General features: G+C 46.7%; 1 protein-coding gene across 3 annotated transcripts; it reads right to left on the bottom strand.

Annotated features, from left to right (window-relative positions):
• Positions 1-23,942: 23,942 nt before the first annotated feature.
• LOC134997248 (antizyme inhibitor 2-like) lies at positions 23,943-140,409 on the bottom strand. 3 transcript variants are annotated; one of them, XM_063951261.1, is made up of 9 exons: positions 140,314-140,409; positions 126,649-126,792; positions 122,328-122,501; positions 103,427-103,599; positions 92,548-92,682; positions 82,657-82,822; positions 56,037-56,184; positions 27,127-27,245; positions 23,943-24,195 (listed from the first exon to the last, which is right to left on the bottom strand). In XM_063951261.1, exons 2-9 carry the CDS (start codon positions 126,733-126,735, stop codon positions 23,959-23,961), a joined length of 1,239 nt encoding a protein of 412 aa, XP_063807331.1. In that variant the 5' UTR covers positions 126,736-126,792; positions 140,314-140,409; the 3' UTR covers positions 23,943-23,958. The 3 variants fall into 3 exon arrangements, 1 of the variants encoding a protein (XP_063807331.1); XR_010199814.1 differs by lacking the exons at positions 23,943-24,195; positions 56,037-56,184; positions 82,657-82,822; ... (3 more) ...; positions 126,649-126,792; positions 140,314-140,409 and adding an exon at positions 54,002-54,347 and having other exon boundaries at positions 27,158-27,242; XR_010199808.1 differs by lacking the exons at positions 23,943-24,195; positions 56,037-56,184; positions 82,657-82,822; ... (3 more) ...; positions 126,649-126,792; positions 140,314-140,409 and adding an exon at positions 54,002-54,347 and having other exon boundaries at positions 27,159-27,245.
• Between the last annotated feature and the right edge of the window lie 3,770 nt (positions 140,410-144,179).

The following is a 144,179-nucleotide window of genomic DNA, read 5'->3' as shown; positions in this document are numbered from 1 at the left end:
TGTGTAGGAGGCGCTGCTGCTGTGGACATTATGTGTGTAGGAGGCGCTGCTGCTGTGTGCATTATGTGTGTAGGAGGCGCTGCTGCTGTGTGCATTATGTGTGTAGGAGGCGCTGCTGCTATGTGCATTATGTGTGTAGGAGGCGCTGCTGCTGTGTGCATTATGTGTGTAGGAGGCGCTGCTGCTGTGGACATTATGTGTGTAGGAGGCGCTGCTGCTGTGTGCATTATGTGTGTAGGAGGCGCTGTTGCTGTGGACATTATGTGTGTAGGCGGCGCTGCTGCTGTGGACATTATGTGTGTAGGCGGCGATGCTGCTGTGGACATTATGTGTGTAGGAGGCGCTGCTGCTGTGGACATTATGTGTGTAGGAGGCGCTGCTGCTGTGTGCATTATGTGTGTAGGCGGCGATGCTGCTGTGGACATTATGTGTGTAGGAGGCGCTGCTGCTGTGGGCATTATGTGTGTAGGCGGCGATGCTGCTGTGGACATTATGTGTGTAGGCGGCGATGCTGCTGTGGACATTATGTGTGTAGGAGGCGCTGCTGCTGTGGACATTATGTGTGTAGGCGGCGCTGCTGCTGTGGACATTATGTGTGTAGGAGGCGCTGCTGCTGTGGACATTATGTGTGTAGGCGGCGATGCTGCTGTGGACATTATGTGTGTAGGCGGCGATGCTGCTGTGGACATTATGTGTGTAGGAGGCGCTGCTGCTGTGGACATTATGTGTGTAGGCGGCGCTGCTGCTGTGGACATTATGTGTGTAGGAGGCGCTGCTGCTATGGGCATTATGTGTGTAGGAGGCGCTGCTGCTGTGTGCATTATGTGTGTAGGAGGCGCTGCTGCTGTGTGCATTATGTGTGTAGGAGGCGCTGCTGCTGTGGACATTATGTGTGTAGGAGGCGCTGCTGCTGTGTGCATTATGTGTGTAGGAGGCGCTGCTGCTGTGTGCATTATGTGTGTAGGAGGCGCTGCTGCTGTGGACATTATGTGTGTATGAGGCGCTGCTGCTGTGTGCATTATGTGTGTAGGAGGCGCTGCTGCTGTGTGCATTATGTGTGTAGGAGGCGCTGCTGCTGTGGACATTATGTGTGTAGGAGGCGCTGCTGCTTTGTGCATTATGTGTGTAGGAGGCGCTGCTGCTGTGGACATTATGTGTGTAGGAGGCGCTGCTGCTGTGGACATTATGTGTGTAGGAGGCGCTGCTGCTGTGTGCATTATGTGTGTAGGAGGCGCTGCTGCTGTGGACATTATGTGTGTAGGCGGCGCTGCTGCTGTGGACATTATGTGTGTAGGAGGCGCTGCTGCTGTGGGCATTATGTGTGTAGGCGGCGATGCTGCTGTGGACATTATGTGTGTAGGAGGCGCTGCTGCTGTGGACATTATGTGTGTAGGAGGCGCTGCTGCTGTGTGCATTATGTGTGTAGGAGGCGCTGCTGCTGTGTGCATTATGTGTGTAGGAGGCGCTGCTGCTGTGGGCATTATGTGTGTAGGAGGCGCTGCTGCTGTGGACATTATGTGTGTAGGCGGCGATGCTGCTGTGGACATTATGTGTGTAGGAGGCGCTGCTGCTGTGTGCATTATGTGTGTAGGAGGCGCTGCTGCTGTGGACATTATGTGTGTAGGAGGCGCTGCTGCTGTGTGCATTATGTGTGTAGGAGGCGCTGCTGCTGTGTGCATTATGTGTGTAGGAGGCGCTGCTGCTGTGGACATTATGTGTGTAGGAGGCGCTGCTGCTGTGTGCATTATGTGTGTAGGAGGCGCTGCTGCTGTGGACATTATGTGTGTAGGAGGCGCTGCTGCTGTGTGCATTATGTGTGTAGGAGGCGCTGCTGCTGTGTGCATTGTGTGTGTAGGAGGCGCTGCTGCTGTGTGCATTATGTGTGTAGGAGGCGCTGCTGCTGTGTGCATTATGTGTGTAGGAGGCACTGCTGCTGTGGACATTATGTGTGTAGGAGGCGCTGCTGCTGTGTGCATTATGTGTGTAGGAGGCGCTGCTGCTGTGGACATTATGTGTGTAGGAGGCGCTGCTGCTGTGGACATTATGTGTGTAGGAGGCGCTGCTGCTGTGGACATTATGTGTGTAGGAGGCGCTGCTGCAGTGGACATTATGTGTGTAGGCGGCGCTGCTGCTGTGTGCATTATGTGTGTAGGAGGCGCTGCTGCTGTGGACATTATGTGTGTAGGCGGCGCTGCTGCTGTGGACATTATGTGTGTAGGAGGCGCTGCTGCTGTGGACATTATGTGTGTAGGAGGCGCTGCTGCTGTGTGCATTATGTGTGTAGGCGGCGCTGCTGCTGTGTGCATTATGTGTGTAGGAGGCGCTGCTGCTGTGGACATTATGTGTGTAGGAGGCGCTGCTGCTGTGTGCATTATGTGTGTAGGAGGCGCTGCTGCTGTGGGCATTATGTGTGTAGGCGGCGCTGCTGCTGTGAACATTATGTGTGTAGGAGGCGCTGCTGCTGTGTGCATTATGTGTGTAGGAGGCGCTGCTGCTGTGGACATTATGTGTGTAGGAGGCGCTGCTGCTGTGTGCATTGTGTGTGTAGGCGGTGCTGCTGCTGTGTGCATTATGTGTGTAGGCGGCGCTGCTGCTGTGTGCATTATGTGTGTAGGCGGCGCTGCTGCTGTGTGCATTATGTGTGTAGGAGGCGCTGCTGCTGTGAACATTATGTGTGTAGGAGGCGCTGCTGCTGTGTGCATTATGTGTGTAGGAGGCGCTGCTGCTGTGTGCATTATGTGTGTAGGAGGCGCTGCTGCTGTGGACATTATGTGTGTAGGAGGCGCTGCTGCTGTGTGCATTGTGTGTGTAGGCGGTGCTGCTGCTGTGTGCATTATGTGTGTAGGCGGCGCTGCTGCTGTGTGCATTATGTGTGTAGGAGGCGCTGCTGCTGTGGACATTATGTGTGTAGGCGGCGCTGCTGCTGTGGACATTATGTGTGTAGGAGGCGCTGCTGCTGTGGACATTATGTGTGTAGGAGGCGCTGCTGCAGTGGACATTATGTGTGTAGGCGGCGCTGCTGCTGTGTGCATTATGTGTGTAGGAGGCGCTGCTGCTGTGGACATTATGTGTGTAGGCGGCGCTGCTGCTGTGGACATTATGTGTGTAGGAGGCGCTGCTGCTGTGGACATTATGTGTGTAGGAGGCGCTGCTGCTGTGTGCATTATGTGTGTAGGCGGCGCTGCTGCTGTGGACATTATGTGTGTAGGAGGCGCTGCTGCTGTGTGCATTATGTGTGTAGGAGGCGCTGCTGCTGTGGACATTATGTGTGTAGGAGGCGCTGCTGCTGTGTGCATTATGTGTGTAGGAGGCGCTGCTGCTGTGGACATTATGTGTGTAGGAGGCGCTGCTGCTGTGGACATTATGTGTGTAGGAGGCGCTGCTGCTGTGTGCATTATGTGTGTAGGAGGCGCTGCTGCTGTGTGCATTATGTGTGTAGGAGGCGCTGCTGCTGTGTGCATTATGTGTGTAGGAGGCGCTGCTGCTGTGTGCATTATGTGTGTAGGAGGCGCTGCTGCTGTGTGCATTATGTGTGTAGGAGGCGCTGCTGCTGTGTGCATTATGTGTGTAGGAGGCGCTGCTGCTGTGTGCATTATGTGTGTAGGCGGCGCTGCTGTGTGCATTGTGTGTGTAGGAGGAGCTGCTGCTGTGGACATTATGTGTGTAGGCGGCGCTGCTGCTGTGGACATTATGTGTGTAGGCGGCGCTGCTGCTGTGGACATTATGTGTGTAGGCGGCGCTGCTGCTGTGTGCATTATGTGTGTAGGCGGCGCTGCTGCTGTGTGCATTGTGTGTGTAGGATGCGCTGCTGCTGTGTGCATTATGTGTGTAGGAGGCGCTGCTGCTGTGTGCATTATGTGTGTAGGAGGCGCTGCTGCTGTGTGCATTATGTGTGTAGGAGGCGCTGCTGCTGTGGACATTATGTGTGTAGGAGGCGCTGCTGCTGTGTGCATTATGTGTGTAGGAGGCGCTGCTGCTGTGTGCATTATGTGTGTAGGAGGCGCTGCTGCTGTGGACATTATGTGTGTAGGAGGCGCTGCTGCTGTGTGCATTATGTGTGTAGGAGGCGCTGCTGCTGTGGACATTATGTGTGTAGGAGGCGCTGCTGCTGTGGACATTATGTGTGTAGGAGGCGCTGCTGCTGTGTGCATTATGTGTGTAGGAGGCGCTGCTGCTGTGGACATTATGTGTGTAGGCGGTGCTGCTGCTGTGTGCATTATGTGTGTAGGAGGCGCTGCTGCTATGTGCATTATGTGTGTAGGAGGCGCTGCTGCTGTGGACATTATGTGTGTAGGCGGCGCTGCTGCTGTGTGCATTATGTGTGTAGGAGGCGCTGCTGCTGTGTGCATTATGTGTGTAGGAGGCGCTGCTGCTGTGGACATTATGTGTGTAGGAGGCGCTGCTGCTGTGGACATTATGTGTGTAGGAGGCGCTGCTGCTGTGTGCATTATGTGTGTAGGAGGCGCTGCTGCTGTGGACATTATGTGTGTAGGAGGCGCTGCTGTTGTGGACATTATGTGTGTAGGCGGCGCTGCTGCTGTGGACATTATGTGTGTAGGAGGCGCTGCTGCTGTGTGCATTATGTGTGTAGGAGGCGCTGCTGCTGTGTGCATTATGTGTGTAGGAGGCGCTGCTGCTGTGGACATTATGTGTGTAGGAGGCGCTGCTGCTGTGGACATTATGTGTGTAGGAGGCGCTGCTGCTGTGTGCATTATGTGTGTAGGAGGCGCTGCTGCAGTGGACATTATGTGTGTAGGCGGCGCTGCTGCTGTGGACATTATGTGTGTAGGCGGCGCTGCTGCTGTGGACATTATGTGTGTAGGAGGCGCTGCTGCTGTGGACATTATGTGTGTAGGCGGCGCTGCTGCTGTGGACATTATGTGTGTAGGAGGCGCTGCTGCTGTGGACATTATGTGTGTAGGCGGCGCTGCTGCTGTGAACATTAAGTGTGTAGGAGGCGCTGCTGCTGTGGACATTATGTGTGTAGGAGGCGCTGCTGTTGTGGACATTATGTGTGTAGGAGGCGCTGCTGCTGTGGACATTATGTGTGTAAGAGGCGCTGCTGTTGTGGACATTATGTGTGTAGGCGGCGCTGCTGCTATGGGCATTATGTGTGTAGGAGGCGCTGCTGCTGTGTGCATTATGTGTGTAGGCGGCACTGCTGCTGTGGACATTATGTGTGTAGGAGGCGCTGCTGCTGTGGACATTATGTGTGTAGGAGGCGCTGCTGCTGTGTGCATTATGTGTGTAGGAGGCGCTGCTGCTGTGTGCATTATGTGTGTAGGAGGCGCTGCTGCTATGTGCATTATGTGTGTAGGAGGCGCTGCTGCTGTGTGCATTATGTGTGTAGGAGGCGCTGCTGCTGTGGACATTATGTGTGTAGGAGGCGCTGCTGCTGTGTGCATTATGTGTGTAGGAGGCGCTGTTGCTGTGGACATTATGTGTGTAGGCGGCGCTGCTGCTGTGGACATTATGTGTGTAGGCGGCGATGCTGCTGTGGACATTATGTGTGTAGGAGGCGCTGCTGCTGTGGACATTATGTGTGTAGGAGGCGCTGCTGCTGTGTGCATTATGTGTGTAGGCGGCGATGCTGCTGTGGACATTATGTGTGTAGGAGGCGCTGCTGCTGTGGGCATTATGTGTGTAGGCGGCGATGCTGCTGTGGACATTATGTGTGTAGGCGGCGATGCTGCTGTGGACATTATGTGTGTAGGAGGCGCTGCTGCTGTGGACATTATGTGTGTAGGCGGCGCTGCTGCTGTGGACATTATGTGTGTAGGAGGCGCTGCTGCTGTGGACATTATGTGTGTAGGCGGCGATGCTGCTGTGGACATTATGTGTGTAGGCGGCGATGCTGCTGTGGACATTATGTGTGTAGGAGGCGCTGCTGCTGTGGACATTATGTGTGTAGGCGGCGCTGCTGCTGTGGACATTATGTGTGTAGGAGGCGCTGCTGCTATGGGCATTATGTGTGTAGGAGGCGCTGCTGCTGTGTGCATTATGTGTGTAGGAGGCGCTGCTGCTGTGTGCATTATGTGTGTAGGAGGCGCTGCTGCTGTGGACATTATGTGTGTAGGAGGCGCTGCTGCTGTGTGCATTATGTGTGTAGGAGGCGCTGCTGCTGTGTGCATTATGTGTGTAGGAGGCGCTGCTGCTGTGGACATTATGTGTGTATGAGGCGCTGCTGCTGTGTGCATTATGTGTGTAGGAGGCGCTGCTGCTGTGTGCATTATGTGTGTAGGAGGCGCTGCTGCTGTGGACATTATGTGTGTAGGAGGCGCTGCTGCTTTGTGCATTATGTGTGTAGGAGGCGCTGCTGCTGTGGACATTATGTGTGTAGGAGGCGCTGCTGCTGTGGACATTATGTGTGTAGGAGGCGCTGCTGCTGTGTGCATTATGTGTGTAGGAGGCGCTGCTGCTGTGGACATTATGTGTGTAGGCGGCGCTGCTGCTGTGGACATTATGTGTGTAGGAGGCGCTGCTGCTGTGGGCATTATGTGTGTAGGCGGCGATGCTGCTGTGGACATTATGTGTGTAGGAGGCGCTGCTGCTGTGGACATTATGTGTGTAGGAGGCGCTGCTGCTGTGTGCATTATGTGTGTAGGAGGCGCTGCTGCTGTGTGCATTATGTGTGTAGGAGGCGCTGCTGCTGTGGGCATTATGTGTGTAGGAGGCGCTGCTGCTGTGGACATTATGTGTGTAGGCGGCGATGCTGCTGTGGACATTATGTGTGTAGGAGGCGCTGCTGCTGTGTGCATTATGTGTGTAGGAGGCGCTGCTGCTGTGGACATTATGTGTGTAGGAGGCGCTGCTGCTGTGTGCATTATGTGTGTAGGAGGCACTGCTGCTGTGTGCATTATGTGTGTAGGAGGCGCTGCTGCTGTGGACATTATGTGTGTAGGAGGCGCTGCTGCTGTGTGCATTATGTGTGTAGGAGGCGCTGCTGCTGTGGACATTATGTGTGTAGGAGGCGCTGCTGCTGTGTGCATTATGTGTGTAGGAGGCGCTGCTGCTGTGTGCATTGTGTGTGTAGGAGGCGCTGCTGCTGTGTGCATTATGTGTGTAGGAGGCGCTGCTGCTGTGTGCATTATGTGTGTAGGAGGCACTGCTGCTGTGGACATTATGTGTGTAGGAGGCGCTGCTGCTGTGTGCATTATGTGTGTAGGAGGCGCTGCTGCTGTGGACATTATGTGTGTAGGAGGCGCTGCTGCTGTGGACATTATGTGTGTAGGAGGCGCTGCTGCTGTGGACATTATGTGTGTAGGAGGCGCTGCTGCAGTGGACATTATGTGTGTAGGCGGCGCTGCTGCTGTGTGCATTATGTGTGTAGGAGGCGCTGCTGCTGTGGACATTATGTGTGTAGGCGGCGCTGCTGCTGTGGACATTATGTGTGTAGGAGGCGCTGCTGCTGTGGACATTATGTGTGTAGGAGGCGCTGCTGCTGTGTGCATTATGTGTGTAGGCGGCGCTGCTGCTGTGTGCATTATGTGTGTAGGAGGCGCTGCTGCTGTGGACATTATGTGTGTAGGAGGCGCTGCTGCTGTGTGCATTATGTGTGTAGGAGGCGCTGCTGCTGTGGGCATTATGTGTGTAGGCGGCGCTGCTGCTGTGAACATTATGTGTGTAGGAGGCGCTGCTGCTGTGGACATTATGTGTGTAGGCGGTGCTGCTGCTGTGTGCATTATGTGTGTAGGAGGCGCTGCTGCTGTGGACATTATGTGTGTAGGCGGCGCTGCTGCTGTGGACATTATGTGTGTAGGAGGCGCTGCTGCTGTGGACATTATGTGTGTAGGAGGCGCTGCTGCAGTGGACATTATGTGTGTAGGCGGCGCTGCTGCTGTGTGCATTATGTGTGTAGGAGGCGCTGCTGCTGTGGACATTATGTGTGTAGGCGGCGCTGCTGCTGTGGACATTATGTGTGTAGGAGGCGCTGCTGCTGTGGACATTATGTGTGTAGGAGGCGCTGCTGCTGTGTGCATTATGTGTGTAGGCGGCGCTGCTGCTGTGTGCATTATGTGTGTAGGAGGCGCTGCTGCTGTGGACATTATGTGTGTAGGAGGCGCTGCTGCTGTGTGCATTATGTGTGTAGGAGGCGCTGCTGCTGTGTGCATTATGTGTGTAGGAGGCGCTGCTGCTGTGGACATTATGTGTGTAGGAGGCGCTGCTGCTGTGTGCATTATGTGTGTAGGAGGCGCTGCTGCTGTGGGCATTATGTGTGTAGGCGGCGCTGCTGCTGTGAACATTATGTGTGTAGGAGGCGCTGCTGCTGTGGACATTATGTGTGTAGGCGGTGCTGCTGCTGTGTGCATTATGTGTGTAGGCGGCGCTGCTGCTGTGGACATTATGTGTGTAGGCGGCGCTGCTGCTGCTGTGTGCATTATGTGTGTAGGCGGAGCTGCTGCTGTGTGCATTGTGTGTGTAGGAGGCGCTGCTGCTGTGTGCATTATGTGTGTAGGAGGCGCTGCTGCTGTGGACATTATGTGTGTAGGCGGCGATGCTGCTGTGGACATTATGTGTGTAGGAGGCGCTGCTGCTGTGTGCATTATGTGTGTAGGAGGCGCTGCTGCTGTGTGCATTATGTGTGTAGGAGGCGCTGCTGCTGTGGACATTATGTGTGTAGGAGGCGCTGCTGCTGTGGACATTATGTGTGTAGGAGGCGCTGCTGCTGTGGACATTATGTGTGTAGGCGGCGCTGCTGCTGTGGACATTATGTGTGTAGGAGGCGCTGCTGCTGTGTGCATTATGTGTGTAGGCGGCGCTGCTGCTGTGGACATTATGTGTGTAGGAGGCGCTGCTGCTGTGGACATTATGTGTGTAGGAGGCGCTGCTGCTGTGGACATTATGTGTGTAGGCGGCGCTGCTGCTGTGTGCATTATGTGTGTAGGAGGCGCTGCTGCTGTGTGCATTATGTGTGTAGGTGGCGCTGCTGCTGTGGACATTATGTGTGTAGGAGGCGCTGCTGCTGTGTGCATTATGTGTGTAGGCGGCGCTGCTGCTGTGGACATTATGTGTGTAGGCGGCGCTGCTGCTGTGGACATTATGTGTGTAGGAGGCGCTGCTGCTGTGGACATTATGTGTGTAGGAGGCGCTGCTGCTGTGGACATTATGTGTGTAGGAGGCGCTGCTGCTGTGTGCATTATGTGTGTAGGCGGCGCTGCTGCTGTGGACATTATGTGTGTAGGAGGCGCTGCTGCTGTGGACATTATGTGTGTAGGCGGCGCTGCTGCTGTGGACATTATGTGTGTAGGCGGCGCTGCTGCTGTGGACATTATGTGTGTAGGAGGCGCTGCTGCTGTGTGCATTATGTGTGTAGGCGGCGCTGCTGCTGTGGACATTATGTGTGTAGGCGGCGCTGCTGCTGTGTGCATTATGTGTGTAGGAGGCGCTGCTGCTGTGGACATTATGTGTGTAGGAGGCGCTGCTGCTGTGGACATTATGTGTGTAGGCGGCGCTGCTGCAGTGGACATTATGTGTGTAGGCGGCGCTGCTGCTGTGGACATTATGTGTGTAGGAGGCGCTGCTGCTGTGGACATTATGTGTGTAGGCGGCGCTGCTGCTGTGGACATTATGTGTGTAGGCGGCGCTGCTGCTGTGGGCATTGCCCCTTAGCCGCGAGCTGTCCTTTAGTAAAGTGTGGGAGGGCGCAAATGTATAGTTTGCAGGAGGGCGCCGAACACCCTAGCATCGGCCCTGGATACAGGGGAAACCTCCGGTGGGCCCCACTGCCTAGGAAGGGCCCCACCTACTCTTCTAAGGATCAGGTTCCAGGCTATGCACTTGAATTACACATAATACATATGTTACCTTATACTGCACAGGACAATGGTATATTTTCTACAGTAAATTTGTGTTATCAATCTGGCACATTGCATGTGCTATGAGTATTTATTTATATATGTATATATATATAATGCACATTCTATAAGTTAGCCAAACCTGAGTGGAGACTGGCCACACCACTACGCATGGGCCTCTACCACTGCATTCCCCCAGTGGGCCCTTCATGCCCCAGTCCAGCACTGTCTATGAGACCAAGACATTTTAAATGTTATCAAAATAGTTATCCGAATTTTCCCCCTTCCGTTGGTTACTTGCAAATGTTTTATTACCATGTGTTTTTTTCTCTCTAACAGTGTACTTCCACCCCACTATGTGCTATTCCTGTAATGTGTACCTCAACTGAATGTACAGCCTGCCAGTGGTGACCTACGCAGCGCACCCAAGATGGTGTCCTCAAATGGTTCCTCCGTGGGTAGGATGTACTTCACGTGGCTCTTTCTGTGCGGGATATATCGGGAAGCAGTTGATTTACAGACAGACACAATACCGACTGTCATAATCCCGACAGCCATTAACCAACATGGTCAAAATACCGACATTCATTATACCGACATGTTCAAAATGCTGACATAGTCAGAATTAGAGATGAGCGCCTGAAATTTTTCGGGTTTTGTGTTTTGGTTTTGGGTTCGGTTCCGCGGCCGTGTTTTGGGTTCGAACGCGTTTTGGCAAAACCTCACCGAATTTTTTTTGTCGGATTCGGGTGTGTTTTGGATTCGGGTGTTTTTTTCAAAAAACACTAAAAAACAGCTTAAATCATAGAATTTGGGGGTCATTTTGATCCCAAAGTATTATTAACCTCAAAAACCATAATTTACACTCATTTTCAGTCTATTCTGAATACCTCACACCTCACAATATTATTTTTAGTCCTAAAATTTGCACCGAGGTCGCTGTGTGAGTAAGATAAGCGACCCTAGTGGCCGACACAAACACCGGGCCCATCTAGGAGTGGCACTGCAGTGTCACGCAGGATGTCCCTTCCAAAAAACCCTCCCCAAACAGCACATGACGCAAAGAAAAAAAGAGGCGCAATGAGGTAGCTGTGTGAGTAAGATTAGCGACCCTAGTGGCCAACACAAACACCGGGCCCATCTAGGAGTGGCACTGCAGTGTCACGCAGGATGGCCCTTCCAAAAAACCCTCCCCAAACAGCACATGACGCAAAGAAAAAAAGAGGCGCAATGAGGTAGCTGTGTGAGTAAGATTAGCGACCCTAGTGGCCGACACAAACACCGGGCCCATCTAGGAGTGGCACTGCAGTGTCACGCAGGATGTCCCTTCCAAAAAACCCTCCCCAAACAGCACATGACGCAAAGAAAAAAAGAGGCGCAATGAGGTAGCTGTGTGAGTAAGATTAGCGACCCTAGTGGCCGACACAAACACCGGGCCCATCTAGGAGTGGCACTGCAGTGTCACGCAGGATGTCCCTTCCAAAAAACCCTCCCCAAACAGCACATGACGCAAAGAAAAAAAGAGGCGCAATGAGGTAGCTGACTGTGTGAGTAAGATTAGCGACCCTAGTGGCCGACACAAACACCGGGCCCATCTAGGAGTGGCACTGCAGTGTCACGCAGGATGTCCCTTCCAAAAAACCCTCCCCAATCAGCACATGATGCAAAGAAAAAGAAAAGAAAAAAGAGGTGCAAGATGGAATTGTCCTTGGGCCCTCCCACCCACCCTTATGTTGTATAAACAAAACAGGACATGCACACTTTAACCAACCCATCATTTCAGTGACAGGGTCTGCCACACGACTGTGACTGATATGACGGGTTGGTTTGGACCCCCCCCAAAAAAGAAGCAATTAATCTCTCCTTGCACAAACTGGCTCTACAGAGGCAAGATGTCCACCTCATCTTCACCCTCCGATATATCACCGTGTACATCCCCCTCCTCACAGATTATCAATTCGTCCCCACTGGAATCCACCATCTCAGCTCCCTGTGTACTTTGTGGAGGCAATTGCTGCTGGTCAATGTCTCCGCGGAGGAATTGATTATAATTCATTTTAATGAACATCATCTTCTCCACATTTTCTGGATGTAACCTCGTACGCCGATTGCTGACAAGGTGAGCGGCGGCACTAAACACTCTTTCGGAGTACACACTTGTGGGAGGGCAACTTAGGTAGAATAAAGCCAGTTTGTGCAAGGGCCTCCAAATTGCCTCTTTTTCCTGCCAGTATAAGTACGGACTGTGTGACGTGCCTACTTGGATGCGGTCACTCATATAATCCTCCACCATTCTATCAATGTTGAGAGAATCATATGCAGTGACAGTAGACGACATGTCCGTAATCGTTGTCAGGTCCTTCAGTCCGGACCAGATGTCAGCATCAGCAGTCGCTCCAGACTGCCCTGCATCACCGCCAGCGGGTGGGCTCGGAATTCTGAGCCTTTTCCTCGCACCCCCAGTTGCGGGAGAATGTGAAGGAGGAGATGTTGACAGGTCGCGTTCCGCTTGACTTGACAATTTTGTCACCAGCAGGTCTTTCAACCCCAGCAGACCTGTGTCTGCCGGAAAGAGAGATCCAAGGTAGGCTTTAAATCTAGGATCGAGCACGGTGGCCAAAATGTAGTGCTCTGATTTCAACAGATTGACCACCCGTGAATCCTTGTTAAGCGAATTAAGGGCTGCATCCACAAGTCCCACATGCCTAGCGGAATCGCTCCCTTTTAGCTCCTTCTTCAATGCCTCCAGCTTCTTCTGCAAAAGCCTGATGAGGGGAATGACCTGACTCAGGCTGGCAGTGTCTGAACTGACTTCACGTGTGGCAAGTTCAAAGGGCATCAGAACCTTGCACAACGTTGAAATCATTCTCCACTGCACTTGAGACAGGTGCATTCCACCTACTATATCGTGCTCAATTGTATAGGCTTGAATGGCCTTTTGCTGCTTCTCCAACCTCTGAAGCATATAGAGGGTTGAATTCCACCTCGTTACCACTTCTTGCTTCAGATGATGGCAGGGCAGGTTCAGTAGTTTTTGGTGGTGCTCCAGTCTTCTGTACGTGGTGCCTGTACGCCGAAAGTGTCCCGCAATTTTTCTGGCCACCGACAGCATCTCTTGCACGCCCCTGTCGTTTTTTTAAAAATTCTGCACCACCAAATTCAAGGTATGTGCAAAACATGGGACGTGCTGGAATTTGCCCATATTTAATGCACACACAATATTGCTGGCGTTGTCCGATGCCACAAATCCACAGGAGAGTCCAATTGGGGTAAGCCATTCCGCGATGATCTTCCTCAGTTGCCGTAAGAGGTTTTCAGCTGTGTGCGTATTCTGGAAAGCGGTGATACAAAGCGTAGCCTGCCTAGGAAAGAGTTGGCGTTTGCGAGATGCTGCTACTGGTGCCGCCGCTGCTGTTCTTGCGGCGGGAGTCCATACATCTACCCAGTGGGCTGTCACAGTCATATAGTCCTGACCCTGCCCTGCTCCACTTGTCCACATGTCCGTGGTTAAGTGGACATTGGGTACAACTGCATTTTTTAGGACACTGGTGAGTCTTTTTCTGACGTCCGTGTACATTCTCGGTATCGCCTGCCTAGAGAAGTGGAACCTAGATGGTATTTGGTAACGGGGGCACACTGCCTCAATAAATTGTCTAGTTCCCTGTGAACTAACGGCGGATACCGGACGCACGTCTAACACCAACATAGTTGTCAAGGACTCAGTTATCCGCTTTGCAGTAGGATGACTGCTGTGATATTTCATCTTCCTCGCAAAGGACTGTTGAACAGTCAATTGCTTACTGGAAGTAGTACAAGTGGGCTTACGACTTCCCCTCTGGGATGACCATCGACTCCCAGCGGCAACAACAGCAGCGCCAGCAGCAGTAGGCGTTACACGCAAGGATGCATCGGAGGAATCCCAGGCAGGAGAGGACTCGTCAGAATTGCCAGTGACATGGCCTGCAGGACTATTGGCATTCCTGGGGAAGGAGGAAATTGACACTGAGGGAGTTGGTGGGGTGGTTTGCGTGAGCTTGGTTACAAGAGGAAGGGATTTACTGGTCAGTGGACTGCTTCCGCTGTCACCCAAAGTTTTTGAACTTGTCACTGACTTATTATGAATGCGCTGCAGGTGACGTATAAGGGAGGATGTTCCGAGGTGGTTAACGTCCTTACCCCTACTTATTACAGCTTGACAAAGGGAACACACGGCTTGACACCTGTTGTCCGCATTTCTGTTGAAATACCTCCACACCGAAGAGCTGATTTTTTTGGTATTTTCACCTGGCATGTCAACGGCCATATTCCTCCCACGGACAACAGGTGTCTCCCCGGGTGCCTGACTTAAACAAACCACCTCACCATCAGAATCCTCCTGGTCAATTTCCTCCCCAGCGCCAGCAACACCCATATCCTCCTCATCCTGGTGTACTTCAACACTGACATCTTCAATCTGACTATCAGGAACTGGACTGCGGGTGCTCCTTCCAGCACTTGCAGGGGGCGTGCAAATGGTGGAAGGCGCATGCTCTTCACGTCCAGTGTTGGGAAGGTCAGGCATCGCAACTGACACAATTGGACTCTCCTTGTGGATTTGGGATTTCAAAGAACGCACAGTTCTTTGCGGTGCTTTTGCCAGCTTGAGTCTTTTCAGTTTTCTAGCGAGAGGCTGAGTGCTTCCATCCTCATGTGAAGCTGAACCACTAGCCATGAACATAGGCCAGGGCCTCAGCCGTTCCTTGCCACTCCGTGTGGTAAATGGCATATTGGCAAGTTTACGCTTCTCCTCCGACAATTTTATTTTAGGTTTTGGAGTCCTTTTTTTACTGATATTTGGTGTTTTGGTTTTGACATGCTCTGTACTATGCCATTGGGCATCGGCCTTGGCAGACGACGTTGCTGGCATTTCATCGTCTCGGCCATGACTAGTGGCAGCAGCTTCAGCACGAGGTGGAAGTGGATCTTGATCTTTCCCTAATTTTGGAACCTCAACATTTTTGTTCTCCATATTTTAATAGGCACAACTAAAAGGCACCTCAGGTAAACAATGGAGATGGATGGATTGGATACTAGTATACAATTATGGACGGGCTGCCGAGTGCCGACACAGAGGTAGCCACAGCCGTGAACTACCGCACTGTACTGTGTCTGCTGCTAATATATAGACTGGTTGATAAAGAGATAGTATACTCGTAACTAGTATGTATGTATAAAGAAAGAAAAAAAAACCACGGTAAGGTGGTATATACAATTATGGACGGGCTGCCGAGTGCCGACACAGAGGTAGCCACAGCCGTGAACTACCGCACTGTACTGTGTCTGCTGCTAATATATAGACTGGTTGATAAAGAGATAGTATACTCGTAACTAGTATGTATGTATAAAGAAAGAAAAAAAAACCACGGTTAGGTGGTATATACAATTATGGACGGGCTGCCGAGTGCCGACACAGAGGTAGCCACAGCCGTGAACTACCGCACTGTACTGTGTCTGCTGCTAATATATAGACTGGTTGATAAAGAGATAGTATACTCGTAACTAGTATGTATGTATAAAGAAAGAAAAAAAAACCACGGTTAGGTGGTATATACAATTATGGACGGGCTGCCGAGTGCCGACACAGAGGTAGCCACAGCCGTGAACTACCGCACTGTACTGTGTCTGCTGCTAATATATAGACTGGTTGATAAAGAGATAGTATACTCGTAACTAGTATGTATGTATAAAGAAAGAAAAAAAAACCACGGTTAGGTGGTATATACAATTATGGACGGGCTGCCGAGTGCCGACACAGAGGTAGCCACAGCCGTGAACTACCGCACTGTACTGTGTCTGCTGCTAATATATAGACTGGTTGATAAAGAGATAGTATACTCGTAACTAGTATGTATGTATAAAGAAAGAAAAAAAAACCACGGTTAGGTGGTATATACAATTATGGACGGGCTGCCGAGTGCCGACACAGAGGTAGCCACAGCCGTGAACTACCGCACTGTACTGTGTCTGCTGCTAATATATAGACTGGTTGATAAAGAGATAGTATACTCGTAACTAGTATGTATGTATAAAGAAAGAAAAAAAAACCACGGTTAGGTGGTATATACAATTATGGACGGGCTGCCGAGTGCCGACACAGAGGTAGCCACAGCCGTGAACTACCGCACTGTACTGTGTCTGCTGCTAATATATAGACTGGTTGATAAAGAGATAGTATACTCGTAACTAGTATGTATGTATAAAGAAAGAAAAAAAAACCACGGTTAGGTGGTATATACAATTATGGACGGGCTGCCGAGTGCCGACACAGAGGTAGCCACAGCCGTGAACTACCGCACTGTACTGTGTCTGCTGCTAATATATAGACTGGTTGATAAAGAGATAGTATACTCGTAACTAGTATGTATGTATAAAGAAAGAAAAAAAAACCACGGTTAGGTGGTATATACAATTATGGACGGGCTGCCGAGTGCCGACACAGAGGTAGCCACAGCCGTGAACTACCGCACTGTACTGTGTCTGCTGCTAATATATAGACTGGTTGATAAAGAGATAGTATACTCGTAACTAGTATGTATGTATAAAGAAAGAAAAAAAAACCACGGTTAGGTGGTATATACAATTATGGACGGGCTGCCGAGTGCCGACACAGAGGTAGCCACAGCCGTGAACTACCGCACTGTACTGTGTCTGCTGCTAATATATAGACTGGTTGATAAAGAGATAGTATACTCGTAACTAGTATGTATGTATAAAGAAAGAAAAAAAAACCACGGTTAGGTGGTATATACAATTATGGACGGGCTGCCGAGTGCCGACACAGAGGTAGCCACAGCCGTGAACTACCGCACTGTACTGTGTCTGCTGCTAATATATAGACTGGTTGATAAAGAGATAGTATACTCGTAACTAGTATGTATGTATAAAGAAAGAAAAAAAAACCACGGTTAGGTGGTATATACAATTATGGACGGGCTGCCGAGTGCCGACACAGAGGTAGCCACAGCCGTGAACTACCGCACTGTACTGTGTCTGCTGCTAATATATAGACTGGTTGATAAAGAGATAGTATACTCGTAACTAGTATGTATGTATAAAGAAAGAAAAAAAAACCACGGTTAGGTGGTATATACAATTATGGACGGGCTGCCGAGTGCCGACACAGAGGTAGCCACAGCCGTGAACTACCGCACTGTACTGTGTCTGCTGCTAATATATAGACTGGTTGATAAAGAGATAGTATACTCGTAACTAGTATGTATGTATAAAGAAAGAAAAAAAAACCACGGTTAGGTGGTATATACAATTATGGACGGGCTGCCGAGTGCCGACACAGAGGTAGCCACAGCCGTGAACTACCGCACTGTACTGTGTCTGCTGCTAATATATAGACTGGTTGATAAAGAGATAGTATGCTCGTAACTAGTATGTATGTATAAAGAAAGAAAAAAAAACCACGGTTAGGTGGTATATACAATTATGGACGGGCTGCCGAGTGCCGACACAGAGGTAGCCACAGCCGTGAACTACCGCACTGTACTGTGTCTGCTGCTAATATATAGACTGGTTGATAAAGAGATAGTATACTCGTAACTAGTATGTATGTATAAAGAAAGAAAAAAAAACCACGGTTAGGTGGTATATACAATTATGGACGGGCTGCCGAGTGCCGACACAGAGGTAGCCACAGCCGTGAACTACCGCACTGTACTGTGTCTGCTGCTAATATAGACTGGTTGATAAAGAGATAGTATACTACTAATATTATATATACTGGTGGTCAGGTCACTGGTCACTAGTCACACTGGCAGTGGCACTCCTGCAGCAAAAGTGTGCACTGTTTTAATATAATATTATGTACTCCTGGCTCCTGCTATAACCTATAACTGGCACTGCAGTAGTGCTCCCCAGTCTCCCCCACAATTATAAGCTGTGTGAGCTGAGCAGTCAGACAGATATATAATATATATAGATGATGCAGCACACTGGCCTGAGCCTGAGCAGTGCACACAGATATGGTATGTGACTGACTGAGTCACTGTGTGTATCGCTTTTTTCAGGCAGAGAACGGATATATTAAATAAACTGCACTGTGTGTCTGGTGGTCACTCACTATATAATATATTATGTACTCCTGGCTCCTGCTATAACCTATAACTGGCACTGCAGTAGTGCTCCCCAGTCTCCCCCACAATTATAAGCTGTGTGAGCTGAGCAGTCAGACAGATAATCAGATATATATAATATTATATATATAGATAATAGATGATGCAGCACACTGGCCTGAGCCTGAGCAGTGCACACAGATATGGTATGTGACTGAGTCACTGTGTGCTGTGTATCGCTTTTTTCAGGCAGAGAACGGATTATAAATAAAACTGGTGGTCACTATCAGCAAAACTCTGCACTGTACTGAGTACTCCTAATGCTCCCCAAAATTAGTAAATCAAGTGTCTCTCTAATCTATTCTAAACGGAGAGGACGCCAGCCACGTCCTCTCCCTATCAATCTCAATGCACGTGTGAAAATGGCGGCGACGCGCGGCTCCTTATATAGAATCCGAGTCTCGCGATAGAATCCGAGCCTCGCGAGAATCCGACAGCGTCATGATGACGTTCGGGCGCGCTCGGGTTAACCGAGCAAGGCGGGAAGATCCGAGTCGCTCGGACCCGTGAAAAAAAACATGAAGTTCGTGCGGGTTCGGATTCAGAGAAACCGAACCCGCTCATCTCTAGTCAGAATACCAACATTTGAAATGCCGACGAATACCGACATACATTATACCAACATAAAAAAAACCTCATGTTGGTATTTTGAAATGTCAGCATTTCAAATATAGGTATTCTGACTATGTCGGCATTTTGACCATGTCGGCATAATGAATGTCTGTATTTTGACAGTGTCGGTATGTTGACTGTCAGCCAATGGCTGTCGAGATTATGACCATTGGTATTGTGTCCATCGGTAAATCATACCGAACCCGGTATATCATACTACTGCACAAGTGTCAGCCCTTGTATGGCTCACCTCCCACAGTGTAACCTTCATAGTGCGCCCAACATGGCTGCCTCATCTGGTACTCTTGTGGATGGGATGAAAAATACATGGACCTTATGGGTTTTTTGGGACCCTACTCAGCGTTAGGACGCTACAATCACCTCATTTTGTGTCATCTCTTCTAGGGTAGACTATTCCATCAAGGGTAATCCTACGCAGTGTGTCCAAGATGGTAGCCTCACATGGTACATTGTGAGGGTAGATTACACAACCCTTGCAAGTTATTACCCAAAGGCCCTCATTCCGAGTTGTTCGCTCGCAAGCTGCTTTTAGCAGCTTTGCACACGCTATGCCGCCGCCTACTGGGAGTGAATCTTAGCTTATCAAAATTGCGAACGAAAGATTAGCAGAATTGCGAATAGACACTTCTTAGCAGTTTCTGAGTAGCTCCACACTTACTCGGCATCTGCGATCAGTTCAGTCAGTTTCGTTCCTGGTTCGACGTCACAAACACACCCAGCGTTCGCCCAGACACTCCTCCGTTTCTCCAGCCACTTCCGCGTTTTCCCCAGAAACGGTAGCGTTTTTTCGCACACACCCATAAAACGGCCAGTTTCCGCCCAGAAACACCCACTTCCTGTCAATCACATTACGATCACCAGAACGAAGAAAAAACCTCGTAATGCCGTGAGTAAAATACCTAACTGCATAGCAAATTTACTTGGCGCAGTCGCACTGCGGACATTGCGCATTAGCGACTAATCGCTCCGTTGCGAGAAAAAAATAACGAGCGAACAACTCGGAATGACCCCCAAAATACCTACACCAATCCTCCAGTATGCTTACTGTGTGGTAAAGGTTTTCTTTTTATGTCTGTCTGTCTTGTCTATTGCTATATTACTTAAATCTTCTATATTATGTGCATTGTTTTTGATGTCTGTAAATTGCCTTGATTATTGTCAGATGGAGTTACAGTAGAGGTGTCAAAAATTTTGGGCAATTCTTTTAGACCCAACCAGATGTCAAAATGTTGTGTTGACTTCTCTGCATCACCAATGGTTCTTTTGGGAAAGCGGAGTTATTTTCCTGGCAGCAGCAGTTGCCAGAGAAATATAAAGGAGGAGATGTCATAGTGCCATGGGTCACTTGATCTGCCAAACTGTCCACCAGGCTCTTTGCATTTCTCAAGATCTGGGTTAGTTTTAAAAAAAGACACAACATATGACTTAAACCTAGGATCAAGCATGGTCGCCAGAATGTAGTAATCCACTTTCAAGATATTGACAACGCCTGCATACTGGTAAAAAAAAGGAATTGATATATAAGTCCCACATACTAAGCAGAATCACTTTGTTTCATCTCCTTCTTCAATTTCTCGAGCTGATTTTCCAAAAGCCTAATTAGAGGAATCACCTGATTCAAGCTAGCAGTGTCTGAACCCACTTCGTAGGTGACTACTTCAAAGGGTTTCAGCACTTTGCACAAGATGACAAGTATTCACACTGTGTTGGACTAAGGTACACTCCCCCTCCTTTCCTAATGTAATGGCTAGTTTTGTAGCCGTGGATGTCTTTTTTTCTGCTCTTCCATCTGCTGAAGCATGTAAAGGGTGGAATTCCACCTTGTTACAACTTTCTAAAACCTACTGCATTAATGGCGGATATTGGACACAGATCTAATACTAGCACAGCCGTCATGGCATCAGTGATCCATTGTGCAACTGGGTGACAGCTGTCATAGGGGGTCATTCCGAGTTGTTCGCTCGCTAGCTGCTTTTAGTAGCATTGCACACGCTAGGCCGCCACCCTCTGGGAGTGTATCTCAGCATAGCAGATTAGCGAACGAAAAATTAGCAAAACTGCTACTAAATAATTCTTAGCAGTTTCTGAGTAGCTCCGGACCTATTCACAGATTGCGAACAGCTCAGTCCGTTTAGTTCCTGGTTTGACGTCACAAACACGCCCTGCGTTCGGCCAGCCACTCCCCCGTTTCACCAGACACTCCCGCGTTTTTCCCTGACACGCCTGTGTTTTTTTGCAAACGCCGGGAAAACGCTGAGTTGCCGCCCAGAAACGCCCCTTTCCTATCAATCATTTACCAAACAGCAGTGCGACTGAAAAGCGCCACAGAAACCACAGCAAAACTGCTAAGTTTTGTTTTAAATAACTAAGCGCATGCGCCCTGCGTGCCTTGCGTATGCGCAATTTGCAACAAATCGCAGCATAGCGAAAATCGACAACGAGTGAACAACGCGGAATGACCCCCATAATTAGTTCCCCTGCAAAGGATTGTTTAACAGTCAATGTTTTTTAAATACTATTTTTTTTGGTCCCCTTCTGGGATGAAGATCCATCCCCAGCAGCAACAGCAGCATAGCCTCATGAAATTTGATGCAGGACTACCTCCGATCTTTACTGAGGATACTGAGGATAAAGGTGTTCGTGGTGGAGATTGTAGGTGGTGTGATCTAGTTAAGAGAAGGGAGCTAGCTGATGCTGAACTGCTTGTTGTTAGTCTTTCTTAATTTATGTTGACAAAACTTTTCATGAGCTGACTGCAAAGAATGCAACAGGGAGGAGGTTCCTAGATGGTTAATGTCCCAACCTTTACTTACTGTGGTTTTACAAACATTACAGATGGCTTGACAATTGTCGTCAGGATTTGGGTAAAAATAATTCGACACATAAGAAAGAACTGCTTCCACTTTACGGGGGTCATTCCGAGTTGTTAGCTCGGTAAAAATCTTCGCATCGCAGCGATTTTCCGCTTAATGCGCATGCGCAATGTCCGCACTGCGACTGCGCCAAGTAAATTTGCTATGCACTTAGGAATTTTACTCACGGCATTTTCATCGTTCTGGCGATCGTAATGTGATTGACAGGAAATGGGTGTTACTGGGCGGAAACAGGACGTTTTATGGGCGTGTGGGAAAAACGCTACCGTTTCCGGAAAAAACGCAGGAGTGGCTGGAGAAACGGGGGAGTGTCTGGGCGAACGCTGGGTGTGTTTGTGACGTCAAACCAGGAACGACAAGCAGTGAAATGATCGCAGATGCCGAGTAAGTCTGAAGCTACTCAGAAACTGCTACGAGGTGTGTAATCGCAATATTGCGAATACATCGTTCGCAATTTTAAGATGCTAAGATTCACTCCCAGTAGGCGGCGACTTAGCATGAGCAAATCTGCTAAAATTCACTTGCGAGCGAACAACTCGGAATGACCCCCTACACAAAGAACATCCTCATCCTCAACATCATCATTTGCGCCAGCATCAGCTAATCAAATATCATCCTGTTGCACTTTCACAGTGGCATCCTCAATTTCTATGTAATCAGTTATACTTCTGCTGCTCATCCTCATATTTGCAGAGTAAACAAAAATGGTAGAAGGCATCTTCTCTGTGCGTACAGCATCACAAAAAGGTCAGGCTCACACATAGCACTCATGGACACACTTAAACTCTCAGGGATTTGTGACATTTCTGTTTCTAAACGCACAGTTTGTTCTACTGCACTAGGGGGAATTCAATTGGGAGCTAGGTTTAGCAAGGTAAAAGAAACTTGCGTACCTTGTGGTCAATTTTGGGTTACCATGGGTATGCGCACTCCTGATACATTTTATTATTGGGTAACGTGAGTATGTGGGATTTTCAGCAAATCTTTAAAAAAAAATCATAAAAAAAAATACTCACCAGCCTGGTGCTCTCCGGTAATCTCTGCATCTCCCGGTGCACTCCTCTTAATCTTTTCTCAATGAAACTCATACGTAACTTATACTTTTTTTTTAAAGCAGCAAACATTTACAAGGCAAAAAGAGGTACTGTACCGCTGCTAATAGGGTCGCCGGGGGCTATCCTATTTTCCCCGATGCCGGCATTATTATCTGCTGATGCTGACATTTATCAGGGATTATGCTTCGGGTGCCTCAGGCACTTGAAGCATAATCCGCGACAAGGGGCCACCGGAGCCGTGATAACACATGGGATCAGGGCCCACTCATATTATGTGGTATTATAATTATTTTCCCATGCCAGCTTGATTATTATTCTGTTACCATATACTTCAGTGACTGGGTTCAGGAGCAGTCTCATGCTGTGGCCCAGTCACACTCAACAAACCACTGGATGTGACAAGACTGCACACTCGAGTGAGGAAGACAATAGGTGCAAGACCTGTCATGTGGCTTCTTGCTGTTTACTCCATTATTTAACATTTTTAAGTTTTAAGTGCCGCTTATACACATAACGACCCCTGTAGTAGTGCCGCTTATACACATAAAGCCCCCTGTAATAGTGATTCCTATACACATAACGCCCCCTGTAGTAGTGATGCTTATACACATAATGTCCCCAGTAGTACTGCCTCTTATACACATGATGCCCCCAGTAGTAGTGCTGCTTATACACATGATGCCCACCAGTAATAGTGCCACTTATACACATGATGTCCCCAGTAGTAGCACCACTTATACACATGATGCCCCTAGTAGTAGCGCTGCTTATACACATAATTTCCCCAGTAGTAGTGCCGCTTATACATAATGCACCCAGCAGTGGCACAGCTTATACATAATGCCCCCAGTAATGGTGCTGCTTATACATAATGACCCCAGCAGTGGTAGCGCGTATACATAATGCCCCCAGTAGTGGTGCTGCTTATACATAATGCCCACAGAAGTGCCAGTTATACACATTATGCCCCCCACACACAAGTACATAGATACAGTACACACTTACACACACACATAGATACACACACACTTTCTCACTCACTCTTTTTCTCTCCACTTACCTAACAGTCTGGCTGGATCTGTAGCAACCTGGTCACGTGTAGCTCCGCCCCTCAGCACCATGTGGCTCCACCCCTCAGTCATGAGAAGCCCCACCCTCTTTTAAGTCTGAACACTGAAGCTGTCACAGGGGGTAGACTTCAGGCTACCGGTGCTGCTGCCTGTTATACAGTGTGACAGGCGCAGAAGCCAGCAGCTGCAGGGACATCAGCAGGGATGTAGAGCAGGGAGAGCTCCTCTCCAGCATGGTGCCTCCCTGCTTCGCATTCCCTTGCTGAGCGGGTATCGCCGAACCTGACCTCATGTCCTAGCATGCTCTAAATATTTTTAGCTAAATGCAGTACAGGTAAAATAACCTACAGACATATAGTTCTCCACTTTCTTTATTTTTTCTCAAAAATCATCCATTTGTCTTTGCAGAGAATATAGTGCACAGTCGGAGGAAAGAACCCATTGAAAATAGTGGACATGGCGCTGTAGTAAGCTCCTGTATTCTGGAATATGATCCAGTCCCCCATTTCCAGCTCTGGTAGATCAACCTCTTTCAGGATCACATCCTTCTCTGTGCAGCACGGACCCCACAGTTTGCTGGGGAAGAGTTCTGCTGATGGAAGAATGTCCTATAGGGGGACAATTATAGAACATCATTGTAGTAAATTAACTTATCCCATGATTGGGCCTCACTAATACTAATTAACAGAAATACATTTTCAACGCCTCATACTCCCCCCTAGGCACAAAAAAAATGTACCTCCCTGCACGTTTATAAGGACTTCTGTAACATTGGGCAACACTTAAATTAGTGCCTGGGATAAAGTTTGTTTTTAATGGGTGTAGTATGACTGGCCGGCTGTCGGGAGCCCGGCGCCCAGCATACTGACGCCGGGATCCCGACCGCCAGAATGCTGGCAGCAGGGCGAGCGCAAAAGAGCCCCTTGTGGGCACAGTGGCGCACTACGCTATTTATTAGTGGACACCCCAAAAGGGAAAATAGTTGTCGGTATCTCGGCGGCCGGGATCCCGGCGCTCAGCATTCCAACAGTCAGTATATCGAGTACCTCCCATGAAGAGAACCAGGAAGCAGAGGGACCAGAGAAAAAACAGATTGGGGACCAGAGTGCTACAGGGATGTTATTCTAATCATTTTTATAGTCAACACTCTGGAGTAAAAAGTCTATGCCTGCCTTATCCGCACATCTCTGATAAAAACTTGCCAAATTCCCAGGAGTTTATACTGCTGCACCTGTGTATAATGCCCACATGTATATACTGCTGCACCTGTGTATAATGCCCACATGTATATACTGCTGCACCTGTGTATAATGCCCACATGTATATACTGCTGCACCTGTGTATAATGCCCACATGCGTATACTGCTGCACATGTGTATAATGCCCACATGTGTATACTGCTGCACCTGTGTATAATGCCCACATGTATATACTGCTGCACCTGTGTATAATGCCCACATGTATATACTGCTGCACCTGTGTATAATGCCCACATGCGTATACTGCTGCACATGTGTATAATGCCCACATGTGTATACTGCTGCACCTGTGTATAATGCCCACATGTATATACTGCTGCACCTGTGTATAATGCCCACATGTATATACTGCTGCACCTGTGTATAATGCCCACATGTGTATACTGCTGCACCTGTGTATAATGTCCACATGCATATACTGCTGCACCTGTGTATAATGCCCACATGTGTATACTGGTGCACCTGTGTATAATGCCCACATGTGTACACTGGTGCACCTGTGTATAATGCCCACATGCATATACTGCTGCACCTGTGTATAATGTCCACATGTATATACTGCTGCACCGGTGTATAATGTCCACATGTATATACTGCTGCACCGGTGCATAATGCCCACATTTATCTACTGCTGCACCTGTGTATAATGCCCACATGTATATACTGCTGCACCGGTGTATAATGCCCACATGCACCCTTTGGCATATTGTGTGTAAATCTGGCTCTGGTACTAGCCAGTGCCTCCTAAACCATTTACCTCACCACACGTCCCTGCCTACCTTGAGGACCACGTTTGGGGACCTCTGGGTCAGTGGCATCAGACAGGGGGTGCGGGCCACACCCAGGTGTCACCCTCGGAGGCCGTGACACCAAAATGCTGGCTTCTCACACTCACAGAGGCTGGGTGCTGCAGTGTGACAGTCTCCTGCAGCACTCAGCTCCTGTTATACATGCAGAGCCCACACTGCATTTACTGGTCTCTGGGGGTAGCCCAGCTTTTTTGGGGATGCTGGGCTGCCCCCGGAGTGATGTCACCGGGTTCCCCCCTGAGACCACGCCCCTCGATCTTAGTCCACGCCTCCTTTTCGGCCGTGGGCGTGCCTATGGTCCACTAGAATATTCAGAGTGTGCACCAGGTGTCATCACACCCGGTGACGCCTCTGCTCTGGGTAAAGATACGTATTAGGCGTTGGGATAGTGGGGAACTTACTCCCGGGTGTATGAGCATCACAGGTCTGTGCTTGAAGTGACAGTCACATGACTGCTGGGACCCAGATAAAGATGCTGGAGCCACCGTTGCCACCGTCGGCCAAAATAAGGTATGTGCCGCTGGGCCACAAGAGGTGTTTTGTCGACAGTTGAGCATGTTGACGTAGTGTATCATCCAGGTAGAGATAATGGGGGTCATTCCGAGTTGTTCGCTCTGTATTTTTTTCTCGCAACGGATTGATTAGTCGCTAATGCGCATGCGCAATGTCCGCAGTGCGACTGCGCCAAGTAAATTTGCTATGCAGTTAGGTATTTTACTCCCGGCATTACAAGGTTTTTTCTTCATTCTGGTGATCGTAATGTGATTGACAGGAAGTGGGTGTTTCTGGGCGGAAACTGGCCGTTTTATGGGTGTGTGCGAAAAAACGCTACCGTTTCTGGGAAAAACGCGGGAGTGGCTGGAGAAACGGGGGAGTGTCTGGGCGAACGCTGGGTGTGTTTGTGACGTCAAACCAGGAACGACAAGCACTGAACTGATCGCAGATGCCGAGTAAGTCCCGAGCTACTCAGAAACTGCTAAGAAGTGTTTATTCGCAATTTTGCTAATCTTTCGTTCGCAATTTTGATAAGCTAAGATTCACTCCCAGTAGGCGGCGGCATAGCGTGTGCATTGCTGCTAAAAGCAGCTAACGAGCGAACAACTCGGAATGAGGGCCATTGAATGTTGAAATGGTCACTATTGACAGCTGAATGTCAACAATTCAACCATGTTGACATATTCATATCGAACTGATGACTATTGACATGATAAATGTCGGCAGATCATACCACACCCATTACAACTATTTTCATTAATGCGCTTGAGTACACTGTATCAGTAGTAAATAAACCAAACAAGCCTCCTCCATATTTGATGGATGCATTTTTAAGTGTAACCATGACAATACCTTATAACGGTGCACAAATATACTCTATTTGTATCACTTATTACTTTCATTTGGACAAATCTAACAATAATACTGTCCCAGACTATTCCAACGTACAGTAGATCAGGAATGTGTGATCACTTACCTTTTCCACTACTGGAACGGGCCGAATATCTTTTTTGTATATTTTAGTGGATAGAAATGAGCCAAACAGACCATCGTTCAGATAATAGGAGAGTTCTCTTCTGTCCTTCCCATCTGCTGCTGTAGGATAAGAATTGGTTCAGCTTACTGCTCTGTATTCATGACATGTACTGTAGGGTAACATTGTAGTACTGTATATGGAAATTATTAATAATGTCAACCCCACAGTGGAGCGTATATCCTGGAAGCACGGCCGCTAGCGCTGTCGGCCCAGCCAGGCCAGCATGGCAGAAGAGGGCGCTGTACTGGCCCAGCGGGACCTTTTCCGCTAATCTGGTGGCCCAAACTGCTGGGCGGTGTGGCGTTGTTCTAGCACTGGTGCAGGCAGCGTCGACATTTAGGGCCCACCGGGGAAAACAGTGGTAGGGGCCCATGTTTAGGGGTGTGGCCAGTCTCTGGAGAAGGTGTGGCCAGCTACCACAGAGGCTTGTCTAACCATTAGAGATGGCATTGATAAATATATAGAGTAAATACTACTAGCGCATGTATGATAATGTACCAGATTAATAACAGCAATGCACTGTAGAAAATACACCATAGTCCTGTGTAGTATAAGGTAACATATGTGTAGGGTGTGATTGAAGTGCACAGTTTGGAACCCGATCCCCAGAGGAGGAGCTGGGGTCCCAGGCAGTGGGGCCCACCAGGGGTTTCCTCTGTACCCCTGTGGGCCAGTCCAACCCTGGATGCAGGAGGGCAGCAGCTGGGCTCCCTCCTCTTCCACTCCTGACTTCCGTCCCTCAGAGTCCTTATTCCTCCAATATATACCCCCCCCCCCAGTCCAGGGTCGGCCGCCTGGCTAGCACTCTACTGATGAACCCTTCGCAACAGGCTGAACGACGCCACGCCGTCCCTGTGATGTCCACCTCTGCTTAACATGGCTGGCGGGAGCTGCTAAAGGGGCGGGCAAACGTAGGGCAGCACTGTGCTGCCTGTCCTCTGATGTCACACGGAGCTCTGCACACCCGTACAGCCAGGGAGCAGCTGAGTCGAGTGTCCAGGTTCCCAGCGCTGTCCGGCACAAACGTGTAACCGCGCATGCGCAGCTCAGTCCCCAAATCATTCTACGTCTGTACAGGTAGGTAAGTTTCTTGTTGAGCTATATCTGACTTACAGTATTCCCTCAGAATCCCTACCACTGCTAATCTGCCCGCTTCTTCCCATTACTGCTGCTTCCATCCTGCCCACTGCTACCACCGCTACTGCATCCATCCTGCCCCCTATCATTACTACTCCCATCCTGCCCCTGCTCCTCTCCCCTACTACTCCCATCCTGCCCCTGCTCCTCACACCTACTACTCCCATCCTGCCCCTGCTCCTCACCCCTACTACTCCCATCCTGCCCCTGCTCCTCACCCCTACTACTCCCATCCTGCCCCTGCTCCTCACCCCTACTACTCTCATACTGCCCCATGATCCTCACTACCACTGTCCCCTTTCTCACCACCCAGGGGCTATCAGTACATAAGTGCCTCCACCCAAGCTAGAATACTATCTATAGGCCTGCTTGGGTAAGCCTATATTAAGTATATATGTAAATACGATGTTACCTATATAAGATGCTTGTGTATTTCCTATGATGATTCTTCTTCTTTCAGGTCCCATGGATTTGCGTACAAGTGACAACTATGGTAAGTATAACATCTATCTGGGTTTTAATACATCAATATCACAGTTGCAGACTCAGTTAACATATGACAAACTATGCAAACATATAGAATATAGGGGGTCATTCCGACCCGATCGCTCGCTGCAGTTTCTCGCAGTGCAGCGATCGGGTCGGAACTGCGCATGCGCCGGTGCCGCAGTGTGCCAGCGCATGTCAGCCGTCATTGCCTAGCGATCGCCTCTGAGGCAGAGGCGGTCGCTTGGCGGGAGGGGGCTGGACAGCGGCGTTAAGCCGCCGTTTAGGGGACGCAATCCGGCCAACGCAGGCATGGCTGGACCGTTGGGGGGGGCAGTCCGCGGTGGCTGCATGATGTCACACGCAGCCGCTGCGGGCCGGGGAGCGACGAGAAGCTCCCGGCCAGCACGATAAAGCAGCGCTGGTCAGGGGCTACTCTTGAAGTGCAAAGGCATCGTCGCTGTGCGGGGCGTCCCCCCGCATCTACGATCAACTCGGAATGACCCCCATAGAATTTCAAGAAATCCCTCCCACTTATCTAAGGTGCCTATACAATAAAAATATATGCATGCAATACAAAAAAATCCCTTTATATTAGTTAATGAGTGACCCGGGTACTCTCAGGAAAAATAATTGCGCAATTGAGGCCCTTGAGCAATGTATGTTAGTAGTGCTTTGACGGAGTTCAATTAATCCCATATAACAATTCCGATATCACTGAGATTCCTCTTAAGTCTTGTGAAATATTTATAATCCTCAGATTCCAGATCCTGATCCTTTTCCTATCCCTTCCTGTTAGGTCACTGTTTAGATTAGATGAGGGCTTAATAAGCACGAGACCATATAAGAGCCCCATTTTTTGTGATTGGTTGTTTATGACAAAACAGTTGCTAGGTAGTTTTTCCAAGGGACCTTTGGAATTTTCTATAGGTTGTTTTCCTTGTCCATCAGGACTTGTGGGTGTAGGCTACAGTGCATATAAAAGCTTGGGTCATGTGCTTCATACTTCCTCTTGCCATTTAGACAGCTAAGTAACACAGTCTCTGTGACTGCTGCATTAATGTTTATGTTGTTTCATTCCTCCCTTTTAGTTTTCTTCAATTGTCCCCTGTTTGTTTGTTTGTTTGTTTGTTCATCCCCCTCTCACTCACAGCCTTCACCCCCTCAGCTCTCCTTTTCACATACCTACCAACTCTCTTCTGTTCTAAAGAGGGACACACGCGGTGCTCCCGAAAAAGGGGTGTGGACTATGAAAAGGGGGCGTGGCTTCATGGGAGGACTCGCAATTGCTAGCCACGCCCCCGTTTTCATCACTGAGGGGGCATGCCCAGCGCTCTGTGAGCTGCTGGCATGCCCCCTCTCCTCCTGTCTCCCCTGAATAGACGTTGTGCGCATGCGCACAGCGTCTATTCACTGCTGCTCTGCTAAGCAGGGCAGCGAGAGACAGAGCCTCCCAACTGCCCCCCCCCCCCCCACCGCGGGACACTGCGGCCCCCAGGTGGGACAGTCCCCAAAAAACAGGACTATCCCGCGAAAATCGGGACAGTTGGGAGGTATGTTTTCATGTTAAGCCACTTGCATGCCCTGCTGTCAGCCTGCGGCCCAATGCTGCGGCGGGTCTCTCTGTTGGGCCTCCCGCGGTTTATATGGGGTGCTTTGCTGTTGCTCCCGGGGGTCCCCCCGGCCGCCTGTTTCCACATGGGTTGGGTTACCTGGTTCTCTATGGCGGGGGGAACGTTATTAGGCCCGCTATCGGGGTCCCCGGTCCTGGGCCTGCTGCGGGGACGCACAGTGTGTGCGTGGGTGCGCTCCCTGCTGGGCGTTCCGGTATGCCGCAGTCTGTTATGGGACATATATTTTACCGTCCCCTTACCCCACGCGGTTGGCCCCCTCTCGCTCGTGCTTCCCACAGGGGTCTGCTAAGCATGTTTTTCGGTCCAGTTTTCTGGTAAGCTACCTTCCCCCGTTACCACGGCTCTCATAGACCGGTCTGCCTGTGCCGGTGGCCCTCTCTTTTTCCCGTACTCTGGGTTCAGAACCCATGTTCCTTTACCGGATCTCACACTCCTATCCCTTGTACCCCCGATTAGGGATCCCTGGCTACTGGCCTGTGGCGTCGGCTATTGCACGGCGGGCAGGGCTGCACCTGCCACCGCTGCTCAGCCCATGTTTGTTACCTTCGCTTCCTGGTTACCAATATATAATTCCCTTTCTACAGGTACTATATACACATACGAATATTTCTTTTTATATAAAAAAATAAATTTATATTTATATCTGCTTGTGTATTACTCTCAGGCGCAATAATAGAACTAATAAATCTTTTTTTTTTTTAATATATATAAAATATTGCTTAAAAATAACTGGTCACTCTAAAAAGTTATAAACATATAAGCTGCTCTCACCTAGTATTCTGAAGTTATACTAAAATGAATTAAACTAAATCTTTTTTGAGCATATACATATATATATCTCTCAGAGAGCGCATTGGTTTTATAACATTTATTAAACAATAAATACAAAGAACTCTGCTTTGATTAAACACACACTTGTATAAAACACCAAAGGGTTACTTTGAAACACTGCAATAAAAATTGTAATTACATAGCTACAAATAGTATCCTTTTATATGCACTAAGTAATCTTCCATCTATGGTCAGCTGATACCTAGATGGAAAGGATGTTTTGGCACCTTTGTTATTATTTCCACTGTTGTAACTTGAATCTTTCTAATCCAAAACGGGAACAAATCAAAAAGTCTCCTGTGTGTATTTGTAACATATATTGAGAGACCTGTTCGTTGTTATTGAACTCCGTTATTTACAGGTGCAGATTATAGGTTAATATTTGTACTTGATTGTATCAATTTATAACACCTGGGATATTGTTCCTTAATATGCACAATCGTGGAAATTAATGCTGCCAAACAACAGGTGATGGATAAATGTATAATCTCACCTCCCCACAGTCACTTGCAGGTGTATGGTTCCGTGTAAAAAAGCAGTGCCCGGCTGCGGCAGCACGCCGCTGGATGTTCCTTTCGCCGGAGTCGCTTGATTACCAGAACCTATCACCTTCTCCTTATCCCCGGCCGGGGTCAGCGTTATGTTTGTGTAGGTCGCGGTGTCCGGCTGCAGCTGCACGCTACCTTGCCTCTCCTCATCAGATGCCGCTCGACCTTCCTCTTTGCTGGAGATGATATTCAGTAGTTGGACTGTGGTTAGGAGGTAGAAACAGTACCCCAGGTGCATAGATGTTTCAAAGTGCAGATGATGGATTGTCCTTAACGCGTTTCTCCGTTATATCCTTTTAACGGTTTCCTCAGAAGGTATCCAGCATTGTTTAACACCCTCCTATTTAAACCAATCTCCACCAATGGGTTTCATTCATTAATTAGAGGGAACAGGTGTATTTCTGGTGTCTTTATACATTACTTAGTGACCAGTTAAATATTCCTCACATTAATAAAACAGAGGAAAACAAACTTCTCATAGTAATAATTACTTATATATATATATATATAAATGTAAATGTTTCCTCTGGCATCATTAAAGTTAAATATCTCAAATTAGAAACATCATTAAAAGTGCATATATATACACATAAATAATCATATAATTATATACAATGGCAACACATGAGTAAAGATAGTATCATTAGAGCTGAGAGATAAGTAGATTTAATCAGCCATCTATCATGTTACAGCAAGCATAACCCAGTGGACAACAACACCGACTATCATCTCACCAGCCCGGGTTCAAATCCCGCTCAGCAGTATTTTTATATTTCAATATCTTATATTATTCATTAGCCTCCCAATCATTCATAGCAGGATATATTCCCTAACTAGCCGGCGAGACTTTCTTTTGCTTAATTTCTACTATATAGCTCAATTATATTTATTGGCTATTACTGGTATTAGATATCAATCCTATTTCAACAAGCATAGCTCAGTGGATAGTACCTCCGACTACCATCCTGCCAGCCCCGGTTCAAACCCACTCCATAACATCATATAATTACATCATTAATATCCCGATCACACATAACAGGACATGTTCCACAATCAGCCATCGTACCTCTCTGTTCCTTAGTTTGTACTATATATTCAGATTATAATTTTGGCTATTATTATTATCAGGACACAGATCCTCTGAGTCTCTATATTATTCAAATGGGACCTTTACAAGGAGAGCAAAAAAATCAGGATGAAGCAAACTACTTATAAAAAAAGAAAAGAAAAAAAAAAAGATTTATTAGTTCTATTATTGCGCCTGAGAGTAATACACAAGCAGATATAAATATAAACTTATTTTTTTATATAAAAAGAAATATTCGTATGTGTATATAGTACCTGTAGAAAGGGAATTATATATTGGTATTTATCTGAAGTTTTTTTGGGCTGCGATTGACAATGGCAACACGTGAGACAATAGATGAAAGAAACACAAGGAGAAATCTCCTGCTGAATAATACCTTGAGCAGAGAGAAAATTTCAGGAGAAGCAAACCCTTTGGATATGCATCACCTGTTCTTTAGATTAGAAGCACTTCTAATGAATGAGACACGCCACTGGCTGGATAAAATGCTTCTACTCAAATATAGAACAGAAAAAATGATCCCAAGAGGGTTGAGAATCTTTAAATCATGTTCTTTTAAAGATAATATGGAATTGACTAAACAGTGGAATGAGACCTTAGATAAGTGTTCTTTTTCTTTGATAGATTTGCTAATTGAATATAGAGAAACTAAAGTAAAAGAGACCTCTATAGAAATAGACAAAATACAGACCCTATTACAACCCTTTAATATAAGGGCTGATTTTAGGGACTGTGAATATAAACTCAATCAGAAGATAGAGAGTTTTGAACAGCAACTGATATCCACAAAGAATCAGAAACTAAATAGAGATAACCAAGACTATGAGAGAAATGAAGTGAGATCCTATAATAGAAGGTTTAGTAGTAATCTAGGACAAGACTCGGTCAATTTATCTTCAAAAGGGAGATATGGTCGTACCAACAAGCCATACAGAATCGATAAACAGGTAGAACAGGTAAAGGACCGGGAGAGGAGGGATATGACTAAACAACAGAGTCCTAAAAAGAATATGAGGAATCGACACATAACAATAGACACCAATGACACTAGATTCATTGGGGTGAATAACCATGGGGGAGCCAGACCTAAGAATAGGGAGCAGACATCAAATAAATCCTCTACTCCATCCTCTGATCCCTCTTTTTTAGGGAAAGATCTTTACCCTATCTGGAAGAACCGCAACAGGTTCTCAGTGTTGAGCCAAGACTCACCAAAAAGAAAGGGTTTCGAACTAGAGGATGTAGAGGAGGATATAGAAAACAGCAACAAAAGTGCAAGAAGAGAATAAGAAATAGAGGGCTCTTTAATCTATCCACCAGAATTCTTAGTGAAAGTGAAAAAGCAGTTATTGCAAAAGGTCTAAAATTTGCACCGACGCAGGCGCCCGACCTGTTTGAGCTCTTCATTGAACTTAACAGGTTTACTAGGGACCTGTGTAGAAAAAGATACTTTGCCAACAAAACCCTCAAAAATAAAGATGAGGATCTGTTCCCCATTATATTGGATACGACAGATGAACCAGCCTTAAAAATACTTGTAGAACTAGAGCAGGAAAACAGCAGTACAGTGAAACTGTTCGATATAGAACAAGACAACAGGAATAAATTTAAGAAAAAATCGGAATTTTATCCCATGCAGTACAAAAGTGGAATGATTGAAACATTCTACACTCTAACCTTAGATGGCTTGAGAGGCATATGTGGGAAAAAAAGAAAACATAGGGATAATTTACACAAAGAAGAAAGAAAAGCATTGAGGAATTTAATGAAGGATGAGTCTATTATTATTAAAAATGCAGATAAAGGGGGTGGTACAGTAGTTCAGGACAAAACAGCTTATGAGGAGGAAGCATATAGGCAGCTTAATAATACTAGATTCTACTCAAAACTACTCCATAACCCAACATCTGGCTTTGTCTGTGAATTCAAGATGCTCCTGGAGAGAGCGTATAGAGATGGAGCAATATCCAAACAGGAATATAATTTTTTATTTAACCCATACCCTGTAACACCCACGTATTATCATTTGCCCAAAATTCACAAATCCCTCACTTCACCTCCCGGGCATCCCATTATATCTGGTATTGGATCCCTCACGACAAATTTATCATCCTTTATTGATTCTTTTTTGCAACCACATGTGGTCTCGCTCAGATCATACATCAGGGACTCTGCGCACTTTTTGAATTTATTGTCAACTATAATATGGCAAGATAATTATATTTTTATTACGTGTGACGTAGAGTCATTATACACTAATATCCCACACTCAGCTGGAGTAAAAGCGGTTGAGTATTTTCTATCTATAGATGGTGATCTGAGCGAGGCCAGAAGGCAATTTGTTTTAGATGCCATCACATTTACTCTAACTCACAATTATTTTACTTTTAATGCACAGTTTTATCTGCAGATTCTGGGTACCGCCATGGGCACCAAGTTCGCCCCCACTTTTGCCAATTTATATATGGGCCTGTTTGAAGATACACTTATATGGCCAGACATTCCTGGGGCGGGCTTGGTGCTCTATGGCAGGTACATAGATTACATGTTTTTTATATGGGAGGGAGACATGAATTCGGCCAGGAGCTATGTGGAATATCTGAACCAGAATTAATTTGGTCTTAAATTTACCAGCACAATTCACGAATCTATGATTTCCTTTTTGGATATTGCTCTCGAAGTAAAAAATGGTAATATAATTACATCCACATATAAGAAGGAGGTAGACTGCAATAAGTTCTTAAATTACTCAAGTTGTCATTATCTACCATGGCTTAGGAACATACCTAGAAGTCAGTATATGAGACATAGGGGTTTATTTACTAAGATTCGTAATTTTCAGAATCATGTTCAAGTTCAATCACGACTGACATCGACAGTGTAAAACTGCAACTTTTTGAATTGATTACGATGGATTTACTAAGCTGTCGTATTCGGGTTTTTCTTTTCTTCCGATGTCGATGTCATTCGTGGTTTTTTACCTATTTTTACGGCAGTGATTAGCAAAACACTGCCGACTTTTTTTACAATCAATCTCGGCCGGATCTGTGTGATCCGTGCTGGGGTTTTTTTTTTTTTTTTAATTAAACACTGTAAAATAATAAAAAAAAATGCGTGGGGTCCCCCCTCCTAAGCATAACCAGCCTCGGGCTCTTTGAGCCGATCCTGGTTGCAAAAATATGGGGAAAAAAATGACAGGGGTTCCCCCATATTTAAGCAACCAGCATCGGGCTCTGCGCCTGGTCCTGGTCCCAAAAATACGGGGGACAAAAAGAGTAGGGGTCCCCCGTATTTTTAAAACCAGCACCGGGCTCCACTAGCTGGACAGATAATGCCACAGCCGGGGGTCACTTTTATATAGTGCCCTGCGGCCGTGGCATCAAAAATCCAACTAGTCACCCCTGGCCGGGGTACCCTGGGGGAGTGGGGACCCCTTCAATCAAGGGGTCCCCCCCCCCCAGCCACCCAAGGGCCAGGGGTGAAGCCCGAGGCTGTCCCCCCCCATCCAATGGGCTGCGGATGGGGAGGCTGATAGCCTTTGTTGTAAAAGAAAATATATTGTTTTTAGTAGCAGTACTACAAGGCCCAGCAAGCCTCCCCCGCATGCTGGTACTTGGAGAACCACAAGTACCAGCATGCGACGGAAAAACGGGCCCGCTGGTACCTGTAGTACTACTACTAAAAAAATACCCAAAAAAAGACAAGACACACACACCGTGAAAGTAAAGATTTATTACATACATCCACACAAACATACATACATACTTACCTTATGTTCACACGCAGGTCGGTCCTCTTCTCCAGTAGAATCCAAGGGGTACCTGTTGAAGAAATTATACTCACGAGATCCAGGGGTCCAGGCTCCTCGGGAAATCCAGGGGTAATCCACGTACTTGCATAAAATAAGAAAACGGAAAGCCGAGCCACGAACTGAAAGGGGCCCCATGTTTTCACATGGGACTCCTTTCCACGAATGCCAGAAAGCCACTCTGACTTCTGTCTAAGTGGGTTTCTTCAGCCAATCAGGGAGTGCCACGTTGTAGCACTCTCCTGATCGGCTGTGTGCTCTTGTCCTCACTGACAGGCAGCACACGGCAGTGTTACAATGTAGCGCCTATGCGCTACATTGTAACCAATGATGGGAACTTTCTGCCCTGCGGTTGACCTAAAGTGACGTCACCGCTGAGCAGAAAGTTCCCATCATTGGTTACAATGTAGCGCATAGGCGCTACATTGTAACACTGCCGTGTGCTGCCTGTCAGTGAGGACAGGAGCACACAGCTGATCAGGAGAGTGCTACAACGTGGCGCTCCCTGATTGGCTGATGAAACCCACTTAGACAGAAGTCAGAGTGGCTTTCTGGCATTCGTGGAAAGGTGACCCATGTGCAAACATGGGTCCCCTTTCAGTTCGTGGTCGGGACACCGTTTTGTTTTTTTTGTCAAGTACGTGGATTACCCCTGGATTTCCCGAGGAGCCTGGACCCCTGGATCTCGTGAGTATAATTTCTTCAACAGGTACCCCTTGGATTCTACTGGAGAAGAGGACCGACCTGCGTGGGAACTTAAGGTAAGTATGTATGTATGTGTGTATGTATGTAATAAAATTATACTTTCACGGTGTGTGTGTCTTGTCTTTTTTTGGGTATTTTTTTAGTAGTAGTACTACAGGTACCAGCGGGCCCGTTTTTCCGTCGCATGCTTGTACTTGTGGTTCTCCAAGTACCAGCATGCGGGGGAGGCTTGCTGGGCCTTGTAGTACTGCTACTAAAAACAATATCTTTTCTTTTACAACAAAGGCTATCAGCCTCCCCATCCGCAGCCCATTGGATGGGGGGGGGACAGCCTCGGGCTTCACCCCTGGCCCTTGGGTGGCTGGGGGGGGACCCCTTGATTGAAGGGGTCCCCACTCCCCCAGGGTACCCCGGCCAGGGGTGACTAGTTGGATTTTTGATGCCACGGCCGCAGGGCACTATATAAAAGTGACCCCCGGCTGTGGCATTATCTGTCCAGCTAGTGGAGCCCGGTGCTGGTTTTAAAAATACGGGGGACCCCTACTCTTTTTGTCCCCCGTATTTTTGGGACCAGGACCAGGCGCAGAGCCCGATGCTGGTTGCTTAAATATGGGGGAACCCCTGTCATTTTTTTCCCCATATTTCTGCAACCAGGATCGGCTCAAAGAGCCCGAGGCTGGTTATGCTTAGGAGGGGGGACCCCACGCATTTTTTTTTGAAAAAATAAGCACTTTCCCACCCCTTCCCACTGATATACATGCACGGATCTCATGGATCCGTGCATGCCTATCCAATCACGAATAAAAAAAGCAGGTCTGTTTTTTTTTAGCACTTTTTTACGAGTTGTAATTTTTCACGGCAGTGTTTGTTCTTTTTTTGCTTTGCACTTCTTAGTAAATGACCGAGATTCATACTTAAACAGCCGCGTTTTGACCGATGGTGTATTCATTCGTAATTTTTTACCTGAACTTGCAAAAAATTACGAATGCCCTCATCACTGCCGTGATTAGTGCTTAGTAAATTACCGAGATGACACTTTGATGAAAAAACGGCATCTCGGTCAAAATCGGGAGCTTAGTAAATATACCCCATAGACGGAATTGTTCAGAAATTTTGGACTATAACCAACAGGCTCAAAATCTCACAGTTGCACTTCTAGAACAAGACTATCCAGATGATATTTTGACAAAAGCAGAAGAACAAGCGAGAACAATGGATAGAGAGGTCTTGCTACTGACGAATAAAAGTGAATCTAATAGTTTGACTGATCACAAACAAAATACTGAACTTAGGTTTATAACTAAATTTAACTCTAGTTCTAGGGAAATCAAACAATTGTTTTCAAAGAATATAGAGATCCTAAGGGTTGATAAGATATTAGCTCCTCTTTTGGAAGTAGACCCCCAGATAGTTTTCAAGAAAGCTAGGAATCTACAGAGTTTTTTTAACACCTAGCCATTATATAGGTTCAGATCCAGCCATGAAAGCAAATAAAACTTGGCTCAGTTCTATCCCTTTAAAAAATGGGAGCTTCAAATGTGGCCGTTTAGGATGCATAACATGTAGATTTATAGAACACAGGAGTACATATTTTCACTCTACTACCTACGGCACAGATTTTTAAATTAAGGGACATATCGATTGTAATGCCACCTATGTGATCTACTTAATAACATGTATGTGTGGCATCCAATATGTAGGCCGAACCACACGAAAACTAAACGTAAGGTTTCTAGAACACAGACGAAACATTATGAAATGTGTAAGAACACATAGTTTGTCTACACATATTAAATGTAAACATCAGGGAAGTATGGACAGTCTTATAGTGCAGGGCATCGAGTTTATAGCAGTTACCGCAAGAGGTGGAGACAGGTTCAATCGCCTCTGTAAAAGGGAGGCTTTTTGGATCTTTTCTCTTGGTTCATTGTCACCTTTGGGGCTGAATGATACCATAGAAATCAATAATATATGAGACTTAAAAATATATATGAAAAAACGTGAAATATTTGATAAATGTCTAAAAAGAGCTTGTTATAAGTAGTTTGCTTCATCCTGATTTTTTTGCTCTCCTTGTAAAGGTCCCATTTGAATAATATAGAGACTCAGAGGATCTGTGTCCTGATAATAATAATAGCCAAAATTATAATCTGAATATATAGTACAAACTAAGGAACAGAGAGGTACAATGGCTGATTGTGGAACATGTCCTGTTATGTGTGATCGGGATATTAATGATGTAATTATATGATGTTATGGAGTGGGTTTGAACCGGGGCTGGCAGGATGGTAGTCGGTGGTACTATCCACTGAGCTATGCTTGTTGAAATAGGATTGATATCTAATACCAGTAATAGCCAATAAATATAATTGAGCTATATAGAAGAAATTAAGCAAAAGAAAATCTCGCCGGCTAGTTAGGGAATATATCCTGCTATGAATGATTGGGAGGCTAATGAATAATATAATAATATAAGATATATAAAAATACTGCTGAGCGGGATTTGAACCCGGGCTGGTGAGATGATAGTCGGTGTTGTTGTCCACTGGGCTATGCTTGCTGTAACATGATAGATGGCTGATTAAATCTACTTATCTCTCAGCTCTAATGATACTATCTTTACTCATGTGTTGCCATTGCATATAATTATATGATTATTTATGTGTATATATATGCACTTTTAATGATGTTTCTAATTTGAGATATTTAACTTTAATGATGCCAGAGGAAACATTTACATTTATATATATATAAGTAATTATTACTATGAGAAGTTTGTTTTCCTCTGTTTTATTAATGTGAGGAATATTTAACTGGTCACTAAGTAATGTATAAAGACACCAGAAATACACCTGTTCCCTCTAATTAATGAATGAAACCCATTGGTGGAGATTGGTTTAAATAGGAGGGTGTTAAACAATGCTGGATACCTTCTGAGGAAACCGTTAAAAGGATATAACGGAGAAACGCGTTAAGGACAATCCATCATCTGCACTTTGAAACATCTATGCACCTGGGGTACTGTTTCTACCTCCTAACCACAGTCCAACTACTGAATATCATCTCCAGCAAAGAGAAGGTCGAGCGGCATCTGATGAGGAGAGGCAAGGTAGCGTGCAGCTGCAGCCGGACACCGCGACCTACACAAGCATAACGCTGACCCCGGTCGGGGATAAGGAGAAGGTGATAGGTTCTGGTAATCAAGCGACTCCGGCGAAAGGAACATCCAGCGGCGTGCTGCCGCAGCCGGGCACTGCTTTTTTACACGGAACCATACACCTGCAAGTGACTGTGGGGAGGTGAGATTATACATTTCTCTGACGTCCTAAGTGGATGCTGGGGACTCCGTCAGGACCATGGGGATTAGCGGCTCCGCAGGAGACAGGGCACAAAACTAAAGCTTTAGGATCAGGTGGTGTGTACTGGCTCCTCCCCCTATGACCCTCCTCCAAGCCTCAGTTAGGTTTTTGTGCCCGTCCGAGCAGGGTGCAATCTAGGTGGCTCTCTTAAGGAGCTGCTTAGAAAAAGTTTTTAGGTTTCTTATTTTCAGTGAGTCCTGCTGGCAACAGGCTCACTGCATCGAGGGACTTAGGGGAGAGAAGTTCAACTCACCTGCGTGCAGGATGGATTGGCTTCTTAGGCTACTGGACACCATTAGCTCCAGAGGGAGTCGGAACACAGGTCTCACCCTGGGGTTCGTCCCGGAGCCGCGCCGCCGACCCCCCTTGCAGATGCTGAAGATTGAAGGTCCAGAAACCGGCGGCAGAAGGCTTTTCAGTCTTCATGAAGGTAGCGCACAGCACTGCAGCTGTGCGCCATTGTTGTCACACACTTCACACCAACGGTCACGGAGGGTGCAGGGCGTTGCTGGGGGCGCCCTGGGCAGCAATGTATAATACCTTATTCTGGCTAAAAATACATCACATATAGCCCCTGGAGGCTATATGGATGTATTTAACCCCTGCCAGGTCTCAGAAAAACGGGAGAAGAAGCCCGCCGAAAAGGGGGCGGGGCCTATTCTCCTCAGCACACAGCGCCATTTTCCCTCACAGAAAGGCTGGTGGGAAGGCTCCCAGGCTCTCCCCTGCACTGCACTACAGAAACAGGGTTAAAACAGAGAGGGGGGGCACTTATTTGGCGATATGTATATATATATTAAAATGCTATAAGGGAAAAACACTTATATAAAGGTTGTCCCTGTATAATATAGCGTTTTTGGTGTGTGCTGGCAAACTCTCCCTCTGTCTCCCCAAAGGGCTAGTGGGGTCCTGTCCTCTATCAGAGCATTCCCTGTGTGTGTGCTGTGTGTCGGTACTTGTGTGTCGACATGTATGAGGACGATGTTGGTGAGGAGGCGGAGCAATTGCCGGTAATGGTGATGTCACTCTCTAGGGAGTCGACACCGGAATGGATGGCTTATTTAAGGAATTACGTGATAATGTCAACACGCTGCAAGGTCGGTTGACGACAGGAGACGGCCGGCAAACCAATTAGTACCTGTCCAGGCGTCTAAAACACCGTCAGGGGCGTTAAAACGTCCTTTTACCTCAGTCGGTCGACACAGACACAGACACGGACACTGACTCCAGTGTCGACGGTGAAGAAACAAACGTATTTTCCTTTAGGGCCACACGTTACTTGTTAAGGGCAATGAAGGAGATGTTACATATTTCTGATACTACAAGTACCACGAAAAAGGGTATTATGTGGAGTGTGAAAAAACTACATGTGGTTTTTCCTGAATCAGATAAATTAAATGAAGTGTGTGATGATGCGTGGGTTTCCCCCGATAGAAAATTATTGGCGGTATACCTTTTCCCGCCAGAAGTTATGGCGCGTTGGGAAACACACCTTAGGGTGGATAAGGCGCTCACACGCTTATAAAAACAAGTGGCGTTACCGTCTCCAGATACGGACGCCCTCAAGGAGCCAACTGATAGGAGGTTGGAAAATATCCTAAAAAGTATATACACACATACTGGTGTTATACTGCGACCAGCGATCGCCTCAGCCTGGATGGGCAGCGCTGGGGTGGCTTGGTCGGATTCCCTGACTGGAAATATTGATACCCTTGACAGGGACAGTATTTTATTGACTATAGAGCATTTAAAAGATGCATTTCTATATATGCGAAACTCTGGCATCAAGAGTAAGTGCGATGTCCATATCTGCCAGACGATGTTTCTGGACACGACAGTGGTCAGGTGATGCAGATTCCAAACGGCACATGGAAGTATTGCCGTATAAAGGGGAGGAGTTATTTGGGGTCGGTCCATCGGACCTGGTGGCCACGGCAACAGCTAGAAAATCCACCTTTTTTACCCCAAGTCACATCTCAGCAGAAAAAGACATAGTCTTTTCAGCCTCAGTCCTTTCGTCCCCATAATATCTGCTCAGGGATAGAGGTAAGGGAAGAAGACTGCAGCAGGCAGCCCATTCCCAGGAACAGAAGCCTTCCACCGCTTCTGCCAAGTCCTCAGCATGACGCTGGGGCCGTACAAACAGGTGCGGTGGGGGGTCGTCTCAAGAGTTTCAGCACGCAGTGGGCTCACTCGCAAGTGGACCCCTGGATCCTACAAGTAGTATCCCAGGGGTACAGATTGGAAATTCGAGACGTCTCCCCCTCGCAGGTTCCTGAAGTTTGCTTTACCAACGTCTACCTCCGACAGGGAGGCAGTATTGGAAATAATTCACAAGCTGTATTCCCAGCAGGTGATAATCAAAGTACCCCTCCTACAACAAGTAAAGGGGTATTATTCCACACTATATTGTGGTACTGAAGACAGACGGCTCGGTGAGACCTATTCTAAATGGAGTCACTCAGAGCAGTGATAGCGAACCAGGAAGAAGGGGACTATATGGTGTCCCAGGACATCAAGGATGCTTACCTCCATGTCCAAATTTGCCCTTCTCACAAAGGGTACCTCAGGTTCGTGGTACAAAACTGTCACTCTCAGTTTCAGACGCTGCCGTTTGGATTGTCCACGGCACCCCGGGTCTTTACCAAGGTAATGGCCGAAATGATGATTCTTCTTCAAAGAAAAGGCGTCTTAATTATCCCTTACTTGGACGATCTCCTGATAAGGGCAAGGTCCAGAGAACAGTTGGAGGTCGGAGTAGCACTATCTCAAGTAGTTCTACGACAGCACGGGTGGATTCTAAATATTCCAAAATCGCAGCTGTCTCCGACGACACGTCTGCTGTCCCTAGGGATGATTCTGGACACAGTCCAGAAAAAGGTGTTTCTCCCGGAGGAGAAAGCCAGGGAGTTATCCGAGCTAGTCAGGAACCTCCAAAAACCAGGAAAAGTGTCAGTGCATCATTGCACAAGGGTCCTGGGAAAAATGGTGGCTTCTTACGAAGCGATTCCATTCGGCAGATTTCACGCAAGAACTTTTCAGTGGGATCTGCTGGACAAATGGTCCGGATCGCATCTTCAGATGCATCAGCGGATAACCCTGTCTCCAAGGACAAGGGTGTCTCTTCTGTGGTGGCTGCAGAGTGCTCATCTACTAAAGTGCCACAGTTATGCATTCAGGACTGGGTCCTGGTGACCACGGATTCCAACTTGAAAGGCTGGGGAGCAGTCACACAGGGAAAAAATTTCCAGGGAGTGTGATCAAGTCTGGGGACTTCTCTCCGCATAAATATACTGGAGCTAAGAGCAATTTACAATGCTCTAAGCTTAGCAAGACCTCTGCTTCAAGGTCAGCCGGTATTGATCCAGTGGGACAACATCACGGCAGTCGCCCACGTAAACAGACAGGGCGGCACAAGAAGCAGGAGGACAATGGCAGAAACTGCAAGGATTCTTCGCTGGGCGGAAAATCATGTGATAGCACTGTCAGCAGTTTTCATTCCGGGAGTGGATAACTGGGAAGCAGACTTCCTCAGCACGACCTCCACCCGGGAGAGTGGGGACTTCATCGAGAAGTTGTTTCCACATGATTGTGCACCGTTGGGAAAGACCAAAGGTGGACATGATGGCGTCCCGCCTGAACAAAAAACTGGACAGGTATTGCGCCAGGTCAAGAGACCCTCAGGAAATAGCTGTGGACGTTCTGGTAACACCATGGGTGTACCAGTCGGTGTATGTGTTCCCTCCTCTGCTTCTCATACCAAAGGTACTGAGAATTATAAGACGTAGAGGAGTAAGAACTATACTCGTGGCTCCGGATGGGCCAAGAAGGACTTGGTACCCGGAACTTCATGAGATGCTCACAGAGGACTCAGGGCCTCTGCCGATAAGAAGGGACTTGCTTCAGCAAGTACCATGTCTGTTCCAAGACTTACCGCGGGTGCGTTTGACGGCATGGCGGTTGAACGCCGGATCCTAAGGAAAAAAAAAAAAAAAAAGGCATTCCGGAAGAGGTCATTCCTACCCTGGTCAAAGCCAGGAAGGAGGTGACCGCACAACATTATCACAGATGTGGCGAAAATATGTTGCGTGGTGTGAGGCCAGGAAGGCCCCACAAAGAAATTTCAACTCGGTCGATTCCTGCATTTCCTGAAAACAGGAGTGTCTATGGGCCTCAAATTGGGGTCCATTAAGGTTCAAATTTCGGCCCTGTCGATTTTCTTCCAGAAAGAATTGGCTTCAGTTCCTGAAGTCCAGAAATTTGACAAGGGAGTACTGCATATACAACCCCCTTTTGTGCCTCCAGTGGCACTGTGGGATCTCAACGTAGTCCTGGGATTCCTCAAATCACGTTGGTTTAAACCGCTCAAATCTGTGGATTTGAAATATCTCACATGGAAAGTGACCATGATGTTGGCCCTGGCCTCGGCCAGGCGAGTGTCAGAATTGGCGGCTTTGTCTCACAAAAGCCCATATCTGATTGTCCATTCGGACAGGGCAGAGCTGCGGACTCGTCCCCAGTTTCTCCCTAAGGTGGTGTCAGCGTTTCATCTGAACCAGCTTATTGTGGTACCTGCGGCTACTAGAGACTTGGAGGACTCCAAGTTGCTAGATGTTGTCAGGGCCCTGAAAATATAGATTTCCAGGACGGCTGGAGTCAGGAAAACTGACTTGCTGTTATCCTGTATGCACCCAAAAAACTGGGTGCTCTTGCTTCTAAGCAGACGATTGCTAGTTGAATGTGTAGTACAATTCAGCTTGCACATTCTGTGGCAGGACTGCCACAGCCAAAATATATAAATGCCCATTCCACAAGGAAGGTGGGCTCATCTTGGGCGACTGCCCGAGGGGTCTCGGCTTTAAAACTTTGCCGAGCTGCTACTTGGTCAGGGGCACACCCTGGCTGAGGAGGACCTGGAGTTCTCTCACTCGGTGCTGCAGAGTCATCCGCACTCTCCCGCCCGTTTGGGAGCTTTGGTATAATCCCCATGGTCCTGACGGAGTCCCCAGCATCCACTTAGGACGTCAGAGAAAATAAGATTTTACTTACCGATAAATCTATTTCTTGTAGTCCGTAGTGGATGCTGGGCGCCCATCCCAAGTGCGGATTGTCTGCAATACTTGTACATAGTTATTGTTACAAAAAAATCGGGTTGTTATTGTTGTGAGCCGTCTGTTCAGAGGCTCCTACGTTTGTCATACTGTTAACTGGGTTTAGATCACAAGTTATACGGTGTGATTGGTGTGGCTGGTATGAGTCTTACCCGGGATTCAATGTCCTTCCTTATTGTGTACGCTCGTCCGGGCACAGTATCCTAACTGAGGCTTGGAGGAGGGTCATAGGGGGAGGAGCCAGTACACACCACCTGATCCTAAAGCTTTAGTTTTGTGCCCTGTCTCCTGCGGAGCCGCTAATCCCCATGGTCCTGACGGAGTCCCCAGCATCCACTACGGACTACGAGAAATAGATTTATCGGTAAGTAAAATCTTATTTTATCCATCACCTGTTGTTTGGCAGCAATAATTTCCACGATTGTGCATATTAAGGAACAATATCCCAGGTGTTATAAATTGATACAATCAAGTACAAATATTAACCTATAATCTGCACCTGTAAATAACGGAGTTCAATAACAACGAACAGGTCTCTCAATATATGTTACAAATACACACAGGAGACTTTTTGATTTGTTCCCGTTTTGGATTAGAAAGATTCAAGTTACAACAGTGGAAATAATAACAAAGGTGCCAAAACATCCTTTCCATCTAGGTATCAGCTGACCACAGATGGAAGATTACCTAATGCATATAAAAGGATACTATTTGTAGCTATGTAATTACAATTTTTATTGCAGTGTTTCAAAGTAACCCTTTGGTGTTTTATACAAGTGTGTGTTTAATCAAAGCAGAGTTCTTTGTATTTATTGTTTAATAAATGTTATAAAACCAATGCGCTCTCTGAGATATATATATATGTATATGCTCAAAAAAGATTTAGCTTCCTGGTTACCCTCTGGTTTCCAGTGAGGCGTTGCAAACCCTCACCCCTTTCCTTCCGCATTTGTCTGCTGTTGGTGGCGTTGATACGCATGCTGTAACCCTGGTTTGTTGTTCCCCATGAGTTTGCAGTTTTGGAGCAGGCGTGGAGTCGGAGGTCGACGGGAGATCCGGATCGGTGTCCTCAGGAGACGTGTGGAGCGAGATCGTTGTCGGCTGGTGAGGCTGACAGCGTTCCAGGCTCTTCGGGTACGGGTGAGCATGCAATTATTTCTTGTTCCTTTATCTTTCCTCTTCTAGTCCTTATAGTAGTGTTTACTCTGGGTCACCCGGGCGCAGGGTAGGTTAGCTCAGCTCCTTGCGCAGCGCTTAGTTTCAGTGACTCGGCCGGGTCAGTGACAGTGGAGCTGTCTGGTCCCTCACCTTGTGGGTGTGATGGCCGGTAGCTCCGTGGTGGGTGCTGTTTTTCCTCTATCATACCAGGCCTGGCATAGGTTGGAATCCCGCGTTACTGTGTTTTTGGTTCTTGTCTTTGTTTGCTGCCTCACGGGGTCAGATTCTCTGTTGTGGATATGGTTCCGTTTGTTGTACTGGAACGTTTCAGGCGGGGATACGTGGGGGCATGTGCGGCCCCTTTTCTACGCCCACCCCCCTTATATAAATCACTGTTTGTGTGTCTCCCCTTTTGGGGTGGTGCCCGGGTAGGTTCCTATCATTGGGTCACCCACGGGGGGGGGGGGGGTGTTCGGTTCTTGTTGCCGTTGCGGATGCTTCCCACAGGGTGCGTTCTCATTTTCTTCTGGGGCGCTGCGTTTTGTTTCCATTGTGACGTTCTCTTTGCAGGCCTGGGCGGTTTTAGCTCCGGTTTTGTTGTTGTTTCAGGTTCTGGGTTCCCATTGGGTCAGGTAGACCGGGGGTTTTGGCGTGCTGCCCCAGTTATTGGGTGTAGGGATGGTTTCGGCCATTCGTGGCCGTCACCTTCCTGCGGACAAGGTCCAGCGGCATCCAGATACTTTTCAGTTTTTGCTGGTCAGCGTAAGGGCGGCTCATGCTGGGGCCTATTTGGCTGGGCTCTTTTACTTTTGGTTTTCATTTCTTTCACCCTTGGGTGTCTGACCGGTTGGCTCCGACTTTCGCGGTTGCCACGAGCCATTACGGCTCGGGGACTTTTTCACTCAGCCTCTTTATTTTCGCAGGGGTTTCACCAGGTACCTCTTGTTGTTGGAATTGTTCCCTTTCGTTGTCGCATCGGCGTTAGGAGCGCTGCAGGGTTTTTTTGGTTTTTTTTTTTTTAACGGATCGGTCTATTGTTTTCTGGACGATTGCCTGGGCGTGGTTCACCCTCCCCTCGGCCCTCCGCCTGTTACGTCGTTTGGTTCCCATATGTTTGCAGGCGACGTGTGTTTCCCGGCGACGTGACCCGGGTATGGTCCATGGGGTGGCAGAGACATGGTTGCGCTTACGCTTTGTTACATTCCGTGCGTTGGTGCCTGGGGCGGCTGTTGATGTTTCTTTCTGTGCCTGACTTGGGTCTGGCAAATGGCCGAGTTGGTCCAGCTGCTTGGATGGGTCAGTATGGGGCTCCTCCCATGCTCCGCACGATGGCTCGGATTGCCGTGATTCATTGGCTTTTTGAAGTAGGTTGGGTCACTCCGGTGGGTTGTGTTTATTGGGTCACTTTTGGATGTTTGATAGCCTTTATCTGGGGGTTTTTCCCGGGAGGACAGGTCTAAGGCAGCCATGGCATCTGCCCTTGCGGGCATTTCTTTTTGCTCCATACTACTGCAGCTGTCGGACCCCGCCGGGTCTGTCGTAGTATCCATGGCCTGCAGTTTTGGGGGGCCCGTTAATTTGAAACTGTTCGTGGTCCCTTTAGGTGTCTGGACAGGCGGGGTGTAGTCTGGTTATGAGGTTTGCGTTGTTCGTGATAGGTTTTGCGCTGGTTTTCTTTGGAGCGTTCCGGATCGTGGTTTGGTTGCCGGTGGCAAGTCGTCTTTGTATTCCAGCTTGCCTTTCAGTGATGTTTTATTGCGGTGCGACCGGGCGCTGTGCGGCCTTGCCCGTTCTGCAGCGGATTGGGTTGGCCTGGGTCTTTGGTTGCCCCTTAGAGCACAGGCGGGGACGGCTGGTGGCCCATTGCACTTGGCAGTGGAATGTGTCCGTTGCGACCGTTAAGGGATGGCTATTTTCTTTTGTGTGCCCTCCTGGGTCCTCTTCTCTAGTTTGGTTATCTGCTGCGTCTACGGCTATGGTGGTTGCCAGGGATCTGCAGTGGGGGGGGGACCAGGGTACTCATTCCTTGCGATTTGGGGCGGCTACGCATGCTGCAGATGCGGGTTCTTCAGAGGCAGCTTTTTTGGGTGCTGGGCTGCTGGGGATATGCGTGATATACAGCCTCTTTGCGTTTGGGTAAGGTTTTCGGGCTATGATACCCATTTCCTTGCAGAATGGGGCTGTTGCGCATGCCGCGGCGGCGGGTTCTTCAGCGGCAGCGATTCAGGTGCGGGGCTGCTGGGAGTCTGTGTGATATGTAGCCCATGTACGTTTGGATAAGGTTTTCGGGCTATGATACCCATTCCTTGCGGATTGGGTCTGTTGCGCGTGCTGTGGTGGTAGGTTCTTTAGCGCCAGCGCTTCGGGTGCTGGGCCGCGGAGACTGTGCGTGGTGTGGAGTTTTTTTTGTTTTGTTTTTTGTTTTTTTGGGCTGGAGCACCTATTCCTTGCGGATTGGGGCGGCTACGCGTGCTGCGGTGGCAGGTTCTTCAGTGGCAGTGTTTCAGGTGCTGGGCCGCTGGGGATTTGCGTTGTTTTAAGTTTTAGGTCTAGGGTACCCATTCCTTGCGGATTGAGGCAGCTGTTCATGCTGCGGTGGCGGGTTATGCAGCGGCAGCGATTCAAGTGCTGGGCCGCTGGGCATCTGCGTGGTATCCTACGTGTGTACGTTGGATAAGGTTTTCGGGCTATGGTTTCCCTTTCCTTGCGGAGAGGGGCAGTTACGCATGCTGCAGCGGCAGTTTCTTCAGCGGAAGCGATTCAGGTGCTGGGCCTCTGGGAGTGTGCGTTGTATTACGGTTTGGCGGAAAGTCGCTACCAGCCAGCGGTGTGCATAAGTGGTCATTGTGGGGCGCCCCCTTTTGGTAAGACGGCAAGTGTGTCCTTCCCCTGCGGGTGGACTACGGACGTTCCCGTGCGGTTGTGTCCGTTGCTCTGCTGGAGTAAAGGGTGGTGAGTCCTGCACAATGCGGCTTATGCTTTAGGAGGTGGTGGGAAGTCCCCTCCTTGGTTATTTCGGTGTTATTCTGTTTGACTGATGCTGGTGAGTTGGTAGCGCCTTTCTCTGAAGGCGTTTGGATGCGGCTTTAGGGCAGTGGCACCCAGTCCTTGCGGATTGGTGCATCTGCGCGGACTGCGGCGGCTGCGATTTGGGTGCTGGGTCTCTGGGAATCTGCGTTGTATAAGTCTTGTATATGTTTTGTTAGGTCTTAGTTGCGCCTGTTGCGCGATCCCAAAAACTATGTTTACCGGTCTGTTTTTGAACGGATAGCGTTCAGGAATTGAGGATGTGAAGCGAATTTTTAAATTTTCCTCCGAGGGGGCCTAATTACAATTGGCTTATCAAAGGTCCACGGGAGGTTTTTTGAGTTTTCTCCTTCACTTGGGTTTGTTTTCTACTACTGTTATCGTGTAATGTTTATTGTCTGTTCTAGTCACAGGTGTTAGGGATCTTTTATTTTCAGATGCTATCGACACGCAGGAGCGTGTGCCTGTTAGGCCATTTTTTTTATTTTTCAAAAATTTTGGGCGGCTTCGCATCCTATGGCAAGAGGAACGGCTGTGGTTTTGGTCACGGGGTGGTCCGTGGGTAAGGAGCTCGTGGCTTGCATGGGGGTGATTTGTTGGGGTTTTCCTTTCTACCAGGTAGGTAGGTAGTGTCGCCCGTTTAGGTGTCCTGCCCCTAGTCAGTACTGTGTTTGGGTCGTGTTCGTAGGCTTCTGCCTCACATTTGCTATCAGGTCCCCTTTTGTTGCTTCATGCACTGGCTGTTCAGCGGCGTTCTGCTGTCATTGGCCGGGGAGGATTATGCTTCGTGGTTATTGTAGGGGTGCAGCGTGTTACTCTGTTGTCTATTCGGGCCCGGGAGACGGTGGCTCTGCAGGTTTATTTTGTAGCTTTTGGTGGTTTGGTAGTGCTGCTTCTTTTGCGGGTTCTCCGGGCCCACAGTTTTTTGCAATGTTAAGCATGTTAGTCTTTTCCCCAGGGGAGGGGGGGGGGGGGGGTCGGTGTTTTTTCTTGATGGGACTTTTGGGTTTCGCTTTAGCTTACGAAGTTGTTTTTATGTTTTCTGGGGATGGCGGTCGTGGTTTGGTAAACCTTGTTGTGGCGGGAAAGTCGCTACCAGCCAGCGGTCATATAGGCCTAAGTGGTCATTGTGGGGCACCCTCTTTCGGAATGGACGGCGAGTGTGTCCTTACCCTGCGGTTGGACAATCTGACGCTCCCCTAGGGGAGCATCCATATTTGCCAGAGGAAAGAGTGGTGGGTCCTGCACAATGCGGGTTAGGCATGTAGGAGGTGGTTGTTGTGGTAGTCACCTCCTCAGTTTCGGTGATATAATCAGATGACTGGAGCTGGCGTTTGGTAGCGCCTTTATCTTTGCCATCCTCCAACATAAAATCTAAAGTTCCGGTCAGTCATCAATAAATACCGTCTGACCTTTTAAATCTAGCTATTGGTGTCCGTGGGCGGGATGTATTAACATACATCGCCGCACCTCGCCGGTTACCGCAGCGATGTTGATCGCGTATGTACTAACATATGCGATCAACATCGCGATGCGGTGACGGAGGCCCCCCGCGATACCTGTTAGGTGGTCTGCGGGGGGTCTCCGTCACCTCCATGGGGTCCCCACACAGGATAGATGCAGGGAAGCAGCAGCAGGCTGCCCCCGGCGCCTCCTCCTCCCCCCTGCAGCCGGAAGGACGTCCGGCTGCGTTGCTAGGGGGAGGAGGAGATTACCTTCCGGGTCCGGGGCATCATGGAGGAAGGTAAGCTGGGGGGGAGGAGGGGAGGCGTCTGCGGCGGTGTCGACGGTGTCGGCGGGTTGCGGCGGTCGGCGAAAAGAAGCCCATAGGCTTCTATAGGGTATCGCCATCCAGAGATGGCGATACCCTGGACGCCGAAAATGCGGCGGTAGGGTGTTAGTAAATATGAAAATGCGGTAAAACCCCCGTTTTCGGGGGTTTTACCGCATTTTTGCTTTAGTACATCCCGCCCCGTGTCTTTATTTGTAGTGCTAAGCTAGCTTAAAGTTAAAGTGTAAGTGAACACAATAAAATGATGGGCGCCTTATACAACCACAGTTTCTGTACTCTTTGTACTATAGATATATACTAGTCCTACAAATTTACATTACGGACTCACTAGCTTTTCAGCGAATATAACTCTTTCCTCTTGAATTAGCTCCGGCAGCTTCCTAGCATAAGCAGTTCATAGATAGTTGTAATTATAGTCAGTTACCATGTCTCTAATTTTGTTATTCTTGGCGGTCAACTTAATACATTCAACATTTGTGTTGCATTAACTGTCTCTGGGTGTATCCTTAAATTGATACAATGTAATTGCTCTCTGGCTAGGTTTCCCTTATATGCCCATAACCGACAAACAGTGGTGGTCATTCCGAGTTGATTGCTAGCTGCATTCATTCGCTGTGCAGCGATGAGGCAAAAAAATGGCACTTCTGCGCATGCGTATGTGGCGCAATGCGCACATGCGACGTACTATTACAACGAACGATGTAGTTTCACACAGGGTCTAGCGAAGCTTTTCAGTCGCACTGCTGACCACAGAGTGATTGACATGAAGTGGGCGTTTCTGGGTGTCAACTGACTTTTTTCAGGGAGTGTTCGGAAAAATGCAGGCGTGCCAGGAAAAACGCAGGCGTGGCTAGGCAAACGGAGGGCGTATTTGTGACGTCAAAACAGGAACTGAGCAGTCTGAAGTGATCGCAAGCGCTGAGTAGGTTTTGAGCTACTCTGACACTGCACAAAAAAACTTTGTAGCCGCTCTGCGATCCTTTCGTTCGCACTTCTGCTAAGCTAAAATACACTCCCCAGTGGGAGGTGGCATAGCGTTTGCACGGCTGCTAAAAACTGCTAGCGAGCGATCAACTCGGAATGACCACCTGTGTATGAATCTCTTCCTTGTATAAGTAGAACTCCCTGAATATACTTCTCTCTTGGGGGTGGCACTACCTGGCCATTCCCTTGGGAACGTTTCTCATTACCGTTCACTCACTCCATCAACTGACTGAATTTATCACTGTTATAAATTGAGCAGTGTGTCCATACTACGTTTTACAAACAATTCCTTGCTCTTATGTTACTGCTTCACATAGATATATCCAGTCACTATTGCCTGCAGCTGTACACACCTCTATGCTCTCTTGTACACAATCGCATTAATGTATGTAAAATACTTCCACTATCCTTCTCCTGGGATGCTAGCTGTTTCCCCTTAATGATAGCAGTTCAGTCTCATTGCAACAGTTATTTCATGCGCCCTCGGATATGTCTTATAGCTATATATACGCTTTGCCCGGCAAGTATTGGTGCTCCGTTTTTTTAACTAAATGCTGCCCAGTGATGGGTTACCAAATATGCCTGTGTGGCTGCATAATGCATATAGGTTAATGGGCTAAGCAGAGGCGTAACTTACATGTTTGACACCCGATGTGGCTCCTGTACAAAAAGGGGCATGGCTTCGTGGGGGCCATCAGAAGGGGCGTGGCTTTGCGAAATGGGGGCGTGGTTGGGCCGCACATGGGCGTGGCTACGCTTCCCGACCTCCGTTTCCGTGACTAAGGGGGTGCGGCAGGTGCTGGCTTCCCCCTGGAGACTGCGGTGTCAGCTTCTTCACAGTGACAGAAGCGGGGCACTGCACATAATGTTACAGTGCAGTACCTGGCTCCTTTCACTGAGCAGGAGCCAACACGTTGGTGACACCCCTCGGTGGATGACACCCGGGTGCGGGCCGCACCCCGGTTGTGACGCCACTAGGGCTAAGTGTGCTGGTGGGGAATGATTCTTCGCACTTACACCTCTCCAGTTTCACTGCACACGCATCTGTCACTCCCCCGACTCCTCCTCGGAGGTCCCAGCCGTCTGTCTAGCGCTGCAGCTTCACCCCTCACCAGGAAGCACTAACTGGAGCCTCTGGGTATGCTAACCTGAACCACCATCACTTCCTTTGTTGCTACCGCTGGAAGGGCTCCCGGTCTGTTGCGTTGCTAGGGACCTCGGCTACCCTGCAGTCAGAGGGAGGTACAATAACCGCTCTGCCGCACCATTCAGCGCTGCTGGTCTCAAAAGCTCTGCTCTCCGGTCCTTCAGCACTGTACAGCCACCTGCCACTAGGTAAGTCAACGGGCACCTGTGCTCCTGCTGTCTCTCAGTCCCTACGATAGTAGCTGCGCCTGGGGACCCTCGGTCTCTCCGCTGCTCTCCCACTGGGCTCTCACTGGGGGAATCACTGACCTCTGACTCCGCCCACCAGTCCAACCGCTTCCCCTAACTGTCCCCATCGGTCTCTCCTTCTCCCCGCATGCAGCCACTAGAAACTTCCTCACTACTACCATGCGCCCTGACACCTCCACCCTAAGGGGGCTTCCCAGAAAATTATACAGCATTTAACAGTCCCACATACATTTATAACGTGTATATATATATCGTGAACAATTCTAGCATCATTAGCCCGTTTATAACCACAGGGCTACACCACTACTACCAGCTTGCCCCCTGCTTCCCTCTACTAGTCGTAGCCTTTCCCCTGCTTACAATTACTAAACCCATTATTACCCTTTTCTCCACCACTACTACTCCCAGCCTGTCCCCTGCTTTCACATCCTGCACCCATGATCAACACTGCTACTCCCACCCTGTCCCCACTTCCCACTAATTGTCCCATCCTACCCCCTGCTTCACAGTACTACTCCCAGCCTGCTCCCTACTCCACACTAATTCTGCATCCATCCTGTTCCCTGATCTGTAGGCTAATGTGTTTTTGTTTCCTGTTGGGGGTCAATGTATTTGTTTATTTTCCTTTGGGGGCCAATGTTTTTTTTATTATTTTCTATGAGGACCAATGTGTATTATTGTTTTCTGAGGGGGTCAGCGTGTTCTTTTGTTTCCTCTTGGGCATCAATGTGTTTATTTTTCCTTTGTGGGCCAATGTTTTGTATTTTCTGTGGGGGCCAATGTTTTTTTTTTCCTGTGGTGTCCAATGTGTTTTATTTTTATCCTGTGGGAGCTAATTTACTTGTTTTTATTCCTATCATGGGGTCAATGTGCTTTTTTTCCTATGTGAGGGCAATGTGTTTTATATTTTACCTATTGAGGCCAATGTGTTTTCCTGTGTTTTATTTTCTGTGGGGGTCAGTGTGTTGTTTTTTCCTGTCGGCGGTCAATGTGTTTGTATATTTTTCCTGTCGGCGGTCAATGTGTTTGTATATTTTCCTGTGGGGGGGGGGCAATGTGTTGTAGTTTTCCCTGTGGGGCTAATGTGTTTTATTTTTGCCTGTAGGGGGCAATGTGTGTGTGTGTTTTCTTTTTTGTGTTCATACATAGTTGCTGTACGGATTCAGACGCACGCACTATGAAGTGTATTAGATATGTATTGGTCATTCCTAGGAAGCTACATGAGGTTGGATAATCAGATATAGATGTAATGTATGGATGCAATGCTTAAAGTGGTTGCATATAGAGAAGCTGAATTGCTCACATTGGAGGCCATACTCAGACAGATGATCTGCACCTAGGATAGGGCTGGTGAAAGTAACAATGGTGGAAAGTTTCAATGGTGTGACCGATGGTGACATCTAATGATGCACAAAGCATGATTGCAGCACCTGTAGACACTGAAAGTGGTCATCTCAGTCCCTGCATATTCGGATGCATGGATGTACACCCGGGACGGGCAGTGTAGTGGCATTAGCATGAAATTTAGGCGCAACTGCAGAAGACACAAGGAAGGCCACAACTACATCCAGTTCAGAATCAGGCCCTATGAGGAGGGATCCTGCCCCCATCTAGACAGACCCCACCCCATCAACAGACCCCACCACTATTGTGGCTGCTTTTATAACTTTCCTAGGCTGGTTTTCCATTCCAATCCACCCCTGGGTTGTAAACAGGGAATATGAGCGATTGTTAGTACCAGAAATTGCAGTTTGTTCCACATGTACTTTAGTAATTCTACTTACTGACCTTTCACATAATCCTCTTTCTTTGTTATTATATTGATGGCACAAGTAAATGCGGAACACACGTAATATGTCCCAGGCTCTGCTATCACTTCTACATCCTCCGTTCTGGGAAAGTACTGATCCAGCGATTCAGCGATCACAGCAGCAAACTGGAAACAGAAAAAGACATGTGATCTCGTAAAAGGTCATTAATTTCCCACACCAGGGGGGAAACTTACTAAAGATCAAATTTGTTTGATTTTAATCAGTCAACATCGATTTACATTCCAGGCCCTAATTTGCACATTTACTAATCTAACTCTCTCTGCACATGTTACATCTGCCCCACCTGCACTGCACATGATTTTGCCCATTAGAGAAAACTTTTGCTGTTGCGATCAGGTCTGAATTAAGCCCATAGATAGGCTTATCTGAAAAATTTGATTTCTGCAAGGTTTACAGTACAAGTGTAGTAACTGTCTTGGGCCCCAGTGAGGCCCCCCAAAAAGAGTTTGTACCATGCAGTTCTCGTCTACGCATATTTTTTGCCAACTGTAACTTTAACTTTTTAGGTCAGACAGAACATTAAGAGGCCTACTTTACACCTCTGTTTGCTAGTGTATATTACATTAGCGGAGCAGTGAGCTTCTAAGGGGTAGTTGGTAGAACCACTTTTCTGCTGCGGGGAACACTGGGCTCCACAGGGAATAACATCAGGGTGTAGAGTAGGATCTTGATCCGAGGCACCAACAGGCTCAAAGCTTTGACTGTTCCCAAGATGCATAGCGCCGCCTCCTCTATAACCCCGCCTCCATGCACAGGAGCTCAGTTTTGTAGTTGGTGCCTGCAGTAAACAGGCATACCACAGGTGGGCTTCTACAGCAGCCCTGAGAAGAGCTTTTTAAGCGAAGATAGAAGACTTCAAGGGCTGCAGCAGTGATAGATGCCAGTCTGACATCTCCTGCTGCAGCTCCATCACCTCCCCCAGCGGCGCTGTATACTTCCGTGCCCTGGTTGCCGGGTACTTACAGTGGAAGCTCCGGTTTGCTCACCGTTAGTCACACACTCGCCTAAGTTCTCCTGGATCGCGTGGCCGCACTCAGGGAGGATCCCCTAGGTGGGTCCCCTAGGCGGATCCCGCTGAAATTGCGGTCCGGCGTGGCCGGTGGGAGGCGGGCCTGTGGTCGGGCAGGGACTCCACTAAACCACCAGGGCGAGGGCACAGGTCAGTTTTTCCCTCATAAAAACCGTTTTTGTTACAGCCCATAGTACCAGTGGTGAGGTCCAGCAGGGGGATAAGGCTTGTACCTGTAGCCCCTCCCCCAACCCCAGGGTGCCATTTACAGTAATGTTCCCACCCTGGAGCTGCATATATCTTTCTCCCTCACTCCCAGTCAGTGTTTGGCCGCCATTACACAGAGCAGCTCTGTTCCTGAGACTGTTTGGGCAAATCCTCCTCTGTAAAGCCGCCTGCCCTTTCAGCGCTGTGCATTTTACAGGACACCTAAGTATTCTACATGTCTATTGACAGTGTTAGTTAAGAAACAGTGCATTTGGTCAGGGTTATATAGGACAAGTACCCTGTGATATACATCCAGTCTTTACTGTGCATTGATATATCTACTAATATATATATAGCTATACTTAGTACTACTTTGTGTTGCTAGTCCAGTGCAGTTTTATTGCATGTCATAATTTCTGCATTGTACAATGTGACTCTGTGTGTGTGCATATAGCTGCTGTGTGACCTCCATTTCATGTCTCTCACTCAGATTGCTATCCCTATATTCTATGACCTGAGGGGGCTAAGTGCGTCATGTTTATTATCTGATATAGGTGTCTCACAAGATATACTCATTGGGGGTAATTCCAAATTGATCGCAGCAGGATTTTTGATAGCAACTGGGCAAAACCATGTGCACTGCAGGGGAGGCAGATATAACATGTGCAGAGAGAGTTAGATTTGGGTGTGGTGTGTTCAATCTGCAATCTAATTTGCAGTGTAAAAATAAAGCAGCCAGTATTTACCCTGCACAGAAACAATATAACCCACCCAAATCTAGCTCTTTCTGCACATGTTATATCTGCCTCCCCTGCAGTGCACATGGTTTTGCCCAGTTGCTATCAAAAATCCTGCTGCGATCAACTTGGAATTACCCCCATTGTGTATTTTTCTTTGTGATTTTTAGTCACCATATACCTCTTGAATTCCCTGTTTGCGGAGTACATAAGCTGCACAGGGGGTGCTTGTCAGGTATATTGCTGCTAATATTATACTGTGTTGCCTAAGATTGTACTTTTAGCTATGTCGGCTACAGGGGGCAACAAAGCTGGAGCTGAACCCACAGTGTGTGGAGGTGACGCTGCAGGCGTGTTTGAGGAAAATTTGGCAGCAGAGAGTTCAGGTTCTGGGGGTTCCCTTCCCCCCAGTGGAATAGTGGCAACGGGGGTTCAAAATGACCCACCGTGGGCTACATTTTCCTCGTTATTAACTACGCTTGTAACTAAACTTCCGCCCCCTATGGGACCCCCTGTACCGGTACAACCGATCATGGTCGCTGCAGTTAATCCGCCCTGGGCGGATCAAATCTCCAATCAGTTACAGCAATTAAACCAGTCACTGACTAAAAAGAAATCTGACACTCGCCCGCCTAAGACCAAGGGGTCATCTAAACGGGCCATTACTTCCTCACAGTCTACCACTGTCCCAGACACCTCATCTGATGAGGTTGGTGTCTATACTGACCCCTCAGATACTGATCCTGATAGTTCTGATGGGGAGGCTGGTTCGCAGGTAGATGTTCCTGACTTGTTGGAGGCAATCAGGATGATTCTTCAGATCACTGATGACACAGAGCCTGATGCCGTTCCTAAGAAACCAGACAGGTTCAAATGAAAGAAAGTAGTTAAGCAAGTTTTACCTCACTCTGACCACTTAGTGGACATACGTCAGGAATTCTGGGAAACTCCAGGTAAGAAATTCACACCTCACAAGAAGATGCTGGCTCGCTATTCTATTGCTGTGGAGCTAAGTAAAAATTGGGAGACTCCCCCGCCAGTGGATTCACAGGTGGCGCGGCTGGTAGTATCCTCAGCTCTGCCTGTGACTACCGTCACATCTCTGAAGGAACCGACGGATAAGCGTGTGGAGGGTTGTTTAAAGGTGATTTACTCCCTCACAGGTGCTGCGCATAGTCCCATTATCGCAGCAACTTGGGCTGCAGAGGCCATTGAGGCGTGGGCCCAGGAGATGGAAACTGAGTTGCCTTCCAATGCTTCCGATCACGCTAGACAATGCCTGTCATATATTGTCACAGCTTCTCATTATGTGAAGGAGGCGGCTTCTGATGCCGGTATTCTGGTGGCTAAGGCTTCTACTACATCTATCCTGGCTCGCCGGATTCTTTGGTTGCGGTCCTGGTCCGTAGATCTGGACTCCAAGAAAACCCTGGAGGTGCTCCCTTTTAAGGGAGACATTCTTTTTGGAGACAACAAGATAGTGGCTGACTTAGCTTCTGCTAAAACGGCATGTCTGCCTAGTACTGCTCCTTCGGCGCCGAAGGCTAAGAGTACTTCCTCTCGTTTCTTTCATCCTCCCGGAAAAGCAAAAGGTCAGGCGTACCCGAAACACGGTCGCATCTCCAAACCTGCTAAGCCCAAACCCAAACGGGCCTGGGCTGCCCGTCAGCTTGCTTCCAAAACTGACAAGCCTGCCGCATGACGGGGCGGGCCTCTCCCTGGGAGATCCCAGGGTGGGGGGCCGACTTCTAGGGTTTACCTAGGAATGGTTGAAGACCACTTCCGATGCCCGGGTATGGGAAGTCGTCACCCGAGGTTACGTCGTATCCTTCAAGAAATGTCCCCCTCATCGATTTTGCCTGACAGACGTCCCTTCGGATCAGGTGAAGGCAAAAACTCTTCATTCGGTGGTACAGTCCCTCCTGGACACAGGAGTGGTGGTACAAGTGCCTCTGGCTCAGAGAGGCAAAGGGTACTATTCACCGCTGTTCCTAGTTCTGAAACCGAATGGGTCTTCACGGCCCATTCTCAACCTCAAGTCCTTCAACAAATTTTCAGGGTTTCCAAGTTTCGTATGGAAAGTTGGAAACCCTTCGCTCTATTGTTCTGGTCTTGAAACCTGGAGATTATATGGTCCCCCTGGAAATACAGGATGCTTACCTGCATATTCCCATTGCAATGTCGCATCAGCAGTATCTGAGGTTTGACCACGGCTCTGCGTGTTTTCACCAAGGTCATGGCGGTAATGACGGCTGTACTCCGCCGTCAAGGGGTCAGGATCCTACCGTATCTGGACGACTTGTTGATCCTAGTAAATTCCCCAGAAGTTCTCCTACGCCATCTGGATCTGACTATCCAGTTTCTGCAAGCCCATGGGTGGCTCATCAACTGGAAGAAATCTTCCCTGTTCCCTGCGCAAAGCATGGTGCACCTGGGAGCGTTGTTGGACCAGCGGTTGTTCTTGTCTCAGGAGAAGGTCCTGAAGCTTCAGGACAAGATTCAATACTTCCTATCTCGTCCGCAAGTGTCAATACATTCGGCGATGCAAGTGCTAGGTCTCATGGTGTCGGCTTTCGACATGGTGGAGTACGCTCAGTTCCATTAACGCCCTCTGAAGAAACTGATTCTTGCCAAATGGGACGGCCTACCTCACCGGATCAGGTCTCACATGATCTCCTTGCCTCCGGAGGTCCATCTGTCACTGAGCTGGTGGCTGCAGGACCGACGTTTGAGCAGGGGTTGTCCATTCTGGATCTCCAATTGGGTCCTTCTGACGATGGATGCCAGTCTCAGAGGCTGGGGCGCGTTGTTGGAGCAACACTCCCTTCAGGGTTAGTGGACAAAGGAGGAATCATGCCTCCCAATAAGCATTCTGGAACTGCGGGCGGTGTTCAACGCGCTGGACCTGGCCCAGCATCTAATTCAGAACAGACCTGTTCAGGTACAGTCGGACAACGCCACCACAGTGGCGTACATAAATCATCAAGGCAGCACTCGAAGCCGCATGGCAACGAGGGAAGTATAAAGGATTCTTCAATGGGCGGAACGCCATCTACCAGCCATATCGGCGGTGTTCATTCCGGGGGTCCTCAACTGGGAAGCAGACTTTCTCAATCGTCAGGACGTGCACGCCAGGGAGTGGAGCCTCCATCCAGAAGTATTTCAACTCCTCGTGGACAAGTGGGGCACTTCGGATGTAGATCTGATGGCGTCTCGACACAACCACAAGGTTTCGGTCTTCGGAGCAAGAACAAGGGATCCTCAAGCTGCATTCGTGGACGCACTGGCAATCCCGTGGAACTTTCAGTTGCCATATGTGTTCCCTCCAGTGTCTCTACTGCCCAGAGTGATAAGGAAGTTCAAACAAGAAGGAGGCATACTACGTCTGATTGCTTCCACGTGGCCCAGACGGCATTGGTTCTCAGACCTCCAGGGCCTCTCGCTAGGGCATCCCCTTCTACTTCCACAATGACCAGACCTCCTCGTTCAGGGCCCTTGTGTCTACCAGGATCTGGCCCGACTGGCTTTGATGGCGTGGATCTTGAAGCTTCCATACTGAGGGCCAAAGGTTTTTCGGAGGCGGTCATTCAAACTATGTTGAAAGCCCGTAAACCAGCTTCGGCTCAGATTTATTATAGGGTCTGGAATTCTTACTTTGCTTGGTGCGCAAATAACAATCATGACGCTTACAAGTTTAGTACAGCCAAACTTTTGGCTTTTCTACAGCAAGGCCTAGACTTAGGTCTTCGTCTGGCCCCCCTCAAGGTTCATATTTCTGCCTTGTCGGTATGGTTTCAGAGAAAAATTGCATCTCTGCCTGATGTTCATACCTTCACTCAGGGTGTTTTACGCATTCAGCCTCTTATGTCCCCCCTATGGCCCCTTGGGATTTGTCGGTGGTCTTAGAGGCCTTGCAAGAATTTCCATTTGAACCTCTTGCATCCGCAGATCTTAAGTGGCTTTCCCTTAAGGTCTTGTTTCGGCTGGCCATTGCCTCTGCTAGACGCGTTTCAGACCTGGGGACCTTATCCTGTAAGTGCCCCTATCTGATTTTTCACTGTGATCGGGCAGTTGTTAGAACACGCCCTGGTTACCTACCTAAGGTGATGTCTTCCTTCCACCTTAACCAGGAGATTGTGGTTCCTGCCTTTAATTCTCCAGAAATATCTTCTGGAGAGCAGTCTTTGGATGTGGTACGGGCTCTCCATATCTATGTGAAGAGAACTGCTTCCATTCGTAAGTCTGATTCTCTCTTCGTACTGTTTGGTTTTCACAAACGTGGCTGGCCTGCTAATAAGCCAGATGGATTAGAATGGTGATTGCACATGCTTATGTACAGGCTGGTCTTCCAGCCCCTACTACCATTAAGGCCCATTCTACTCGGTCTGTTGGACCTTCTTGGGCGGCCCGCCGTGATGCGACCCTTGAACAATTGTGCAAGGCAGCTACATGGTCGTCAGTGAACACGTTCATAATGTTCTATGCCTTTGATACTTCCGCCTCCCAGGATGATTCCTTTGGACGCCGGGACGGGTTCTTATGCCCGCTACAGTGCGTCCCCTCCCATAAGGAACTGCTTTAGGACATCCCAATGTTATTTCCTTTGGAGCCCAGTGTACCCCACAGCAGAAAACAAGATTTATTGTAAGAACTTACCATTGTTAAATCTCTTTCTGCGAGGTACACTGGGCTCCACAGGGCGCCCACCCTGATGCACTTAGCTTCTTTGGGTTGGTATGGCATTAGCCGCTGACACCCTCTCCTGTCTTGAGTGTGTGGTGTATGTGGCTACTAACGCTTGCCGTCTCTTTTACCTGCTACTGCATTGGACTGGTTAACAAAAACTGAGCTCCTGTGCACGGAGGCGGGGTTATAGAGGAGGTGGCGCTATGCATCTTGGGAACAGTCAATGCTTTGAGCCTGTTGGTGCCTTGGATCAAGATCCTGGTTGCAGGATAGGAAACAGACAGTCGTAGTTAATGGAGTGCAATCTATGGAGGGAAATGTTACCAGTGGAGTACCCCAGGGATCTGTACTTGGTCCAGTTCTCTTTAATATCTTTGTTGGTGACATTGCAGATGGTATTGAGGGGAAGATATGCCTTTTTGCAGATGATACAAAGATATGCAACAGGGTAGACACACCGGGAGGGGTCAAACAAATGATTAATGACCTAGGTAGGCTTGAGAAATGGTCAAGAACGTGGCAACTACAGTTTAATGCTAAAAAATGCAAAATCATGCACTTGGGTCTCAAAAACGCAAAGGCTAAGTATAGTATCAAGGGTACTATAATGGAAACTACTGAGGAGGAAAGAGATTTAGGAGTCACTATTTCAAGTGACTTGAAGGCAGGAAAGCAATGCAACAAAGCAATGAGAAAGGCAAGTCAGATGCTTGGTTGCATAGGGAGAGGAATCAGTAGCAGGAAAAAAGAAGTGATAATGCCACTGTATAGGTCATTGGTACGGCCCCATCTGGAATACTGTGTCCAGTTCTGGAGACCCTATCTCCAGAAGGATATAAATACATTAGAGAGTGTACAAAGAAGGGCAACTAAAATGGTGCATGGCCTACATCACAAAACTTACCCGGAAAGGCTAAAAGATCTTAACATGTATAGTATGGAGGAGAGAAGGGAAAGGGGAGACATGATAGAAACTTTCAAATATATAAAGGGTCTTAACAAAGTTCAGGAGGGAAACATTCTTCAAAGGAAAAGAAGTATTAGAACTCGAGGACATACACTGAAACTGGAGGGGGGGAGGTTCAGGGGAAATTTAAGGAAAAATTACTTCACAGAAAGGGTAGTGGATAAGTGGAATAGCCTCCCATCAGAGGTGGTAGAGGCTAAGACTGTAGGGCACACGCCCGCCCAGTTCAGCTGTCAATCACCGCTGGCCGCCGCAGCATGTGTACGGGCGGTCGGCCGACCGCCCCGTACACACAGCAACGCGCCAATATATTAGTAGATATATTGGCCGTCGGCTGTACAGCGGGGCCGACGCAATACTCCGTCGTTCACAGACGTATCAGCCGTACACACTGGCCGATGGTCCCGCGATATATCGGCCGTTCAAGAGAACGGCCGATATATCGGCCAGTGTGTATGGGCCTTGTCAGTCACAGACACAGATGGCACTCCCAGGACTGGCCTGAGATAAGCAGAGAGCTGGCTTCCTGTGGGGGGCAGTGTGATACTTTCGGCAATATCCTGCTTGTGTCCTGCTATGCATGTAGATGCTATTGTGACACATACCACCAATCTAAACAGTGTTGTAGACCAAATATACCCCTTCATGGCAGCGGTATTCCCTGGTGGCAGTGGCCTCTCAGCAAGATAATGCGCCCTGCCACACTGCAAACACTGCTCTGGAATGGTTTAAGGAACATGACAAAGGGTGGGATGTACTAAAGGAAAAATGCGGTAAAACCCCCGAAAACAGGGGTTTTACCGCATTTTCAAATGTACTAAGACCTTCCGCCGGGTTTTCGCCATCCAGGGTATCGCCATCTCTGGATGGCGATACCCTATAGAAGCCTATAGGCTTCTTATCGCCGGCCGCCGCCTCCGCCGCCGACCCCCCTCTCCCCCGGTATACCTTCCTCCAGGCAGCCCTGAACCTGGAAGGTAATCTCCTCCTCCCCCTAGCAACGCAGCCGGAGGTCCTTCCGGCTGCAGGGGTGAGGAGGAGGCGCCGGGGGCAGCCTGCTGCTGCTTCCCAGTGTTAGAGGAGTCTGGAGAGCCGAGGGAGATGACGGAGACCCCCCGCAGACCACCTCACAGGTATCGCGGGGGGGCCTCCGTCACCGCATTGCGATATTGACCGCATATGTTAGTACATATGCGATCAACATCACTGCGATAAGTGGCGAGGGGCGGCGATGTATCTTAATACATCCCGCCCAAAGAGTTCAAGGTGTTGACTTGGCCTCTAAATTCTCCAGGCAAGCCGATTATCATGTGCTGGAAAACAGGTCTGAGCCATGGAGACCCCATCTCGCCACTCCTAGGGCTTATAGGATCTGCTGCTAATATCTTGGTGCCAGATTCCACAGGACACCTTCAGAGGTCTTGCAGAGTCCATGCCTTTGATGGATCACTGCAGTTTTGGCAGCACAAGGGGGGCCTACACCAGAGCTGTATCAAGGCTTCGGGGGGCCCGGGGTACTTAAAACAAGGGGGCCCTAATAAGGGGTAAAATTAAATTAATTACACATACATACATACATACATATATATATATATATATATATATGTACATATACATTCAACGTTTCAATGTGTTACATTTTCTTCATGCTATACTGAAGAAAATGTAACGCATTGAAACGTTGATATATTAGCGGGATTTATTGAGCTGCGAGTGCCGCACTAAGTCGGTGTGTGTGTGTGTGTATACTGTATGTGTATGTGTATGTATGTATGTATATATATATATATATATATATATATATATATGTGATGTGCACCGGAATTTTTTCGGGTTTTGGATTCGGTTCCGAGGCCGTGCTTTGGATTCGGACGCGTTTTGGCAAAACCTCCCTGAAATTTTTTTATCGGATTCGGGTGTTTTTTTTTACAAAAAACACTCAAAAACAGCTTAAATCATAGACTTTGGGGGTCATTTTGATCCCATAGTATTATTAACCTCAATAACCATAATTTCCACTCATTTTCAGTCTATTCTGAACACCTCACACCTCACAATGGTGGTCATTCCGAGTTGTTCGCTCTGTATTTTTCTTCGCATCGCAGCGATTTTCCGCTAATTGCGCATGCGCAATGTTCGCACTGCGACTGCGCAAAGTAAATTTGCTATGCGGTAAGGTATTTTACTCACGGCATTACAAGGTTTTTTCTTCGTTCTGGTGATCATAATGTGATTGACAGGAAGTGGGTGTTTCTGGGCGGAAACTGGCCGTTTTATGGGTGTGTGAAAAAACGCTGCCGTTTCTGGGAAAAACGCGGGAGCGTCTGAAGAAACGGGGGGAGTGTCTGGGCGAACGCTGGGAGTGTTTGTGACGTCAAACCAGGAACGAAACTGACTGAACTGATCGCAGTTGCCGAGTAAGTCTGGAGCTACTCAGAAACTGCGAAGAAGTGTCTATTCGCAATTCTGCTAATCTTTCTTTCGCAATTTTACTATGCTAAGATTCACTCCCAGTAGGCGGCGGCTTAGCGTGTGCAAAGCTGCTAAAAGCAGCTTGCGAGCGAACAACTCGGAATGACCACCAATATTATTTTAAGTCCTAAAATTTGCACCGAGGTCGCAGGATGACTAAGCTAAGCGACCCAAGTGGCCGACACAAACACCTGGCCCATCTAGGAGTGGCACTGCAGTGTCAGACAGGATGGCACTTCAAAAAAATAGTCCCCAAACAGCACATGATGCAAAGAAAAATGAAAGAAAAAAGAGGTGCAAGATGGAATTGTCCTTGGGCCCTCCCACCCACCCTTATGTTGTATAAACAGGACATGCACACTTTAACGAACCCATCATTTCAGCAACAGGGTCTGCCACACGACTGTGACTGAAATGACTGGTTGGTTTGGGCCCCCACCAAAAAAGAAGCAATCAATCTCTCCTTGCACAAACTGGCTCTACAGAGGCAAGATGTCCACCTCCTCTTCATCGTCCGATTCCTCACCCCTTTCACTGTGTACATCCCCTTCCTCACAGATTATTAATTCGTCCCCACTGGAATCCACCATCTCAGGTCCCTGTGTACTTTCTGGAGGCAATTGCTGGTGAATGTCTCCACGGAGGAACTGATTATAATTCATTTTGATGAACATCATCTTCTCCACATTTTCTGGAAGTAACCTCGTACGCCGATTGCTGACAAGGTGAGCGGCTGCACTAAACACTCTTTCGGAGTACACACTGGAGGGGGGGGGCAACTTAGGTAAAATAAAGCCAGTTTGTGCAAGGGCCTCCAAATTGCCTCTTTTTCCTGCCAGTATATGTACGGACTGTCTGACGTGCCTACTTGGATGCGGTCACTCATATAATCCTCCACCATTCTTTCAATGGTGACAGAATCATATGCAGTGACAGTAGACGACATGTCAGTAATCGTTGGCAGGTCCTTCAGTCCGGACCAGATGTCAGCACTCGCTCCAGACTGCCCTGCATCACCGCCAGCGGGTGGGCTCGGAATTCTTAGCCTTTACCTCGCAGGCCCAGTTGCAGGAGAATGTGAAGGAGGAGCTGTTGACAGGTCACGTTCCGCTTGACTTGACAATTTTCTCATCAGCAGGTCTTTGAACCTCTGCAGACTTGTGTCTGCCGGAAAGAGAGATGCAACGTAGGTTTTAAATCTAGGATCGAGCACGGTGGCCAAAATGTAGTGCTCTGATTTCAACAGATTGACCACCCGTGAATCCTGGTTAAGCGAATTAAGGGCTCCATCCACATGTGCCACATGCCTAGCGGAATCGCTCTGTTTTAGCTCCTCCTTCAATGTCTCCAGCTTCTTCTGCAAAAGCCTGATGAGGGGAATGACCTGACTCAGGCTGGCAGTGTCTGAACTGACTTCATGTGTGTCAAGTTCAAAGGGTTGCAGAACCTTGCACAACGTTGAAATCATTCTCCACTGCGCTTGAGTCAGGTGCATTCCCCCTCCTTTGCCTATATCGTAGGCAGATGTATAGGCTTGAATGGCCTTTTGCTGCTCCTCCATCCTCTGAAGCATATAGAGGGTTGAATTCCACCTCGTTACCACCTCTTGCTTCAGATGATGGCAGGGCAGGTTCTGGACTGTTTGCTGGTGCTCCAGTCTTCGGCACGTGGTGGCTGAATGCCGAAAGTGGCCCGCAATTCTTCGGGCCACCGACAGCATCTCTTGCACGCCCCTGTCGTTTTTTAAATAATCCTGCACCACCAAATTCAATGTATGTGCAAAACATGGGATGTGCTGGAATTTGCCCAGATGTAATGCATGCACAATATTGGTGGCGTTGTCCGATATCACAAATCCCCAGGAGAGTCCAATTGGGGTAAGCCATTCTGCGATGATGTTCCTCAGTTTCCGTAAGAGGTTGTCAGCTGTGTGCCTCTTATGGAAAGCGGTGATACAAAGCGTAGCCTGCCTAGGAACGAGTTGGCATTTGCGAGATGCTGCTACTGGTGCCGCTGCTGCTGTTCTTGCTGTGGGAGGCAATACATCTACCCAGTGGGCTGTCACAGTCATATAGTCCTGAGTCTGCCCTGCTCCACTTGTCCACATGTCCGTGGTTAAGTGGACATTGGGTACAACTGCATTTTTTAGGACACTGGTGACTCTTTTTCTGACGTCTGTGTACATTCTCGGTATCGCCTGCCTAGAGAAATGGAACCTAGATGGTATTTGGTACCGGGTACACTACCTCAAGCAATTCTCTAGTTTCCTGTGAATTAACGGTGGATACCGGAAACACGTTTAACACCGCCCAGGCTGCCAAGGCCTGAGTTATCCGCTTTGCAGCAGGATGACTGCTGTGATATTTCATCTTCCTCGCAAAGGACTGTTGGACAGTTAATTGCTTACTGGAAGTAGTACAAGTGGTCTTCCGACTTCCCCTCTGGGATGACGATCGACTCCCAGCAGCAACAACAGCAGCGCCAGCAGCAGTAGGCGTTACACTCAAGGATGCATCGGAGGAATCCCAGGCAGGAGAGGACTCGTCAGACTTGACAGTGACATGGCCTGCAGGACTATTGGCTTTCCTGTCTAAGGAGGAAATTGACACTGAGGGAGTTGGTGGTGTGGTTTGCAGGAGCTTGGTTACAAGAGGAAGGGATTTAGTGGTCAGTGGACTGCTTCCGCTGTCATCCAAAGTTTTTGAACTTGTCACTGACTTCTGATGAATGCGGTCCATGTGACGTATAAGGGAGGATGTTCCTAGGTGGTTAACGTCCTTACTCATACTTATTACAGCTTGACAAAGGCAACACACGGCTTGACACCAGTTGTCCGCATTTCTGTTGAAATAATTCCACACCGAAGAGGTGATTTTTTTTGTATTTTGACCAGGCATGTCAATGGCCATATTCGTCCCACGGACAACAAGTGTCTCCCCGGGTGCCTGACTTAAACAAACCACCTCACCATCAGAATCCTCCTTGTCAATTTCCTCCCCAGCGCCAGCAACACCCATATCCTCATCCTGGTGTACTTCAACAGTGACATCTTTAATTTGACTATCAGGAACTGGACTGCGTGTGCTCCTTCCAGCACTTGCAGGGGGCGTGCAAATGGTGGAAGGCGCAAACTCTTCCCGTCCAGTGTTGGGAAGGTCAGGCATCGCAACCGACACAATTGGACTCTCCTTGGGGATTTGTGATTTAGAAGAACGCACAGTTCTTTGCTGTGCTTTTGCCAGCTTAAGTCTTTTCATTTTTCTAGCGAGAGGATGAGTGCTTCCATCCTCATGTGAATCTGAACCACTAGCCATGAACATAGGCCAGGGCCTCAGCCGTTCCTTGCCACTCCGTGTCGTAAATGGCATATTGGCAAGTTTATGCTTCTCATCAGACGCTTTCAATTTTGATTTTTGGGTCATTTTGCTGAACTTTTGTTTTTTGGATTTTACATGCTCTCTACTATGACATTGGGCATCGGCCTTGGCAGACAACGTTGATGGCATTTCATCGTCTCGGCCATGACTAGTGGCAGCAGCTTTAGCACGAGGTGGAAGTGGATCTTGATCTTTCCCTATTTTAACCTCCACATTTTTGTTCTCCATTTTTTAATGTGTGGAATTATATGCCAGTATCAATAGCAATGGCCTACTACTATATATACTGCGTACAACTGAAATGCACCACAGGTATGGATGGATAGTATACTTGATGACACAGAGGTAGGTAGAGCAGTGGCCTTCCGTACCGTACTGCTATATATACTGGTGGTCACTGTCAGCAAACTGCAAAACTAAAATGCACCACAGGTATAGAATCTAGATGGATAGTATACTTGATGACACAGAGGTAGGTAGAGCAGTGGCCTTCCGTACCGTACTGCTATATATACTGGTGGTCACTGTCAGCAAACTGCAAAACTAAAATGCACCACAGGTATAGAATCTAGATGGATAGTATACTTGACGACACAGAGGTAGGTAGAGCAGTGGGCTTCCGTACCGTACTGCTATATATACTGGTGGTCACTGTCAGCAAACTGCAAAACTAAAATACACCACAGGTATACAATCTAGATGGATAGTATACTTGATGACACAGAGGTAGGTAGAGCAGTGGCCTTCCGTACCGTACTGCTATATATACTGGTGGTCACTGTCAGCAAACTGCAAAACTAAAATGCACCACAGGTATAGAATCTAGATGGATAGTATACTTGACGACACAGAGGTAGGTAGAGCAGTGGCCTTCCGTACCGTACTGCTATATATACTGGTGGTCACTGTCAGCAAACTGCAAAACTAAAATGCACCACAGGTATAGAATCTAGATGGATAGTATACTTGACGACACAGAGGTAGGTAGAGCAGTGGCCTTCCGTACCGTACTGCTATATATACTGGTGGTCACTGTCAGCAAACTGCAAAACTAAAATGCACCACAGGTATAGAATCTAGATGGATAGTATACTTGACGACACAGAGGTAGGTAGAGCAGTGGCCTTCCGTACCGTACTGCTATATACACTGGTGGTCACTGTCAGCAAACTGCAAAACTAAAATGCACCACAGGTATACAATCTAGATGGATAGTATACTTGACGACACAGAGGTAGGTAGAGCAGTGGCCTTCTGTACCGTACTGCTATATATACTGGTGGTCACTGTCAGCAAACTGCAAAACTAAAATGCACCACAGGTATAGAATCTAGATGGATAGTATACTTGACGACACAGAGGTAGGTAGAGCAGTGGCCTTCTGTACCGTACTGCTATATATACTGGTGGTCACTGTCCGCAAACTGCAAAACTAAAATGCACCACAGGTATAGAATCTAGATGGATAGTATACTTGACGACACAGAGGTAGGTAGAGCAGTGGCCTTCCGTACCGTACTGCTATATATACTGGTGGTCACTGTCAGCAAACTGCAAAACTAAAATGCACCACAGGTATAGAATCTAGATGGATAGTATACTTGACGACACAGAGGTAGGTAGAGCAGTGGCCTTCCATACCGTACTGCTATAAATACTGGTGGTCACTGTCAGCAAACTGCAAAACTAAAATGCACCACAGGTATAGAATCTAGATGGATAGTATACTTGACGACACAGAGGTAGGTAGAGCAGTGGCCTTCCGTACCATACTGCTATATATACTGGTGGTCACTGTCAGCAAACTGCAAAACTAAAATGCACCACAGGTATAGAATCTAGATGGATAGTATACTTGACAACACAGAGGTAGGTAGAGCAGTGGCCTTCCGTACCGTACTGCTATATATTCTGGTGGTCACTGTCAGCAAACTGCAAAACTAAAATGCACCACAGGTATAGAATCTAGATGGATAGTATACTTGACGACACAGAGGTAGGTAGAGCAGTGGCCTTCCGCACTGTACTGCTATATATACTGGTGGTCACTCAGCAAACTGCAAAACTAAAATGCACCACAGGTATAGAATCTAGATGGATAGTATACTTGACGACACAGAGGTAGGTAGAGCAGTGGCCTTCCGTACCGTACTGCTATATATACTGGTGGTCACTGTCAGCAAAACTCTGCACTGTACTCCTCCTATATAATACTGCTGGTCCCCAGTCCCCACAATAAAGCAGTGTGAGCACAGATATATGCAGCACACTGAGCACAGATATGGAGCGTTTTTCAGGCAGAGAACGGATAAAACTGGTGGTTACTGATCAGCAAAACTCTGCACTGTACTCCTCGTATATAATACTGGTGGTCCCCAGTCCCCACAATAAAGCAGTGTGAGCAAAGATATATGCAGCACACTGAGCACAGATATGGAGTGTTTTTCAGGCAGAGAACGGATAAAACTGGTGGTCACTGAATCAGCAAAACTCTGCACTGTACTCCTCCTATATAATACAGCTGCTCCCCTGTCCCCACAATTAAGCAATAAGCACAAATATTTGCAGCAACATTAATAAACGGAGAGGACGCCAGCCACGTCCTCTCCCTAACATTTCCAATGCACGAGTGAAAATGGCGGCGACGCGGAGCTCCTTATATAGAATACGAATCTCGCGAGAATCCGACCGCGGGATGATGACGTTCGGGCACGCTCGGGTTAACCGAGCCATACGGGAGAATCCGAGTATGCCTCGGACCCGTGTAAAATGGGTGAAGTTCGGGGGGGTTCGGTTTCCGAGGAACCGAACCCGCTCATCACTAGTTTAAATATCTGTTTTGGCGGGTAATTCAGAGTTGATCGTAGCAGCAAATTTGTTAGCAGTTGGGCAAAACCATGTGCACTGCAGGGGGGCAGATATAACATGTGCAGAGAGAGTTAGATTTGGGTGGGTTATTTTGTTTCTGTGCAGGGTAAGTACTGGCTGCTTTATTTTTACACTGAAATTTAGATTTCATATTAAACACCCCCCACCCAAATCTAACTCTCTCTGCACATGTTACATCTGTCTCCCCTGCAGTGCACATGGTTTTGCCCAACTGCTAAAAAATTTGCTGCTACGATCAACTCTGAATTACCCCCTTGGTCAACAGTTTTAGCAAAAGGTTTCAGTTGACAATTTATTCCCACTCACAGAGAGAGCGTCTTCAAGAAAATGAATTGAAATAGAACGAAATGTGCACGTGAATTTTAAACCAAATGTGTTATCATTCAAACTATCAGTGATAGAATGCATTGGAGATAGATCCCCATTCCCAGTAATAAACAAATCATCAACAGACCTGCCATAGAGGACCAGGCTATCCTCCAATCCGCTGCCCCCAAAACTGTTTCTCTTCAAAGAGTCAGAGGTGTAGCTAGGTGCCCGGAGCAAAGGTATGTTTCGGCGTCCCCTCCCCCTGTACTGAACTGGGTGCGTGTTACATTAGGAAAGAAAAAAATATTTAAAAATCCTAAATTGGTGACAGCGCCGGTTCTAGACTTTGTGGAGAAAAGTTTTTCGTTTGGGTTCCCCCCATGTTTAAAACAGGGACAGTGCGCGCACCGCCGGCGCACAACAAAATTATAGGGGTGTGGCTTCATGGGGAAGGGGTGTGGTCACAGAATAATACCAATTCAGATTACACCACACAGTAGTGTCCGTTATTCACATTACATAACATAGTAGAGCTCCTTATACACGTTACACCACAGTAGAGCCCCTCATACATGGCAGAGCTCTGGCATGTGCTGGGTGTCAGTATCTCCTGCTGTTGCCTCTGGCCTGCCCTGTTCCCAACTTAGGGGTCTATTTACTAAGCCTTGGACGGAGATAAAGTACCAGCCAATAAGCTTCTAAATACCATGTCACAGGCTGGGTTTGAAAAATGACAGTTAGAAGCTCGTGGCCGGTACTTTATCTCCATCCATTTTATCTCCAACCAAGGCTTAGTAAATAGATCCCTTAGTCTCCAAGTCAGTGTGCACCCCTCTGTTTCTCCTCTTCCTGTACAGCAACCCGCAGTATAGCGGATGGAGAGAGGGGGAGGAAGGTGGTGGCTTGCCCTCTAACTTTTCTGGTGCTCGGAGCTCGCGCTCCAACGGATCCACCCTCGCTATACCCCTGCAAAGAGTCCCATGTAGAAGATGGCAATGCTCGTGGTGAACCTGCTCCCCAATTATCTATATTTATCACTGATAATTGAATTGTATTTTCCTGTGTAATAAAATATCACCTGTTCACCAGCACTGTCTCGGTGTATATGTTTTGTCGAAATTGCCAGAAGTTAGTCTATTTTGTTTAAATTTTTTTCCCTAGGTCAGTGCAAGTTTAGAAGTTAAAGCCTATTACATTGGCCAAGTTGTATGTTTTACTTTGGTCGAGTTGCATGTTTTTCATGGGAAAACATCTGGATGCGAGTTTCGGCCATGCGACTTGTGGGAATATGGGAAACATGCGAGTTTGCATGTTCTCACACACTATTACATGTGGAAGTTGTGGAAAAGTGAAAGTTTCGCTCTAAACTCGCACTTTTTTAGAACTCACACCTTATTACATTTTACCCATAGTCTTGCCAACATATACAAGTGTCGAAGTAAAAGATATTACATACAGACAACAATACAAACTCCAAACAGATGAGTCGCTGTGCGTGAGAATACATGCAGTGTGCACAGCGATATATGGTAGCATACGCATTCACACAGACAAGCCACACAGATATATTCAACACATATTTCATACCACACATAAATTAAACATGTCAAGCACCAGACATTATAATGTATTTATATAATGAGTTTAACATCAGATATCAATTTATTATTGGAACGGAACAAGATAAACATGTCATTCTTAGAGTCAAAATGATCAAGAGAATGAGTGTGTTAATGTGATACCTGTGGTTAGAGTGTAGCACATTGCAATGATTAGTTATGATTAAATATAGGAATATGAAGCCACAATTCAAATAAGAACAAAGGAAAGCATGTGGGCAGGAAACCAATGGCCAACCCCTATGATGTCTTCTTCAAGGCTGGACATTGCTTGCATATGAACTGACCAATGACACATCATGAATGAGAGACCTCCCTCTCCTGTACCAATGGAAGGAGCCTGAAGCCAAGAACTTGTTAACTCCCACTGTTTTGATATATGCAGTTTGTAGGACTTAGAGAGTTTTTGCTTGCCGAGAGAGAGAGAGAGAGTTGGAGCGGAGTGTGCATTGATGGAAATGGTAATGTATGCTGGCTGTGGCTGTATGGATTCTTTTGTAACAACTGCTTCCTGTGTAATTGTAAATCTGTAACCATATATATACTGACCATGTGTTATATTGTAAGCATATCCTTTTAATATCAAATATATACATCTATGAGCATTGGAACTCATACAATGTGTGCGAGTGCTTGTTTTCTCTTAAGGGATGTAGTGTTTGTGACGTACAGCGCACTTTTATCATATATGGTAATAAGATGCGCCTTGTCTCCAGAACATATATTAATGCTGGCATTTTGAATATTCATTAGAAATAATCTGAACTTAACACAAGGCTGCAGGGACACTTAATGACCTAAATGATAAAACTTGCTTGATCAAGTATGAAGAACATAATTTTTTTGCCTGTGTTGGGGGGGGGGGGGGGTGTCAAGTAGGTGCTCACTTCCAGGTGACTGCATGTGGTGTACCCAATACATCTATAGCACACTGCTGCTTTAGACAAGAAATGACCAGGAAGGGAACGTCCATAATCACTAGTGATGTCATTATGCACCAGAGCATCCCTCAAATGTCTTTCTGTCCTTGGCCCGGCATATGTGGGCAAGACTATATGTACTTTTAAAGAAAGAGCTGCCATCAGACTAGTGATACAGGGCAAGGAAAAATATAAGTTGTAGCTAGATATTTCAGGAACGCCAGACACTCTGTAGCCACATTAAAATATAAGCTGGCGGACCATGTTCCTCCTTTATTGAAACTGGGAGAAATAGTAGTAAGAAACTATTGCACATGGAGGCTCTGTGGATATTTAAGTTAAATAATGTCTCCCTGATGGGTCTCAGGGAAGGGTTAGGTTTTGCTGATTTTCTCTACATATATGCTGCTTACTCATCTCATGACAGTTGTATAGATTTGTTTATATTCTTTTTTGATATCTTCTCATGTTCTCAGCAGATTAGGTGAAGTGTACAGTACAGTATGTTGTTATTATATTTATGATAGTTTGAGGATTTAACCTTAACTGAGTGTTAGGTATGTGAAAGTAGCTGCTCCGTGTTAGAAGTGTTCAAAGTGTGAAAAATAGATACTGTGGCCCAAATGTGAGAGTTTCAGAAAGTGAGATATTTGGTAAGGTTTTTCAGTTTTTTTTAAAGTGGCAATCATTTACGCTGCAAAACCAGGTTTAATCCTGTTGTGTAAATGATTGCCACTTTAAAAAAAACCTGCAAAACCTTACCAAATCTCTCACTTTTTGAAACTCTCACTCTGTTACATTTGGCCCTGTATGTGAAAATGTTACATGAATAAAAAACAATGGGTGAGATTCAAATGACATATCACGACCAATTTCCTTTCTAAAATGATCTCCGTTATCACGCAAATTGCGCCCATAGTAATCAGGTTTACTGTGTAAAGGGTTCGTTGCCTCGCTACTCTGGGGGTAGCGAGCTGAAATAATGATACAACGTCCCTGAGGGTAGAAACAGAACGAGTGTGGAAAGGGGTGAAAAGAATTGAATCCCGCCCAAAGAGTGATATGTGTTAAGTGGTGATGCCCCAAAGTGGCCCAGCTAGAGCAATCCAAGGAGCCCCATGCTCCAAAAGTTCACCCCACAACTGACTTTCTATATAATTAGAAATGAACCAAGATCTTACCTGAGGCTTTGCTATACAGACTGTGCAGTCAGCAAATGCTAGATCCCTATTTAAAAACACCAAGAACAGATGTGAGAGGGCAGGGTCGAAACTAGGATTTTTGTCACCTGGGGCAAGGCAGTAATTTGCGCCCTCCCCCCAGGGTGTCCACTTCTTTTTGTAGGCTTTTCATCCTATGGAGGGTGTTTGCTTTGAATTCCAGGATTACCAAGGAAGGCGGCGTCGACATCTTGAAAGTGGGAGTACGTGGTGATCGAGGTAGGTACCTGATGCATCTGCATGGCAGCAGGTACACCCTCTTACCCACATTACATAAATGTTAAGTGTTGTGTAATGTCCCTTACACATTATGTCCCAGTAATGCCCCTTATAACACATTCTGCCGCAGTAATGCCTCTTACACATTCTGCCCCAGTAATGTCCCTTACACATTATGCCCCAGTTATGCCCCTTATAACACATTCTGCCGCAGTAATGCCTCTTACACATTCTGCCCCAGTAATGTCCTTTACACATTATGCACCAGTTATGCCCCTTATAACACATTCTGCCGCAGTAATGCCTCTTACACATTCTGCCCCAGTAATGTCCCTTACACATTACGCCCCAGTAATGCCCCTTATAACACATTATGCCCCTGAAATACCCCTTATAACACATTCTGCTGCAGTATTGCCTCTTACACATTCTGCCTCAGTAATGCCCCTTACACATCTTGCCCTAGTAATGCCCCTTACACATTACATCCCCCTGTGTCCCTCTAGCAGCAGGACTCCCCAGTGGCAGGGCTCAGCGGAAGGCAGGCAGGTTGCAGCAGCACAGAGATGTTTGAGCTGAGGAAGCTGCTGCAGCTCCTCCGCCCTCTTCTTCCCACACAGCCACTCCCAGAATGCCATGCATGACATTGTTGCACCCGGCACCGGCATTCTGGCAGACTGGGACTCCCAGCATCTGCAGCAGCTATTGGTGTTTTAGTACTATAATGGCAAGAGTGAAAGGGCAGGGGGCTGTCAGATTAGACAGCACCAGCGGCCCAGGCGATAGCTATCCAGTGTTGTTTGGTTGCTATGACACTGGCCCGCCCCCCCTAGAAGTTGGGTGGGACCTGCTGTGTCAATGCTGGAGGTGAGAGCTATTTAGGTAAGCACATGTAATTTTGTATTTATCCTTGTAAAAAGATGAAGTAAACATCTTTAAACATTGGAATACCATTCTGGTCTGTCTAACTGTCTTCAACTCCTTGGAGTGCTGCTGCTTTTGCTGATGTATATTTATTTACCATGTTGCAAGCTGGGCACTCAGGGGCAGATTTATTAAGCCTGGTGAAGTGATAAAGTGGAAGGTGATAAAGCACCAGCCAATCAGCTTCTAACTTCTATGTTACAGGCTGGGGGCTAGATGCATCATCGCTTGGAAAGTGATAAAAAGGAAAGTGAAAAAGTATCAGCCAATCAGCTCCTAACTACCATGTCACAGGCTGTGTTGAAAAATGGCAGTTAGGAGTAGTGATGTGCACCGGAAATTTTTCGGGTTTTGTGTTTTGGATTCAGACGCGTTTTGGCAAAACCTCCCTGACATTTTTTTTTTGATTCGGGTGTTTTTTACAAAAAACCCTCAAAAACAGCTTAAATCATAGAATTTGGGGGTCATTTTGATCCCATAGTATTATTAACCTCAATTACCATAATTTCCACTCATTTTCAGTCTATTCTGAACACCTCACACCTCACAATATTATTTTTAGTCCTAAAATTTGCACCAAGGTCGCTAGATGGCTAAGATAAGCGACACAAGTGGCCGACACAAACACCTGGCCCATCTAGGAGTGGCACTGCAGTGTCAGACAGGATGGCACTTCAAAAAAATAGTCCCCAAACAGCACATGATGCAAAGAAATAAAGAGGCGCAATGAGGTAGCTGTGTGACTAAGCTAAGCGACCCAAGTGGCTGACACAAAGACCCAAGTGGCCGACACAAACACCTGGCCCATCTAGAAGTGGCACTGGAGTGTCAGACAGGATGGCACTTCAAAAAAATAGTCCCCAAACAGCACATGATGCAAAGAAAAAAAGAGGCTCACCAAGGTCGCTGTGTGACTAAGCTAAGCGACACAAGTGGCCGACACAAACACCTGGCCCATCTAGGAGTGGCACTGCAGTGTCAGACAGGATGGCACTTCAAAAAAATAGTCCCCAAACAGCACATGATGCAAGAAATAAAGAGGCGCAATGAGGTAGCTGTGTGACTAAGCTAAGCGACCCAAGTGGCCGACACAAAGACCCAAGTGGCCGACACAAACACCTGGCCCATCTAGAAGTGGCACTGCAGTGTCAGACAGGATGGCACTTCAAAAAAATAGTCCCCAAACAGCACATGATGCAAAGAAAAAAAGAGGCGCACCAAGGTCGCTGTGTGACTAAGCTAAGCGACACAAGTGGCCGACACAAACACCTGGCCCATCTAGGAGTGGCACTGCAGTGTCAGACAGGATAGCACTTCAAAAAAATAGTCCCCAAACAGCACATGATGCAAAGAACAAAAGAGGCGCAATGAGGTAGCTGTGTGACTAAGCTAAGCGACCCAAGTGGCCGACACAAAGACCCAAGTGGCCGACACAAACACCTGGCCCACCTAGGAGTGGCACTGCAGTTTTCTAGCGAGAGGATGAGTGCTTCCATCCTCATGTGAAGCTGAACCACTAGCCATGAACATAGGCCAGGGCCTCAGCCGTTCCTTGCCACTCCGTGTCGTAAATGGCATATTGGCAAGTTTACGCTTCTCCTCAGACGCTTTTAATTTTGATTTTTGGGTCATTTTACTGAACTTTTGTTTTTAGATTTTACATGCTCTCTACTATGACATTGGGCATCGGCCTTGGCAGACGACGTTGATGGCATTTCATCGTCTCGGCCATGACTAGTGGCAGCAGCTTCAGCACGAGGTGGAAGTGGATCTTGATCTTTCCCTATTTTACCCTCCACATTTTTGTTCTCCATTTTTTAATGTGTGGAATTATATGCCAGTATCAATAGCAATGGCCTACTACTATATATACTGCGCACAACTGAAATGCACCACAGGTATGGATGGATAGTATACTTGACGACACAGAGGTAGGTAGAGCAGTGGCCTTCCGTACCGTACTGCTATATATACTGGTGGTCACTGTCAGCAAACTGCAAAACTAAAATGCACCACAGGTATAGAATCTAGATGGATAGTATACTTGACGACACAGAGGTAGGTAGAGCAGTGGCCTTCCGTACCGTACTGCTATATATACTGGTGGTCACTGTCAGCAAAACTCTGCACTGTACTCCTCCTCCTATATAATATACTGGTGGTCCCCAGTCCCCACAATAAAGCAGTGTGAGCACAGATATATGCAGCACACTGAGCACAGATATGGAGTGTTTTTCAGGCAGACAACGTATACTGGTGGTCACTGTCAGCAAAACTCTTCACTGTACTCATCCTATATAATATACTGGTGGTCCCCAGTCCCCACAATTAAGCAGTGTGAGCACAGATATATGCAGCACACTGAGCACAGATATGGAGTGTTTTTCAGGCAGACAACATATACTGGTCGTCACTGTCAGCAAAACTCTGCACTGTACTCCTCCTATATAATACAGCTGCTCCCCAGTCCCCACAATTAAGCAGTGTGAGCACAGATATATGCAGCACACTGAGCACAGATATGGAGTGTTTTTCAGGCAGACAACGTATACTGGTGGTCACTGGTCAGCAAAACTCTGCACTGTACTCCTCCTATATAATACAGCTGCTCCCCAGTCCCCACAATTAAGCAGTGTGTGTGAGCACAGATATATGCAGCACACTGAGCACAGATATGGAGTGTTTTTCAGGCAGACAACGTATACTGGTGGTCACTGGTCAGCAAAACTCTGCACTGTACTCCTCCTATATAATACAGCTGCTCCCCAGTCCCCACAATTAAGCATTGTGAGCACAGATAGATGCAGCACACTGAGCACAAATATGGAGTGTTTTTCAGGCAGACAACGTATACTGGTGGTCACTGGTCAGCAAAACTCTGCACTGTACTCCTCCTATATAATACAGCTGCTCCCCAGTCCCCACAATTAAGCAGTGTGAGCACAGATATATGCAGCACACTGAGCACAGATATGGAGTGTTTTTCAGGCAGACAACGTATACTGGTGGTCACTGGTCAGCAAAACGCTGCACTGTACTCCTGCTATATAATACAGCTGCTCCCCAGTCCCCACAATTAAGCAATAAGCAGCACAAATATTATTAATAAACGGAGAGGACGCCAGCCATGTCCTCTCCCTAACATTTCCAATGCATGAGTGAAAATGGCGGCGACGCGTGGCTGCTTATATAGAATCCGAATCTCGCAAGAATCCGACAGCGGGATGATGACGTTCGGGCGCACTCAGATTAACCGAGCCATACGGGAGAATCCGAGTATGCCTCGGACCCGTGTAAAATGGGTGAAGTTCGGGGGGGTTCGGTTTCCGAGGAACCGAACCCGCTCATCACTAGTTAGGAGCTGATTGGCTGATACTTTTTCACTCTCCATTTTCTCACTTTCCTAGCGATGATGCATCTGGCCCTTTGGGGCAGATGTATTAACCTGGAGACAGCATAAGGAAGTGATAAACCAGTGATCTGTACAAGGTGATAAAGGCACCAGCCAATCAGCTCCTAACTGTTAATTTACATATTGGAGCTGATTGGTTGGTGTCTTTATCACCTTGCACATATCACTGGTTTATCACTTCCTTATGCCTTCTCCAGGTTAATACATCTGCCCCATTGTTTGAAAAATGACAGGAGCTGACTGGCTGGTGCGTTATCCCCTTCAACTAAATCACTTCACCAGGCTTAATAAATCTGCCCCTCAGTACCATAAGGTTCATGTAAATTGCTGGAAAATGGGGAGAGTAACAAATAGCAGCAGCACTTCATAAATGATGCATAAGCAAGGAGGTTATTTATGTGTACAAAGCTAGGCTTACCATACCATACCTTTATACTGGGACACAAATTAATTATACAGGTTCTGTGGCAGGTTGACCTGGTTTTAATCAGCCACAGGATCTGTGTAATCCATGAGCATCCTAGTTTAAAGGGACAGTATGGTAAGCCTTTATAAGGCCTTAATTAAGCATCATTTATGGAGTGATGTGGCTATTATTTGAGAGAGAGAGAGAGAGAGAGAGAGAGAGAGAGAGAGAGAGAGAGACATGCCAGCATGCTCTGATAGCCATTTCATTTAGATGTTGGATTTTATAAAATTGTACCATTTGCAATGTGAGTTACAGAAATGGAAAATCCAGTACTTCAACATCTGGTGGTGGAAAATTGTACTGCATGATATTAACAAAATAAAAAAATTAAGAGGGCCTATTTATCACCATCCGCATCCAGGATGCAGATGTCATGTGATAAAATCGACCAAACTCGCACTGCGATAACTGATTACATCGCAGGGATGTATCAATTATCGCATGCAGGGATAGAGCTTGGGGTCAAGCTCGGTCCCTGCGATGCCTCTTCGCAGCATCATCGGGGTATTTTTCATAAAAAATACCCAGATGTCCTGCTGCGCATGCGCCGCCCCCACTGACATCACCGCTACCGCCGCCCGGTCGAACCCCCCCGTCGTGACTACCCCTGCGCGCCGCGGCCTCCCCCCAGCAGGATAATACAGGGAGCTGGTCCGCGCTGCCTCTGCTGGGCTGCCGGTGATGGATCCTGTGTGCTGCGGTGACCCCTGGTGCTGTAAAGTGCGCTGCCATTTTGCAGCATCACTTTACTACACCGGGGTCACATTGCAGCATATGGGGAAAACACCCCTTTTCACACTATTTTAGTAAAAATAATGTTACTAAATAGACCTCTAATTGAGAATGAAATCCTTGCCAATGTAAAGTGTAGCGTTTCTTTCCACATTGTGCTGCAATAAGGTTAATGGTGTGCATTTGGTGTCATGTAAATGCATAATACAACTGTCTCTAGAAACACCATGAAAAAGTTATTGGAGCTGCTTCTATTTAGGGAGCAAAGCAAAAAAAATAAAAAATAAAATGACGCTGTTGCTCTGACCCACCTCAAAATCAGCCCCAGTGTATGTTCCAATGGCTGAACCATATTATTCCCATCCCTTATACATCAGATTATCACAACCAAAATGTCTCCATTCTCACCTCCTCGAATCTCGGCTGGAAATCAGGGTGGCCAGGAAATCCCCCTCCAATATCCAAGACTCTCATCTTGTGTCCCAGTTTGTTTCCAATGTCAAACAGACGTCTGGCATCCACAATACACTGGTGAAAGCTCTGGGGGTTACTGGAGCCAGAACCAATATGGAAGCTGCAGAAAGATGAATGTACAAGAGGAGGTAATGGAGGTAATTCAGACTTGATCGCTAGGGTGCGTTTTTTCATCCCTGCGATCAGGTAGTCACCGCCTACGGAGGAGAGGGAAATCGCTGTGCAGGTGTGCGATCGCATGTGCAGGAGAGTTGCACAAACAGAAGTTTGTGCAGTCTCTGCACAGCCCAGGACTTACTCTATCAGTGCGATGATCGGGGCCGGAGCTGACATCAGGAATCCTCCCACAAAACACCGGGTCCCTTCTGCGTTTTTCCAGACACTTCCTAGAAACGGTCAGTTGCCACCCACAAATGTCCTCCTCCTGTTAATCTTCTTGCAATCACCGGTGCAATGGGATTTTTCGCACCATCCCGGCGTTGCGGACCGCCGCGCCTGCGCATTGCGTTGCATAAACATGCGCAGTTCAGAACTGATCGCCCACTGTGCGAAAATACACAGCATCGATCAGGCCTGAATTAGCCCCAAGGTGAGACAGGATATGTTACAATGGACCAATCCAATAGAGGCTGACTGGCTACCAGGTTGCACTTTGTGTGGATGTAATACAGGTTGAGTATCCCTTATCCAAGTATTCTGAAATACACAATTTTTTGAGTGAGAGTGAGATAGTGAAACTTTTGTTTTCTGATGGCTCAATGTACACAAACTTTGTTTAATACGCAAAGTTATTAAAAATATTAGATAAAATGACCTTCAGGCTGTTGAGAAACAGCATTCAATAGATTCAGACTTGATGTGTTACACAGGAGAGACAGCAGGTGGAGCTGTCGTATATATGTTACGTGTTTTACAGTCTGTGATGTATGTCTTACACTTGTTTGTTCCTGTATTCTGAAGGTTACATGAAGGAGAGAGATGGAGCATGCATGATGGCAGCACATGCACAGATAATAGGATTTTAATACCTACCGGTAAATCCTTTTCTCTAAGTCCGTAGAGGATGCTGGGGACACCATTAGAACCATGGGGTATAGACAGGATCCGCAGGAGACATGGGCACTTTAAGACTTTCAAAAGGGGTGTGCACTGGCTCCTCCCTCTATGCCCCTCCTCCAGACTCCAGTTATAGGACCTGTACCCAGGGAGATGGACATATTCGAGGAAAGGATTTATTGTTAAACTAAGGTGATATTCATACCAGCACACACATCAAGCATGCCGCACAACGTGGCACTCAACAGAATACAAGTCAACGGCATGAACGATTTCAGCAACAGGCTGATAATAACTTAACACAACATGCGTGTAACACAATTTAATAACTGCAGAAACAGTACGCACTGGGACGGGCGCCCAGCATCCTCTACGGAGTTAGAGAAAAGGATTTACCGGTAGGTATTAAAATCCTATTTTATCATACGTCCTAGAGGATGCTGGGGACATCATTAGAACCATGGGGTTATACTAAAGCTCTAGAACGGGCGGGAGAGTGCGGATGACTCTGCAGCACCGATTGACCAAACTTGAGGTCGTCATCGGCCAGGGTATCAAACTTGTAAAACTTCACAAAAGTGTTTGAACCTGACCAAGTAGCAGCTCAGCAAAGCTGCAATGCCGAGACCCACCGGGCAGCTGCCCAGGACGAGCCCACCTTTCTAGTAGAATGGGCCTTCACCGATTTCGGCAACGGCAATCCAGCCGTGGAATGACCATACTGAATCGTGTTACATATCCAGCGTGCAATGGTCTGTTTGGAAGCAGGACACCCAATCTTGTTGGGAGCATACAGGACAAACAGAGCCTTGGTTTTCCTAACCTGAGCCGTTCTGGCAACATAGATTTTCAGAGCTCTGACCACCTCCAGAGACTTTGACTCAACTAAAGCGTCAGTAGCCACTGGCACCACAATAGGTTGGTTCATGTGGAAAGATGAAACCACTTTCGGCAGAAAATGCTGACGAGTCCTCAACTCTGCTCTATCCTCATGAAAGATTAAATAAGGACTCTTGTGAGACAAGGCCGCTAACTCAGACACCCGCCTTGCGGATGCCAAAGCCAACAGGATGACCACTTTCCAAGTGAGGAACTTCAACTCCACCTTCTGTAAAGGTTCGAACCAATGTGATTGAAGGGACTGCAACACCACGTTAAGATCCCATGGTGCCACTGGGGGCACAAATGGAGGTTGGATGTGCAACACACCTTTCACGAAGGTCTGAACTTCTGGAAGGGAGGCCAATTGTTTTTGAAAGAAAACCGATAAGGCTGAAATCTGCACCTTAATTGAGCCCAACTTTAGGCCCGCCTCCACACCTGCTTGTAGAAAATTGAGAAAACGTCCTAGCTGAAACTCTTCCGCAGGAGCTTTCTTGGATTCACACCAAGACACATATTTTCTCCAAATGCGGTGGTAATGTCTAGACGTTACTCCTTTCCTGGCCTGAAGAAGTGTGGGAATGACTTCACTGGGAATACCTTTTCTGGCTAGGATTTGGCGTTCAACTGCCTTGCCGTCAAACGCAGCCGCGGTAAGTCTTGGTATACGCACGGCCTCTGCTGTAACAGGTCCTCGTGTAGAGGAAGAGGCCAGGGATCTCCTATGAGTAATTCCTGAAGATCTGGATACCAAGCCCTCCTTGGCCAGTCCGGGACAATAAGGATCGCTTGAACCTTTGTTCTTCTTATGATCTTTAGAACTTTTGGAATGAGAGGCAGTGGAGGGAATACATACACCGACGGAAACACCCATGGTGTCACCAGTGCATCCACTGCCATAGCTTGTGGGTCCCTCGACCTGGAACAATATCTCTGAAGCTTCTTGTTGATACGAGACGCCATCATGTCTATTTGAGGAATTCCCCAATGACTTGTCACTTCTGTGAAGACCTCCTGATGGAGGCTCCACTCTCCTGGATAGAGATCGTGTCTGCTGAGAAAATCTGCTTCCCAGTTGTCCACTCCTGGAATGAAGATCGCTGACAGTGCGCTTGTATGCTTTTCCGCCCAGCGGAGAATCTTTGTGACTTCTGCCATTGCCGCTCTGCTTTTTGTTCTGCGCTGGCGGTTTATGTACGCTACTGCTGTAACATTGTCTGACTGGATTAGTACGGGCAGATTGCGAAGAAGATGTTCCACCTGCAAAAGGCCAGTGCAAATGGCCCTTAACTCCAGAACGTTTATGTGGAGACAAGTTTCCTGGCTTGACCATTTTTCTTGGAAGTTTTCCCCTCGGAGACTTGCATCCGTGGTTACTAGGATCCAGTCTTGGATCCCGAACCTGTGCCCCTCTAGGAGGTGAGAACTGTGTAGCCACCACAGGAGTGATATTCTGGTCCTGGGAGACAGGATTATCCTCCGGTGCATGTGCAGGTGGGATCCGGACCACTTGTCCAACAGGTCCCACTGAAACATTCTGGCATGGAATCTGCCAAACTGAATGGCTTCGTAGGCCGCAACCATCTTCCCCAGCAACCGAGTGCATTGATGGATTGACACTCTTGCTGGTTTCAGAATTTGCTTGACCAGAGTCTGAGCCTTTTCCACTGGAAGCAAAACTCTCTGTAGTTCTGTGTCCAGTATCATTCCTAAAAACGACAACCGCGTCACCGGAATCAACTGTGATTTTGGCAAGTTTAGGAGCCAACCATGTTGTTGAAGAACTGTCAGGGACAGTGCAATGTTTCTCACCAACTGGTCCCCGGATCTCACCTTTATCAGGAGATCGTCCAATTACGGGATAATCGTGACTCCTTGCTTGCGAAGGAGAACCATCATCTCCGCCATCACTTTGGTGAAAATCCTCGGAGCCGTGGACAGACCAAACGGCAACGTCTGAAATTGGTAATGACAGTCCTGAATTGCAAACCTCAGGTAAGCCTGATGTGGAGGATAAATGGGAACATGTAAGTAGGCATCCTTTGTGTCCACCGACACCATAAAATCCCCTTCCTCCAGACGGGACATCACTGCTCGGAGAGACTCCATCTTGAATTTGAATTTTTTTTAGGTAGAAATTGAGGGATTTCAGGTTTAGGATTGGTCTGACCGAGCCGTCTGGCTTTGGGACCACGAACAGGCTTGAATAAAAGCCTTCTCCCTGTTGTGATGGGGGAACCATGACAATGACCTGATTTAGACACAACTTTTGTATTGCGTCGCATACTACCTCCCTGTCCGGAAAAGAAGCTGGTAAGGCCGATTTGAAAAATCGGCGACGGGGAACGTCTTGAAACTCCAGTTTGTACCCTTGGGATACTAGTTGTAAAACTCAAGGGTCCAGGTCCGAACGAACCCTGAACTGACTGAAGAGTTTGAGACGTGCCCCCACAGGTGCGGACTCCCACAGAGGAGCCCCAGCGTCATGCGCTGGATTTGGCAGAAGTCGGGGAGGACTTCTGCTTCTGGGAACCCGCCACGGCTGGTGATCTTTTACCTCTTCCCCTTCCTCTAGTAGCAAGGAAGGAAGAACCTCGCTCTTTCTTGTATTTATTTGGCTGAAAGGACTGCATTTGATAGTGGTGTGTTTTCTTTTGTTGCGAAGGCACATAAGGCAAAAATGATGACTTACCCGCGGTAGCCGTAGATACCAAATCAGCGAGGCCGTCACCAAACAAGACACCACCTTTATATGGCAGGGATTCCATATTTTTCTTAGAGTCAGCATCAGCATTCCATTGATGAATCCACAATGCTCGCCTAGCTGAGACAGCCATGGCATTGGCCTTTGATCCCAAAAGACCAATATCCCTCGCAGTTTCCTTTAGGTAAGTTGCAGCGTCCTTGATATAACCCAGTGCTAAGAGGATGCTATCCCTATCTAAGGTATCTATATCAGATGACAAGTTATCTGCCCATTTTTCAATAGCACTACTCACCCACGCAGAGGCAATGAACGGTCTGAGTAGTGTACCTGTGGTCATATAAATGGATTTTAACGCAGATTCCTGCTTAGGATCCGCAGGGTCCTTAATGGCTGCCATGCCAGGTGACGGGAGAGCCACCTTTTTAGACAACCGCAATAGGGCCTTGTCTACAATGGGGGGTGACTCCCACTTTTCCCTAATGGATAAGCCACCGAAATTCTTTTGGGAATCTGAAACTTTCTGTCAGGGCTTTCCCAGACTTTTTCAAATAGAGTGTTCAGTTCATGAGAGAGAGGAAATGTTATCTCAGGTTTCTTCTCCTTATACATACAGACCCTTTTATCTGGAACAGCAGGGTCCTCAGTGATATGTAATACCTCTTTAACCGCCACAATCATGTACTGAATGCTCTTTGCCAATTTTGGATCTAATCTGGAATCGCTATAGTCGACACTGGAATCAGTGTCCGTGTCGGTATCAGTGTCTGCTAACTGGGCAAACGCACGTTTCTGTGACCCCCAGGGGACCTGTAACAACATATCCTCCACAGATTTCTCCCATGCCTGGGTCTGAGACTTAGACTTGTCTAATCTCTTACTAATATGAGCCACATTAGCATTTAAAGCATTCAACACATTTACCCAATCAGGAGTCGGCGGTGCCAACATGGTCACCCCCACCAGAGGCGGATTAAGACTTCGGAGGGCCAGGGGTACTTAAGACAGGGGGGCCCTCTCAGGTCTAAAATTAAAACCATAAAAAAAATAATAATAATACATGCATATATATGACCCAGAGCCTTAACTCAAATTTAATTCTTAACAGCAAAGAAAAAATGAATTGCAGCCTGTCTTACTTGTCTTGCTGCTGATAAAGACAGGCTGTGAGAGACACAGTACAGGAGCAGAGGGAGAGATCCTCTGCTCTCCTCGGAGCACATCTACCCTGCTCCACGAGTCCACAGGCTGCTCCGTTTCCACTTCAGCCTGCGCTCCAGCAAGTAAAGGAGACGCAGGCTGCAGCTGTACAGCCCATTGGTTAGCTGAGCCGTCACCTAGCAACCCAGCAAAGGTCTGCGGCGTCGGCGGCAGTGACGGCAATCAGTGCCTGCAGGGAAACTCATAGCTGCGGATCGGATCTATAACAGAGATCCGATCTGTGGCTGGTGGCAGGGGGGCCCTCTCAGACTGAGGGGCCCAGGGGTACTTACCCCCGGAGTCCCCCCCTTAATCCGGCTCTGACCCCCACCGCCTTTTGTGTCTCTAATACAGCCTCTTCTTGTGAAGAGCACTCAGCCTCAGACATGCCAACACACGTGCAATAAACACCCACAGACACACTGGGCTTATAGGGGACAGACCCACAGGAAAGCCTGTCAGAGAGACACAGAGGGAATTTGCCAGCTCACACCACAGTGCTCAATCAGCGGTTCTGAAGCGCCTAATAAATGCCCCAGACCTGCAGCGCTTTTAATATAAAGTATATTGCACCAAATTATCCAGTGCCCCCCCCCTCCTGTTTTGCACCCTGATACTTGTCAGTGTGAAGGAAGGACCAGCTTGTGAGAGGAAATGGCGCAGAGTGAGCTGTGAGGACGAAGCTCCGCCCCCTTAATGGCACGCTTCTGTCCCGCTTCTTTTTCAATATGATTACTGGCGGGGGTTAGGACAGTGCCTTGGCACTAATGTCCCCTCTTGCCAGTGTCCGCTGAGAATTTTTAGCTGCCCCCCCCCCCTGCGCCCTGCACCCTGTTGTGCTGTTTGTATGTGGGAGCCTGGCACGCAGCGTCCGTTCGCTGTGCGGTACCTCAGAAAATGCCGTCACTGAAGTCTTCTTTTCTTCTGTCTACTCTCTGACTTCTGGCTCTGTAATGGGGTGACGGCCGGCTGCGGGAGTGAGCATCTAGGTGTACCCAGCGATCAGCACCCTCAGGAGCTAATAGTATCCTGTAGCCAGAAGCAGAGCCATTAAACTCACTGGAAGATGGTCATACTTCTCTCCCCTAAGTCCCACGAAGCAGGGAGACTGTTGCCAGCAGCCTCCCTGAACATAAAAAACCTAACAATAAGTCTTTTTTAGAGAAACTCAGTAGAGCTCCCCTGTAGTGCCTCCAGTCTCACTGGGCACAATTCTAAAACTGGAGTCTGGAGGAGGGGCATATAGGGAGGAGCCAGTGCACACCCCTTTTGAAAGTCTTAAAGTGCCCATGTCTCCTGCAGATTCCGTCTATACCCTTGGGTCTAATGGTGTCCCCAGCATCCTCTAGGACGTATGAGAAATACTGCTTTGACTATCAGTTTGTATTATGATCCATTCCAGTTTCAATATATAAACAAGTTATACCACAAAGAGCTTTCCGGTGTGTGCCTACATGATTCAAAGATAGCTCAGAGGTGATCCTGACTGCGCTGGTAAAGTACTCTGTAATGACAACACAGGCTGTGTGTATAAGGTGTACAGTGGGGATTGAAAGTTTTGGCACCCCAGGCAAAAATTTATTTTAATGTGCAAAAAGAAGCCAAGGAAAAATGAAAAAATCTCCAAAAGGCATCAAATTACAGATTAGACATTCTTATAACATGTCAAAAAAAGTTTGATTTTATTTCCATAATTTACACTTTCAAAAGAACAGAAAACAAAAAATGGCATCTGCAAAAGTTTGGGCACCCTGCAGAGTTAATACCTTGTACTGCCCCCTTTGGCAAGTATCACAGCTTGTAAACGCTTTTTGTAGCCAGCCAAGAGTCTTTCAATTCTTGTTTGAGGTATCTTCGCCCAGTCTTCCAATTCTTTGAGATTCCTGGGCTGTCTGTGACGCACTGCTCTTTAAAGGTCTATCCATAGATTTTCAATTATGTTGAGGTCAGGAGATTGTGAAGGCCATGCCAAAACCTTCAGTTTACGCCTCTTGATGTAACCCACCATGGATTTTGAGGTGTGTTTAGGATCATTATCCATTTGTAGAAGCCAGCCTCTCTTTAACTTCAGCTTTTTCACAGATGGCATCAAGTTAGCATCTAAAATTTGCTGGAATCTTATTGAATCCATTTTTCCTTCTACTCGTGAAATGTTCCCTGTGCCACTGGCTGCAATACAACCCCAAACCATGATTGATCCACCCCCATGCTTAACAGTTGGACAGAGGTTCTTTTCATTAAATTCTGTGCCCTTCCTTCTCCAAATGTACCTTTGCTCATTGCGGCTAAAAAGTTCTATTTTAACCTCATCGGTCTACAGAACTTTATTCCAAAATGCATCAGGCTTGTCTATATGTTCATTTGCAAACTTCAAACGCTGATTTTTGTGGTGAGGACGTAGAAGAGGTTTTCTTCTGATGACTCTTCCATGAAGACCATATTTGTACAAGTATCTCTTTATAGTGGAATAGTGTACCACAACTCCAGTGTCTGCCAGATCTTCCTGGAGGGATCGTGCAGTTAAACGTGGATTTTGACTTGCTTTTCTCACAATCCTGCGAGCTGTTCTGTCTGATATTTTTCTTGGTCTTCCAGATCTTGCTTTAACTTCCTATGTCCCTGATGACTGCCATTTCTTAATTACATTCCGAACAGAGGATATGGGCATCTGATAACGCTTTGCTATCTTCTTATAGCCTTCTCCTGCTTTGTGAGCGTCAACTATTCTCAGTTTCAGTGTTCTACACAACTGCTTAGAGGAACCCATGGTGCTGATTGTTGGAGCAAGGTCAGATGAGTCTGGGCTTTTAAAACCTTTGAGATTGACATCACATGGTCTTTCCAGACGATGATTGAGAACAATCAATGACACTGCCAGATCTCAGCTGTCCAAAGGGGGCAGTACAAGGTATTAACTCTGCAGGGTGCCCAAACTTTTGCAGACGCCATTTTTTGTTTTCTGTTCTTTTGAAAGTGTAAATGATGGAAATAAAATCAAACTTTTTTTGACATGTTATAAAAATGTCTAATCTGTAATTTGATGCCTTTTGGAGATTTTTCCACCTTTCTTTGGCTTCTTTTTGCATATTAAAATGAAATTTTGCCTGGGGTGCCCAAACTTTCAATCCCCACTGTATATGAAACATAAATGCATTCTGTGCTTAGACTTGGGTCCCATCGCCATGATATCTCATCATGGTATGCAATTATTCCAAAATTCTTCTGGTCCCAAGCATTTTGGATATGGGATACTCAACCTGTACAGCTATACTTCAATGTTTATGTCACTGAAGGTCATTTACAAGCGGTCTCATTTACAGACTGGCACAAAGAGCATAGGGAGCAACGTTAACAAAGTAATGCAAAGAGTGGGGGTAATACTGCACGCAGGTGATATGTACAATCGGGCTCTGTGGTATTGTGAGCTACTGCATGTGGAGTAATGGAGAGGTAGAGAGTTAAGTAGTTGCAGCTCATGAGAAGTCTTGATCAGGGCCGTAACGAGGGGTTCTGCGAGTGGTGCCAGCATTCAGAGTGCAGGGCAGTTGGGGTGGCGCTATTGCTGCCACATGGTACCTGCATGTGGCTTACAAGGTGCCTGTAGCTGCACCCTGCAGCCACTAACATGACTGCCGAGCCGTCTGGAGCACTCAAGGGACACTCAGGGCAGGCACCCTGCAGCCTGTGTAGCCTTTCTACTCGCAGACAACTGCAATTTCTCAGAATGATGATCCATGCTGAATCAGGCCCTATGTGCGTACACTCTGGGGATGCCTGCGTTGTGTGTCTCAAATGCATGCGCAGAAGAAAATAAAGGCTCCAGGGCGTCCGTCAATGGCCGGGTTTATGACTTAGGCCCATCGTAACATTAGGACGCTCATTGTATAGCTCTTCTTGTTCCTACAGGCCAGTTCCTTTTAGCTGCTCATTGCTTGTCCACCATCCTCTGTAACATCAGACCAATAACACATAAGACATCTTACCAGACTCCAGTGACCACCACATTCAGGCTCTTCGCCCTCTTCAGGAGGTGCTCACATATCTGTACCGGGGCTCCAAACTTCTTGCTGAGACAGGAGGTTGATCCCTCATCATCGGCGTGGATGCGAAGGATCATCCTGCACAGGGGAGGCAAAACATATCGAAAAAGTGGTCTTGGATGGAAAAGCAAGACATCGCTCTAGAGAAAGCCAAAACAAAATAAAAGCCTACCCAAGAATTTACTGCCCCCGTCAGAATGTAACACGTTGCTAACATGTTATTCCAAATACAGATGGGTCCACGGTTATCTTGGCTAGTTTGCTGCGCCTAGGCACAACATGGTTTATTTACATAAACCCTTCATCTATTGTTCTCAGCTGCAATACAATACAGATAACAATACAGCAGGGGATTAAGTCATTACAGCAGGGGATTAAGTCCGACTGCCCAGTCTCAGTTAATCCTATTAAAGGTCAAGATAAACATGGACCCATCTGTACTTCCATTTATATCCCACTACATCATCCAGTTCTTTCTACCCCTTGTAGGTCTCGCGGTCGCTGGGTGTGAGGGGGCGGGCCAGAGGCATTGGGCCACTGTTTTGGGGGCGCGGTCCGGGCCACGCAGCCGCTGCGACCCGGAGAGAGACGAGTAGCTCCCTGCCTGCGCGCAGGAAGTGCGCTGGTAGGGAGCTACTCTTCAGGTACAAAAGCATCGCCGCCGTGCAATGCTTTTGTACCTGTGCAGGGGGGGCAGAGCCATACATGCGGGGTGGACTAGCTCAGTGCTGGGCGTCCCTCCCGCATGTCAGGGTGGCCCGATCGTCAGGTCTGAATTAGCCCCCATATCATGTCCATCTCCAGGCCGCTTCTGGCACACCTCTTCATTATTGACCCACCTGGGGAAAGTCAACTGTAGAAGTGAAGTGACAGCAGCTCCATGGAGATGATTCATTGATGGTGGCTGAGCTGGTAGATTGAGGTAACTGCGGGCAAATAGCTCTGTGTCATCCTTGTACTTCTGAACAACATACACAAGAATGCAGGAATCAGAGGTATGTTAAAACAAGACGATAAACCTGTATTAATATGTTATGTTCAGGAGCTGTTGATAAATAGGAAGGCCCAACCTCCTGTCCAGAGTCAAGAATTAACAGTAATATGTACAGCGCTACACATCCTGTATATGTCTACTGCAGTGAACAAAGTGTACTAACTATTACATGGAGGGTGAAACAGTGTGTATTGATGTAGTGTAAAAATAAACAATATATATACACGGTGGAGTCACATTATTCTGACGACCTGCTAATAGCCAGAGTAACCGTCGTGTGCAGCTCAGACAGCAGCTAGACGGGATGAACTGTCATTTTAGACACGCATCTGGTGGCCCCCAGGTTCATTTTAACAGTGCCATCCTTGGTGCGGATTGTGGACCCGTTTTGGGCGTTTGAGGAACAGGCTGTATGGATTATTGAAATAAGAGCCACGCCGGCGGGGTAAAAGTCCTTCTCATAGTTTTATTAAAACGTGACTGACAAAAGACACAGCAAACATAGATGGCAGTGTACTAGGATGCAGGAACCCGGCAGGCTGGAGTCCCGGAGATCAGCTACCGTGATTCGGCTAGACAGAAGCTTCCGGTGGGTTTGGTAACTGCAGCGGCTGGAACGAGAGTGTAGGTTAGACTGCTAGAGACAGACAACCTTTGCAGACTGTCGGGAGCAACGGCAGCGTCTGTGGCAATAACGTACGAACCAACTGGCACTCGGAATTACGAACTGCAGGAAACACGATGCTATACCAACGTTGCTGAGGAGCACAGAGAACTAGCCACACAGTAACTGTGTGTGAGGCATTTTACTGGCAACCTCTGACCAAAAGATCACCAACTGGTAGCAATTTACTGGTTCCCCGCACGTCCCTGAACTCTTGTGGTAGCTGATTGGCTGCTGCAGTCACAGGGAAATCCAAAATGGTGGGGCCGCCTAACTCCCACAGCCAGCCCGGACCAGGACCTAATTACCATGGATCCCACCAGCCTGCCTGCACTCAACACCCACTGCACGCAGCACGCACCTCCCCAAGAAAGAGCCCCGCCACAGCAACCGGACGGATAAGTTCCGGACTGGCCCATGACAGATGGTGAGCTGCTCCAGTGTAGCATGTCGGTCGGCCCTCACGCACCTTTGTAGCCAGCGTTCACCTCACATCAAGTGCACCACAGATTCCATGTCGGTTATTCAAAATGGCACCATTTGTCCAGTCATGATACACCTTCACCACAGTAGTACGTGCCCTGTTCACAAACTGTGCTGTTTCAGAAATATTGCCACCCTTGGCCAGAAAGCCAATAATCATCCCTTTTTGCAACTCTGATAAATTGCCCCTTTTACCCATGACAGCAACAAGTGATATGTGTGCAAACGCCCTAGCACACACCTTATATACCCACCAAGCCAACGCACGACAGGTGACGTACTTCATGGGCTACAAGCTGCTGACGTCACATGTAGGAGGTGGTCATAATAGCATGCATACAGGAGCTACAGCCATAATGGGGTTTATCAAGCTAAAATATGCAGAGAATTATATAACCTAGAGGTTTGCTATGGACGTGAGAGATTGCGGAAATTTACAGTAGATCCCAGTGACAGTCCAAACTCAGATGACATAGAAAGAGCCATGGGAACTATTGGCTTAAGTGTAGAGCAACATGTGTACTCTATAATACATGGGAAGATGTCAGCTAAAGACATGTATACTACACTGCAATCAGCATACCAAGCTGGAGGTCTCATGAGAAGTATTAATTTAAGATGAGTGTTATACACCACATTGAAAGAATGCAGCAGTATGAGTGTTTATAGTATATAAACAAAATTATGTCTATTTCCCGCAACTAACGTCTGTTGGAGTGCAAGATGAAGAGATTGCTACAGCAATGGTGCATAACTTAATGCCCGAATCTGGCTTTCTAGTAGTGGCATTGGAAGCAAACACAGCAAAGTTTAACTAAAGACACAGTCAGAGCACAGTTCCAAAAAAGTGTGCCCTGTGAGTCAAAGACTGCATTGCATACAAAAAGTGGAAAATTCAAGTTCAAGTGCTACAGTTGTCACAGGATAGCTCAAGGCATATGAATACATGCAAAAGAATGTGAATCCTATGCAAAGCAAGTAATGCAATGGAAAAGATGAGTCAGCCCTGATTGTAACAGATAACTGTAGAAAAGATTGCTGATATATAGATTTGGGCGCAACAAGGCATTTTAGCTGCAATGAGGAGTGGTTCACTATGTGACCCTGTCACAATCAAAGCGATTGGCAATCAAGTACTTACAGCTACAAATGTTGGGACAATTAAAGGGCACTCGAGAGTTAGAAGAAGAACAAAAATCACAGTTATCCAAGACATGCTTTATGCAACAGAGATGGGGACCTGGAACAGTGGCTACAAAGTTCACTTTGCTAATGGAAACAGAGGTGGAATCAACACTGCTGCACGCACAAGGTGTTAGCAATTGTTCGTCCTTTCTAAGCTGCACTGTTACGTGATAATGACAACTGAGTCACAGTCAATGGAACTCTGGTATAGAAGATTTGGTCACCTTGGATACGAAAGCTACAAAACGGTATGATAATATAAATGTCAGTGACTTACACAGGGAAACCTGTATGTGAGGGCTGCATGGTATGGAGACAAAGTCATCAACCATTTTTCAAGTCAGCAAGTAGAGCTACAAAACCACTTGAGATAAAACATAAAGATGTGTGTGGTCCAATGTAGGTAATGTTAGTAAGAGGATTTAGGGGGTAATTCAGACCTGATCGCTAGGGTGCGTTTTTTGCATCCCTGCGATCACGAAGTCGCCGTCTTCATGGGGAGGGTATTTGCTGTGTGCAGGTGTGCAATCGCATTTGTAGCAGAACTGCACAAACATCAGTTTGTGCAGTTTCTGCTCAGCCCATGACTTACTCAGCCGCTGCGATGATCGGGCCTGGAGCTGACGTCAGAAACCCTCCCTCCAAATGTCTGGTCCCTCCAGCGTATTTCTGGACACTCCTCTAAAACGGTCAGTTGCCATCCACAAATGCTCTCTTCCTGTCAGTCACCCTTTTTGCACCATTCTGTCGCTATGCACCAATGCCCAGTGCAGTCGTCCGACGCGCTTGTGCATTGCAGTGCATACGCATGCGCAGTAAGGAGCTGATTGCCCACTGTGCGAAAACGCACAGCAGCGATCAGGTCTGAATTACCCCCTTAGATACTTTGTTATGTTCACAAATGGCTTCACAAGAATTACACACTTGTACTTCATCAGAGAGAAATCTGCAGTAGCAAAGAAGATTTTAGATTACAAGTGACTTGTAGAAAATCAAACACAGAATCAAGACCCTGAGATTTGACAATGGTGGAGAATATCTAATCAGAGATGTGGATTTCTTCTTAAGAAAAATATAGAATAGAGCATATGTTGACCATTGCCTATACTCCTGAGCAAAATGGTGTAAGTGAACGAGCAAACCATACGTTGGTGAAAAAACAAGATATCTGCAGAAGGACACAGGGCTATACAGACAGTTTTGGGTGGAAGCCATTTCCACAGCAATTTACAGCATCACAAAAAACAATTTGCTACAGTTGCCCTAAAGGACATAACACCTTGTGTGGTCAAACAGAAAACCAAGTTTAAAACATCTCAGAACTTTTGGATGTATTGTCTACATGCACATCCCAAAAGAAAGAAGATGCAAGCTGAAGTCAAAAAACAGTGAAATACATCATTCTTGGCTACAGCCATAAAAGCATAGGCTATGGATTCTGGAATCCAAGTACAGTACCTAAAAGCCCATCAAGTCTAGAGATGCCATATTCAAAGCAACAGTGCAAGTTGCAGAAAAGCTGGAATTTTATACAGGTCAAATATGTGTCACTGATCATGCCAGAAGCTGGAGATACCAGTGTGGTTACCAGCATGGAAGTTCAGCCACAGAAAATGACTTCTGCTAGAACAAATATCGGCAAGTCATCTAAGAGGTATGGTGAAGAAATTTCAAATACTGCATTTAGTAAATCTCAAGACATCCAGAAGCCAAGTCAAAGTCTGATTGGTGTGAATGGATGTCAAAGATAGGCAAAGGGACTTTGCAAGATTGAAAGGTCACAAATGAGGAAGACATCGAGAATGAGAAGAGTGACAGCAGTCCTGAGTTTGTGAGTCAAGAGACTGTTGTAGTGGTCCATAATGTCAGCGAGGGGAATCTTGCTGATGTGTCTATCAAGAAGAGTGGATCAAAGTCATGTAACATGTTATTGTTACCTTAAGTGTCTTACCCTATTTCCTTTTCAGGTCGATACAAGAAAGCTTTATTTGAATGTTTCCATAACATGGAGAAGCTTGTAGCGACTGGGTGTAGAGTGTGCTACTGCGCAGGCTCCATGTTGCTATTCCACCAGGGATACTTCATTCCCTATACCAAGATAGCCATCAAGGCAACTAATGAACATGTACGGAGCCATCTTGGGTCTGTGTGATGGTGCCACAGTGTGAGAAAGCAGTCTTCCACTCAGCTCCAGTGACACCTGTGATTACTTGCTGTTTTAGATGCTGTTCTAGTATCCTGCACTGTTACGTACATACACTCACTGGCTAGTTGATGTGCGAAAACCAGCTCCGCTTAATCAACCAGTGTGTATAACAGTGAGTACGTTTCTATTTTTAATAAAACCACTCTACTGGTTAAGTAACTGGGCTGTTCTAAGTTGTAAGGCGCCCACTGGTGTATACATAAACTCTGCTACATCCTCAAGCCTGTATATATATATATATATATATATATATATATATATAGAAAAATGTTGAGGGGTTCTAAGCGACCAACGGTGTTTATACAGCTATTTAAAAGAATAGTACCCAGTGTATAAAGAATATATATACAATTTATTATAATCACAGGAGCCAATAAAAAAGAAAAAAATGTTTCTAAAAATATTCACATCTGACATATACCAAAATGATTGGTTTCATAGGAACACAAAAACAATAAATAAATAAATAAATAAATTCAAGATATAAAAAGTATTAGAATAAAAGCACATAGATATAGATAAAAGATATGTGTATATCTTATCTTGGATAGAGGTCATCAAGGGTTAGCCCAACGTGTTTCGTCTATGATAGACTTCATCATCTATCATAGACGAAACGCGTTGGACTAACCCTTGATGACCTCTATCCAAGATAAGATATACACATATCTTTTATCTATATCTATGTGCTTTTATTCTAATACTTTTTATATCTTGAATTTATTTATTTATTTATTGTTTTTGTGTTCCTATGAAACCAATCATTTTGGTATATGTCAGATGTGAATATTTTTAGAAACATTTTTTTTCTTTTTTATTGGCTCCTGTGATTATAATAAATTGTATATATATTCTTTATACACTGGGTACTATTCTTTTAAACTAGGTGCTTCATCGCGCCCTACGGGCGCTCTTCACACCGTCGCAAGGGGCTACGCCCCCTTAACCCTTGCATGCCTTTCTGGGGTTTAATATTTGTATTATATGGAGTATTACCTGCATTCCTTTGTTAGTGGTTAAATATTGCACAATGAAAGGGCGTGCGATGGTGAAGGAGGCACAGCCCCTTGCGACGGCGTGAACAGCACCTGCAGGGCACGATGTACAGAATGTAGCGGGTGCAGGGGGGACTGCGGATGGTGTATGTAGATGCTGCGGGTGGAGGGGGGGCAGAAGTGGGGGTGGGGCCCGGATGGGGAAGGTTTGGGAGGTACTGCGGGTGGGGGAGAGGCAGAGGAGTGGGGGATGCAGATGGGGGAGGGGTCCGGAGGCACTGCAGGTGGGGGAGGGGCAGGGGTGCCACAGGTGGGAGAGGGGCAGGTGTGGGGATGCTGTGGATGGGTGAAGGGTTCCGGAGGTGCTGTGGGATGGGAAGGGATGGGAGTGCCGGGGGTGGGGTAGGGGACCGCAGGCACCATGGGTAGGGTAGGGGCAGGTACGGGTGGTGCGGTGGATGGGAAAGGAGGTCCGGAGGTGCTGCAGGTGGTGGAGGGGCAGGTGCGGGGGTGCCATTGGTGGGGGAGGGGTGGGTGAGGGGGGGACCGCGGATGGAGGAGGGTGTCTGCAGATGCTGCGGGTGGAGGGGGCAGGTGTGGGGGGAGACATATAAGGGGGGTGAATGGTGGAGGGGGCCTGGAGGTGCTGTGGGTGGTGAAGGGGCGGAGGAGTGGGAGCCGCGGGTGGTGTAGGGGGTCTGGAGGCACAGCATGTGGGGGAGGGGTGGAGTGCCGCATGTGGTGGAGGGGAATGTGCGGAGGTGTGGTGCATTGGGGAGAGGTCTGGAGGCGCTGCGGGTACTGTACATGCCATAAAAGGTAGTTGGAGGGTATGCAGTAACAGGGCCAGGACAGGGGTGACAGGGTCAGAACAGGGTTGACGGGGCCAGGACAGGGGTGACAGGGTCAGAACAGGGGTGACGGTGCCAGGACAGGGGTGACGGGGCCAGGACAGGGGCGATGGGGCCAGAACAGAAATGACTGGGACAGGATAGGGGTGACAGGGCCAGGGTAGGGGCGGCAGGACCAGGACAGGGGTGACGGGGCCAGTATAGGGTTGACAGGGCAAGCACAGGGGTGACAGGGCCAGGATAGGGGTAACAGGGCCAGGATAAGGGTGACAGGGCCAGGATAAGGGTAGCAGGGCAAGGCCAGGGGTGACAGGGACATGACAGAACACAGGGCACGGGAGAGATTGGTATTAGGGACAAAACAGTGGTGACAGACAGATGTGTCTTACCGGAGTCACTGCTGCTGGCTGCTGCTGTTCCACTCCAACCTGTTGGGATCTGCTGCTGCTGGAGACTTGGCAAGGTTGATTCTCTCAGGCTGGAGTCCTGCTTCCTCTGCCCGTCCGCATCCCTCCCCCCCTCCTCAGTCACACACCGCAGACCTCGCGCAGCTGCCGGGCACTGTGGTAAGGTGAGACTGGAAATGACTGGTTAGCCCCAAGGAGATGCTGCGGCTGGAGGGAGGAGGGGGTCATAGCATGCAGCTTGGATTTCTGCAGCGCTACCCGCCAGCTAAAGTGTGTGAATGAGCTGGGCGCACCTCACTGCGGGTGGCAGCGCTGCAGCTAGCGGTGGGGTTGCCGGGGCTGGAGATAACAGAGGCAGTACGGAACCTGCACAGCGGCAGGTGCCCCACAAAACTGCAGCTAAGAAGCGTGGAGTGTGCTAGAAAGTGACGCTCCTCTGCGCCAGAGAGACCCTGCTGAGTATGCCGATGTGGGGGGTCAAGCACACAGTGAGCCGGTGCCTGTCTGTCTGTATGACATACCCCTCACCCACCCCCATACCTCCCAAATGTCCCGATTTTCGCGGGACAGTCCCATTTTTTGGGGTCTGTCCCGCTGTCCCACCCGCGGGTCGCAGTGTCCCGCGGTGGGGGGGCAGTTGGAAAGCTCCTGTACTCGTTGTTCTGCTTAGCAGAGCAGCAGAGCAGCGGTGAATAGTGGAGACAGAGGGAGAGGGGGCATCAGGGGGTACGGATTAAGGGGGGGTTCCAGCAGCAGAGCCGGATTAGGGAGGGGGGGGGGGCAGGGGGTACGTACCGTTGGCCCCACAGTTTTAGGGGGCCCCCCGGCTCGAGTAGCTCTGTCCCATCTCAGAAGCTCCCCCGTCCTACCAGCAACAGCGGCAGCATTGTGCTACAGTCAGCACACGCTGCTGTGTATTGGCAGGTCTGTGGTGTTACAGGGAGGCAGCAGTCTCCCTGCTTTCTTCTGCCTGTGCGGGTGTGTAGGGGGGAGCGACCACCCCCTCTGGATTTAGCCCTAGCTGAGGGGCCAAAATCCCATTTAAAAAATAAAAATCGGAATTTGCATAAGGGGCGTGGCCGCGCGTCCCGCGATTAGGCCACGCCCCTAACCCCACAGCAGGCACAGCAATGAGATAGGGCTCCACTGTCTCAAGTGCCCTGGGCCCCCCGGACTCATAATCAGCCCCTGGGGGCATGCCAGCAGCTCACAGAGCGCTGGGCATGCCCCCTCACTGACGAAAACGGGGCCCTCCCGTGAAGCCACGCCCACTTTTCGCCGAGTGTGTGTGTGTGTGTGTGTGTGTGTGTCCCTCCTTCTGCCTGAAGACAGCTCCTGCAGAAAGCTGGGAGGTATGCACCCCTGCCTGTGCCATGCCCATACTATCTGCTTCTGCTCCTAGTCTCCTGTAGATTTGGCCAGATCTGTGACTCATTTGACTAACTCCGCCCAGTCTTGTGACTCCGCCCAGCGTTAGCAAATGAATCACAAAGTCACAGAATAGGGCTATTATATAGGAGATAGCTGTATAAACACTGTTGGTTGCTTAGAACCCCTCAACATTTTTCTATTTTAAACTATCTTCAGGGATTTATTACCCCTGTACTCCTGGGGAACAGCTGACGCCCATAGATTTGTGGAGTGTTATTTTATATAATATATATATATATTGAACTATTTATTATTTTTAATTGCCAGATAAACACATAGGTGATATTATCCTCACAAGTGGCGCAATTTTTTTCATTCTAAACATATATATATATATATATATATATATATATATATCTATATATATATCAAACCAATACTCTCCTTCTGCGCTAGTAAGTGTGGTATACTTAATGCAATTACTGCACTGAATGTGGAAATGGCAGCATGATTCTTCTAAATTCCCTGTTAGAAGGAACTGAAAATAGAAATATAGCACAATAGAAGATTTGGCGCCAACAAATGCCTAATATTGTAAACAGAACCCTTAATAGGTTTCAATCACAAAACATATTAGTGACATGTTCCATCTAAAAGCTTTTTTTATTATAAAAACATAAAGTCAATATTTGTACAGAGGATGTGTGATAAAACACTTCACCCTTCTTACAGATCAATGACCATGGTAACAATAAATTGCAGGTAATTTTCTGTAATTTCCTCTTTTTCCTTAATATTAATTCATAAAAAGACTTCATAAGAAGACAAACCAACGCGTTTTGACTTTTCTCCAAGACTTCATCAGGGGTGAATCTCTACTGAATGGTAAGTATGAATGGTGTATGGAACCACAATCTCAACTGATCATTCGTGAATGCTTGATGACAAGACCCTATATGCCACTAGGACTTCAAATTGTCCAATCAGTCAAGCCTTGTAGTAAGACATTTTGCACATGGAAAATCAGATGCTCAGGTTCAGAGACAAATCACTTAGCAGGCGAACCCTCAATGGATCTGCAAAGGTGGCTCAGCATCTGTGGAGACTTGTCTCCATCTCTACACCAGCCATTGGCCACTCATGATCGGAGCTGCCTGGCCAGTGCCAGTTCAGCTGTCATGACTATACGGAAGTCCCTCCTAATAATCCTGCATTTGCCCCTGGTAGAGATGGAGGTTACACTCATGAAGACAGACATTTCTAAATGTGTTGGTGGAATCTTGCATGATGATGGGACATTTTCCAGATACGCTGCATCTAGACTAGAGATGCGCATGGACCCCAGTGTTTTGGTTTAGGTTCTAATTCATCATCATCATGGCAAAACCACCCCTCTAGTGTTTTGGTTTGGATTTGGTTTGGTTTTGGATTCCTTTAGAATTCTATAAAAAACCATAAACATTGATAAAAATTGATAAATCCGAGTTCAGAACTGATAACCGTCCAAAGTCAGGGCTCGGTTCCACTGGCAACGGTTCCACTGGCCACCCCATCGTGTTTCCAAACTGGGACTCAGTTTGATTTGGAACCCCTAAGTTCGGGTATGATCGTGTCTCAGGAAAACGGATCTGCACATCTCTAATCTAGACTGTTGCCCGTCACTTACTCTGCGTCTGGGTGATTCTCTGAGATTTTCTCCAGTTCACTCTCACAGTCAAACGTCATCCTGTTGACTCCATGCTTGGCAGCATATCGGATGTGAGACGGCTGCTTGCAGGGATTTGCGTAGATGATATCAGTGGCAGGTACTCCCATTCCTAGTATCATCTTTATCTCAGTCTGTGGACAAAATAAAAGTGTTGTGATGTGCCTAAAGTGCTTATACCACTGGAGGAACAAGTGCTGCATATTATTGTTTTTTTTTCTAAACATTTTATTAATGCATGGCACAGATTAAGCATTACATACTGTATGAGTATTATAAAACAGACTCAAAAAATTAAATCAAAAGTAGTCTTATTATTTATATTTAGGACAGATTGGCAGCATATCTTTCTGGAAAGATATATAACATGTGAGTAATCAAGTAATAATATGAGTTTGTTCAGTGTCACACTGGGTCATAAAGGGCCTGCCGGTGGAATGCAATGATAGGGGCCCATATTTGGGGGTGTGGCCAATCTCCAAGGGGGTGTTACCAGCCACCACATTGGTTTGCATAACCATTACAGAGTGCATGGGCTGGGCCCCTTGATAAATATATATAGTAAATACTACTAGTGCATGTATCATAATGTACCAGATCAATAACAGCAATGCGCTGTAGAGAATACACCAAAGGGTGTGTACACACGGTGAGATATTTTCTTTCGATTTTGACTATATAGTCAAAATCTCCAAAAGAGTTAGTGCAGATCGCAAGGTGAAAGTCACCTTGCGATCCCGATGCGCGGTCCAGCCAGGTCGGCATCGCAAGAAAAGATAGACTGTGCAGGCAAGTCAATCCTTGCTAGATCATACTGCATTCAGATCGCAAATGCCGGATCCCACCCGGTAAAAGAAACGTGTCCTTACCGGGTGGGATCCGGCATTTGCGCTCCTTTGCTGGCTTTCCGACCCGGCAATATACCGGGTCGGTTGCCATAGCAGCGGGGGGGGCGCAGCAGCAGCAGGGGCGGAGGCCACGCTGGGAGATGAGCTCATCTCCTGCGCCGCCTCTCCCTATGCTGTGAATGGGAACCGTGTCGCATCGACGCGGCTCCCATTCACACTGCACCTGACCCGGTATTCAACCCGGGTATAATCCTTCTTTTATACCGGGTTGAATTACCGGATCAGACGACTCGCTAATTCTTGGAAAGTGCTTTCACATCGCAGACTGACCCGTGTCGACACGGCAATATGCCGTGTCGATACCGGGTTATTTGTGCGATGTGAAACGGGTATCAGGGTATTATCTAGTTCATCTCACATGTCAATGACATCTCACATAAGCCAAAATCTCACATAAGCCAAAATCGTAAGCACACATAGGCCCTCATTCAGAGTTGTTCGCTCGCAAGCTGCTTTTAGCAGCATTGCACATACTAAGCCGCCGCCTACTGGGAGTGAATCTTAGCTTATCAAAATTGCGAACGAAAGGTTCTCAAATTTGCGAATAGAAATTACTTAGCAGTTTCTGAGTAGCTCGAGACTTACTCTTCCAGTGCGATCAGTTCAGTGCTTGTCGTTCCTGGTTTGACGTCACAAACACACCCAGCGTTCACCCAGACACTCCCCCGTTTCTTCAGACACTCCCGCGTTTTTCCCAGAAACGGTAGCGTTTTTTCACACACTCCCATAAAACGGCCAGTTTCCGCCCAGAAACACCCACTTCCTGTCAATCACATTACGATCACCAGAACGAAGAAAAAAACCTTGTAATGCCGTGAGTAAAATTCCTAACTGCATAGCAAATTTACTTGGTGCAGTCGCAGTGCGAACATTGCGCATGCGCAATTAGCGGAAAATCGCTGCGATGCGAAAAAAATTACAGAGCGAACAACTCGGAATGACCACCATAGTCCATATCTCAAGAAAAGTTAGTCAAAATCTGTGCTATCTGGGCTCCAGGGAGTTCAAGGGAAATCGCAAGTGAAAATCGAGCATAGCAAGGATCTCACCGTGTGTAGACACCCATAGTCCTGTGCAGAATTAGGTAACATGTATAATGTATAATACAAGTGCACAGTCTGGAACCTGATCTCTAGAGGAGGAGTTGGGCGCCAGGCCCACTGCGGGGCCCACTGCGAGTTTATCCCTGTACCCTTGTGGGCCAGTCCAACCCTGGGTCAGTATCAGTTGGCTGTCCATGTTACCCTCCATTATTTGGATTTGATGGTAATTTTCTAACAGATGTTTGGACTTTATATTCTATCCCTTAGGACTGAGTTTCTGTGAATGGAATTTCATCCTGCTGCTCAACAAATTACCAATGTCACAAGACGGGGATGTCACTGTCACACGTGATCTTTGTACTAGTTAGAGAGCCCTTGCGGCACAAATTCTATGTTCTTCTGACATTAAAAGGATTTTTGGTGGCTTGTTTGTCTACAAAATTTCTTTGTTCACTGATGATTTCCTCATCTCTATTTCATCTCCCCACATAGCTCCACCAAACTTGTTTCGATGTGTCCACTTACATCTAGCCTCTCTGCACATTTAACAGCCCTTTATATACAACTTTTTTCCATTAAAATGCATCTTATTCGCAAAATGATGTGAATAGGCCACATGAGCAGCCTATGCAGGTTAAAATGATATGCGGCATGCCTATATTCTGTGTGTGACCGCGGCTGTATCTGCATATGTAATGGTACGTTATAGTGATTTCCTAGAAAACACTGTAACGTACCATTTCATATGCAGATACAGCTGCAGATGTACAGAGAATATAAGCATGCCGCATATCATATTACTCAGCAGAGTCTGCTTGTGCGTCCTATTCACATTTTCATAAAAAAAAAATATACCAGACGCTAACAGAGTTACACGGGACCTGTCAGCTCACTCATGCCAGGTATCTCCTGCTATGTGGCATATTGAGGCAAGTTGTATGAGGACACATATGTATAGTATTAATTACTCCAAGATGGAACCCCTCCCTCTCAATATTTCTTCCCCCCAAACAGGCCCGGCGCTACCCGCTCAGCAAAGGGATGCAGTGCAGGAAGGCGCCAGGGAGGAGAGGCGCTTTCCCTGCAATGCATCCCGCTGCTGCGTCTGGCCTCCCTGCTGCTGCTGCCGGCTGCTGTGCCTGTCACTGAATGACAGGCAGCGGCGCTGGCAGATTAAAGCCTCCTCTCCCCTCCTGTAACAGTGACTAAGGGCAGGATGTACTAAGCTGTCCCGCCGCATTAACTGCCTTCTCTACTCTCCCTTTGACATTCTCCACGGTAACTGTTCTCCTCCCCCAGCCAGCGCTGCCGTTCACTCCCTGTTGTTTTCTCACCGGGCCTCCCCTCGCTGGTATTACACTTGCTCCGCCTCCACTCATCAGTCAGCCCGAGCTGTGGCATGTGCGCATGCGCAAGAAAATAGCAAAGGGGGAGCGCGGCATCAACAACGCCAAGACCTGAGTGGCCACGGCGGTGAAGAGGCGGAGCAAGTGTAATACCAGCGAGGGGAAGCCCGGGGAGAAAACAACAGGGAGCGTGTGGCAGCGCCGGCTGGGGGAGGAAAACTGTTACCATTGAGAATGTCAAAGGGAGCGCAGTGAAGACAGTTAACGCTGCGGGACAGCTTAGTACATCCCGCCTTAACTGATCGGACGAAGGGGGCGGGGCTACAAGGACGAAAAGGGGCGTGGCTACACAGTGAATAGGGGGCGGGGCTACACAGGACCAGAAGACTGCAGTACCACAGAGGACATGCTGCTAGAGATCCTGCCAGCCAGACTGATAAGTAAGTGAAGAGAGAGTGAGTAAGTATGTGTGTGTGTGTGTGTGTGTGTGTGTGTGTGTGTGTGTGTGTGTATGTATGTATGTGTGTGTGGGGTCAAAATGTCAATAAACTGCACTTCTGTGGGCATTATTTGTAAGCTGCGCTTCTACTGGGGGCATTATTTGTAAGCTGCGCTACTACTGTGGTGTTATGTGTAAGCTGCGCTACTACTGGGGCGTTACGTGTAAGCTGCACTACTACTGGGGGCATTATTTGTAAGCTGCGCTACTACTGTGGTGTTAAGTGTAAGCTGCGCTACTACTCGGGGGCGTTACATGTAAGCGGCGCTACTACTGGGGCGTTATGTGTAAGCGGCGCTACTACTGTGGTGTTAAGTGTAAGCTGCGCTACTACTGGGGCGTTACATATAAGCGGCGCTACTACTGGGGTGTTATGTGTAAGCGGCGCTACTACTGGGACATTACGTGTAAGCTGCGCTACTACTGGGGCGTTACATGTAAGCGGCGCTACTACTGGGGCGTTACGTGTAAGCTGCGCTACTACTGGGGTGTTACGTGTAAGCTGCGCTACTACTGGGACATTACGTGTAAGCTGCGCTACTACTGGGGCGTTACGTGTAAGCTGCGCTACTACTGGGGTGTTACGTGTAAGCTGCGCTACTACTGGGACATTACGTGTAAGCTGCGCTACTACTGGGGCGTTACGTGTAAGCTGCGCTACTACTGGGGTGTTGCATGTAAGCGGCGCTACTACTGGGGCGTTATGTGCAAGCTGCGCTACTACTGGGGGCATTATGTGTAAGCGGCGCTACTACTGGGGCATTATGTGTAAGCGGCGCTACTACTGGGGTCGTTATGTGGAGGCGGTGCTACTACTGGGGCATTATGCGTAAGCTGTGATACAACAATTTTGTGTAAGCAGCACCACTACTGGTGGTGTTTTAAATGGGGGTACTATTGTGTGGCCACATCCCTTCCTTGTGAGACCACATCCTTTTATTGACAAGTGCTGTCCCTTTGTAAAGTATGGGAGGGCGCAAATTTATAGTTTGCAGGGGAGCGCCGAACACCCTAGCACCGCCCCTGCCCCCAAATAGCAATATTGAGAACTAAATATAACGATGCTTGAAGGTCAATTAAGATATGATACTTGGGCATCTTCCTCATTAACCATTACAATTCTCTTTACTGGGAGAATGTCCGCATCCAATTCTCTCGGCTATGGAGCCAAATCTGTTCAGAGTCAGGATCTGTGTTTGGGCTCTGGACTGGGACCACTGGGCAAGACTATTTGGGGCTGGAGTGAACAATGTTTGGTGGTCTTATGATGCTTTCCTCATTCAGAATATCATAAGCTAGTCTTACAGTATCAGAACTGAACAGGATGGAAGTCATGAAGCACTAAGCTGAGAGTAACTCATATCCTCCCTTGCAATGGAAGCAAGTATGTGTTGGAAGACCTTGTAATCAGGTGTACAGAAGTAGACACTAATGGTGAAGTAACAGCACATGCTGGTGAAAGCAAGGACCTAGCTGTTGATAGATGGTATTCACACACTGGTACAGGTTGTGCACTCTGTAGGTTAAGAGCGGTAATGCACACAGGGACTGTATGTGTACTCTGCAGGCAAATAATAATGCACACAGGTGTAGAATTTGCACTCTGTTAGTCAAGAATTCTGATGCACACAGGTATTGGATGTGCACTTTGCAGGCTCAATGATAATGCATAGAGATGAGCGCCTGAAATTTTTCGGGTTTTGTGTTTTGGTTTTGGGTTCGGTTCCGCGGCCGTGTTTTGGGTTCGAACGCGTTTTGGCAAAACCTCACCGAATTTTTTTTGTCGGATTCGGGTGTGTTTTGGATTCGGGTGTTTTTTTCAAAAAACACTAAAAAACAGCTTAAATCATAGAATTTGGGGGTCATTTTGATCCCAAAGTATTATTAACCTCAAAAACCATAATTTACACTCATTTTCAGTCTATTCTGAATACCTCACACCTCACAATATTATTTTTAGTCCTAAAATTTGCACCGAGGTCGCTGTGTGAGTAAGATAAGCGACCCTAGTGGCCGACACAAACACCGGGCCCATCTAGGAGTGGCACTGCAGTGTCACGCAGGATGTCCCTTCCAAAAAACCCTCCCCAAACAGCACATGACGCAAAGAAAAAAAGAGGCGCAATGAGGTAGCTGTGTGAGTAAGATTAGCGACCCTAGTGGCCGACACAAACACCGGGCCCATCTAGGAGTGGCACTGCAGTGTCACGCAGGATGGCCCTTCCAAAAAACCCTCCCCAAACAGCACATGACGCAAAGAATAAAAGAGGCGCAATGAGGTAGCTGTGTGAGTAAGATTAGCGACCCTAGTGGCCGACACAAACACCGGGCCCATCTAGGAGTGGCACTGCAGTGTCACGCAGGATGTCCCTTCCAAAAAACCCTCCCCAAACAGCACATGACGCAAAGAAAAAAAGAGGCGCAATGAGGTAGCTGACTGTGTGAGTAAGATTAGCGACCCTAGTGGCCGACACAAACACCGGGCCCATCTAGGAGTGGCACTGCAGTGTCACGCAGGATGTCCCTTCCAAAAAACCCTCCCCAATCAGCACATGATGCAAAGAAAAAGAAAAGAAAAAAGAGGTGCAAGATGGAATTGTCCTTGGGCCCTCCCACCCACCCTTATGTTGTATAAACAAAACAGGACATGCACACTTTAACCAACCCATCATTTCAGTGACAGGGTCTGCCACACGACTGTGACTGATATGACGGGTTGGTTTGGACCCCCCCCAAAAAAGAAGCAATTAATCTCTCCTTGCACAAACTGGCTCTACAGAGGCAAGATGTCCACCTCATCTTCACTCTCCGATATATCACCGTGTACATCCCCCTCCTCACAGATTATCAATTCGTCCCCACTGGAATCCACCATCTCAGCTCCCTGTGTACTTTGTGGAGGCAATTGCTGCTGGTCAATGTCTCCGCGGAGGAATTGATTATAATTCATTTTAATGAACATCATCTTCTCCACATTTTCTGGATGTAACCTCGTACGCCGATTGCTGACAAGGTGAGCGGCGGCACTAAACACTCTTTCGGAGTACACACTTGTGGGAGGGCAACTTAGGTAGAATAAAGCCAGTTTGTGCAAGGGCCTCCAAATTGCCTCTTTTTCCTGCCAGTATAAGTACGGACTGTGTGACGTGCCTACTTGGATGCGGTCACTCATATAATCCTCCACCATTCTATCAATGTTGAGAGAATCATATGCAGTGACAGTAGACGACATGTCCGTAATCGTTGTCAGGTCCTTCAGTCCGGACCAGATGTCAGCATCAGCAGTCGCTCCAGACTGCCCTGCATCACCGCCAGCGGGTGGGCTCGGAATTCTGAGCCTTTTCCTCGCACCCCCAGTTGCGGGAGAATGTGAAGGAGGAGATGTTGACAGGTCGCGTTCCGCTTGACTTGACAATTTTGTCACCAGCAGGTCTTTCAACCCCAGCAGACTTGTGTCTGCCGGAAAGAGAGATCCAAGGTAGGCTTTAAATCTAGGATCGAGCACGGTGGCCAAAATGTAGTGCTCTGATTTCAACAGATTGACCACCCGTGAATCCTTGTTAAGCGAATTAAGGGCTGCATCCACAAGTCCCACATGCCTAGCGGAATCGCTCCCTTTTAGCTCCTTCTTCAATGCCTCCAGCTTCTTCTGCAAAAGCCTGATGAGGGGAATGACCTGACTCAGGTTGGCAGTGTCTGAACTGACTTCACGTGTGGCAAGTTCAAAGGGCATCAGAACCTTGCACAACGTTGAAATCATTCTCCACTGCACTTGAGACAGGTGCATTCCACCTCCTATATCGTGCTCAATTGTATAGGCTTGAATGGCCTTTTGCTGCTCCTCCAACCTCTGAAGCATATAGAGGGTTGAATTCCACCTCGTTACCACTTCTTGCTTCAGATGATGGCAGGGCAGGTTCAGTAGTTTTTGGTGGTGCTCCAGTCTTCTGTACGTGGTGCCTGTACGCCGAAAGTGTCCCGCAATTTTTCTGGCCACCGACAGCATCTCTTGCACGCCCCTGTCGTTTTTTAAAAAATTCTGCACCACCAAATTCAAGGTATGTGCAAAACATGGGACGTGCTGGAATTTGCCCATATTTAATGCACACACAATATTGCTGGCGTTGTCCGATGCCACAAATCCACAGGAGAGTCCAATTGGGGTAAGCCATTCCGCGATGATCTTCCTCAGTTGCCGTAAGAGGTTTTCAGCTGTGTGCGTATTCTGGAAACCGGTGATACAAAGCGTAGCCTGCCTAGGAAAGAGTTGGCGTTTGCGAGATGCTGCTACTGGTGCTGCCGCTGCTGTTCTTGCGGCGGGAGTCCATACATCTACCCAGTGGGCTGTCACAGTCATATAGTCCTGACCCTGCCCTGCTCCACTTGTCCACATGTCCGTGGTTAAGTGGACATTGGGTACAGCTGCATTTTTTAGGACACTGGTGAGTCTTTTTCTGAGGTCTGTGTACATTTTCGGTATCGCCTGCCTAGAGAAATGGAACCTAGATGGTATTTGGTACCGGGGACACAGTACCTCCAACAAGTCTCTAGTTGGCTCTGCAGTAATGATGGATACCGGAACCACGTTTCTCACCACCCAGGATGCCAAGGCCTCAGTTATCCGCTTTGCAGTAGGATGACTGCTGTGATATTTCATCTTCCTCGCAAAGGACTGTTGAACAGTCAATTGCTTACTGGAAGTAGTACAAGTGGGCTTACGACTTCCCCTCTGGGATGACCATCGACTCCCAGCGGCAACAACAGCAGCGCCAGCAGCAGTAGGCGTTACACGCAAGGATGCATCGGAGGAATCCCAGGCAGGAGAGGACTCGTCAGAATTGCCAGTGACATGGCCTGCAGGACTATTGGCATTCCTGGGGAAGGAGGAAATTGACACTGAGGGAGTTGGTGGGGTGGTTTGCGTGAGCTTGGTTACAAGAGGAAGGGATTTACAGGTCAGTGGACTGCTTCCGCTGTCACCCAAAGTTTTTGAACTTGTCACTGACTTATTATGAATGCGCTGCAGGTGACGTATAAGGGAGGATGTTCCGAGGTGGTTAACGTCCTTACCCCTACTTATTACAGCTTGACAAAGGGAACACACGGCTTGACACCTGTTGTCCGCATTTCTGGTGAAATACCTCCACACCGAAGAGCTGATTTTTTTGGTATTTTCACCTGGCATGTCAACGGCCATATTCCTCCCACGGACAACAGGTGTCTCCCCGGGTGCCTGACTTAAACAAACCACCTCACCATCAGAATCCTCCTGGTCAATTTCCTCCCCAGCGCCAGCAACACCCATATCCTCCTCATCCTGGTGTACTTCAACACTGACATCTTCAATCTGACTATCAGGAACTGGACTGCGGGTGCTCCTTCCAGCACTTGCAGGGGGCGTGCAAATGGTGGAAGGCGCATGCTCTTCACGTCCTGTGTTGGGAAGGTCAGGCATCGCAACCGACACAATTGGACTCTCCTTGTGGATTTGGGATTTCGAAGAATGCACAGTTCTTTGCTGTGCTGCTTTTGCCAGCTTGAGTCTTTTCATTTTTCTAGCGAGAGGCTGAGTGCTTCCATCCTCATGTGAAGCTGAACCACTAGCCATGAACATAGGCCAGGGCCTCAGCCGTTCCTTGCCACTCCGTGTGGTAAATGGCATATTGGCAAGTTTACGCTTCTCCTCCGACAATTTTATTTTAGGTTTTGGAGTCCTTTTTTTTCTGATATTTGGTGTTTTGGATTTGACATGCTCTGTACTATGACATTGGGCATCGGCCTTGGCAGACGACGTTGCTGGCATTTCATCGTCTCGGCCATGACTAGTGGCAGCAGCTTCAGCACGAGGTGGAAGTGGATCTTGATCTTTCCCTAATTTTGGAACCTCAACATTTTTGTTCTCCATATTTTAATAGGCACAACTAAAAGGCACCTCAGGTAAACAATGGAGATGGATACTAGTATACAATTATGGACTGCCTGCCGACTGCAGACACAGAGGTAGCCACAGCCGTGAACTACCATACTGTACTGTGTCTGCAGCTAATATAGACTGGTTGATAAAGAGAAGATGTCTATGTAACTATGTATGTATAAAGAAGACTGAAAAAAATCCACGGTTAGGTGGTATACAATTATGGACGGACTGCCTGCCGAGTGCAGACACAGAGGTAGCCACAGCCGTGAACTACCGTACTGTACTGTGTCTGCAGCTAATATAGACTGGTTGATAAAGAGAAGATGTCTATGTAACTATGTATGTATAAAGAAGAATGAAAAAAAACCACGGTTAGGTGGTATACAATTATGGACGGACTGCCTGCCGAGTGCAGACACAGAGGTAGCCACAGCCGTGAACTACCGTACTGTACTGTGTCTGCAGCTAATATAGACTGGTTGATAAAGAGAAGATGTCTATGTAACTATGTATGTATAAAGAAGAATGAAAAAAATCCACGGTTAGGTGGTATTACAATTATGGACGGACTGCCTGCCGAGTGCAGAGACACAGAGGTAGCCACAGCCGTGAACTACCGTACTGTGTCTGCTGCGACTGGATGATAAATGATATAAAAAATATATATATATCACTACTGCAGCCGGACAGGTATATATTATATATTATATAATGACAGACCTGCTGGACACTGTCTGTCAGCAGAATGAGTTTTATTTTTATAGAATAAAAAAAAAAAAAGCACACAAGTGAAGTCACACGACGAGTGTTTAACTTTTTCAGGCAATCACAATATAAGTATACTACTAACTATACTAGTGGTCAGTGTGGTCAGGTCACTGGTCAGTCACACTGGCAGTGGCACTCCTGCAGCAAAAGTGTGCACTGTTTAATTTTAATATAATATGTACTCCTGGCTCCTGCTATAACCTATAACTGGCACTGCAGTAGTGCTCCCCAGTCTCCCCCACAATTATAAGCTGTGTGAGCTGAGCAGTCAGACAGATATATAATATATATAGATGATGCAGCACACTGGCCTGAGCCTGAGCAGTGCACACAGATATGGTATGTGACTGACTGAGTCACTGTGTGTATCGCTTTTTTCAAGCAGAGAACGGATATATTAAATAAACTGCACTGTGTGTCTGGTGGTCACTCACTATATAATATATTATGTACTCCTGGCTCCTGCTATAACCTATAACTGGCACTGCAGTAGTGCTCCCCAGTCTCCCCCACAATTATAAGCTGTGTGAGCTGAGCAGTCAGACAGATATATATAATATTATATATAGATAATAGATGATGCAGCACACTGGCCTGAGCCTGAGCAGTGCACACAGATATGGTATGTGACTGACTGAGTCACTGTGTGTATCGCTTTTTTCAGGCAGAGAACGGATATATTAAATAAACTGCACTGTGTGTCTGGTGGTCACTCACTATATAATATATTATGTACTCCTGGCTCCTGCTATAACCTATAACTGGCACTGCAGTAGTGCTCCCCAGTCTCCCCCACAATTATAAGCTGTGTGAGCTGAGCAGTCAGACAGATATATATAATATTATATATAGATAATAGATGATGCAGCACACTGGCCTGAGCCTGAGCAGTGCACACAGATATGGTATGTGACTGACTGAGTCACTGTGTGTATCGCTTTTTTCAGGCAGAGTACGGATATATTAAATAAACTGCACTGTGTGTCTGGTGGTCACTCACTATATAATATATTATGTACTCCTGGCTCCTGCTATAACCTATAACTGGCACTGCAGTAGTGCTCCCCAGTCTCCCCCACAATTATAAGCTGTGTGAGCTGAGCAGTCAGACAGATATATATATAATATTATATATAGATAATAGATGATGCAGCACACTGGCCTGAGCCTGAGCAGTGCACACAGATATGGTATGTGACTGAGTCACTGTGTGCTGTGTATCGCTTTTTTCAGGCAGAGAACGGATTATAAAGTAAACTGCACTGTCCTCACTAGTAAACTCTCTCCACTCAGTCTCTACACTTCTACAGTAACAGTACTCCTCCTAGTCAGCTCCAGTAAATCTCTCTCAGTCTCTTATAATCTAAATGGAGAGGACGCCAGCCACGTCCTCTCCCTATCAATCTCAATGCACGTGTGAAAATGGCGGCGACGCGCGGCTCCTTATATAGAATCCGAGTCTCGCGATAGAATCCGAGCCTCGTGAGAATCCGACAGCGTCATGATGACGTTCGGGCGCGCTCGGGTTAACCGAGCAAGGCGGGAAGATCCGAGTCGCTCGGACCCGTGAAAAAAAACATGAAGTTCTGGCGGGTTCGGATTCAGAGAAACCGAACCCGCTCATCTCTAATAATGCACACAGGTTCTGGCCACGGAAGGTGCACATACTGCAATCCAAACAGGAATCAGGTAGCAGAGCTGCTGACACTGGATCCAGGAACTAGTATGATACATGTTGTACTGGCAATGAGCAGATTCAAGTGAAGGGTTTAAGTAGGGAACTTTGATCTGTCATTGGGCCTCTGGTCATGTGGAAGCTAGCCCCTCTTTGATTGGGAGAAACTGTAGTCATCTGATCAATCCAACATGGCAGCACCCATACAGCATAGAAGCTATGAATAGATTCCAATTCACCAGCAGCCAACTGGGTTCAGTATGTTTAAGTTTACAGTAGTGGCCAGCACGTGAAGCGACAGCGCTGGGTCTGGTAAGAAGAAATCAGAATCCATTGTGTAACAGTACCCCCTCCTCAGAAAACTTGCGGATGAGAGCTGGAGCATGAATATGTGTGGCGTTGATCCAAGCCGATTCCTCAGGACAATAGCCATTCCAGTTAATTAAATATTTAAGAGGACCTTGATGACAATTAGATTTCACAATCCTCTTGACTTCATACTCTTCTCGTCTCTGTATTTGTACACGGGAAGACTTGGAAATTACGGTATGGAAGCGATTGATTATCAGGGGCAAATTTACTAAGAATCGTATTTGGTCGAGATTGCATTCTTGTGCAAGTTTAACCTGTTTTTGAAACTCTGAGATTTGCTGAAGCCAACCAAGTGGGTTATTCAGACCTGATCGCTAGGGTGCATTTTTTGCATACCTGCGATCAGGTAGTCGCCGCCTACAGGGGGAGGGTATTGTGTGTGTGCAGGTGTGCAATCGCTTGTGCTGGAGAGCCGCACAAACAGCAGTTTGTGCAGTCTCTGCACAGCACAGGACTTACTCTGCCACTGCGATGATCGGGGCCAGATCTGATGTCAGAAATTCTACCACAAAACACCGGGTCCTTCCTGCGTTTTTCCAGACACTCACTAGAAATGGTCAGTTGCCACACACAAACGCCCTCTTCCTGTTAATCTCCTTGCGAACGCCGGTGTGTGCGGAATTTTCGCAACCATCCCGTCGCTGACCGGCGATCCCCGTTGCTGCGGTCCGTCGTGCCTGCGCATTGCGGTGCATACGCATGACCAGTGCAGAGCTGATCGCAGCCTGTGAGAAAACGCACAGCAGCGATCGGGTCTGAATCGGCCCCCATGTGCGCACAAACAGGATTCTGTCTGAAACACATGACCAAACACGGAAAAAGAATTCAGTACACCATCAAACCAACTCACAAGTACTTTCCATAGACAGGAATACAGATTTACTGACCTCACCTGCGTTTTTACAGACACTCCCCGTTACCTCCCCAAATGGTCTTTTTCCTGTCAATCACTCTGCAACTGATTCCACACTGCTAGCTTCATCGTAAAGGTACATTGGCGCAGGCACACTGCGACCGCCATGCATGCACAGTATACCGATAATTGCTCAGTTACAACACCATCAAAGTTGCATCTGCATCTGAATTAGGCCCTGTGTCTCTCCAGTCTCGGCCCACAAAGTGTCTCCCCAGCCCACACAGTGTCTCTCCAACTACTTACTTTAATGTGTTCTGGCTGCCCACCATGGCTCCTCTGCTCTGTCTCATTGGTGCAGTGATACATGACATAATGATGCCACATGCTCTGTGCCACAATAAACAGTAAATAAAATTGATTGCACCATTTACCGCCAGTGCAATAAAGCTACAGCGGCTCACTGGATGGACCCCATAACCACTGGTGCCCCCTGGATGCTAGGTGGTGGTCACCCTAGGCACATAACTAGGCCATTAATACCTAGGGTCAGCCCTTAATCAGGGATCATTCAATAGAAGAGCAGGAACAATCCAGTACTAGTGCTGGCAGTCAAAGTACTTCTTCGACATCTATAAGGGGAAAGAAGCTTTTAAGGGCAACTCAAATCTAAACATTTCAAATTCTTAATGAAAACATCACCTCTAACTGTGATGTAAATGTAAAATTGCCAACATGCTATACACCACACGCAGTGGCAAGGAAAGACTGAGACCATGGCCCTTATTTGTAAGTGGAGGTCCTGCTACTGCTCTTTCATGCACTAAGAAGCCTACAGTATTGTGAATGACAGGGCCAAACACAGTCAGGCATCTTCTAAAACCCCCAAGCACCATGAAATTTGAGGATGAGTAGAAGTAAAAATAACACTGGTGAAGGGTAAGACATAGAAATGGAGGATGCTACTGTGGAAGAGCAACAGAATGAGGAGGGTAAATATGTATCTGATGCTAATGAGGATCATGATAATGAATGTGTTGGACAAGAAGAAGTTGATAAAATTCAGGCGGATGATGTCATTTGTGTTAAAGTAATTGAGCCACCAGTGACAAAAGTTCATGCCAGAGATAAGAAGAAGCACATTGTCATGCAAAATACCAAAAAAGCACCCTCATTTTTACCAAATTCCTCACATTTGTCAAGTATTGGTAAGAACGTTAACCATATAGGCACCTCCTCCCTGTTACATAATTTGCAGTGAGTTCATTTACATCATTTATTAAAATCTGCAAAATCATCTAAAATAACAAGCAGTCCAGTATCAGCTATGAGAAGCATGGATAGATACCAGCACAAGCAATCTCCACCGCCAACACCTCCATCATCAAACTCCTGATTAGCGATCGGAGGGAGCCCTGCATCCAAGTTGTAAAGGTAAACTGACTCCTCCCCTTTCCAGGATTCACAAGAAGAATTCTCGTTCACTAGGGCTGCTGGGGTGCATCTTCATCTCAGAAGGGGACCAAGAAGAAAACTAGTACTAGATTCACACAACAATTGTCTGTGAAACAATCATTTGCAAGAGGAACCAAGTATGACTGTTGCCATCCTGTACACAGGTGATCACTAAAGCAATGATGGCTATGTTAGCTTAGATCTGTATCCAATATATTCCATCAATGCATCTGGTTTTAGATGGTTAGATGAGGTCCTATGTCCATGCTACCATTCCATCTTTATTCCATTTTGCCAGAACATCAATTCCTCACCTGTAAGTTATTATTTGCCTACAAAATGCCATTGTACCGACTATCCACTTAGCTACAGATATGTGGCAAGCGGAACTGGTCAAAATAAAGATGACATGACTGTGATAGCTCACTGGTTGGGTGCCTTCAGCAGCAGCTGTATCTAACACATACGTTGCACAGCGCCAGCTCATTCTCAGACAGGCTACTCTCTGTATTCCTGACTTCACCATATGTCAGTTGTCAATTTGTTTGGTAAAACTCTGGGATGTGATAACTAGAGATGAGCGGATTCGGTTTTACTCGGATTTACTCGGTTCTCAAAACGGCATCTTATTGGCTATTCAAAACACGTGACATCCGTGAGCCAATAAAATGCCGTTTTGAGAACCGAGTAAATCCGAGTAAAACCGAATCCGCTCATCTCTAGGGATAACACAATGGCTTACAGTGCTAAGACGCTTTCCAAGATTAATCATTTCCAATAATGCAAATAACAGTACAAATATTACAACTGGGTGAATTTCACCACATACCATGTTTTGTGCACACAATAAACTTGGTGGTTTGGAAATTCTTAAAAAATGACAGGTCCGTGCAGGAGATGCTGGCTGTGGCTTGTAACATTTCTGCCCATTTTCGGCAGTTAGCAAGTGTATGTAAAACATTGCAGCAGCTGGAAGAAAAGTTCAAATTGCCATGCCACCAACTGAAGCAAGAGGTAATATCCAGGTGAAATTCCCCCCTTTATATGCTTCAGCAACTGGAGGAACAGCAGCAAGCCATCCAAACGTATACAACAGGTGTAGCGAGAGGGGAAAGGGGGTGCATGTTACCTTAGTCCTGAACATTGGAGAATGCATGAAGTGAGTTCAGACACTGCCAGCCTGAGAGAGATCATACCCTTAACTACTGGAAAAATAGCTAGGTAAGCTACAAGAGATGAAACAAAGCCATTTCACTAAGTATGTTAGAATAGGTCAAGTTCTGATTTTGTTTCAATAGGACCCAAGGGTTTGCAACTTCTATCAGTTGGATCATTACATTTTGGCTAACCCTGATAGATCCTAGGTTTAAGTCCTACGCAACATCTTTTTTCCAATCCTTGTGAGCAAGTTGTCAGCTCAAGTGGAACATAAATTGTCAACGTCTCCTGCTTCCGCATCTCCAGTAAGTGCTGCTGCTTGGAATTTTTTTTTTTTTTTTACAAGAGACCCACTGGTGGTGATGAAGATGATGATGAGTCAACTCAGCACACTATTTATGACAAAATGATCACAATTGGGTAGGCTTACAAGAATTTCCCAAATATATTGAAACCTACTATGATCTGTCTGATACAGTAAACATCAATAGAATGGATGAGGATTGCTTTAAAGATAATGTACAAATTAGCATCTCAAACAGTCCTTTTGAATACTGGGAAGAAGAAAAAAGACAACCTATAACCCCTTGTACAAACCCACTTAGGTGTACGTGGTTATGGCATAGCCGGGAGCCTTGTGAGCGATCACTACAGGAGGCTACAGTACTTCAAAAAAATGTGTAAAAAACTGATGCTTTTTACAATGAACTACAAATTCTGTGAGGAAGACCTGTGCCAAAAAATTTCAACAAACAGAGACTACCTGTACTACTTAAATGGAGGATTCCATTGGGGATGAGCTAATATTGTATGGCGATGATGATATTAACAACAGTGAGGAGGGTGTGGATGAAGATGATGACATGTTCCAAATGTGACGGTGACTAACTACACTTTTAGCTGCATTAAGCCTATTAGTGGCTTGGTTTTAACCAAACTACCACAATGTCTTCTGAGTGGGCACAAACAAACCAAGCACTTCAGCCACAAAAATGGCAGTTCCTGTCACTGAAGTGCTTGGTTTGTTAAACTGTGCATGTCCTTTTTTAATATACAACATAAGAGTGAGTTGAAGGCTTAATGACAATACCATCATGCACTACTTTTTATTATGGACTGTACTTTACTGGGGCATTGTTAATGGTCTTCTGTCTCTTACTAGGCCATCAGTCAAGAGCTCATCCTTCTTACAATCCTTTCTTGTGTGTGCTTGACATTTAGTGAATAATGAATAATAATCATCATCATATCATTATCTTATATTATTATCTTATCAATATTCATATCATATTCGACTAGGCTGTGACCCAGCCTTGAATCTCCTGTAGTGTTCTAACTCTTAAGGCCTAGTAGCTATCAACTTGAACTAAGCTGTGACTCTGAGCTGATTGAATGTCTTGTATTGTTCTGACACTTGAGGCCTAGTAGCTATCATCTTTGACAGGGCCATGACTTAGTCTTGTTTGAATCTCTAGTGTTGTCTAGTGAATCTCTTGAGGCGTGTGATTTATTACTTGGATCAGTTTGTGATTAAATTAACTTCTAATTACATTAGTAGGTAACTTATTTTCGGGTCACTCATTTTAGATGAAACAGTGCTAATGATCCTTATACGGATGCTTGTTTTTAATAGTTTGTTCCATGTCTCTGTTTTATTTTTCTTTATATTTCTAAATTTTAATACTGTATAATCAATCAATCAATCAATCAATCAATCAATCAATCAATGCTTTACCCTGCTACCATGACACAAATACTCTGTTTCCACTTCACTGTACTAACCATGGGCCTCTGATTTAGTCCTTGATTATTGAAAGTATTCTATAGGCGACATCATGCCGATGATAAAATACTGTAGTTCTTAATTAATGAAAAGATTCTATGGGGTCATATAATTTATTAAACTGCCATCTTGTTTGCCACTGCTGTGCCACTATGTTTTGTAGATGTGCTATAATCTTTGAAACTGCCGTGTGTTTGTGTCGCTGCTCTGTCGCTTAGTTTAGCCAGCTCGCTGCAGTCTTTGGCCAATATTGGTGAAAACAATAATGTGAGCTGGGAGGTGGACACAATTGACTGGTAATACCTGAAAATTAATGTTATTGATGTTAATAATATTGTCGTCACAAAAACAGGTCCAAAATACATGATTTTAGCTGTTTTCTGAAATTTTTGAAGAAATCCAAAACCAAAATCAAAACATATGAGGGCGGTTTTGACAAAACAAAAAAGCAACACATGATGATGTTTTAGAGCCAAAACCAAAACATAGGGGACCGCTTACATCTCTACTTTGAACAGCGGGAGGTGGGGCAATGATACCATGTCGTTCCTCGACCCTCTAAACTGCCAAGAATTGCAGCTTTAAACAGCAGGTGGCAGGGCCACGATGATGTAAACATGGTGTTATGTATGCGCAAGGCTGCCATAAGAAATTTTGGGGCCTGGTACTGACAAAATAGACAGGGCCCCTCCCTCCCAAAAAAAAGATTCTGTCGCACTGCTCCACCCCTATGTGATGTCATACATTGTGACGTTACATACAGGTTGAGTGTTGTGGACATACAGAAACAGTTCACAGAGAGCTGATGCACAGATAAGACTTGTTTTAAGAAACAGTCCCTGCGCACCAGCCTACTGTTGATTTACAGACTGGCACAGCTCTACAGGTATTGGCTGTAGAAGCCAGGGGTGGGGCTCCCTCTTTATAAGGGCCCGGGACACCAGTCCCCACAGTCCCCCCCTGGTGGCTGCCCTGTGTATGAGCTTTACTAAGCTTTTTTTTTTACATTTTAAGGAGCTACTGTATCTGCATATTAGCAGGGTTGGTGAAGCATAACTGTGTTATGTATAGGAAGCTGCGATTACCTTACTAGCACAGTCAAATCCTGTACCCAGGGCTGCAAGCACTTGGAGAACCTCAATACCGTTGTTACATTTCACAGCATAGAACGGCCTCACCCGGGGCAGCTGCTGGAGAAATCGCCAATGTTTCTGTATCACGTTGTTTAGATCTGCCACGTAGAAAGCATCATCATCTCCCTAACAGAGAAAGAAATACATATTAATCAGTACTGGAAAAGATGACCAGAAATGACTTTAGTTTACGGGCAGATGTATTAAGCCCAGAGAAGTGATAAAGCAGTGATAAGTGCAAGGTGATAACGCACCAGCCAATCATTTGGGTTTGAAAAATGACAGTTAGGAGCTGATTGGCTACATTTATCACTGCTTTATCACTTCTCCAGGCTTAATACATCTGCCCGTAAAATACATTTACTAAGTGAGCCTCTTTTGATAAAGTATAATATTGTAGCTAGTCCAATATTATACTGATATGCCTAGTCATCAGAGACATCCATTAAATCATCACATAATATATAGCAGTATAATCCTCCCGAGAACCATAATAAAACCTGGGTTTTAAGATTACACAAAAGTGCACCAACAAGATCTTGGCCAAAATGTGTTTTGATAGTGTCTATTTTTAAGGGTATTTGTCATTCTGATTGTAGTGTTACCATATAAAATTAACATAAATTGTAATGGTACTGTTTATTATATGTATGTTAGGGATTAAATAAGTGGTATTTAAAGTCTATCAGGGTAATACCTAGTGATGAGCGGGTTCGGTTCCTCGGGATCCGAACCCGCCCGAACTTCACCCTTTTTTGCACGGTTCCGAGCAGACTCGGATCCTCCCGCCTTGCTCGGTTAACCCGAATGCGCCCGAACGTCATCATCCCGCGGTCGGATTCTCGCGAGATTCGTATTCTATATAAGGAGCCGCGCGTCGCCGCCATTTTTCACTCGTGCATTGGAGATGATCGTGAGAGGACGTGGCTGGCGTCCTCTCAGTTTCTATGTTCAGTGTGCTGCAAATATCTGTGCTCAGTGTGCTGCAAATATCTACGTTCTCTGCCTGAAAAACGCTCCATATCTGTGCTCAGTGTGCTGCAAATATCTGTGCTCACACTGCTTTATTGTGGGGACTGGGGACCACCAGTATTATATAGGAGGAGTACAGTGCAGAGTTTTGCTGACCAGTGACCAGTGACCACCAGTATTATACGTTCTCTGCCTGAAAAACGCTCCATATCTGTGCTCAGTGTGCTGCAAATATCTGTGCTCACACTGCTTTATTGTGGGGACTGGGGACAACCAGTATTATATAGGAGGAGTACAGTGCAGAGTTTTGCTGACCAGTGACCAGTGACCACAGGTATTATACGTTCTCTGCCTGAAAAACGCTCCATATCTGTGTTCAGTGTGCTGCAAATATCTGTGCTCACACTGCTTTATTGTGGGGACTGGGGACCACCAGTATTATATAGGAGGAGTACAGTGCAGAGTTTTGCTGACCAGTGACCACCAGTATTATACGTTCTCTGCCTGAAAAACGCTCCATATCTGTGCTGCATTGTAGTATATATAGTAGCAGTACAGTGCATAATTTTGCTGACCACCAGTATATAATATATAGCAGTACGGTACAGTAGGCCACTGCTCTACCTACCTCTGTGTCGTCAATTATACTATCCATCCATACCTGTGGTGCATTTAAGTTTTGCACAGTATATATATAGTAGGAGGACAGTGCATAATTTTGCTGACCACCAGTATATAATATATAGCAGTACGGTACAGTAGGTCACTGCTCTACCTACCTCTGTGTCGTCAAGTATACTATCCATCCATACCTGTGGTGCATTTAAGTTTTTGTGTGCTGTTTGGGGACTATTTTTTGAAGTGCCATCCTGTCTGACACTGCAGTGCCACTCCTATATGGGCCAGGTGTTTGCGTCGGCCACTTGGGTCACTTAGCTTAGTCACACAGCTACCTCATTGCGCCTCTTTTTTTCTTTGCATCATGTGCTGTTTGGGGACAATTTTTTTAATCTGCCATCCTGTCTGACACTGCAGTGCCACTTCTAGATGGGCCAGGTGTTTGTGTCTGCCACTTGGGTCGCTTAGTTTAGTCACACAGCTACCTCATTGCGCCTCTTTTTTTCTTTGCATCATGTGCTGTTTGGGGACAATTTTTTTAATCTGCCATCCTGTCTGACACTGCAGTGCCACTCCTAGATGGGCCAGGTGTTTGTGTCTGCCACTTGGGTCGCTTAGTTTAGTCACACAGCTACCTCATTGCGCCTCTTTTTTTCTTTGCATCATGTGCTGTTTGGGGACAATTTTTTTAATCTGCCATCCTGTCTGACACTGCAGTGCTACTCCTAGATGGGCCAGGTGTTTGTGTCGGCCACTTGGGTCGTTTGGCTTAGTCACACAGCTACCTCATTGCGCCTCTTTTTTTCTTTGCATCATGTGCTGTTTGGGGACTATTTTTTGAAGTGCCATCCTGTCTGACACTGCAGTGCCACTCCTATATGGGCCAGGTGTTTGTGTCGGCCACTTGGGTCGCTTAGCTTAGTCACACAGCTACCTCATTGCGCCTCTTTTTTTCTTTGCATCATGTGCTGTTTGGGGACAATTTTTTTAATCTGCCATCCAGTCTGACACTGCAGTGCCACTCCTAGATGGGCCAGGTGTTTGTGTCGGCCACTTGGGTCGCTTAGCTTAGTCACACAGCTAACTCATTGCGCCTCTTTTTTTCTTTGCATCATGTGCTGTTTGGGGACAATTTTTTTAATCTGCCATACTGTCTGACACTGCAGTGCCACTCCTAGATGGGCCAGGTGTTTGTGTCGGCCACTTGGGTCGCTTAGTTTAGTCACACAGCTACCTCATTGCGCCTCTTTTTTTCTTTGCATCATGAGCTGTTTGGGGACAATTTTTTTAATCTGCCATCCTGTCTGACACTGCAGTGCCACTCCTAGATGGGCAAGGTGTTTGTGTGGCCACTTGGGTCGCTTAGCTTAGTCACACAGCTACCTCATTGCGCCTCTATTTTTCTTTGCATCATGTGCTGTTTGGGGACAATTTTTTTAATCTGCCATCCTGTCTGACACTGCAGTGCCACTCCTAGATGGGCCAGGTGTTTGTGTCGGCCACTTGGGTTGCTTAGCTAAGTCACACAGCTACCTCATTGCGCCTCTTTTTTTCTTTGCATCATGTGCTGTTTCGGGACAATTTTTTAAATCTGCCATCCTGTCTGACACTGCAGTGCCACTCCTAGATGGGCCAGGTGTTTGTGTCGGCCACTTGGGTTGCTTAGCTTAGTCATCCAGCGACCTCGGTGCAAATTTTAGGACTTAAAATAATATTGTGAGGTGTGAGGTGTTCAGAATAGACTGGAAATGAGTGGAAATTATGGTTATTGAGGTTAATAATACTATGGGATCAAAATGACCCCCAAATTCTATGATTTAAGCTGTTTTTGAGGGGTTTTTTGTAAAAAAACACCCGAATCCGACGAAAAATTTTCAGGGAGGTTTTGCCAAAACGCGTCCGAATCCAAAACACGGCCGCGGAACCGAATCCAAAACCAAGACACAAAACCCGAAAAATTTCCGGTGCACATCACTAGTAATACCCCAAGCCAGCCTCTGGTGGAAAGGATAGTATAGCCTTGGGTTGAGGCACTACAGCTCGAATATTACAGTAACCAGAGCTGACCCTTAAAGTGATAGCATAGTAATTTACAGGGTACCCCAGTTACACTTACATCTGAAATAGGGCATTTATGGTAATAGATCCAGGGTTGGACTGGCCACAGGGGCAACCCCCAGTGGGCCACACTGCCTGGGCCCCACCCCCTCCTCTAGGGATTAGTTTACAGACACTGCACTTACGTTATACATACAGTATATTACCTTATGCTGCACAGGACTATGGTGTATTCTCTACAGTGCATTGCTGTTATTAATCTGTTACTTTATCGTATATGCACTAGCAGTATTTACTATACATGTTTATTAAGTTGCCCAGACAGTGCACTCACTAATGGTTAGGCAAGCCTCTGTGGCGTTTGGTCACACCCCCTCTGGAGACTGGCCACACCCCAAAACATAGGCCCCTATAACTGGTTTACCCCGGTGTGCCTTCAAATCCCAGCCAGTCACTGATCCAACCCCTCACTGGGCACCATAAATGCTAATTCTGGTCTACAGTCATCAACTGTTTAAGACTAACAAAGTTCCCATCAAATATGAACAAGCTACAGATAATTAGCAAGAAGAACAGGGGCAGGCACAGGACAATCAGGACACAGGGAGCCCTATGTAACACCAACGTTTAGAGAGAGACTTCTGATTCTCTTCTTCATGAACTGTAGAGGGGACTCCCCCTCTTCCACTAGGGTCACACTGCCGTTCTGCATTCTCCCCACTTGCTGTTCTCATGTTCTCCACTTTCATCCACTGGGGAGTTTTGTTGCCTGAAAATATAACCACAAAACACAAATACTGATAAGGTATTTAGATAGAATGGGGCACTAGACATTGGACAGATCGGGAGAGATTTGGTCAATGAACAATAGATAGTGATAGAAACTGACTGAACTGGTTCCATCAGAACACACGTGACCTGTTACAGAAAGTCCTGATCCAACTGTGGTGGTGCACATCTATAAAATACTCTGAAGGTGAAAGGGCGCATAAGGCATCATAGCGTGCTCTGTTCCAACATATAGTAAAATAATTTGAGAATGCTTGGAACACACATATTGCTACTGTTGCAGACTGAGTTTGAAAATGTTATAAAAATAATAATAATCCAGTTCCCTTCGGGTGCGGTAAAATAAATCTACATGGTCTAGGTCGGCAGGTACAAATGGTCAACAGATGAAAGGTCAACAGTGGTTATGGTTGACAGGTGCTAAATGTCCACAGGGTCAAAAGGTCAACATGGCAATGGTCGACACACTTTTTTTTATTTTTGGGTCAAATATTGTATATTTCATGTCCTGTGATCACCGTCAGTACACACGTAGATGCTCGCCTTGCTTCGGGCAAAGCGGCTCACTCCGCTACTTCTTCACTTGCCACAGATTACTATTCCCAATCCTAGTCCACATGGATAGTACTGTAAATCAAGCAAATTTGAGGAGAACGTGAATAAAAAATGCGTTGACCATTTGTGTGTCGACCATTGTCACTTGGTGAACAAACCTCAGTCGGTGAAACATGCATTCAAGGAAGGAGTCTCCGAGTCCCGTGCACAGGACCAGGATAGATTGCAAAATACTCTGATAAGTATACAAACATTTTATTTACCAATACATGTTTTTTGTTGCCTATATCTAATTGCTTTTCCTATTGTAATTGCCAAATATTTGGGATCACCCTGCATACATTGATTATCCTTAAAAACCCCACCTCATACTAAGAAGCAAACGTACTTAAATTATCTACTTCCCTCCCCCTCCATCTCCATTTCCCTGTTCCTCTTCCCCCTCCCCTTTCACTCTCTATCAGGGACTCTCATTACACTTGAGTAAAGTCTGTGATCACCGCTGCTCTGCACAGCAAAAGCCATACCCACCCACACGAGGCCACACCCACTCCCAATGGATGCCCCACCCCTTTCCAGATGCACATCTTCTCCACGCAAAGGTCCCGCATCACAAATGTTGGGAGGTATGCATTTACCTATGTTTTCATCGTCACTGACCCGATTTTTCACCCACTGCTGTTGAGACAGGGGTGGAGGGTGGGGAGGAAACCACGGGGGCCTGGGTCACCACTGCCCCCTGCCAACCTCTCCTGTTAGCAACAGCTTTGTTCTCCATGAGGCACATGCTGTTGTGTGCTGGATTTGCCCCTGGCTGAGGGTCATGACAGCGCCCCCTCAAATCTGCATCAGCGCCACTTTGCGTCACTGAAAAGACTTCTTTCCCCCGTCATTTGCATAAGGGAGTGTGGCTACGCCACCCACGATTAGGCCATGGCCCCGAAAGCTGTACCTGGGCCCATCATAGGGGGTAATTCCAAATTGATCGCAGCAGGAATTTTGTTAGCAGTTGGGCAAAACCATGTGCACTGCAGGGGAGGTAGATTTAACATGTGCAGAGAGAGTTAGATTTGGGTGAGGTGTGTTCAATCTGCAATCTAATTTGCAGTGTAAAAATAAAGCAGCCAGTATTTACCCTGCACAGAAACAAAATAACCCACCCAAATCTAACTCTTTCTGCACATGTTATGTCTGCCTCCCCTGCAGTGCACATGGGCCCTCATTCCGAGTTGTTCGCTCGTTAGCTGCTTTTAGCAGTATTGCACACGCTAAGCCGCCGCCCTCTGGGAGTGAATCTTAGCTTAGCAGAATTGCGAACGAAAGATTCGCAAAATAGCGAAAAGAAATGTCTTTGCAGTTTCTGAGTAGCTCGAGACTTACTCTTCCACTGCGATCAGTTCAGTCCTTTTCGTTCCTGGTTTGACGTCACAAACACACCCAGCGTTCGTCCAGACACTCCCCCGTTTCTCCAGCCACTCCCGCGTTTTTCCAGAAAACGCCAGCGTTTTTTCACACACTCCCATAAAACGGCCAGTTTATGCCCAGAAACACCCACTTCCTGTCAATCACACTACGATCAGCAGAACGATGAAAAAACCTTGTAATGCCGTAAGTAAAATACCAAACTTCTTAGCAAATTTACTTGGCGCAGCCGCAGTGCGAACATTGCGCATGCCCAGTTTGCGGAAAATCGCTCTGATGCGAAGTAAAATAACGAGCGAACAACTCGGAATGAGGGCCATGGTTTTGCCCAACTGCTAACAAAATTCCTGCTGCGATCAACTTGGAATTGCCCCCATAGTCTCCACAAAAGAAATAGAAGACTGCAAAAAACATTATACATAAAAAATATGCAAGCATAAAGTAAACTCAAAACATGCAGACGAACCAACTCCAAGCAATAATGGCACATGAGGTTCTAATTGGTCCAGTATGTATTTGACCCAAGGTCAAATGTAGCCATAAGGAGTAAATGGGTCTACGGAGACCAAAACGACTATGGGCCTAACCAGACCCGATCGCCATTGTGCAAAATCGTACAGCAGATGATTATGGAACGACTGCGCAAGCGTACGGATCGTAATGCACATGCGTGAGGCCAAACTGAGAAAAAATACTGCCTTTTTTTATCGCTAGGCAAACGCAGATTGATTGACAGGAAACGGACGTTTGGGGATGGTAACTGGACATTTTCTGGGAGTGTCATGAAAAACGCAGGCGTTCTCAAGCGTTTTCAGGGCGTGTGTGTGACGTCAGCTCTGGCCCCGATCAGCCTGTTTGTGTCGCACTGTAGGAGTAAGTCCTGGGCTACACACACACTGCACAGGCTGGAGAAATCATTCGATGGTGAGTGAGTTGCGAACGGATTTGCAGCTGACCGGCGTTTGCAAAGCTTTTCGCACGGCGTACGCAGACTTGCACGGTGCGGATTTTCACTCAGTCTGGGCTGCGACTATCCAATCGCAGAGGTGCAATCAGGTGTGAAATAGGCCCTATATAATTTCAAAAACACAGATATCAAAAATAGAAAAAGAATATCAACATATCCAGAGTGTAATGACCAATATAATAATAAAGCACTATCAACAGTGCATATTTCAGCTATGCAAGTGTGCGAATGCATGTGTAGCAGAGCTGTACAAACAGATCTTGTGCAATCTCTGCGCAGCCCAGGATTTACTCAGCCACTGTGATCACATCAGCCTGTCGGGGACCGGAATTGACGTCAGGAACCCTCCCTGCAAACGCTTGGACACGCCTATGTTTTTCCAGACACTCCTTGAAAACGGTCAGTTGCCACCCACAAACGGCTTCTTCCTGTCAATCTCCTTGCGTTCGCCCGTGCGAACGGATCCGTCGCACAAACCCATCGCTGAGCGGTGATCCGCTTTGTACCCGAGCAACGCGCCTGCGCATTGCGGTGCATACGCATGCGCAGTTTGGACCTGATCCCACACTGTGCAAAAACGCAGCCTAGCGATCAGGTCTGAATTACCCCCCATGGTTTTGCCCATTAGAGAACAAACTTGCTGCTGTGATCAGGTCTGAATTAGGCCCTTTATATGTACATGTATGTATGTGTGTATATGTTCTATGTGTGTGTGTATATATGTATGTGTGTATATATGTATGTGTTCTATGTGTGTCTGTGTGCATATGATCTATGGGGGTCATTCTGAGTTATTCGCTCGTGGCCGATTTTCGCAACGGAGCGATTAATGCGAAAATGCGCTTGCGTGCCAGGATAAAACGCGGGAGTGTCTGGAGAAATGGGGGAGTGGCTGACCGAACGCAGGGCGTGTTTGTGACGTTAAACCAGGAACGAAACGGGCTGAGCTCATCGCAGTGTAGGAGTAAGTCTGGAGCTACTCAGAAACTGCAAAGAATTATTTAGTAGCAATTCTGCTAATCTTTCGTTCGCAATTCTGCTAAGCGAAGATACACTCCCAGAGGGCGGCGGCCTAGCGTGTGCAATGCTGCTAAAATCAGCTAGCGAGCGAACAACTCGGAATCACCCCCTATGTATCATACTTACCTACTTTTGAAAAAGCATGTCAGGGAGATGTGAAAGTAACACCTATCAGCGCGGACGCGTACTGCTACATCTGAGAGGCGGGTCATAAAAATGACTTACATCCAAATGTAAATGATCCCCAAAGTTAGTAAGATCTACTTGTGGAAGAAAAGACACAGATATTTATCAGGATTTGTTTGTGTATTGCAGGCCTGTCCAACCTGTGGCTCTCCAGTTGTTGTGAAACTACACATCCCAGCATGTCCTGCCACGGTTTTAGCATTCCTTAATAGCAAAACTGTGGCAAAGCATGATGGGACTTGTAGTATTACAACAGCTGGAGAGCCACTGGTTGGCCAGGCCTGGTGTATTGTGTTTTAGAAGAGCTTTCATGTTTTGTAAGTGGCCAAGAGAAACCTTATTTAAAATGCATGTAGCCATAGCAATCATAGGGGGTCATTCCGAGTTGATCGCTAGCTGCAGTTGTTCGCGGCGCAGCGGTCAGGCTAAAAATCGGCACTTCTGTGCATGCGTATAGCGTGCAGTGCGCACACGCGACGTACTTTCACAAAAGCCGATGCAGTTTTACACAAGCTCTAGCGATGCTTTTCAGTCGCACTGCTGGCCACAGAGTGATTGACAGGAAGTGGGTGTTTCTGGGAGGTAACTGACCGTTTTCCAGGAGTGTGCTGAAAAACGCAGGCGTGTCAGATACAAACGCAGGCGTGCCTGGGAAAACGGGGGCGTGGCTGGCCGAACGCTGGGCGTGTTTGTGAAGTCAAAACAGGAACTAAACAGACTGAAGTGATCACTAGCTAGGAGTAAGTCTCGAGCTACTCAGAAACTGAACAATCTTTTTTTGTAGCAATGCTGGGTACCTTTCGTTCGCACTCCTGCTAAGCTAAGATACACTCCCAGAGGGCGGCGGCCTAGCATTTGCACTGCTGCTAAAAGCAGCTAGCGAGCGATCAACTCGGAATGAGGGCCACTGTGCCTTATAACAATGCAGGGAAATGGCACAGATGAACTCATTTGAATGTACTGTATATATCTCTGATTTAGTTTTTTACCCCAAGAATGTAAAGTAAAATCAGGGAGATTGCTGGTCTAGTCAGGGAGTGAGGGAGATTGCTGCTATTTCAGGGAGTCTCCTGCAGAATGAGGGAGGGTAGGCAACTCTGCTATGTGTGTATATGTTTATTTGTATGTGAGTATGTGTTCTATGTGTATGTATATGTGCATGTGTTCTTCTACGTGTCCATTTGTGCATATGTGTTCTATATGTGCATTTGTGTGTATACAATATGTTCTATATAACATGTGTGTTATATATATATATATATATATATATATATATATATATATATATATAAAAGAGCAAAAATGACAGCACTCAAAACCATGGTACAGAATGAATAGATGGTGCAAGGCAGTAAAATAACATAAAGGCACTCGCTTTTCCAGCTCATTGGAAAAAGCAAAACAAGCCAGCACTCACGGTTTAGATGAGAAAACGAAGAAGATTTATTCCATATCAAGGCGACAAGTGTACGTACAGGCACAGCCCAACAGCTGTTTCAACCGATACAGGTCTTCCTCAGGGGCTATAAGGAATATAAATGGGCACGCCAAATCCAAGAACATGACATTTCTTTAATGAAAACAAGTCTCTTTTATTTACTCACAGACCATAGAAAAGTGCAAGTGTGGACGTTTCGGTCCCCAAAGGACCATCATCAGGACCAGCAGCAATGCATCCTATCACCACAGCATCAGGAGAGCAGACTGAAGCACCATCACCACCAACACAAATATATACCAATATCAGTTACCCAGAGTTCCCTGTCTCAACAACCAATGCATCATGGGATAGCCAATATACCAATAAACCCAATAGACATTAATAAATAACTTTAGGACAGTATAATACCACCAATAGTGTCAGCGCACTGCGCCATATCCATAAATAATCAACACAATATGAAACCTTAGCTCTAGAGGCTGGAATATATTAATCAAACACGGCCGGAAACGGCCAAACCCAGAAGTAAAGCCGTGGAACGCATCCGTGGAACGCATAGCGCTCCACCGCTAAACACAGCACTTTAGCTCTAGGAAGCCATCACTGCAGGTCAGCACAATATCAACAATGTCAGTGCACTGCGCCACATCAGCAAATATCAAACATAATATATAATCCTAGCCACAAGCCCTAGGATATATCCATTAACCACGGCCGGAAACGGGGCGAATCCGGAAATAGAGCCGTGGAATGCATCCGGAAGTATCATGCGTGCCACAGTCAAACCTGGGTATCCGCGAACAGAAGTTCAAATATCCAAGCAACAAAATGTGACTGCCATGAGACGCGGAGGCCGTGGCATAGGTACCCCACGCGACGTGGGGACAAAGTGAAAAAGAGGAGGTGGTTGGGGCAACAGGTCCTAAATACGGTATTTAACTTATCTGACCACGTGTTAACTGGTCCAGAGACCGATGTCTTGTCCCTGGGATTTTCTTTTGTTCCTACTTCTTTCCATGATAAATTTAATGCATCTGTAGATTGTTATAAATTGGGCAGAAAACTAAGACTACGTGAACTTTTTGGTGATCATGATTCTGAAGTGCCACGGGCACAGATTCTAAAAGCCCCTAGTATTTTTGATCCCCAAAGTTCTAATGCTAGCATTAAGACCTATTTGAGGTTGGTTGAGGCTGATTTGGATAAGATTGATGAAAAGCCTAGATATCATAATCTTAGTAAGACACATCGATCTGCTTTGAAATCTTTGATTAAAAATGACCGGCTGGTCATTAGGCAGGCTGATAAGGGTTGTCGAAGTCAAAAATATTACACACACACAACATACAAACTCCAAACAGAGGTCTCTGTTCGTGCGCATACACGCAGCGTGCACAGGATATATGGTAGCATACGCATTCACACAGACAAGCCACAAAGGCATATTCAACACATAATCATACAACACATAGACAAAAACATGTTAAGCACCATTTTGTATTAAATTGTATTTATATAATAGAGTGTAAAATCAGATATATATGTATTATTGGAATGGAACAAGTTAATTATACCATGCTTAGTGTCGAAATGATCAGGAGAATGTGTGGATTAATTTGATAGCTATGGGTAATTTGTAGCACATTGCAACGATTAGTTATGACCAAATGTATGAATACAAAGGACTTTCTGAGACTTGAAACTGGCCTCACTGCATGACCCTGGGGGCAAACACATGTGTTTGCAACATAGGACAAAAGACCTCACACTGAACTATGAGCCGTCGAGTTCTTGAGAGGTTTGGCCTCTGGACCAATGGAAGAAGATGTAACTCACTGTTGTATACACCCATTATTTTACTGTATAAAAAGAGGGACCCAGAATCAGGCTCTGGCTCTCTGATACATTATCATTCACTATCACACACACATACACACACACACACACACACACACACACACACACACACACACACACACACACACACACACACACACACACATTCTCATTCACACTCATACATTCTCATTCACTCTCACACACACACACACTCTCACACACACACACACACACACACACACACACACACACACTCTCTCACACACACACACACACACTTAGAAGTCTCCTACCTGATGACTGGCTGCCTGATTCCAGTGAAACTAAGCGTATGTATATTGGCTGTAACTGATTCTTATGTAACTGCAACTGCTTATTTTATAACTGTAACTCTGTAACCATATTTATATATATTATAACTGAATGATATACTGTACATATGTTATTTTGTATGCATACCCTTTTAATATCAAACATCTCTGAGCGTTGGACCTCAGTATACAAATGTGTGCGACTGCTTGCTTTCTTTTAAGGGACATAGTGCTGCAACGCTCAGTGCACTTTTATCGTATATGGTAATAAGATGCGCCTTGCGTCCGCAGTATATATTAACGCTGGCATTAAAATGTTTATTTAAAATAATTGGAAATTCACAGTTGGGGGCTCCGTCAGGGATATCACGTACTTAATGATGCACTGTACTGACGCGTTGTGGTCTACCAGCTAAAGATGGACGCATCTAGATGCTGCTGAACTTCATATGTTTTTTGCGTTATCAGTAAAGCACTGATATGAATCAAGGGACAATAGATTTCTTTGTTGCCTGTGAGTGTGATAAAAACGCACAATATTAGAAGTGCTACAGCGTACTTTTTATTGTTGCTAAACGAGGTTCAATAAGTCATATTGTGTTTGTTTCAGATTGGATTGTTTATCTGTTAAGTAAATCTAATGAGCATTTAATAGTTGGTGCATGACGGATATAGTTGTGTTAGCATGCTGCGTCCTATTCGCATACTGCTTACATAGGCCTGAAGTAACAGAGCTTTGTTCGCGCTGAAACGTTGTTACCATGCAGTGGGAATTGTCCACTAGGGCAACTTCTGGTGCTTGTATAAATTGTGATTTATTTGTGACAAGGGATAGAGCTAGTGTTTATATTCTGGTCACATGGCATGGACACCATTTTGTCCAAGCACATGGTTTGGAATGGAAAGGAGCAGTGGCCATTTTAGGTCTAATGTGAGGTACAGTAATGAATAGCAAATATTACCTGTTGTTCCTGATGTACAAATCTGCATTGGTCTTAGAAGCCACATAACTTAAGTCCTGAAGGCCATTGTTAAGCAATCTGTAGCCTTTGTTACAATGTAAACAATATATATGTACAAATCCATCACCATTTAAAAGCTACCAATGAATTTAACTAACCCATGTCATTGTCAATTATAAATTGTGTTTCAATTAGATCTAGTGAGAGTACAAGGGAGGTAAATACTTAGCTTGATGAAAAAAATGATTTGTTTTAGACGTGGAAGATCCTGAGTGTGTAAAATGGCCCCTCTGCTTGTTACAAGATAAGCAATCGAAATGTTAATGAACTTGTTTCACTAGGACAAGACCTAGTGAAACATCTGTTGAGATGCAAATTAGAGGCTCTGTGGAAACTACACTCATTCAGTATGTGTGTATAAATACATGTGCTGTGTGGGGGTTTCATAAGAGTGAAATATTATATATATATATATATATATATATAATTATTATTATTATTATTATTATATGGATATATTATATTTATATCATTGTAGGTTCTGCTAGATGGCTATCCAATCTGAATAATAGCATTTAAATGATAGTCAATAGCCATATTGAATTGAAGTGTAATACCTCTGGGGGGATGTTATCAATCACTAAGAAATTATTCCTTTTTCTGTACAGAAAAATATTGTGAATTTGTGTGGGTTAAAAGTAAGTGTGATTGGATTGAACCCCGGAATTCGGGATTCCGTAGGGCGAGACACTCATCTAGGAGTAGCTCCAGTGGCATGGCGGCTCATAATCGCACGTTTAAGGCCAGGTGTGGGGTTAGCCAAAACACCCCAGGTGACGGAGAGATAACCTACTGTAAAAAGTAAAATTGTCTTCATAATCGTAAGGCACACAAATAACAAGTATTTGTGAGTCGTGCGATTTGACCGCACCTCTGGTCATGTGATACGCATTGCAACATGATACGGTTTTTGCGTAATTTTGCGTAAATAGCGTCATCATACGTGCTGTGTTAGCATACGCAGAGGTGATTGAGTAAAGAGTTAAGAACTTCACTGTACTCCCAGGAAGATTCTTGGTGGACATTCATTGGATGGTGTGGTGACGTTTCCCCACATGGAATTCCAGTGGATAGAAACATAAAAGTAGCAGGTCTGTAACCTCCACTGGAAAGGTGTGGTATTACTCTGTTAATACAGAGTGCAGTGGCGGATATAGACTTAACTTTTAGGGGGGCGGTTTAAGAATTATGACTCCTCCCCCTAATCATAGCCCCTCCCACTTAGTAATGCCCTTCCCGTTCGCTTCTAAAATTTCCTATTGTTGCCATTATTAATAAAATGTTGCCAGTTAGTGGGGAGAACCCTGCGCACTGGTGATACAGACTGGCGAATCGCCATTCCTTCCATCAGGGGTGGTAGAGGATAAGACAGTAGGGCAATTTAAACATGCATGGGACAGACATAAGGATATCCTTACAAAGAAATAAGGATCAGATAAGGTTAGAGATAAAAATAATGTAAAAAAAAAGGGGCAGACTAGATGGGCCAAGTGGTTCTTATATGCCGACAAATTCTATGTTTCTATAGCACACTGAATGAGCCGAAATTCACATTATAGCACACTGTATGAGCTGAAATTCACATTGTAGCACACTGTATGAGCTGCAATTCACAATGTAGCACACTGAATAATCCGAAATTCACATTATAGCACACTGTATGAGCCGAAATTCACATTATAGCACACTGAATGAGCTGAAATTCACATTATAGCACTCTGAATGAGCCGAAATTCACATTATAGCACGCAGAATGAGCCGAAATTCACATTATAGCACGCAGAATTAGCCGAAATTCACATTATAGCACACAGAATGAGCCAAAATTCACATTATAGCACATTGAATGAGCCGAAATTCACATTATAGCACACTGAATGAGCCGAAATTCACATTATAGCACGCAGAATGAGCCGAAATTCACATTATAGCATACTGTATGAGCCAAAATTCACATTATAGCACGCAGAATGAGCCGAAATTCACATTATAGCACACTGAATGAGCCGAAATTCACATTATAGCACACTGTATGAGCCGAAATTCACATTATAGCACACTGTATGAGCCGAAATTCACATTACAGCACGCAGAATGAGCTGAAATTCACATTACAGTACACTGAATGAGCCAAAATAATGCAGGCACTGGGGGCAAGGGGAATCCTACCCCCTTATTAACTTACACTGGGGCAGCGAGGAAAAAAAACAGGGGAGCCTGCCCCCTTCTTTACTCCGAGTATTGCAGCGTAAGGGCTTAAACAGTATCTCACCCCAAGCTGCGGGCCTGCGGATCTTTGTCCCATGTCTCACTGTCCGAGGTCCGCTTCTGGAATGGAGGTCCTCTGCCAGATCAGTAATTTGTCCCGCCACTCCACTCAAATGGCCGTCGAGCTGTCCCTGTCTTGGTGGGACATGGTGTCATACACACTGGGTCTTTGAGGGACATAGTGACAAATATGGGGGCCATGAGAGGGATTTGGTGACAAACATACTGGGGGAGGAGGGGCATGGTGACATACACACTGGGGCCTGGGACGGTACAAGAGCAGACATACACTTTAGCTAGGAGAATTGGGGGGAGACATGGCACACAGATACTTTAGCTAGGCGGGGAGGGGGGAGACGTGGCACACACACAGTTTAGCTAGGAGGAGGGGGGGAGACGTGGAACAAACACACTTTAGCTAGGAGGGGGGACATATCATACACTTTAGTTAGGAGAAGAGGGGGGAGAAATGGCACACAGACACTTTAGCTAGGAGGGGAGGGGGGAGACATGGAACACAGACACTTTAGCTAGGAGGGGAGGGGGGAGACATGAAACACAGACACTTTAGCTAGGAGGGGAGACATGGCACACACACTTTAGCTAGGAGGAGAAGGGGGGGTGTGGAAGATATGGCACACACACACACTTTAGCTTGAAGGGGAGGAGACATGGCATATACACACAATCAATTGCTTTAGCTAAGCTCTCTCCATGGACTCCGTGCCCGCTCATCCTCTGCTGCAAACTGGCGCTAGCCTGCCCCTGAATGCTTTTTCGGCATCCACTAAAGCCTACTGCGCATGACAGTGTGTGTCATTGCGCAGAGGCATCATAGGAGGAGGAGCCGCTGGGACGGGGGAAGGAAGGTTGTCGCTGATTGACAGCACACACTGTCTATCGCACCCTCAGACGTCACTCTCAGCGGCAGTAGGCGTGCCGCGGCCCGGCCGGCAGTGTCAGTGCTTGCTGCCTGCCGCTCAGCCGCTGCTCGCAGCAGGTGATCGTCGCTGGCGCCGGGGCGGGCAGAATTCAGTATTTAGAAGTACTGAAATCTGAAAACCCAGCCTCGGCCATTTTTCCCGGTGCAGTGCAGTGTAGGGGGGGCGTTCGCCCATTTCGCCCCTGTCTGTATCCGCTACTGCCTGAGGGGTCTGATAGGGTCTTCACTGGGTACACGGTAGTCACTACAGAAGTGGACCATGGTACTTTCCAGCGGAGAAGGAGCGGGTGAAAAGCGCTCAAAGGACTTTTCACTGTTGTCTTGCGTTGGCCACTTAGTGCATGTGTTTAAAAAGTCCACAATGGGAGCTAAGTGTGCACGCAAGAGGCATACAGGAGCCAGGGTTCAGGCTGAGGAGCAGGGGCCGAAAGGGTCCGTGGATTATGTGTGAGGACAGGGGCCGAAAGGGTCCGGTGGAAGTCTGCTAGATGGGGTGATTGATAAGTTGTTTCTCACCCGGAATTCTAGTGGAACAAAACCCAAGTAACATTGACAGGAAGTATGTTCCTTATACGGAAGCTTTTTGAAATGATTGAGTACGTATGAATGGTGAAATATAATTTCCAGTGATTGGTGGTTTTGATCCTAATGTATTGCAGGTAGCATGTTTAACCAAAGTCTTAAAAGACAAGAACAAAAACATAATAACTGTTTGAACTCGTAGCAACAATGAGTAAGTAAAAAAGAGAATGGAAGTACACCGCCATATGTAGATGTGGAAGCAGTTACAGCCAGTATACAAACTATAGAAAATAATAAAAATATGAATGTAACCTATAATATGTACTAATGTATGTCAAACGTTTTATTTAGGAGGAGAAGGTGACCCGAGTGGTTTCAGCCATTTCTCATGCACTCAGAGGAGTAATATCCAACCGGTAAAAGAGGAGCTATAGCCTGCAGGGGAAGTGGCTGAGACCAGTGGAACTAGTAAGTATGGAGCCATTCAAGTACATATATAGAAAGAAAGATCACAGGTAAATACTAATTCGGCAAATGGGAGTAACGAGAGAAGTGCAACATTACCCTTTGACAAAACCTGCTGAAGTTACGATTGGGCCTCTATGATGCTAAACCCTTTTCTGTTCCCCTAGCAGCAGTGGCCCCTGACTAACTTAATCGACAGAGATTTTGTTGTGTAAATTGAAATGTGAAATACATATACTGTACTCCCGCTCAGGAAGTACAAGGTATGTTAGATACTCCTCAAAGACTAATGTTGCATTCCACTGTTCTAGATTCATGTCCATCACAGGTAGAGGGAATTATCTCACAGATACCGGATTCCCTATGAACTTAGGATGGACAGGACACTGATTTGATGGCTGAGGTAGTCCCAGTAGTGACACAGCAAGCACAAGATTTAAGGGGGGTAGACCAAGTAGTTAATCAATTCCCTGTAGTGCCCAATCCAGCTGTCATTTTAATAAAATCCTCTCCACCATTATAAACTTTACTGCCACCAACCTCTATTCTGTTTTCTTCACAGTTTCCTCTTCATCTCTGCATTCACAAAGGGGGTACAATACATGGACCCGACTCTCCCGAGGTTTCAAGTGACAGCCTGAGTATTTTCTCCCAAGCCCTACATGACTGTTTACAATATGTTGATGACTTGTTGTTGTGCGCTGATTCATTTGAGTCGACCCTGACAGATACTAAACAGTTTCTTTTTCATCTCTTCCAGACAGGACACAAGGTCTCAAGGGATAAACTGCAGTTGTGTGGGACAAGGGTCAAATGCTTAGGACGTAGTACTGTTACATGATTTGACAGTTCATACACCACATGCCGTATTGGTCCTTCAAAGTTCTGCCCAAACCCGGTATGTCTCATCAGCACAAAAGGGAGCTGTCACTGAATGACACCAGTATATAACTGCATGTGCCTTGTAATGCACAAAGGGTGGAGGATGAGAATACTGGTGAAGGAAAATTTTGTATGGACACTGATATGCGTGATGGTGTAGAATATCTGAATCAGACCTTTACTACAAGACCAGACATAAGTGACAGCCCGTTAGTGAACGCAGACCTAATATTTTTTTTTCCCCTAGACTGACGGTAGTTACCACAGACAGACAGACAGACAAACATGTTACAGGATATACTGTTGTAGATGACCGAGGTATTATAGAAGCTGAAACCGTTGGGCAGACCGCATGCAGCACTGGTCGCTGAGCTGGTCTCACTGACCAGGGCATGCGAGTTGGCAGAAGATACGTCAGCCAATATATATACCAACTCTAGAGATGTTTTTTTCTTTTTTTTTTGAGTGATGCTCATGGTACTCTACATTGCAAACACACAATTAAATTAAGAGGCAAATTTGTGTTCCCTACAGGAAAAGGAGGTCTGGAAGGCAAAGGGGTATGGTCAGGAGTCCTCAGGACTCTGCAGAGATAGACAAGGTAAGCCAGTGGCCCCCAGGACGTATCTCCCAGGCCTAGCTGAGGTGGCACATGGTCTGACTCACCTAGGGTAAGGAAGGTATGTGCAAATTGGTAAGAGATTACTGGCGTGTACCAGGGTTCTCTTCTCAGGCAAGCAGGAAAGCAATGACCTGTCTTACTTGCATGAGGAAAAACATTTGGTAAGGTAGCACTGACAGAGCCATCCCATACTCCTCCTGCAGACGGACCTTTTTCAGGTAATACAAATCGACTTCGTACAGTTAACACCCTGTAGGAATGTAAACTATGTATTGGTGTGCACTGATGTTTTCTCAAACTAGGTAGAGGCATTTCCTGCTACCACAAATACTGCTGTGTTTACCGCAAAGAAAATTGTGCAGAAATTTGTGTGTAGATATGGTATCCTTAGGAGTAGGAGCAAAGTGATAGCTGAAACTGGACTATTGTGGTCATAGACACTGCCACTAGTGTTATGTAGCATCGGAACCACTCCCAGATCCCCACTTAAAGAATCACCCTCTTTGAAATTTTTGTTTTGTTTGCTTTTTGGAAGACAACCTCATGTCATGATCGATCTGCACCATGATCAGAAATACACCAATGAGGTGACAGTACAGTACCTTATCGAGATGAGCCAGCATTTGAGAACTTAGCAAAAGAACTTGAAACTGTTGATTCCTGATATGCCAACTACTTACACTCAGGTTGCCTAATAGCCAGGTGGGAAGGACTGTACCAAGTTTTGTTGACAGCACGATTCCAGTGAAATTAGCTGAGAGAGAGACTTGGGTCCACGATTCCCATTGCAGGAAAGTCGGTAGTCCGGAAGGAACTCGTAAAGGGAGTGAAATCGCAGAAATATCACCCGAGAATCTGTTCCGTGGAGACTGAGAGGCGGCACTGTTGAATACTATCTGAGCGTACTAAAGGATTACAAAAAGACCAGTTGTAGTAATGGATTTGCTATAAGCAAGATTTGTTTTGATCTATCTTTCTTTTTCTTTTGATAAACATTTTTTTTCCAGGACATCCTATTTTTGTGAGGTTTCATGAGGAGTCGAGTGTGGGACTGGAACTGGTTCTGGAGAAAGGAGTGATGTCTTTATAGGATCCCAGGATCAGCCTATCACTTTGTTTAAAGCCAGAGAAAATCAAAGGTCTAGCAGTTACGGAGTTCGGAGGTAACATGTTAGGCTATTGTCTGAGGAATACTGTATTTTGTAGTTACTGTGACCCTATAATTGAAGATGAGTGCATCCAGAGATGTCAGTCTAGCAATAAGGCAGCATTTGACAGACATCCCTTGAGTGATTACCACTCACTAGTGGGTAAGGTCTTAAACCAAACGGAATGTTGGATATGCTCACAGGTACCTCTAAGACAAAATAATGCATGATTAGTGCCACATTCTTTAGAGTTAGCTGAGGTACTTGAATTACACGGAGGGGGGAGGGGACCAGTGAACAAGGAACATAGTATAACTAGACCCCCTAGTCTTAAGATCCACCAGTGCCATAGATAAATCCCTGGTATGTTTAAATCTCACCAATTTCAGGAAATCAGGAAATTGGGAGGTAATCAGGAACGATCAGACAATGGCTTATTCACACATAGCAGATAAAGAGCTCATTAATATATGTGGAAGAAAAGTTTATGAGTGGCTCTCCCCGAACTCTGAAGGTTTATGTTATCTAGGAAGGACACTACCTGAAATAATAACCCTTGTTCAATGATGAAAAAGACCTAGCATACAATTCAGAAATGGAAACAATGTTCAGGGAATGATAGGAATATATATCATGAAAATTTAATATGTCTCTTTCACGACTTGTTTGTGTTTTCTCCCTTTACCCAGCAAAACTTCTATCGAATCTGAACATCAGTGTACAACGACGTAGGTACATGTATGTATGCACCATTCGTTCAAGTCAGATATCATGGGCTATAGCACTGTCCCAGCATACTCTATAGGTTGAATGTAGTCCCACATCCAACCAGTGGTCCCGTGACCGCCGAGCGCATATAGAGGATGTCTCGTCCTCTTCCCTGTCTTCCCCAACTATAGTCAGTGTCTGATTTGCGAAATGAATACATACGTGTGTCTAGGTCACCAATTATTGTTTGAAATATTTTTTTTATTTATGTTTAGTGTGACAGTTATGACAGTTATTGTTTACTGCCAAAGGGTGTACTGTCGAAGTAAAAAATATTACATACACACAACATGCAAACTCCAAACAGAGAGGTCTCTGTTCGTGCACATACACGCAGCGTGCACAGGATATATACGGTAGCATACGCATTCACACAGACAAGCCACAAAGGCATATTCAACACATAATCATACAACACATAGACAAAGACATGTTAAGCACCATTTTGTATTAAATTGTATTTATATAATAGAGTGTAAAATCAGATTTATATGTATTATCAGAACAGAACAAGTTAATTATATCATGCTTAGTGTCAAAATGATCAGGAGAATGTGTGGATTCATTTGATAGCTATGGGTAATTTGTAGCACATTGCAACAATTAGTTATGACCAAATGTATGAATACAAAGGACTTTCTGAGACTTGAAACTGGCCTCACTGCATGACCCTGGGGGCAAACACATGTGTTTGCAACATAGGACAAAAGCCCTCACACTGACCTATGAGCCGTCGAGTTCTTGATAGGTCTGGCCTCTAGATAAATGGAAGAAGATGAAACTCACTGTTGTATACACCCATTATTTTACTGTATAAAAAGAGGGAATCAGGCTCTGGCTCTCTGATACATTCTCATTCACTATCTCACATACACACACACACACACACACACACACACACACACACACACACACACACACACACACTCTCACACATACACATTCTCATTCACACTCATACATTCTCATTCACTCTCTCTCACACA

The sequence above is a fragment of the Pseudophryne corroboree genome, chromosome 2, assembly GCF_028390025.1.
Source record: "Pseudophryne corroboree isolate aPseCor3 chromosome 2, aPseCor3.hap2, whole genome shotgun sequence".
NCBI classification, from domain to species: domain Eukaryota; kingdom Metazoa; phylum Chordata; class Amphibia; order Anura; family Myobatrachidae; genus Pseudophryne; species Pseudophryne corroboree.
The sequence above is the reverse complement of the archived record's forward strand: the minus strand, read 5'-3'. Positions and strand labels throughout refer to the sequence as shown.

Bases quoted from the DNA above. Each gene is read 5' to 3' on its own strand.
- LOC134997248 (XM_063951261.1), bottom strand. From the start codon at position 126,735: ATGCAGAACGGCAGTGTGACCCTAGTGGAAGAGGGGGAGTCCCCTCTA. The intron at 122,502-126,648 runs GTTGGTGTTACA...TTTCTCTGTTAG, and splicing joins TCAGAAGTCTCTCTCTAAAC to GGAGATGATGATGCTTTCTA. The intron at 24,196-27,126 runs GTAAGTGATCAC...GTCCCCCTATAG, and splicing joins CCGTTCCAGTAGTGGAAAAG to GACATTCTTCCATCAGCAGA.